This window comes from Hevea brasiliensis, chromosome 9 (genome assembly GCF_030052815.1).
Source record: "Hevea brasiliensis isolate MT/VB/25A 57/8 chromosome 9, ASM3005281v1, whole genome shotgun sequence".
NCBI classification, from domain to species: Eukaryota; Viridiplantae; Streptophyta; class Magnoliopsida; order Malpighiales; family Euphorbiaceae; genus Hevea; species Hevea brasiliensis.
Genome location: NC_079501.1, coordinates 10,745,182 through 10,889,360, shown reverse-complemented (window position 1 = coordinate 10,889,360; position 144,179 = coordinate 10,745,182). Strand labels below are relative to the sequence as shown.

At 33.1% G+C, this 144,179-nt stretch overlaps 12 protein-coding genes and 1 pseudogene across 23 annotated transcripts; 8 read left to right on the top strand and 5 right to left on the bottom strand.

Annotated features, from left to right (window-relative positions):
* Positions 1 to 8,843: 8,843 nt before the first annotated feature.
* Positions 8,844 to 11,022, top strand: LOC110668455 (homeobox-leucine zipper protein HAT5). Of its 3 annotated transcripts, none has more exons than XM_021829683.2 (4): positions 8,844 to 8,998; positions 9,089 to 9,367; positions 9,994 to 10,388; positions 10,501 to 11,022. In XM_021829683.2, exons 2-4 carry the CDS (start codon positions 9,259 to 9,261, stop codon positions 10,906 to 10,908), a joined length of 912 nt encoding a protein of 303 aa, XP_021685375.2. In that variant the 5' UTR covers positions 8,844 to 8,998; positions 9,089 to 9,258; the 3' UTR covers positions 10,909 to 11,022. The 3 variants fall into 3 exon arrangements, with proteins under 3 accessions (XP_021685375.2, XP_021685374.2, XP_058008823.1); XM_058152840.1 differs by having other exon boundaries at positions 8,872 to 9,002; XM_021829682.2 differs by having other exon boundaries at positions 8,850 to 9,367.
* Positions 11,023 to 30,868: 19,846 nt separating this feature from the next.
* LOC110657937 (uncharacterized) lies at positions 30,869 to 32,649 on the bottom strand. The gene has a single exon (XM_021815389.2). The coding sequence runs from the start codon at positions 31,527 to 31,529 to the stop codon at positions 31,158 to 31,160; it is 372 nt and encodes a 123-aa protein (XP_021671081.2). The 5' UTR covers positions 31,530 to 32,649; the 3' UTR covers positions 30,869 to 31,157.
* Positions 32,650 to 34,220: 1,571 nt separating this feature from the next.
* On the top strand, positions 34,221 to 37,299 carry LOC110657583 (ultraviolet-B receptor UVR8). 3 transcript variants are annotated; one of them, XM_021814847.2, is made up of 8 exons: positions 34,222 to 34,529; positions 34,611 to 34,763; positions 34,955 to 35,113; positions 35,586 to 35,753; positions 36,147 to 36,278; positions 36,415 to 36,498; positions 36,816 to 36,886; positions 36,978 to 37,201. In XM_021814847.2, the coding sequence occupies exons 1-7, from the start codon at positions 34,292 to 34,294 to the stop codon at positions 36,881 to 36,883; spliced, it is 1,002 nt and encodes a 333-aa protein (XP_021670539.2). In that variant the 5' UTR covers positions 34,222 to 34,291; the 3' UTR covers positions 36,884 to 36,886; positions 36,978 to 37,201. The 3 variants fall into 3 exon arrangements, with proteins under 3 accessions (XP_021670530.2, XP_021670539.2, XP_021670522.2); XM_021814830.2 differs by having other exon boundaries at positions 34,223 to 34,529; positions 36,791 to 36,886; positions 36,978 to 37,299; XM_021814838.2 differs by lacking the exon at positions 35,586 to 35,753 and having other exon boundaries at positions 34,221 to 34,529; positions 36,791 to 36,886; positions 36,978 to 37,299.
* Positions 37,300 to 51,009: 13,710 nt separating this feature from the next.
* Positions 51,010 to 53,972, top strand: LOC110668458 (outer envelope pore protein 24A, chloroplastic-like). The gene is made up of 3 exons (XM_021829692.2): positions 51,010 to 51,327; positions 51,416 to 51,778; positions 53,818 to 53,972. Exons 1-3 carry the CDS (start codon positions 51,130 to 51,132, stop codon positions 53,896 to 53,898), a joined length of 642 nt encoding a protein of 213 aa, XP_021685384.2. The 5' UTR covers positions 51,010 to 51,129; the 3' UTR covers positions 53,899 to 53,972.
* Positions 53,973 to 54,544: 572 nt separating this feature from the next.
* Positions 54,545 to 59,626, bottom strand: LOC110668485 (protein PTST homolog 2, chloroplastic). Of its 5 annotated transcripts, none has more exons than XM_021829752.2 (9): positions 59,510 to 59,626; positions 58,602 to 59,214; positions 57,809 to 57,974; positions 57,246 to 57,441; positions 56,907 to 57,142; positions 55,873 to 56,018; positions 55,644 to 55,791; positions 55,000 to 55,068; positions 54,545 to 54,905 (listed from the first exon to the last, which is right to left on the bottom strand). In XM_021829752.2, the coding sequence occupies exons 2-9, from the start codon at positions 59,189 to 59,191 to the stop codon at positions 54,810 to 54,812; spliced, it is 1,647 nt and encodes a 548-aa protein (XP_021685444.2). In that variant the 5' UTR covers positions 59,192 to 59,214; positions 59,510 to 59,626; the 3' UTR covers positions 54,545 to 54,809. The 5 variants fall into 5 exon arrangements, 4 of the variants coding, with proteins under 4 accessions (XP_021685444.2, XP_021685443.2, XP_021685445.2 ...); XM_021829751.2 differs by lacking the exon at positions 59,510 to 59,626 and adding an exon at positions 59,316 to 59,476; XM_021829753.2 differs by lacking the exon at positions 59,510 to 59,626 and having other exon boundaries at positions 56,907 to 57,109; positions 58,602 to 59,480.
* A 3,327-nt stretch (positions 59,627 to 62,953) lies between these two features.
* Positions 62,954 to 63,564, bottom strand: LOC110668486 (40S ribosomal protein S3a-like; annotated as a pseudogene).
* A 13,204-nt stretch (positions 63,565 to 76,768) lies between these two features.
* LOC110668469 (protein NRT1/ PTR FAMILY 2.13) lies at positions 76,769 to 80,619 on the top strand. The gene is made up of 4 exons (XM_058152838.1): positions 76,769 to 77,266; positions 77,357 to 77,574; positions 78,647 to 79,224; positions 79,553 to 80,619. Exons 1-4 carry the CDS (start codon positions 77,065 to 77,067, stop codon positions 80,427 to 80,429), a joined length of 1,875 nt encoding a protein of 624 aa, XP_058008821.1. The 5' UTR covers positions 76,769 to 77,064; the 3' UTR covers positions 80,430 to 80,619.
* Positions 80,620 to 83,097: 2,478 nt separating this feature from the next.
* Positions 83,098 to 95,086, top strand: LOC110668468 (AMP deaminase). Of its 3 annotated transcripts, none has more exons than XM_021829705.2 (19): positions 83,098 to 83,725; positions 84,542 to 84,738; positions 85,113 to 85,320; positions 85,622 to 85,797; positions 85,972 to 86,023; positions 87,791 to 87,918; positions 88,002 to 88,181; positions 88,317 to 88,384; positions 88,468 to 88,610; positions 89,514 to 89,575; positions 90,264 to 90,377; positions 91,335 to 91,475; positions 91,805 to 91,957; positions 92,481 to 92,534; positions 92,612 to 92,722; positions 93,747 to 93,920; positions 93,999 to 94,079; positions 94,413 to 94,511; positions 94,586 to 95,086. In XM_021829705.2, exons 1-19 carry the CDS (start codon positions 83,251 to 83,253, stop codon positions 94,652 to 94,654), a joined length of 2,685 nt encoding a protein of 894 aa, XP_021685397.2. In that variant the 5' UTR covers positions 83,098 to 83,250; the 3' UTR covers positions 94,655 to 95,086. The 3 variants fall into 3 exon arrangements, with proteins under 3 accessions (XP_021685397.2, XP_021685396.2, XP_058008820.1); XM_021829704.2 differs by having other exon boundaries at positions 83,099 to 83,725; positions 85,110 to 85,320; XM_058152837.1 differs by lacking the exon at positions 83,098 to 83,725 and adding an exon at positions 84,025 to 84,156 and having other exon boundaries at positions 85,110 to 85,320.
* Positions 95,087 to 98,185: 3,099 nt separating this feature from the next.
* On the top strand, positions 98,186 to 106,280 carry LOC110668467 (uncharacterized). The gene is made up of 4 exons (XM_021829703.2): positions 98,186 to 99,055; positions 99,141 to 99,337; positions 105,517 to 105,591; positions 105,665 to 106,280. Exons 1-4 carry the CDS (start codon positions 98,371 to 98,373, stop codon positions 106,049 to 106,051), a joined length of 1,344 nt encoding a protein of 447 aa, XP_021685395.2. The 5' UTR covers positions 98,186 to 98,370; the 3' UTR covers positions 106,052 to 106,280.
* A 2,066-nt stretch (positions 106,281 to 108,346) lies between these two features.
* LOC110668466 (thioredoxin H7) lies at positions 108,347 to 109,562 on the top strand. The gene is made up of 3 exons (XM_021829702.2): positions 108,347 to 108,869; positions 108,955 to 109,077; positions 109,183 to 109,562. The coding sequence occupies exons 1-3, from the start codon at positions 108,690 to 108,692 to the stop codon at positions 109,312 to 109,314; spliced, it is 435 nt and encodes a 144-aa protein (XP_021685394.1). The 5' UTR covers positions 108,347 to 108,689; the 3' UTR covers positions 109,315 to 109,562.
* A 692-nt stretch (positions 109,563 to 110,254) lies between these two features.
* On the bottom strand, positions 110,255 to 112,152 carry LOC110668465 (uncharacterized). The gene is made up of 2 exons (XM_058152835.1): positions 111,356 to 112,152; positions 110,255 to 111,029 (listed from the first exon to the last, which is right to left on the bottom strand). The coding sequence occupies exons 1-2, from the start codon at positions 111,874 to 111,876 to the stop codon at positions 110,582 to 110,584; spliced, it is 969 nt and encodes a 322-aa protein (XP_058008818.1). The 5' UTR covers positions 111,877 to 112,152; the 3' UTR covers positions 110,255 to 110,581.
* A 21,193-nt stretch (positions 112,153 to 133,345) lies between these two features.
* LOC110668463 (pentatricopeptide repeat-containing protein At1g59720, chloroplastic/mitochondrial) lies at positions 133,346 to 135,329 on the top strand. Its single transcript, XM_021829697.2, has one exon. The coding sequence runs from the start codon at positions 133,427 to 133,429 to the stop codon at positions 135,242 to 135,244; it is 1,818 nt and encodes a 605-aa protein (XP_021685389.2). The 5' UTR covers positions 133,346 to 133,426; the 3' UTR covers positions 135,245 to 135,329.
* A 734-nt stretch (positions 135,330 to 136,063) lies between these two features.
* LOC110668464 (uncharacterized) lies at positions 136,064 to 138,875 on the bottom strand. Of its 2 annotated transcripts, XR_002497526.2 has the most exons (4): positions 138,158 to 138,875; positions 137,783 to 138,074; positions 136,479 to 136,709; positions 136,064 to 136,353 (listed from the first exon to the last, which is right to left on the bottom strand). XR_002497526.2 is itself a non-coding variant. In XM_021829698.2 (3 exons), exons 1-3 carry the CDS (start codon positions 138,728 to 138,730, stop codon positions 136,672 to 136,674), a joined length of 903 nt encoding a protein of 300 aa, XP_021685390.2. In that variant the 5' UTR covers positions 138,731 to 138,875; the 3' UTR covers positions 136,064 to 136,671. The 2 variants fall into 2 exon arrangements, 1 of the variants encoding a protein (XP_021685390.2); XM_021829698.2 differs by having other exon boundaries at positions 136,064 to 136,709.
* Between the last annotated feature and the right edge of the window lie 5,304 nt (positions 138,876 to 144,179).

Here is a 144,179-nt window from a genome sequence, read left to right as displayed (position 1 = left end):
AACCCACTAAACATATATAGATTAATTATAAGCATTATCTTCCTCTCTCAGAATTGTAGCCTCAATCCCTCTTCTATCATTAGTCAAAGAGAAATTTGTTTAACTTATCATTAACAAAATGGATTTATCAATATTCAAGTTCTGGCATATTCTTGTGACCATCTGTGCCTGCACCTGAAATCATATATGGTTCATCAATCAAAGATTCACGTATAGATTGAAATGTCAGGATTTCATATACACAAGCTGTAATCATGTGTAGCTGAGAAATAAAAAGTACCAGAAATTGTTGTGGCAGTGGGTGTAGAATAGGCTTTGAGGCGTGATGAATCACTATCTTTAAGGTATTAATTGCCCCCACTAGATTGCTGCAAGGTTATGGCAATATACCTCCAGGATACAACAAAGCCTGAAATCTGCAGACAGCAACTCCTGAAGATTTCCCTTAAGAACTCTTTATACGAACCGTTTAGAGAGACTAAAAGAAAAGAAGAAGAAGTAGAAGTAGTACATCTGGATTGAAAAAAAAACTCATCCATATTTATAAAGAATGAAAAGTCATGGCACCTTTAATAGATAGACACATCTGTCTATCTCCAATAGATACAACTGTTTATGTAATAGACATATCTGTTTATTAAAAGATACCTATACAAATAGTTGTGACTATTTGTATAGACATATCTGTTTATTAATAGACACCTATACAAATAGTTATGACTTTTGTATAGAATAGACATGTCTGTTTACTAACAGATACCTATACAAACAGTTGTGACTGTTTGTATAGAATTGATATGTCTGTCTATTAACAGACATATCTATTTGTTAAGTGTCATAATAGAATAATATATATTGAATTATATATATATAATTCTATACATATTTCACTCTTGCCATTCCTTCACTTTCTTATATTTTAACAATATAGAAATTCTTTCTCTCTATACTATCTAACATACAAGCTATTTATAACAGAAATTATAACTCCATTTTCCTAAACGCAATTTATTGATTAGCGTATTAATTCCACTGCAAAAATTTTCATTCTCAAGGATTAGAACAATCATTTTCCTTATGAAAAATCGCAAATTTTCCTTTAGACAACATAATTATTTGTTGGGATGGAATAATAATCAAATATGAAAAAGTTGAAGCAGATACCAATGTACTGTAATGCATATGTGTTGTAATATTTATATGCAGTTTCCCTTCTCAGCTTGAACGTAAACATGAAGTGGATGGACACATCTGATCTCTTCTAGATTCACACGAAATTTTGTCTGATTAAATGTTAATTGGTCTCAAATGACGTCATTCAATTTATTTATCTGTCATTGAAGCCATCATTATTAATTCCCACTGATTCAAGATTTGAATTGAATAATCAACGCCATTCTTGACAATTAAAGTGTCTCTTCGACATATTTTAATGGTAGAACTGAAATTATTAGTGAAACGTGCGGGCTCTAGAGCAAAGTTGATGGCAAATTTCTGGCCATGGGTGTTTATTTTCTCTAATAGCTTCACTGACTCTAAACCTAAGGACCTAAAATCCTGCGAAACGGCACCCCGTAAATCGAGGTTAAATCACAAGTTTTCCAAGAGGATCAATTATGCCCTTTGAACTTGAAGAGCATAAATTGAGGCAACAAGCAAGAATTCATAGAAGTAAAAGACCTTGGGACAACCAGCCTTGACTTTTTCAGGGTATTATAATGCAGCTTCTGTAGCTTTCTTCTTAATCAAAACAATGGGCACGTAATCGATCAACCACCTACCATTTCCAAGCGTTCTTCTGCTGATTTTCTACAAGTGACTTAAAGGTGGAAGAGATGTTCAATGCATCTTCTTGACTTTTACAAACCCTATATATATGCATATTCTTCTTGAGAATTTTTACTTTCACACCTTCATATTTACTTTCTTTGAAATTTTCTTTTCTGTTTACACATTCTCTTACAATCACGTTACATGAACTCTTTATAATCGAACTATTTATATTATAAAGAGAATCCGTAATTTTATAAAAGATAGAATACTATTTTTCTGTGATCGAAAAATATATTATAATATTCTTAATATCTTAATTAATATCAATATTCATATTATGCATGAGTTGTAATTAATATGACGTAAGGCCATCATAATTAATAATGAGTTTAAATCTTAATTATCACTATATTTAAAAGCTAATTTCTAAATATATGAACGATCGATTAAACATGAACGGTATATTATTAAACTCACTCAAAAAGATATAGATAGAACTGAATTCCACTATCCATGCATGTACCTTGTAATTAAATTATAATAATAAAGAAAAATTAATTGGCTTGAAGATAGTTTATTGCTATATTTTTCTCGGTGAAACTTTAGGATAAATAGTGTGCCCTCAAGTGTCGCTGTAAATAATCAAAAGATGAATTATTAGGTGCACTCAGTATATATGCATCATCTCTCAAAATTATGTGAGATTCACTCTCTATATTATAGGAATTACCCACTTTTCTATGAGAGAGGAAGTACTACTTTTTAGTACTCCCAATGCATCTAATAATTAGCCTAATCAAAGATGCCTAGACTATTTATCAATACAATGTCATTAATAGTCACCAATACATTCTACAATATTCTGGAAAAGAAAAAATCACCAAACTGTTCATTATAAAAATTTAGGTAATTTCAGGTGTTCAATGAAACCTTTGATATAGAATATAACAAAGGGAAATTTAAAAAAAAAAGAAAAAAACAACTGTAGGGTCTTAAAGTTAACTTTTTTTTATAAAAAGGTGCATAGAATTTATGCGCGTTAGCACATAAGGTAAATTGTTTAAACATTATTATGGTAAATTAAATTTAATTTCTAATATTTAATAAAATCTATAAATTAATTTTTATATATTCAAAACTCATTTATTTAATAAATCTATAAACTAAGCCCTACTTAAATGACGTAAAAGTATTTAGATTATTTTTTTAATTATAAAATAATGTAATATAATAATAAATATTACAAATAAATTTTTTAAGTTTAAATATATAATACACCTAGAAATTAAAAAACTAAAATAATAATATTATAATAATAAATATTATAAAATATGGTGACTATTTTATAATAAAATTTATATTATAAATTTATAATATTGTCTTATTTTAAATGAAATAATAAATTAAATTTAATTTATTATTTTGTTAATAAAATAAAATCTCAAGAATTGGATGGAGAAATTAATATATAGATTTATTAAAATATTATGACTAAATAGCTTAGTTTTAATTATTTAGGGATTAATTTATAAGTTTTACCAAATATTTCTTAGGGATTAAATTATAATTTACTTTTTCTTTATATTTAGGTAATTTCTTCTTTTTAAAAAATGCGAATAAATTTGAGGTATTTTTTATTAAAAAAATTAATTTTATGACTCTACTTAAAAAATATAAGTAATTATAGGGTAATTTTTTTATAATTTACCCTATAATAAATTAAGAAGAAAGATAATGGCCTTGCTGTGGTAAATATTAGCGGTAGAGCTAGGATGTTATTTTAGGAGGTCAAATAAGCAATATAATGTGATTATAGTAATATGTAAAATTTTATAATTCAATTAAAATTAAGAACTTAAAAAAAATTTTAATGAATAAAGCTTAGATTAATTAATAAATAAGTAGAAAAATAAAATAAAATTTTGCAAATCTATTAGAAAAAATTTGAATCTATAATAACATACTTGAAATATACAAAAGTAATAGATTGAAATAAAGTGTATTAATTTAAAATTGTATTCTTAAAATTATATGCTTTGTAATTTTTCCTAATTTAAAGTAAAAAAATTAAACAAATTGAAACCCCAATAAGTTACTATAGTAATTTTTTTATTTATTTCTAGGGAGCTAATAAAAAAATATATTAAAAATAATTATAAATATTATAATATATTATGTATTAATAAACTTGCCCCAAGGTCCTATTGAGAATAGAGACTCTTCGTCCTTAAAGTTACAGAAAATTCTAAAATATATCAAAAATATTAAAAAATATTGCTATTACAAAAATAAAAATTAATTAATTTCTTAATTTAAGAAAATAAATTCATGTGTTTTGTAAATGAAAGAGTATAAATACTAAATGTATCTAATAATTCCTCTAAAGCTAATAACCTTTAAAAAAATCGCTTTACCACATTATAAAATATTTTAAAGTTTTTACTTAAAATAGAATAATCGAATGGATTCCTACAATCAGTAAAATCATATAAAATAAATGATAAAAATTATTTTGAGATGAATAATTTGATATGATATATAAATTTATTTAAATTTCTAAATAAATTAAATTAAAATTACTTATAAATTAAAAATATATTTTCTAATAGCAATATAATAATTTTTTTAATGATTAATTAGAATAAGATAAAAAAGCGTTGATTTTGTTCAGTAATGGAGGTAACACGTATTTGGATTTTATTAATCTTCACTCTCCTAATACTCTATTAAGTACATATTTGACATTATAATTGGAGAGTTAAAATTACTTTTCATGAAAAAAATAATTATAATTTTAATATTTTTTTAACATTGATATTAGAATACTAAACTGCTTTTGACGAAAAATACATTATTTTATATGTAATTAAAAAATTATTTAAAAAAATATTTTATTATTTTATTATTGTTGTAACTAAATTTTATTAAATTTAATTTTAAATTTTTTTAATAATTTTTAATTAATATTTTATTTTTAATTTTATTATTTTAATTCATGACGCTTCTATTTCTCCCAATCAATTTGGCTTCATACCCGGTCGTTCAACTATGAAAGCGATATTTCTCGTTAGAAGCTTGATAGAGAAATTTAACGAGAAATATATAGATATGAAGAAAGATCTACACATAGTTTTTATCGATTTAGAGAACACTTATGATAGTGTTTAAAGATATGTCTTATGAAGAGTGTTATAACAAAAAAGGGTATCGATTAGGTACATATAAGTATTAAAAGATATGTATGAAGGATGAACTACTATTGTGTGCACAGTATGAGGGGATACAAGAGATTTTGCTACCTCAATTGGATTACACCAAAATTTAGCTATAAGCCCTTACCTTTTTACATTAGTTTTAGAATAATTGACGAAACATATACAAGAGAGTATCCCTTGGTGCATGATATTTGCAGATGATATAATTCTAATAGATGAGACACGAGAAGGAGTCAATAGAAAGCTAGAGTTTTGAAAAAGTACTATAGAGTCAAAAGTTTTAAGTTAAGTATAACGAAGACAGAATACATACATTGCAAGTTCAGTGAAGGCCGAACTGGTGATAGAGAATGAGTTAGTTTGGATGGAGTGATACTGCCCCAAAGTAATCACTTTAAATATCTCGGCTCAATCCTTCAAGTAGATGGAGGATGTAAGGAGGATGTTAGTAATAGGATTAAAACCTGATAATTAAAGTAGAGAAGTGCCACGGGAATTTTATGTGATCGCAAGATTCCTAATAAGTTTAAAGGAAAATTTTACTGTACAGCCATATGACTGGTCATATTATATAGTAGTGAGTGTTGAGCACTAAAGGAGTCATATATGTTTAAGATAAGAGTTGCGTATATGAGAATGTTAAGGTGGATAAGTTGTCATACTAGACTAGATAAAATACATAATGAGAGTATTAGAGAAAAGGTAGGCGTGGTACCAATTGAGGATAAGTTGAGAGAAGGGAGATTGAGGTGGTTTAGTCATTTGAAGCGTAGATATACGGAGGCTCCAATTAGACAAGTAGTGCACATTATATTAAAAGACAGAAAGAAAAGAAGGGGTAGACCTAAACTTACTTGAAGGAAAGTAATACAAAATGACCTAGAAGTATTACACATTTTTTAGGATTTAACTCAAAATCGTTTAAAATTGAAAAAGAGAATTCATATAACCGACCCCAATTTCATGAAATAAAGATTTAGTTTAATTGAGTTGAGTTGAATTTAATATATTTAAAAAATATTTATCTCAACAATAATATTAAATGAATACTTAAATATTGTTAAAAAAAGTTATTAAAAAAAGGTTGTTTGCTATTTTAGCATCTTTTAATGTATTTTTATTAAATTTAATTTTGAATTATTTTTTAATATTTCCTAATTGATATATTTAGAAGTAGTTTTAAGGGTAGTTTGGATAATACCGCTAAATTGATTTTAAAAGATAAAATGAAAAAGAAAAAAGCGTTACGTGGCAGACCCGAGATTTCAGGGTCCACACAGCCGACGATGACTGGGTCGTGGGCCCCAATACGAATCTGACTTCCAAGACGAGAAACATGAGCTCAGAGACATAGTTTATTTAACTGAAATAACGGTGAACTAATCAAGTTTTTAATTGATAATCACTCGATCTACTTAATACTTAAGGTGACCCATTCCTAGTCTTAATTCCTAGCCCTCCATTATATTACACAAGCTGTAGTGTAAATTTGTTTGGCTATAAAATTATTATCAAATTGGATAATTATGAGATGATAATGTATTTTAAAAGAGAGTAATTTAGTTTTTATTTATTATTAATTAACGATAAACTTAATATAAATATTAAAATATAAACTTTATGAACCTTAAGATAATGCACCCAAGAAAAAATAACGCAGCGGGCCAGAGAGAACCGGACGAACTGGTGAAGCGCAAGGGGAGAAGGTGGCTCCATTTGTTTATTTAAATAGTAATTAATATATATATATATATATATGAGATATAAGGGAGGGTGGGGCCTGATAAGGTTATGAGTCATCAACTCTGTAAAGAGAGGGGCCTCTCATCTGATGAGGATTGATGGGAAATGTTGCTTTTGTTTTCTTCTTCCCTTGTATCCCTCGATGTCATCTACATGTTTATTCTTTTACTCCTTTACCCTCCATTTCCAACTTTCCTTTTCTTTTCCTACTTTTTATTTTAAATATAGAAGAATATTTGGTTATTTTTAAAACTGTTGTTAAAAAATACTTTCATTAAAAATTTTTAATTTTAGTTTAACATAATAATAATAATAATAAAATTAATTTTCAAATGACTTTTTTAGCATCATTTTAAAAACTATTTTTTTCAAGACTAATTTTAAATCATTTTTTTGATTTATTAATCATAATTTCAAATAGAGCTTTCAAATTATCTTTTGAATATTAATTATAAAAATCATTCTCAAAATATTAAATATGAGTATGATTTCTCATATTTAAGAAAAAAATTTATTTAAATTTAAATTATATAAATTTATATATTTTAATAAATAAATCTTATCATACATCTTATATCTTAAATCTATATAAATTAGATTTAAGTAAAAATTAATGTTAGCTATATTCAAATTGAGAGTATTACTATACTAGGGAAGCATTTTGTCAATTAGTTGGACAATTAATAATCTTGATTTTTCATATAGAAGCAAATCAATGATTTTCTTTGCTTCCCTTTTTGATAATGTTAACATTAACTAAGTTGAATGCTTTATTATTATTTTTTTTTATAAACAAGAAAACAAGTATATTCAATAATTTAAAACTTTGTCTTTCTTTTTTTTTGGTACATAAAATTTTATATATATACATAAACTGATGGATTTTAATAGCTAAACCCTGAATGCAACAACTAAACAGCAATTATGCCTTTCCATTTTCTCAAATTCAGTTGTCTAGCATTGATGAAGTGACAAGGGAACTTTAGCTGCCAGCTTGATGAAAAGGAAATACATAGAAATCATCCAGTGCAAAACTACCACATAAATATTTGCTTTTTTTTTTTTTTAAATTCATTGAATTTCAAAAATACTAAGCTCTCCTTTTAATTTCTCTATCTTGTATTAGGATATTAAAAGTGGCTCAAAAAGGAGTGCTCCTTTTGTCACCCCTTAAATTGGAAACATCCAGAGTCTATACTCCTCTATGTGCTTTGTTTTTTCTATGCAAAAGTTGAACCTAACTAAGAAATGAATTGTATACTTAGAATATGGCCAATGAAATCAACCATATGCATGCACAAGTTACAAAAAATATAGATTGCAAAGATTAAAAATTAAAATCAAATGAAAAATCCTATCATTATCCATTAGTTAAATAATCTTTCTCCAACTTATTGACTGGGATTATTTCAATACAAAATTAAGGTGAAATGTAAGGAAAAAAAAATTTAATTATTTAGTTAATAAATTTGTTATTGAGTGTTTGATTCATGGGGTGATTATTTTTTGAAAATATAATGTAGATATACAAAGAGTATGCATGTCAAAGCAATATGTTGTATGATAAAAATTTACTTATTTGGGTATAAGGGGAAAATGTATGGACAAAAGACTTGTTGATTAAATTGTTCATTGAAATCAAACATCGAATCACAATCCTATTCTATGTAGATTTATTTACCCAAAAAAAAAAAAAAAAGAGAAAGTCTCAAATGGTTTTCAAATCAATCTTTTTTTTTTTTTAATTTGCAAATGCCAATCTAATACGCCAGACTTAGCAAAATTAAATATTTCAGCCCATGTATTAAAGAATATTAAATTTTATCATTTAAAATTGTTATCAAACCGTAAATTATTATCACAAGCTAACTCAACTCAAGTTAACACATTTATAATTCTGATTTATACAATAACTTTTTTTTTTTTTTCAAGAAGAAAGCATTTTCAGGATAAAAAAAATATAAAGGAAAAAAAAAACCACGAATACAATTTGCGTCTAATCTCATGGTATTATTTTCTTGATATAACTGTAGGGGCATAATAGTAATACCATATGAGATTGTCAGGGCTAAGAAGAAAAGAAAGCCTCTCCTGTACTATCCCCCAGCTTGTTAAAAACCCCGTCTATCCCCCCCTTGCAGAGGAGAATCTCTCTCTCTATTTCTCTGCTTTCTCTCTCAAAGTTTTCAACTTTTAATCTCTCTGCCATCAAAACCCTCCCTCTCCCTTTTGTCTCTGTGTCAGTCTCCAAGGCGGGATTTTTTTTTGTGGGTACCATTCTTCTCTTCTTCTCCTTCATTTTATTCCGAGTGATGGGTGTTTGAGCTTTTCTGACTCTAAGACTTTACACATTGCAGCGAGCCTCATCACCACCTTCTTTCGTCATAAGCCCTGGATTACACTGACTTAAACACATGATCTCTTTTGCTTTCTTTCTCTGTAATATGACCGTTTAAGTCTCTGAGAATTCAAAGGACAAAGGCCACCAGTAAACAGTAGCAAAACAAAACAAACTGAAAGAAAAGCTATGGCAGGTGATCAAGTCTGTGATGGTTCTAACATGAGTGTTTCGCTTCAAATCGATAACCCCTCTCGTGATTCTCTTTGGATACCCACTTCTTCTATCGCTTTTTATGGTAATTTTATCATATGCATATATATAGATTTTTTTATTTGAGTTGATTACAATTTGTTCAATGTTCTGTTTCTTGTAGAATTATTAATTTTTTACTTAATTTCTTTAAACAAATATATATTTTAACTTATATGAAAAATCTTATTTACTAAAAAATTTTTAGGAAACTTTTTTTTTACTTATTTTTTTTGTAAGTGTAGGATTATTTTATTTTAATATTAGTTAAATAAAAATTATTTTTATTTATTTATTTTTAATATTACGAGAGACATATTTTATTTGGTAAGATGAATCTTACCATGAGTGTGCCTGGTGTTTGGGGAGGCATAGAAACCCAATTAACCAAATGCGTTTGTTCCGTCTTTTATGAACAGAGCAGCCGTTTTACTATAAGGAAAAGGTTGAAGCTTTTGCATAAACTTTTTGTTTACTTTTGATGCAAGTTTGCTGTTTTATGGGGTGGTTCTGCTTTGATCTACTTTTGAAACAAAGAGCGCTTTTCTGCTTGTAACTTACTTGTGTTTTCAGATTCTCTTATTCTCCTTTGGAGATGGAAGCTGAGGTATGAATGTGAGGCAATTTGAGATTGTAGTGCTGATCCAAAATCTTTGTGGTGCATTTTTCTAGGTGCAAAATCTATGGTTAACTTTGAGAATGATGGTGGGGGGGACACTTTGGATAAGCCATTTTTCCAAGCTAGTGTTAAAGAAGAAAATGGCGATGAAGATTTTGACGTGTGCCTTAACCCACCCGGGAAGAAAAGGCGGCTTACGGCTAGTCAAGTTCAGTTTCTTGAAAGAAACTTTGAGGTGGAAAATAAGCTTGAACCTGAGAGAAAGATACAACTTGCTAAGGAACTTGGGTTGCAGCCACGCCAAGTTGCAATATGGTTTCAAAATCGGCGGGCTAGGTTCAAGAACAAACAGCTGGAAAAGGACTATGACTCTTTGAAAACTAGCTATGATAGACTCAAGGTTGATTATGACAATCTCCTGAAAGAGAAAGAGGATTTGAAAAATGAGGTAAATCCTTGTTGCTCGAAGAAATTAGCAAAATTAGTCTAAGTAATACTAATTCGCGCCGTCTCTGTACAATTCACTTGTCTAATGCCCTCTGGTTTTTTCTGTTTAACAGCTTGTTTCTCTGAAAGCGAAATTGCTGGCTAGAGAGGAAGGGATAGAAAATTTAGAGCCAATTGAAGCCATGAATTCACCCAATGTAGAACTTCAGAACCCAGTTCCTAAAACTGTCCCTGAAGTGGTTTCCGATGCATCATTATTGGTGACTCCCAAACAAGAAGAGGCAAGTTCAGCAAAAAGCGATGTGTTCGATTCCGATAGCCCTCATTCATTTTTGGAGCCTGGTGATTCTTCTCATATTTTTGAACCAGACCAATCCGATTTCTCGCAAGATGAAGAAGATGAACTTAGCAGGAGCTTTTTGCCCACACCATACTTCCCAAAACTCTACCATGATCCACCTGCAAATTCATGTAGTTATGGATTCCCAGTAGAAGACCAACCTTTTTGGTCCTGGACTTAGAGTTCACATTATATGTCATAAATATGAGCTTCCACACTGCCTGCTAATGCAAATCAAAGTTCTCAGTTGTAATTATAGTTTTATTAAGCAATTAATATAATATTTTCTTCAAAACTGCTGCGTTTTTACCATATGTTGTGCTTGGCTTGTGAGTATGGATTTGTCCAATGTCTGGTTTGAATTTGGTATTTGATTTTTATAACACATTTTGGGTTCCCCAAGATTAATCCTGTATAGCAGGAGCGGCTTTTCAACGTGACCACGCGGTATACGTCCACATTCGAGAATTTTACCAGAAGAAGACGATGGGGCCATCACATTCACTGAGAGTTTAAATACATGGTATCATCAGCCAACAGGGAGGATAACTGGGCCGGAATATAAGAAGACTACCCTGACTGAGGATTTTGGAGAGAAATTAATTGCATAATTTGAGTGAACAGACCATAAAGCTCTAATATTCTGAATATAAGCCTCTGTATCCCAAGGGATAGGATTCTGAGAAGAAAAGCGTCCACATTTGAGGTGCTTGTCCAGAAAATGGGATCTCAAATATTTGGGTATTTTATACAAAAATGTGTTTAAAAATTATTAAATAAACTAATTATATTGATGTGCATATAAAATTAATTAAAATGTATATAATAAATTTATAAATTTTAATATAAATATTTAATTTAATAATTATTAATTTTATTTAAATTCTATTATCCTTCATTGTGTGTAATGTGTTTTATCAGACACATTTCAAGTATTGAATTAACAGATTACAAATACTTGCAATTTATGTGACATTACAATTACATCATTCTAATTTGTTGAGAAATTCTTTGTGGAACAAAGCCACATTGACTACTAATTATTTTGTAGTCAATTTAATAGTTTTATAATAATAGCAAAATATTTAATCATTTATCTGATAAAAAATGAATAAACACCCAGCTTTTCAAAAGATTGAAATAAAATAAAATAAAAAATAAACTATACAATATCTGGGAAAAAGACACTCCACTGGGAGGAAAATGGTGTTCGGCTTCAGCCCACTCGGAGGAGCGTCCAAATGATCAAAACCAAGGGGCGCCATCGAACCAATGTTTTTAACATAACAGTGGGCAGCAATTAATGCATTAATATTATTCTAAAAAAAAAAATTAATGCATTGATATGCCCGTTTGCATTTGCATTGAAGTTTTGGCGTAGAACTTAAATAAATAAATAATTATTATTAAGAAAATAGTTTTTTATTTTTAATTTTAAGATTTTCATAATTAAAATGTATGAAATTTAATTATAAATATTTTTAATTAATATATTAAAAAAAATAGATAACACCTTAACCACAATGCGAAATAAATCCATAGTCTCAAATCTGTGTGCTAGTAGGCAACAACAAAAGGACATCTCCCATTTCAAAGATTAATGACAAAACTTTCTCTAAGTAAAATCCAATAATTGGGTTCAAGTTTTTGAATCTTTATTTAGCAATCACTACGTTTGAGAAATAAAATAAAAAAAATGAATGCTTTTATTATATAAGTTGTCACAAGGCACTACGTTAATATTTGAATGAGTTAAACAAAATTATAAAATTATTTACATATTTATATTAATTAATAATTAAAAATATTTTATTCTAAATATTGCATTTAAAAAAACAAATCACTTAAAAATTAGTAAAATATTTTTTAAAACATAGTAAAAATAAGTAAAATTAATCATTTTTATTTTAAATTGCAAATAGTTATGAATAAAAAATTTTATTATTTAGATTATTATGAAATATTATTTTTATTATGAGTTTTGCCCTTTCATTCCAAGTGAGATTGTAAATTTGTCTTTGTTTTTGTTTTTGCAGATTGAGCTATATTAGAAGGGTAATTTGGGATCACATATCGTGGGATGAGTGTGGATGAATTATATAAAATAAAGGATTTTGTTAAAATTATCATGATTTTAACAATAATTTAATTTTGTCTATAACTCATTTGCATGTGTTCTTTCCTTTGACAAAAAAAAAAAAAAAAAACCTTGCTTGAGTGAAAAACAAGATAGAGGTGGGAGTCCACAGGATAGCTCTCCTTGAAGTTCACAAGTGAGCTAAGTATATTAAAAGACTAGTTCTTTGGGATCTCATATCATATGACGAGAGTGTGCATAAATGAGTAATATAAGATAAAAAATTATGTTAAAATTATCATAATTTTAACAGTGATTCGATACTATTCTTAATTTATGTGTATATTTTTTTCTTTAATATAAAAAAAGCTATATTGAAAGGGTTTTTTAATAATTCATTTTGGATTATTCATCACCTTTTTGTAATGTGTTGAGTGCAGATTTTTTAGCTTTTTACTAATGATTTTTTTTTTCACTATAAGTCAAGAAATTTGCTACGAGATTGATGAATTATCAAATTTTAGTGGTGTGAAGGAGACGTTGACCTGTTTGGCATTAATGTTAAAATTATTATCGTGAAAATTATATTTTTATATATATTAATTAAAAAGTATTAAAAAATAATTAAAAATTAAATTTAATTAATTTTAATTATAAAAATATTAAAATAATAAAATAATTATTTTCAAATTACTTTTTTCGTTCAGAAAAGTGATTTCGGCCTTCAAAACTCCATGCCAATCAGAATGGTTATGGTTGAATCTTCCTCTTGGCATCTAATCTCTTAATGACCAAAAGATGCTCGCTTGCCATATGTCTGTTCCCCTTGACTGCAGATCCTATTTACCACCATGACTCTGAGTTTCTTCCTGCTACACGGGCCTTTCTTGGTTGCCCGACTTACTGGGGGTGCTGGATGGTGGGAATATCTTGTATGGTAGGTATTAGAAGAAATAATATAAGTAATAAAGTAAAGAATTATATATTTATTTATGTCTTAATTATAGAGATATTATATTTATTTATATGTGTGAATATGAGTTAATTTAAATAAAAATAATAATTTTTATAATTATGCTACACAAATTTCTTATAATTATATTAATTTCTATAATTATGCTATACAAATATCTTATAATCATGTTAATTATTGTAATTATATTAACAGTAAACTTGGCTGTCTTAATTTTTCCCCGCGCTCCCTTCATCATTTTCATCTTTCTCAGGAGGGGACCTAATTTAGGGTTAAATGACGAGACAACAGTGCTGCTAAATTCAATCCTCGAAGCTTCTAGCGAGTCAAATCCAAAGGTTAGGATTTCCTTTGTTTGGGCTTTTAGCGTTTCTGTTATTTTGGTTTAGGGTGGCCATTTTAGGTCCCTTTTTTTCAAGCCATGGTTTTACTGCTTTGGGCACATATTGTGAAATTTATGCTGTATTTTTTAGCTAACGTGAGCTTGGGAGTCTGCACTTTATTCTGTAATCTATTGAATCCTTTTTTATCCTCCAATTCTGTACCGGCCTCAGGCCCTTCTTGCAATGAATTCTTAACTTTAAGAAAAAAAAAATCATAGTTGCTACTAAATAATTATATTTTAAGGAAGCCGACCATCCTTTCTTTGCAGGGAGACATGTAAAGGTGAGTATTTGATTAACCCAATTGATCCGAAGTGTTCAATCGACTCTAAAGATATAAATTGAATTAAATTGAAATCAAAAGAAAATTAAAATTAACAAAAATAGAAAATATTCTATCAGTTATTGATTATAATTAAATTAATTGAAAAAAATAAAAATATATTTTATATTGTTAATTAATTAAATATTATTAAAAATATATTTATAATCTTTTTGTGTATAAAAATAATAAATATAATTTAATATTAATATAAAAATAATTAAAGCGGCATTGAGTATGAGTATGAACATGGTATATACAACAAGAGGTTCCCGGCCACCTATCCCAATTTGTCTTTTACTTTCTCTCACTGCGGCTCTTTACCAGTTTGTCTAAAATACTGGCACCAGATCATTACTATGAAAGTTTCTGAAATGGTTCAAACCCTGCACCTTCTCTATATAAGAGAGACTCTCCCATTTAGATTACAGAATTTTCTTTTAGAAAACAGTCAGATTGATCAGTCTATACTATATTTCAATATAAATAATATATTATTGATATGTTAATAATAAAAATTTAATTATTTTAATTAATTTAACTATCAAATAAAAATAACAGAACCTATAACCCAAAATTAAAAATTTTTATAATTATTAACTCAAAACTGAATCAAATCAAATTTATTATTATCAAAATAATTAAATTTTATTGATCCAATTGGTCATTTGAACATCAACTTAAGGCACTGCCCTCTAGTGTGCACGTAGCTTCACCCCTGTATACAGGTCAAGGCTATTCTGGTATGGTCCATATCCTACAGCCACTTTTTTCTCTTCTTCTTTTTTTTTTTTTTTAATGGAAATTATGACTTTCTTGGCACTCTAAATACGTTGCTGATGAATCCGACTTCTTATAATATATAGTTTCTTCAATTATTTTTACTTATTTTGGTATAATGTTCCCCTATTGCATCACCCTTTGACATTAATCTACTCTACAAGGACTCTGTGATGGATATATGTATCTTACTCCTTTTTTTTTTTGTAATGCTTGCCTAGCTTGATTAAAGTATTTAAAAAATATATATATATATTTGATTAATCTCTTTTATTGATTTAATTTTCAATGAATTTAAAACCAATTTATAACAATTAATTTGAATTTCATCAATAAATTTTTTAATACTGATAAATTATATCATATGTTCTTTAATTGAAATTTTTATTATTTTAAATTTAATTATATATGTATATATGTACACACAATTAGAATTTTATAAGGATATATAGATGAAAACTGAAAAGAACACACAGATTCTTACATTGACTCAATTAATCAATGGTTTTTATATAACAAGAATCATTATCAGGCCAATTAATTTAGATAATTCTTTTATGATTGAATTTTAATTTTATTTGACCATCCCTAACCTTTTGCAAATCACAAGTGAGCATTTCATATTTGTGAAAGAGACTAGCAATTATATGCTGTAGCTAGTTTTCTTTTAGTCGCAATGATGATTAGTTCCTATTGGATTATGAATAAAATAATTAAGACATCAACAACAACCAACCACATTTTGACATTTAACTTTCAAAGTCAATAAGATCATGCTATTAAATTCATTTTTATTCATTTATTTTCTGCAATGGTTAACTGATCATTGACATTGGTTAGCGTATACCTAACCCCAGGCATTGCACGTTGCTTGCAAGAAAACATTATGGACTTATCGATCAAATATTTAATATTGGTTTAAAGCTATGTTGAGTAGAGGCTTTGACGGGAATCACATCTTCATTTAATTTGAAAGATAAATTGATAAAGAGTTTCAGAGAAAGGATATTTTTATAGAAATAAGAGAGTGAATTTGTGTAATAAAGAAATTAGATCATTTATAAATATTATATTGATTAAGAAGAGGGAGAAGAGATTTTTCGGCTTAAGTATTGTCAAAAGTTTTATTTATCTATTAAATACAAAGAAAAAAATTGTATATACAAATAAAAAAAAAATGATTACTAACAGAAATATCCAATTCCTAAATCCTCTTTCAAGTCTAGGAAAGGGATTGATTATATTATTTAATAATATACAAAATTTTGATATAATTAAATGATAATTATATAATATAATTAATTATATTTAAAGTGATAATTATTACATATAAAAATTAATATAATTATATTATTTATTTATTATTAATACTGTCACTATTGCTACTAGGTAACCACTACTTTTCTCTGTCATCACCACCACTTCCATTATTCTGTTACTACTATTACTATTACCATTACTTGACTACCGTTATTACCATTTAATTATCATTACTTTTGCTACCACCTGGCTACTACTACTATCACTATCTCACCCTGTTATTACTACTATTTAACTATTACTATCACTCAACTACTAATTTCAATAATTATTATCATTTATTATTAATATTATAATAAATTAAATATTAAAACAAAAATTATCATTACATTACACTATTTATATTTATATTTATATTTTATAACTAAACAAATAAATATAATGATAATTATAATTTTATTATATTATATTACATTATATTACATTACGTTTTACAAATGTAATATAAGTATTTAAAGTAAATATTATGATAAATTGTATAAAATAATTTTAAAAAATAAAAAAAATTATCATATAACACATGAAGGAGCAAAGCAGTAATTGGTGAGTTGCATGAGCTTATTATTGAACTTTTTCTTACATTTATTTTGGTTTTTAAATTTTTTTAACTTTAATAAAAATAATTAATTTATTAACTTATAAATATATTTTTATTAAAAAAGAAAATTCATTAATTTAAATTATTTAATTTTTAATAGAATAATATAAATAAAGGATATAAATAACACTTATTATTTTAATTATATTTTTTTAATCTATGCAAGTTTACGGGCAAGACGAAAGGGGGTGGGTAGTAAGAACCGAAGAAAAGGGAACCGGAGGAAGCAGATAGTGGCATATGGCAATAATCCGAGACGACGAATCCTAATCGTGTCAGTGCTACGTGTTCGGATGAGATCAGACTCGACCATCAAGTGTCGACGTCGAAACTGCCACGAATCCCACACCACGGAAGCTTTGATGTGTTGGGTCCCGCTATCAAATGGAGAAGTTGCAACGCAACGTGGCAGTAAATGGATGGCTGTCAATAAAGCCCAGTGGGTCTAATGTCCAAGTGTCGCTTTCATTTATTCTGTTCCAGGGGGTACTGATAAGAGTGAGACGAGAATTGATGTATCCAAGCGGGACCCAAGCCCTCCTCAAGATGGGCTGTCCACCTCTCCTGCGCCTGACGTCACACGTGTTCCGTCATTTTCTTCGGTCCCACCAGCAACGTGCGCACCACTGCTCCCTGTCTGTGCCACTTTTTAATCAGCTGTTGATGCTCATTTGTATATAATTTTATTGGGTGGATCTAATTAAATATTTATATTTAAATTTAATTTTTCTCTCAATTTAAAAAACATATTTTTATTTATTGTTTAAGAATTATACTATAATTCATTATTTTTTAATATAATATCTCAAATAATTTTTACGTGCTATATTAATTTCTGTCTTTATTTCAATTAAAGAAAAATTTTGTCAAACTTTTTATAATTTGATTTTAATTTAAACTTTGAAAGACAAGGAAAATAACTAAACTAACCCATAAGTATTTAATAACTGGATAACAGTCTACATGCTTTAATACAATACCCTAGGTTTAGTCCCTTTTATGTCAACCTGATTTCAGCATCCTTTGATCCTTAAAAGCTGGGGGTCTTCTCCTCTTCAGCTCGAAAGTGAGTCTTACTTCCTATCTTTGGGTTGGATTGTATACATCTATATTTTTATATTTATTTTGCAAGTTTTGTGCTCTCAATAAAGTTCTTTAGTAAACAACCTAAAGTATAATTGAAACTTTCAATTGTATGTGTAATTAGGGTGCCTATGGTGCGCCAATGATGGTATTTTCAGCAATATGCATAGCAATATGCATAATTGACAAGACTCTCTTTCTTGTGGAGAAAAATGCCAAGAGAAATGAGGAGGTTTCTTGAGAGTTTATAAAAACCGGTCATAGTGGGTGTCATCGTCCTTCTAAATGGGCCTTACCTATTCTCCAACTACTTCCTCTGCGAGCAGTCAATGTGTGCTGAACAACTCTAGGTTTCATGGTTGCTTGCTATTAACAGCTCTAAAGGGACTTGCTAGGTACGGGTTGTTCCTGGATAGTTTTTGACAAGGTGCCTCTCTCATTGGTCGTCATTTTCTGTTCGAGAAATAGAGGAGCTCTTGCTCGAATGCTCGATGATTGAGCGGCGTGGATTTATTAAGAAATTGGGTCATTATTTTGAGTAGGAGTACTATATTTTTAGGTCCTCTTCATGATGTGTTGGATTTTTTGATTAAGTTTAGTGGTAGCCTTAGCCTTATCTGTGTATATATATATATATAAAAAGCAAGAATATATTTTCAAGAATACGATACGAAATTTTTTTTATTATAAATTATTTTATAATTATTTTATTAATATTATAATAAGTAGTAATTATTATCAATTAACTTACGATAATATATATATATATATATATATATATATATATATATATATATATATATATATTATGAAATTTTCATTAAAAAAATTGATAGATAAAAGTAGTAAATATATAATTTAAAATAATTAATAAAAAAACTTAAAATATTATATTATTTTTATATCTTAAAATTAAAAAAATATATATAAATTAAAATTATTAATAATAATACGGATAATTCTCTAATAAAATTTATTGTAATGTTGACATGTTTTAGTAGCAAGTCTTCTCATGCATTTTAGTAATTTATAGCCTTGTAATGCCTTTGTCTAATAATTTTTATTTGGTGCATCCATTTTATATACAATAATTTGAACAATTTGATCATAATAACTGATCATGGTAGGATCTACTTTAGTTAACGATTATAATCAAATTTTGTAAATACATCGATTTTATTGTATAATTTTTTCTTTGTTTATAACTTTTTTAAGATTATTTTTAATGAATATATATATATATATATATATATTGGTTAGCTAGAAGAACAAGTGTTGATACTTATCTTGTCTACTTGAGCTCGAGCAGTTGTTTGCAAGTCTATTAGTGCTGGACCTCCTTCATGCTCCATTTGTCTATTCGAAGGTGCTTATTTTTTATTTCGTAAGGCAAGATTTCATTTTCAATGAAGTGATCACTCAAGAATTGCATTTTCAGCATATTTCCCTATCTATGTTACTCATGTTTGAGACATCATGCATTAAATCCTTGGCAAATTCTATTCACATCTTTAATTCTCCAACTAAATTCAATAGCATCTTTTTATTATTTATTTTCATATAAAATCCTAATCAAACTCAATTCTGTATCCCATTCAATAATCGCGTATCATAATATTTAAAGAATTAATTTTAAAAGAACATTTAAAATGTTTTAATAATAAAAATTTTAAATCTCTTATCATATTTGATTTTAGCTTTGTTAGTTATTGTTTATTCAATAAATGAAAAAAAATTTTAAGCATTATTATCACGTGCTATGGAGGGGTAAAAAAATCATACAGAGTCAATTAATTAAAACCATTAAATGAATAATTAAGTTAATTACCCTCCAAAATACCTAGGGCTGAGATGGGATGATGGCAGCTGCAAAAACCAGAGTACGATGCCTGAAGTGATGATTTCTTTTAAGAATTGGGCTTGGTCACTGGAACAGAGGCCTTAAGTCTCTTTTGTAGGTAAGCCCAAAGTCTAAAATCATCAGATTACTTTACCTTTATAAAACGCTAGTCCACTCAACGTTCCCAAAACTTTTCCTAGAGACTTGCAAATTCGCTAGTGCTTTGCTGCCATCAGTTCACCTTGCACTAATTGGAGGTTCATTTATAACACAAGCACAACATCGAATAAGAATCGACTGTCTCTCTAGACTTCTTTCTCAACTGCTCTTAGAGTTTAAGTTAGCAAGGAAGGCTCCCTATTTTGCTTCGATCGGCCCTTCCCATTGCGGTTTTGACTTTATTGACAGCGTTGTTTTGGATTTTGCTTTTAGTGATCTCATGGCTTTAAGAAGATGGAGATATGCAACAAATTGATTACAAGAGATCTGGTGTATTGAAATTCTTTTGGTTTTGCATGTGTCTTGTTACTTGATACGAGAGTTCATGCATGTCTAAAGCATTGGTACCTTCAGGGCCAGATCTTTTCTACATGAAAGTGTTCTCCTAATGCTATTATAAATTGAGAAGTCGTAGAATTTTACTGTCACTCTCCTGGTCACGCTAATAGTGTTAATTTTAGAAGAGACGAGCGGTACAGCCATATTGGTTGAATTTCAATTATCGTTTAGTACTTTATATTCTTTTAGATTAAGGTCTCATTCAAGTAAGAATTTGGATTAGATATTGGATTGCAATTTTTTATACTAAATTTGGGCCTTATATTTTTTTTGTTTGTTTGTTTGTTTCAAGGCCCTCTAATCTGTGTTGTCCTGCAAGCCTTTTTAATGCAATAATAGTTGAAAGAAAAAAAAACGGCACAACATTGAATAAAAGCGCTGCTTCTTCTAGTTAGTAGAAGGCACCACTTGTACCTAGCACCTCACAAATTAAAAGGATATGTGTTTTGACCCAATCTATGGGCCGGACGGGCACTAGAACCTGGGCCAGCCTAAAGCTCCCGAGACCCGTAGCAAGCATAATTATTCCTCAACCTAACTCTAAAGCCTATTTGGGTTCAATTTCAAGAATTCAACCGGACAGAGTCCGACCATAAAATGGACCATTCAACGGGAAGTTTTTTGACTCGTTCGACCTGTAAACACAATATATAATAAATTGGGGAGCTCAGCTCACCCTCCACATAATCAAAATGTCATAACTCAAATGGGAGCTTAGCTTTCTCAACCAATCCCATCGTGCATACGGTTAATAATTTTTACAGGTCAAACATAACTTTTATAATACAGGCTCAAAATAAAAATAAGTGTTTCTAACATATGCGAAGTCTAAAATTTAACTCAATTGTACAAAATACATTAAATATTATTAATGGACCTGCGAAGAAGAAGAGCAGGTTAGTCACAATAAATAATCATCCTGTAGCTTGAAAAATAGATGAACAGGAGCGAGCGTTAGACTCAGAGAGTAAAATACCAATTTTAATCATAATCTCTATAACTATCTAAAGCTAATGCACCCTGCGGAGTGAAATGCAATATCGTCATAATTTTCATATCATAATAGCAAAAAGGCAATTTGGAGCACTCACACACCCAACACTGTCAAGCGATACATATATGAGAGCTGATCCCCTATACAACTCTCTTAATCTAACTTCTGCCAGTGAGTGTCTCTCAAGCCGGACATTCGCTTAATAAACTAAATGCAGGGTCCCAGAGAGTGTCTCTCAAGCCGTGTCTACCCTGAAGGACCGGGTTCCAGCGAGTGTCTCTCAAGCCGTGTCTACCTGTCCTATCCATATCCAATACCATACCACACGCACGCCACGCACACACACTGCTCCAAATTACCATAAACAATATCCATGGCACTTCAATAATTATGAATGCAATATAAAACGTGCCTAGTGTTTAACTACATAGATACATATTTATAAGTGATGCATGGGCAAGCTTGAACATATAATAATATCAAAATTACAATTAAAATTAATATTTTACTCACAGACTTAAACCAATGTCACTGTGGCAGCTGGACGAAAGAGGAAGGCTGTCCTAACTCACTTGACAAATTTAATTTCAATTATTTAATATATTAACTCGATACAAGCTTGAAAAAGACCAAAGACACCCTAGGTCATGCAAAAAATCCGGCAAAGTTTTCCCTATACCTAGGACTTACCCAACCAGCAAAAGAGTTCAAAATGCACTTGTATATTCACAAGCCACACATCCACAATTCAATTACATCACATGGCCTCTCTTGGGCCCACCCAAATAGTCAACAATTACAATTTAAAAAATTACAATCTAGTCCCTACAATTACCCTTTTGCAAAAACTATCCAATTGAGCTCTAAAAATTCTAAAACTTTGCCCCGCGGTCCTTAGCAATATTATAGAGCTAACGCAAAAGGAATTATATTTTTCTAACCTACCAATAATATTTTATAGATTTTTAATCGAAGTTAAGCTCTAGAATAATTAAGAAAAAAGTAAGGTTTGGGTTTACCTATGCCGATTCCGACAACTTGAACGCGTCCAGAACGTCTAAAAATGGTGGGATAGCCTATAATCTTGACTCAGTTCTGAAATGGTTCCAGCAGCTTATCTACTCAGCTCGAAATTGCAGATCCGGGCGACGATCGAATTTCCATTAAATGAAAGTATCTACTTGAAGTCCACAATACCAGGGCTAGAATAATATATATATATATATATATATATATATATATATATATATATATATATATATATATATATATATATATTTATATATATAATAATTATTTAAAAATTAGGGATGTCACATTATTTCCCCCTTATAGAAAATTCATCCTCAAATTTTACATAATTCAGAACAATGACACATAGTTACATATCAAACTTATGAGTACTTGCTGCGCATATCCCACTCTAACTTTCAAGTGCATTCCTCCATAGATTAACTCCTCCACAGGACTAACCATGGGGATTTGCCTTGACCAAAGTTGTCTCATCTGATAGTCTACTATAGCTACTAGTTGCTCCTCAAATATCAAATTCTCATTTAATTCCACTGTGTCTGGTCGCAGCACATGAGAAGGATCGGGAACATACTTTCTAAGCATGAAAATGTGGAATACTAAGTGGACATGAGAAAGGTTTGGTGGCAACTCTAACTGATAGGCAACTGTTCTCACTCTATCCATGATCTTAAAAGGTCTTATGTAACGGAGTACCAATTTGTCTTTTCTTTCCAAATCTCATAACCCTTTTCATAGGAGAAACCTTCAAGAACACGGTCACCCATTGCAAATTTTACATCTTTCAGCCCTGGATCTGCATGGATGGTTAAAAATTTTTATATCTATCTGCCCCTGTTGTAGTATGCCAGCTACCATCCTCCTTCTGAATCTAAACCATCACATCTGACTACTCGTTTACCCCTCTTTTTTTTTGTCATCTCTAGCACTCATTATAACTCCACTACTCTCGACTTGATAACTGATAACTTTATTCAACTTTGGTCCTTGTCTCACTTTTATTACGCCCTAACGTGTCTCTTGGTGACTTCAGTCCTCATTCCTTTATTTCAATAATCTCTGTTCCCCAAAAACATGACTTATGTTCCTTACCCTATAGTATCCTATGAAATGCTTTCCTGTAGCACCTATCATATACATCTCGTTCGAAACCTTTACTTGTCCTATGACCTCAATTGTCAATACCTATAAATCTTCTCATCCCCCATGATACTTTGAATTTCCAATCTCCTTGTGTCATTACTAAGGTCCTTAGACCAACTTCTGTCTATCTTATGTAACTAGTCATGAAGAGTTCCATCGAAATGCCAAGTGTACCTACACCATCTAAGCTTCTTCTGCACTCTGATATGGCATCCTGCAGCACTAACTTTTGCTCCCCTTTATTACCAATCTCTGTGGTGTAAGGATGTGACTCATATTGTCTGTTTTACAATGTCTCATGAAACACCCTTCTGAAACAACTACTTTTGCATGCACCTTATCCAAAATCATTGCTAATTCCATGATACTGCAAGCTTCTAACTTATTTTTTGTCATCAAAGAGTTCCTTGTAACTATTCCTCCTATCTTTGGTAATTAGTTATGTAGAGTTTCACCCACTCAACACTACTTATCATAGCCCACTCATTTCCTGAAAAAAAAGAGTTCCTTGACTTCTGCTTGAAACTTCTTACTATCTGACATGCTTTCAGACACATCAGTACTTAAATCGAGGCTTCATTATTCGTTTAATCTATCATCTCACCATAACTTGTTTTAAACATCTCTTAATGTATCCCTAGCATATTTGTTCCTTCTTATTCTCATCATTTTAGCCAACTCTACCGAGCTTTTCTCCTATCCTTTAGATCTTATCTACTTCCTTTTCCTATTTCTGCTATTATTGATATCTTTTCAACCTACTGTACTTATTCTTTAACCTTTGTCCTCTCTTACCCTTATACCTTTTCCTCCAAGAACGTCCATTCCATCATCAACTTTAATCTACTTTTTATTTCTTAGTCCTATCTCGATTACTAGTTCCATCACTTCTGGAATTCTAACATTACGATTGGCTCTAACCAGCATATCTTTCACATTATGTAACACCTGTGATTGACCATAGAAAATACTTCTTGTATCTTCTTTTTCAACTTGGCTATCAGAAGTTGTCATTCTCTACCACCCTTTGTAGGAAATCGCTCATCATAGTTAGATAGGAGCCCTCGAAACTATAAGTTTCACCCAAACTAACATAACTATGGGAAATGTGTGCTATGCCATAATTCCAGACAAAATACTTCACATGTCCATTGTCCTTAATATAACCACATATACTGCCCACAGTTCTTCAAACTTCAGCCTCAAATTTACCCATCAACAACAATTTCATCCACATTAACTCATCCACAAATAGTACTTCCTCCAGCTTATAGTTCAGAAGGGTTGTAAGCCCTGATAACTAACTCGATTCAACTCCTGTCACTACTTTGATCGTTCTTCCATACTTAACATTAGGTACACACTTACCATCATTCTCATATCAGGAGATTGTGTATGAATTGGTGCCTACCAAACTCTCAAATAACTAGGTCTCCTTGACTCAGTCTCTATTCCTTATATAACCCTCTAGAACCAAAGGCACAAGCTAAACTTGAAGAGAAAGAAAAATATCATCTTATAGTCAACTACACCCGATTGTCCATATAATAATGTTTAACCTATGTTTCTTGGTCTTTCTCTTCAAATTTCATCATCTCTTAGCATAATTGTGCTCTATCTATAAGGTATCATTTGCATGAACCCTTTACCGTACCATTATCCTTCCTGACATAATATTTTATAATTTATTAATTTTACTTATACTCGATCTATGATTCATACCTATCATCATTTATATTGTGCCTTTGACTTTTGTTGAATCCTGAAAGATTTTTCTCACTAATAGATTTTTTCAGCACTAATTCCACCCTTATCTATGGTCATTAATTTGATCTTTGAACTTTCTAGTGATTTATAACCATCTATACTTGTCGCTTTTCGTTTTACCCCTATTGTTGTTCTGTTATTATTACTTCACTGTAAAGTGATTATGTTGATTACACTAAAGATATTTGCCTGACATTCATAACGAACCTCTAACTACCTTCTCACTATCTCAAAAGTTTAACCTAAAGCCTATGCGTCCTTATCTATCATTCTTTCCTCTCATCATACCTATTTGATCCATTAGATTAAATTTTATTCAATTTACTACTTACTAACTTCTTTTCTCAGCCTGATTAGATAGTTCATAATACCATTGCGCACCTCCTAGCTTTTGCTCATTATTATTGTATTCCTCGCCTAATCTGCTTGATACTGTTAATAAGTTAAAGAAATCTTACCCCATTGCTATCCACTTCACTTTAGGAATAGGGAATAGATAGAGTATGATCCAATCCTGCAACTCCAAGCTCTATGTTCTAGCCCCTGTCACTATCTCAACTGCATCATGCTATGAGTATCACATTACTAGATTCCATACCTCCATCACTATTCTCACTAATATGGTCCCATTTCGGGTTCTCCATCCTTGTCATTTACCTTGCCAATAATAACACTTGGCCTACCCTATATCTTAACTTTGTTCCTTTTTTTTTTTTTCTGCGCCCTTTATGTTATCCTTTCATTTATTTCTTTTATTTTACCCAAAATACAACTTAACTATTCTATCCCTGGTTCCATTCTTCTTCCTAACATGACAACTGTACTTGCTAACTATATCTTTTAGAGTCTATCGCGTTATCATATATCTGTGCTACTCAGATTTGTTCCTTTGACCACTTTAGCTAGTACTTTCACTGGCATTTAGATTATATTGTATCTGTAATCAATTGTCTAAACTTTCATTCTGCACTTTCTCTATCTATTGGCCTTTTGTGATTTATCTTCGCTAATTTATTACTCTTAACACTATTATAATTAGATTATACTATTATTTTGAACAATATGAAGTTAGAAAGGAACTCAGGAAATTGCAGTCATACTTTTATTGTATGATCCCTATTCTTATCCTTTAGCTTACATAATACCCTTACTACCTCGAAAACTGATTCTGCAGCAATTTTATTTATTTGTTATTATTATTATTATTTTTTTCTATGTTTACTCAATTAGCCAAAACTTAAGATACCGGGCACTTAAACCCGTCATCCAATTCAAAGGATTTACATATATCATGATCTGATTATATATGATTCCTATAATGGAACTTGTATCCTCTCCAGGATACTCGAGCCAACTACTCTCTACCACACTCTACAGTCCTATCTAGGGCACTATTTTGTTGGTCACAATTATTAGTAATAAACCCCTATCCCTCTTGAAAGAACAAGGCCACTTTACATCATAATTGACTGAGAAAAAGGTACTACATCTTCCACCTTGCCACAACCATGTCAAGCTATCTACTTTCTTATCATACTGCAAACCCCTTAAAGCGTCGTTTCATAGGCTATGAAAATCATCCATAGCATCCTGTCTCCCTTAGGGGAGAAAAATCGTACCCTGTGCCCTGCTGCTACACAAGGAAGATACTGTTTTTCACTAAACTTTAGGCAAAAGGCCCCAGAAACTAAAATCATTAGAGACTTTACCTTTACCTTTAAAAAACGCTAGTCCACTCAACGTACCCAAAACTTTTCCTAGAGACTTGCAAATTCACTGGTGCTTTGCTCCCATCAGTTCACCATGCACAAATTGGAGGTTCATTTATAACACAAGCACAACATCGAATAATAATCGACTCTCTCTCTAGACTTCTTTCTCAATTGCTATTAGAGTTTAAGTTAGCAAGGAAGGCTCCCTATTTTGCTTCGATCGGCCTTTCCCATTGCTATTTTGACTTTATTGACAGTGTTGTTTTGGATTTTGCTTTTAGTGATCTCATGGCTTTAAGAAGATGGAGATATGCAACAGATTGATTACAAGAGAGCTGGTGTATTGAAATTCTTTTGGTTTTGCATGTTTCTTATTACTTAATACAAGAGGTTCATGCATGTTTAAAGCATTGGTACCTTCAGGGCCAGATCTTTTCTACATGAAAGTGTTCTCCTAATGCTATTATAAATTGTGAAGTCATAGAATTTTACTGTGTCACTCTCCTGGTCACGCTAATAGTGTTAATTTTAGAAGAGATGAGCGGTACAGCCATTTTGGTTGAATTTCAATTATCCTTTAGTACTTTATATTCTTTTAGATTAAGGTCTCATTTAAGTAAGAATTTGGATTAAGGCTTCCATATTGGATTGCAATTTTTTATTCTAAATTTGGGCCTCATATTTTATTTGTTTGTTTGTTTCAAGGCCCTCTAATCTGTGTTGTCCTGCAAGCCTTTTTAATGCAATAATAGTTAAAAAAAAAAGAGGCACAACATTGAATAAAAGCGCTGCTTCTTCTAGTTAGTAGAAGGCACCACTTGTACCTCCAGAGAAGCATTAGCACCTCACAAATTAAAACGATATGTGTCACGACCTAATCTATGGGCCGGACCGGCATTAGAATCTGGGCTAGCCTAAAACTCTCGAGGCCCATAGTAAGTCTAATTATTCCTCAACCCAACTCTAAGGCCCATTTGGGCACAATTTAAAGAATTCAACCGGACAGAGTTCGGCTATAAATGGACCATTCAACGGGGAGTTTTTTGATTCGCTCGACCTGTAAACACAATATATAATAAATTGGGGAGCTCAGCTCACTCTCTACATAATCAAAATGTCATAACTCAAATGGGAGATTAGCTCCCTCAACCAATCCCATCATGCATACAGTTAATAATTTTTACAGGTCTAACATAACTTTTATAATACAGGCCCAAAATAAAAATAAGTGCTTCTAATACATGCGGAGTCTAAAATTTAACTCAATTGTACAAAATACATTAAATACTATTAATGGACCTATGAACAAGAAGAGTAGGTTAGCCACAACAAATAATCCTCCTGTAGCCTGGAAAAATAGATGAATAGGAGTGAGCGTTTGACTCAGAGAGTAAAATACCAATTTTAATCATAATCTCTATAACTATCTAAAGCTAATGCATCATGTGGAGTGAAATGCAACATCGTCATAATTTTCATATCATAACAGCAAAAAAGTAATTTGGAGCACTCACACACCCAACACTGTCAAGCAATACATATATGAGAGCTGATCTCCTATACAGCCCTCTTAATCCAACCTTTGCTAGCGAGTGTCTCTTAAGCCGAACTTTCGCTTAATAAACCAAATGTGGGGTCCAAGCGAGTGTCTCTCAAGTCGTGTCTACCCCGAAGAACTGAGTCCCAGCGAGTGTCTCTCAAGCCGTGTCTACCCGTCCTGTCCATATCCAATACCATACCACACGCACGCCACGCACACACACTGCTCTAAATTACCACAAACAACATCCATGATACTTCAATAATTATGAATGTAATATAAAACGTACCTAGTGTTTAACTACATAGATATATATTTATAAGTGATGCATGGGCATGCTTGAACATATAATAATATCGAAATTACAATTAAAATTAATATTTTATTCACAGACTTAAACCAAGGACTGCGGTGGTTGGGAGGAAGAGGAAGGCTATTCCGGCTCACCTGATAAATTTAATTACAATTATTTAATATATTTACCCGATACAAGCTTGGAAAAGACTAAAGACACCCTAGGTCGTGCTGAAAATCTGGTAAAGTCTCCCCTATACCTAGGACCTACCCAACCTGCCAAATGATTCAAAATGCACTTCTATATTCACAAGCCACACATCTACAACTCAATCACATCACATGGCCTTTCCTGGGTATACCCAAATAGTCAACAATCACGATTTGAAAAATTACAATCTAGTCCCTATAATTACCCCTTTTGCAAAAACTACCCAATTGAGCTCTAAAAATTTTAAAACTTTGTCTCGCAGTCCTTAGCAATATTATAGAGCTAACGCAAAAGAAATTATATTTTTCTAACCTACCACAAATATTTTATAGATTTTTAATCGAAATTAAGCACTAGATAATTAAGAAAAAGTAAGGTTCGAGTTTACCTATGCCGATTCCGACAACTGAAACGCGTCCAGAATGTCTGAAAATGGTGGGATAGCCTATAATCTTGACTCGGTTCTGAAATGGTTCTAGCAGCTTATCTGCTCGGCCCAAAATTACAGAACCGGGCAACGATCGAATTTCCACGAAATGAAAGTACCTACACAAAGTCCACAATACCAGGGTTAGGGAAAAAAAAAAAAAAAAATATATATATATATATATATATATATATATATATATATATATATATATATATATATATATATATATATATATATATATATATATAAAACAATTATTTGAAAATTAGGGATGTTACAATATGAAGCTTCATTCAGTGTTTAAAATTTGAAAAGACTGTTAATCTCATTATTTTTAATGAAATTAATGATTTAATCATTTTGTTTCAAAAAATATATTAATTAATTACTGATATAGCTCTTTAACATATATATAATTAATTCAATAACTCAAATTTTTTAATAGCTGATGAACCTAATAACATTTAATGGTTTAACCACAATATTTATTTAATTGGTTTAATCATTGTAAGACCAATTTAATAAAAAGAAAGAATGTTGATTAAAAATAAATAATATTATTAAAATTACCAAATACAACAATGCCTATAATTTTTTATATAATCCTATAATTATGTCCGCTAATAATATCCATATAATTATATAGTTGAATTATCATAACTAACTATTGTTTATATCCTATACAAAGAAATCAGATCATATATGGATGTATGTTCTTATCTATGTAGATATGTTCTTTCTCCCTAATCAATCTAATATACTATATTTTCATATTAGCTCTAATTTGAGGATAGGAGGGTTCACATCGGGTCCATACTCAGTGAACCTCTGACACATTTATTTTTTATTTTGCAGGTTCATACAATAAGAAATTTTCGTGGACCACAACAATCAATATATTTTGATATGAACAGTATTTTTAGGACAATGCAGTGCAAAAAACAGTTCATGGTTAAGAGCGTTTTTTACCGTTAAATTGCCTAAATACGTAATTCTACAGTTCCCTTGTACAGTGAGAAAATTTAATTTCTAAACGAAATTCATATACATGCATCTCATTACTGATATATTCATTTCATCAAAATAAAGAATTGGTATCATTCATAAACTCCTGAAAACTACAGTCTCCCTAACTGAGATTTTGATTGAATTCATAATTTGCCTCAGTTTTGAGAGCATCAATATCAAAATCTTCTAAACAGTTCCCAAAAGAAAAAGAGGAAGGAAAAATCTCCCTCAAGAATATAGATTTTGTGCAACACAATCAGTGAAACCAACCCCCTGCACAAAATCAAAGGTGGCAAAATAACGAATAAACTGCTACCAACTCCTAAGTGACATTATACAAATTGGAAAAATATAAATCGCTGTTTTTACTGCTCTTGAGTCTTGAGAGGAATGTGTGATTTAATCCACCAACTGAACACATCTGTTTGAGGAGCACAAAGACTTCCTATATTTCGAAGGATAAACCACATAAAAGTGGATATCAAGAAGAGGATGATACCAGTAACAATTGCATACTTGAGAACCAGGTTCACCAGTAAATTCACCGGCAACCCAGCCAATACAACACCAAAAATTTCCTGATACAGCCGGCCAGGGCGGCATATCAAGAATAGAAGCGATGGTGGCTCCGGTCCACGCTCCAGTACCAGGAAAGGAACGGCTACAAAAAGCATCAGGCCAAGCCTCTGAAACTCTTCCACAGGGCCAGCCTCCTGTTTGCCATTCTCAAACAGCATGTCAAAGAATCGAGATGCCGACTGGTTCTTTCCAGCCAGGAAAGAAGCAAATTTCTTCTAGTAAAGTGTAATGAACGGCATAGGAACCATGTTCCTGCAATTAGAACCCCAAAAATTGTTAATCTGGAGCTGATTGTTTTTTTTTTTTTTTTCAACCAATGTGATTTTGCACTAGTAATGATACAGTAAACTCCTAAGCTTGTTGTTAAAAGTAGCCATATCGGGAGAAATGGTCGTAATAAGCAAAATGATACTAACCAAATAATAGATAACACCGTTAAGAGTTAGAGGCTTAAGTTGCATCTCATCAGGCCAGCCCAAACCTCAAAGAGCGCTAGCAATCTTTAGCCCAAAGCTGGAGGCTTTGATGGAATGTACAGCAGCATTAGCATTCGCTGAAGCTGCAAACCAAGCAAGAGAGAAAAGCCCAGAACACGACCCAAAACAGAAACTTGGCTGGCTTCTCCTAGAAGGACGGCAATATTTCTTCATCATCAGTTGTGTCACAATACGAATGTGAAGAGGCTTTAGTTGCCGCAAAAGGAGAAGCAGAGAGACGATGATAGCCTGGAAAATCCAAAGTTTGATATGCCAAGATTGGCTTGGAATTGACAAGAGCTTGCTTGTCATGGGAAATAGAAGGATTAGTATTCAGACGGTTGGGCAAGGCTCTGAAAGGGGTATTTGTAAAAGAGAAGGATAGGAAAAATGGTGACATGTAGGCAGCCATTGGAGGAGGGAAGATGGAGGAGAAGTAGGTTTTGGTTGCAAGTTAAAATTCAAAGAATATCCACTCCAGCTCCATCAAATTTGGGGGTTTGGTAAGACAGAAGGAGATTCTGAGATTGTAAGTGGCCCTTTATAATCTAGATGACATTTCACATGATGTTCCTAGTTCTGAGTTGAGGTAAGAATAGTTACCTGAGTTGAGAATCTGAATTTGAAGAGATAATAGAAGACGTTGCTCAATCAGGTGGAGAGAAATGGAATTGCATTGAACCCAGTGTCCAACTAGTCCACTGGGCAAGTTTTGGTGCTGCCTAGTGCCAAGGCGGGGTTCTTGGAAACCAACATTGAGAGAGAGAAGCAAAAGCGGCATTAACCAACAAATCGGGAGGACTTACCAAAGTTAAGGTGATATCATCTCTTGTAGTCTTGTAGAATTGGGAAATCATTTGACGATTTGATTAATAATATAGCAATTAAATATCTCATATTAATTAAAAAATCATAAATTTAAATTTTGACACTCTACACTTCACTCAATTAATTATCAATAAAATTGTAGAGGAAAATAAAATTATAAATTTGACATTTTATTAATAGTCGATATATGTAAATTGGTCAATCTCCCGCATCTGCATTGCATCAAACGTGATCGGCTGAATCAGCCATTGCTGCTGCCCTTGACGCCTCCTTTGGCATCACTATTCATTTCAAAAAGAGTATGCAGTATGCACTTTTACTTTGTCCTTTTCAATTTCGAAAAGAGTATACACTTTACTAATGAGCCTCTGCTTGGCTGTGGGAAAAATATGAAAAATTTAAATCCTATCTTTCAATTATTAGGGTTGGAAGTAACAAGGAAAGCGAGTAATCCTCCAAACTGTTGCAGGTTGAGATACCCTTAAGCAAACACGGCAGAGGTAATAAGTTCGCTTCAGCTACAGTGAACCCAAGAAATACTAGTGTTACTTCCGCTGTGCTAGATGTGCGTTCCAAAGGCAGGGAGATGGTTGCTTATTATGATATCCTCTAGCATTTGTTTTTCTCCTTCTCAAGGGGCATTGCTTTTGTATTGCAAGATAACATCTTTAACCTATTGATTTGATCAGGCTTTCATCACTTAACATTGCCTCCTCCACCCGTTCCATTTTGTGCAGCAGCTTTAATTTTACGACTCTTTCGTGTGTAATATTTTTTAGTTGATAGTTGATGATGTGCTGCAGGTCTCAGATTTTCTCTTGAATCATCCACATGGATGTATTAGTCTATGGCAAGAGTTAGATTTTTTTTTTCGACATCTATATCATTTTAAGCAGGGAAGATCAGAAACTAGGCTCAAAATTTGTATAAAATTAATGGTTATGTCTATGATTGATTAAGCATAAAGTTCTGAATGTTTTAAATCTCGGGTAAACGAAGTGCACCACTTGAAAGAGAAAATTGGACAATAAATCGATCAATTTGAATTACATTTTCCAATCAACATTTAACAATTCCTTAAAACCAATGATTGATTTATAATAAAATTAGGATGATAATATGTCAGGTATTTTTAGATATTTCATCCAATTGAACTTTATTGGGATAAATTTTGATAATACATAATGTATTTAAAACAGGTTTAAATTTTATTTATTGGACATCATTAAAATTTATATAAATAATTAATTAACTAAAAAAAATATTTTGATAATAATATTTATAAATTTTTTTATATTATATTTTAAATAAATAGATTTAAATGTTTGACAGAATTATTAAGTTTTTAATATATATATATATATATATATAATTATTCAATTTTTTATATTAATAATTGGGTTTAGAATGAAAACTTTGTATTAACCAAAAACCAAGTGGGCCATCAATATTCAATAACAGATTCCACAATCTGCCCAACAAGCCCATCACACACCGTTTCAATTTAATTTGAACTAAAATACGATGTCGTTGAATAAAATAGCCATTGAGCCAAAACCCGAAAATAGGGCAGAGACGGAGGCATCAGACGAGAGAGGGCATCTGGGCATGTATCAATGATGGAAGAAAGCCAAGAAGGCAAAGAAGTGACCAAAGCAGAAACAGAACAACCAGAAGAACTAAAATTGCAGCAGCGAGTGTGGAGTTGGGGAGCAGGAACTGACGGCCAGCTGGGCACAGGCAAGCTTGAGGACGAGCATCTCCCTCAAGTCCTTCACCTTACTCCTCTCTCCTCCGCTGCACCCATCTCCACGCTTGCCTGCGGCGGCGCTCACGTTATTGTTTTGAGCTCTGGTACTTCTCCTTTTACTCATGCGTAATTGAATTATAGGTTTTCGGTATCTCTGTTCGATTTTTGATCAAACCACTCTGCAGCTGGGAAAGTACTGACATGGGGCAGAGGAACATCTGGTCAGCTAGGCCATGGAGAAATGCTCAGTAGCTTACATCCAAAGCCCGTTAATTTCTTGGATGGTTATGTTATAACAAATGTCTCTGCTGGATGGAGCCACTCTGGGTTTGTTTCAGGTCCTTTGTGCTTTTGTGAACGCATCATTCTGATTCATTTCTTCAATGTTAGAGATTTGAGTTAATGTAACAGTGGACTTCAGTCTTATCCCCTTCGACAATACATTCAATGTGTATTCTGCGTCAGTAGAAAGTCTTTTCTTCCAAAGTTTCAATCTTTAATTTGATCTTTGCATGTTTCCCCTTTTCAGACACAGGCTCACTTTTGACTTGTGGGGATGGCTCATTTGGTCAGCTTGGGCATGGCGATTACAAGTCACATAGTATTCCTGTTAAAGTCTCATATTTTGTTAATAGGCACGTTGAGCGGATAGCATGTGGCATGCGACATTCACTTGTCTTGTTGAAAGGTAAATGCGTAACAGAAGTGCTCTTTTACTAGCAGTTACACTGTTGTAATGCGGAGACGCTGTTTCATTATGATTTATATGTCCATTTAATTCAATATACTTGAGGAATTAGTTTTGTTAGTGAAAGATATAACTCAAATTTACCTTCTGTGAAACATGACCAAGAAGCAGATCAACAAGGAGGATTTTTTTTTTTGGCAAAATCTCTGTTCTGTGATGTATTCATTGAATTAGCATGTGATGATGAATTGGACAGGCATGATTCATTTCTGAAATTAGAAGACGAATCTAAATAGGTTCTTCATAGCAAAGTTTTGTAAGAAAGTGCTATTCAATGAAATGGTAATATAACAAGAAGTTTGTTCTAAACCAAGAAAGAATAAAAATCTTAGTGTAGAACATGTTGAAACTTAGCTTCACCACTTTCTCATTCCTTGAATTCTTGTTAATGAGTTAGGTGATTGTGCTGCAGATTGTTCGAGAAAACAAATTTATGGTTTCGGTTCTGGAAAGCGTGGTCAATTGGGTATCTCCAAAGATAAGGTTAAATCAATTAGTGTTCCCCAAGTTATCTGTGGGGTAGAAGGCATTGAAATAATTAGCATTTGTGCGAATGGAGATCACAGTGCTGCATTATCTGGTGAGTGTGTCCATATTTTCTGTTGAGAATCATGGATCCTGGAGTATGGATCCATCAAAACAGGCCAGCCTCTGCTGGAATTGGCTCCTCATCACCAAAATGGCCTAAACCATTTTGGTTTGGTTTGCTTCGCTTCACTTTATAAAGCCCTCATTTTCATCACACAAAACTGATGTAGGATTTGTTCGAAATCTCTATATCCCAACGTTATCTTCTTCTTCACACTGCAATAAAGACAGAACATTGAATCTCACACATAATTTTTTTTAACCTCTGGTTCACTTATTGAAGCAATTTTATAGTGCAAGATTGTGTCGATCATATGCTATTTATGTCTTTTATTTTAAATTAATTTTTTTTCGTATTCATGTTTCATCTTGCTGGATACATCAGCTGATGGCGATCTGTATGTTTGGGGAAGAGGGTTTACTGGCACTTCTGATGTTCTTACCCCTCAGCATTTGGTTTCACCTTTGAAGTTTAGTAGAGTTGCTCTCGGATGGAATCATGCATTAGTATTGACTGGTACATGCATATTTTTCTTTTCATTTGTTGAATCCAACCTTCTTTAGTATTATTTAACAACTCCTCACAAGATTGCTTCTCTCTTCCTAAGATTTGAGTAATGTACCTGACATGTTAGCATGGCTATCTTTAACAGATGGTGGTGAAGTTTTTATCCTTGGTGGTGATCGCCATGGAGTGCTTAGTGATCTTGAGAAAATAAACCTGCAGAAGCATTTAGGTAGTAGTCCACAACCTTGATCATACTAGAAATATTTTTAAGTACACATGTTTAGCAAAAACTTTTTTCCCCTTTTGACACATTCTGCTATCAAACTTGGGGAAGTAGTTTTTGCATTCTCATCTGCTGCATCATAATAAGCAAGTGTCTGTTAATTACAATCCTCTGTCATTAAAAAACTGAAGTTGCCTAGCCAATGATGCAATGCAAGCGTATGATCATCCTGCTAATATTCATGGCATTTGCCTCATATTCTGATATATGGTAATCTCTCCATTTCACATTCCAACAGATTCAACTCATGCTGTTTTGAATAGTGTCTCTGGTCTCGATGGGACAAAAGTTGTGGAGATTGCAGCTGGAGCAGAGCATTCTGCTTTATTGACAGGCAATATTTAATTTACTAGAAAGTTATATCTTCCTTTCTTGTTTCTTGGATTTGGTCATGAGCTTCTTTGTTGATGCTGTTCTAATCACAGTGGATGGAGCAATAAAGACATGGGGATGGGGTGAACATGGTCAACTTGGTTTGGGGAACACAAGTGACCAAATCAACCCTCAAACAGTGAGTCTAGGCCACCAAGCTCAGAACCAAGAAGACGCGTTGAAAGTTTACTGTGGCAGTGGATTTACATTTGTTTTAAGGTCACTTTTCGTTGTCTAACCTGTCTGAATTTAAAGATAGTGAAAAATGGATTTGCCAGTACAGCATGTAACACTAACCAAACTTTTGAGGACGATTCGCCAACCATTGACAAGTTTAGTCCATTGACAAGTTTATTATTATCGTCATTTAGATCACAGGCTTCCAACCTAGATGCTTGAAGGTAGACTATTTTTACATTTTTTTAAGACTCATTTTATCATTTTTTAAGACTCATTTTATCATCTTTTCTTAATAAAGTGAGATAAATAATAATTTAATTAAATTAAGAAGAATTTTATTATAATTTAAGTGATTTAATTATTTTCTTAATCATAGTAAAAATAAAAGTGAATGTAAATGGAGATAATAATATCCTGTTTATCATATTTTTGTTAAGAGTTTCAATTTATGGCGTCTAAACTGTACACCAAGTTTGATAGCCTTTATGTCAAGGCTTAACTTTTTAATAATTGTTAGTCTAAATACAAGTAAGTCTATCTAACCCTTCATGAATTCTAATCTTTATTTATTTATTCACCTCTACCTTTTATCTCAAATTATGGGGCATTTAATACAATGTTAATAAGAGTAATTGATACAATAAGAGTAATTGATGCTTTCGTAACTTAAAATCTTCTTAATGCTATACTTAAAAAATTAAGTTAACTTAGTTAATTTTTCATTTAAATATTAACTTAGGGGATTTAGGCCAATAATTATTCTTTTTAGAACCTAAAATTTAAGAGTGTAATATTTAACCATTATTTTTAACCTTTTATCAAATAGTTACTAATTTTGCATATATTTTGTGGTAATAGATGACGTACAAAATCTGAAATTTTATAAGGTCTAGCACATTCTTCCCTCTCTCTTTTCAGAGATGAAATCTTGTCGTTCAAGGTTAAAGCGGATGATACTGATTTGAATTGATTGGTCATCAACTGAAAATTTTTATTGCATCAAACTTATTTAAGTTGTGAGTTTAAAATTTAGTGTACTTTCACGGATTCAAAAAATTATAAAAAAAAATTTTATTTGAATTTGTAAATATTTTCATCAATATTCTTAGCCTTACCCTCTATTTAGATTAAGTACAGCATAATTTATTAATGTATCGTATCATACCGTATTATATTATATTGTTTTTATTGTTAATATATTTAAAAAAATGATATGGTGCAGGATAATTTAATAATTTTTTTTTATTTAGTTAAATAGTTTAAATTATTGAAAATGTATCTATAAGCCCTTAATTTTTTGTCTATCCCTTAATTTTTTGTCTATCACATAATTTATTTCCTAATATAGACGAAAAAACTTTATTTAAAATTATTAATAAAAACAACGACATTATCAAAATCAATAAAAAAGTTTTTTTAGAAGAAAATTTTATTTAAAATATTTTTTAATTAATTTAGAAATATTATGAGCAACATATCTATTATTAAAAACTTTAAAAAGTATATATATATATATATATATATATATATATATATATATATATATATATATATATATTTGATGGCAAGAAATAAAAAGAACTTATGATATGAGAGATTTAAGATTTTTTATCAAAAGGAAAGATTGAAGATGGATAAGAAACGTTTATAAATAAAAAGATAGGATATAATTAAAATTTTATAAATTGTGTAAGTATAAAATTGAAATACAAAAATTTAAAATCATCTAAAATCATCGATTTTGTGATTTGAAAATATGTGATAAAATCATGATTAAGGAATCACATTTGACAACCGAAAACTACTATTCTCCAGGAACAATCTTTACAAATAAATAACATTACAATACCATATATGTCATGACCCAACCTATGGCTGGACCAGCATTAGGACCTAGGTCAGCCTAAAGCTCTCAAAACCCGTAATAAGCCTAACTATTCATTAACCCAATTCTAAGGCCCATATTGAGCCCAATTTCAAGAAATCAACCGGATAGAGTCTGGCCATAACATGGACTATCCAACGGAGAGTTTTTGACTCACACGATCTCTAAGCACAATATATATAACAATTTGGAGAGCTCAGCTCACCCTCTACATACTCATAATAATACTATTTCAAGTGGGAGCTCAGCTCCCTCATTCAACCCAATAATCATCAACGCATACTCATATATCATGCTTACAATTCCAGTTAGTTAATACATAATAGATCCAAATGAATACATTACTAATAATAATAATACATGCGGAGTTCTAGAACAGAATAAAAGGACAAAATACAATTAAATGCCGATAATAGACCTACGAAGAAGAGAGCTAGTTAAACTCAATAAAGGGCCTCCTGTATCCTGAAAAAATAGATGAACAGGAGTAAGTGTTCGACTCAGAGAATAAAATACCGATTTGAAGTACAATTTCTAGAGTTATCTAAAGCTAATGCATCCTAAAGAGTGAAATGCAACACATTTATAGTTTTTATACAAATCACATCATAAACAACAAAAAGGTAATTTAGAGCACTCAAATACCCATAAAATATTCAAAAAATACATATATGGGAGCTGATCCCCTATACAGCTCTTTTAATCCAACCTCTGCTAGTGAGTACATCTCAAGCCAGACTTTCTCTTAATAGACCAAATGCGAGGGCCAGTGAGATCATCTCGAGCCTTGCCTACCCCGACTTATCCATAAAAGGATCAGGTCCCAGTGAGTCAAGCTCTAGCCGCATTTACCCGTCCTGTCCATATCCAATATAACACACCGCATGCACACCAACACACGCACATTGCTCTAAATTACCATAAAACAATATTCATAACATTTCATAAAATAAAGATGTAATATAAAATGTACCTAGTATTTAATTACATATATATATATATATATATATATATATATATATATATATATATATATATATATATATATATATTTATAAGTGATGCATGGGCATGCCTGAATGTATAATAATTTTAAAATTATAATTAAAATTAATATTTTACTCACAAACTTAAACCGAGATCACTGCGGTGGTTGGGCGGAGGAGGATGGCTGTCCCGGCCCACCTGACAATTATATTATAATTATTTAATATAATTGAGTCCATACAAGTTTAAAAGGAATCAAAGACACCCTAAGTTGTGCTGAAAATCCGACAGAGTTCTCCCCATACCTAGGACCTACCCAACCTGCAAAAGGACTCAAAAATATACTTCTATATCCATAAGTCACACAACCATATCTCAATCACATCATATGGCCCCTCCTGGGCTCATCCAAATAGTCAACAACCATAATTTTAAAAAATTATAATTTAGTCCCTACAACTAATCCTTTTTGCAAAAACTATCCAAATGAGCTTTAAAAATTCTAAAATTTTTCCCCAGGGTCCTTAGCAATATTGCTAAGCTAATACAAAAGGAATTATAATTTTCTAACTACCCACGAATAGTTTATAAAATTTTATTCTAAACCTAGCACTATAAAATTGAAGAAACTCGGAGTTCGGGTTTACCTAGGCCAATTCTGACGCTTGAAACTCGTCCAAGGCATCTGAAAATGGTGGGGTAGCCTATAACTTTGACCCGATTTTGAAGTAATTTCGATAGCTTGTCTACTTAGCTCGAAAATGTAGATCCGACCGACGGCCGAATTGCCACAAAACGAAAGTACCTACGCGAAGCCCACAACACCAGGGAAGACTAAAATATTTATATTTACATATAAAATAATTATTTAAAAATTAGGGTTGTTACATTCTTCCCTCCTTATAGAAAATTCGTTTTCGAATCTTACACAAGACAAAATAAAGAATTACAAGATTACACAGTAGACAAGTATGGATACTTATTGCGCATGTCCTGCTCTAACTTTCAGATACACTCTTCTACCGATTGGCTTCTCCACAAAACCTTAACCATAGGGATCTGTCTTGACCATAGCTGCCTCATCTGAAAGTCCACTATGGCTATTGGCTACTCCTCAAAGGTTAGGTTTTCCTTTAACTCCACTGTATCAGGTTGTAACACAAAGGAAGGATCAGGTATGTACTTCCTAAGTATGGAAATGTGGAGCACTGGGTGGACGTGAGAAAGGCTTGGTGGTAACTCCAACTGGTCAGCAACTGTTCAAACTCTATCAATGACCTCAAAAGGTCCTATGTGTCACACCTTACCCCTCCGTAAGGCATAACATGATCCCGTAGTATACCTAATGAATTACCAACTTCGTCTACGATAACCTATTAAATACACTATAAGGGATTTTAAACATTTTCTTATTTCTTTTTACAGTGGTGAGTACTTTTGACAGATGTTAAAATTTTTTTAATCGAAGTTAAATCACACATTAGGTCTGAAATAGCCACAAATTTTATAAAAATTTTAGCAGAGTATCGTCTGTATTTGGAGCAAAACAGTTCTTCAAAAACCTGTAAAAAACACTTCCAATATATTTGTTCAATCCCAAACTCCAATATGGCTCAACTCAAATCAGCGTCCTCAACACAGTTTAAACTCAATTCAATATCATTTTCAGCAATTCCAAAGATAAAGTGCAAAATAAATGAGTATTTCAAAAGCTGAGATGAGAGAAGTATAATACAATATTTTTATAGGTTAAAATAATTTATAACTTTATTTTATAACTGCTCAAGACCAAGTACAATATATATATATACAGTTCACATACATTACAATAATATTTACAAGGAAGTGGTATACTCAATATACCCAGTAAAATCCCAATGCGAAGTCACAAGCAGCCTACTCTACTGCTTTATCTGTCTGTCTACTTGCGACAGCAATGAAAAAGCTATCGCTGAATAAAATTTACTCAATGGTGCACTGTCGCAAGGTGTTTTGTGGTCACCTAGACGAACACTCACCGAAGTGGGAAAAATGAGGAGTCGCCACTTTAATTTTGAGGGAAATTAAAGAAAACCATTTGTGAAAGTAAGTTAAAATGAAACCACTTCAAAAACAGAGATTCTAGGTTCGGGGTCCGTAAACGGGCGGGGAAGGTGTTAGGCACCCCACTTCATCCCTCAACGAGGGTAAGCAGATTTAACTTCACGTTCTTTATAGTTAGGAGGGTTTGAATGGAAATGTTAATCCTTTTGACAAAAAGGAATATTTGATTTTTCACTAATCCGGATTACCCAGATACATAAGTAAATGAGACAACCTTAGTGAGTTGCTATTGCGTATTTGTTTTATTTTAGGGGGGATCATTTTATGTATTTGTTAAAATTTAATTTGGAAATCGGATAAGAACTTTCCTCCGATCTCCTTAAAATATTTATTAAAATTTTTAGGCTTGAGAATCGGATAAGAACTCTCCTCCGATCTCTTTTTAAATATTTATTAAAATTTTCAAGTGAGAATCAGATAAGAACTCTCCTCCGATCTCTTTTTAAATATTTGTTAAAATTTTTAAATGACTCAAGTCAATTCCATATCAAAATAATTCCACAATTTAATCTCAGTTTGTCATCTCAAAACATTTCATCATTTCATTCAATAAAGTTAATTTACATTCACACGTTTAATTTACAGATATAAAATACAACAAATAATACTATTACAACTTATTATACAACTGCTCAACTTTACATTAATACATATGACATTACAATATTTACATCAAAATAACTACAAGGGTATAAAATAATACCAGTATAAAAAAGGATCAGTGAAGTCCTCAATATCAGTAGCAGCTCACTCTGCTGCTTTCTCCTTGCTCTTATCTGCGACAGCAAAATAAGCTATCGCTGAGTATAAAAATACTCAGTGGTGCACAATAAAAATTGAAATGCAGTACATAAATCATTCGTTGACAAAACACAATTTAAATATTGCACAATTACATTTAACCAATTATCAAAACTTATAATAGCAAAATTTTTGGGTCAAATAATTTAATAAACATAGTGTTGCCAATTCATACACAACTTAAGTCATGACACAAAATTTCTGATCAATGCCGTGTTATACACCACGACAAAGCAATCTACAACCCCATCAATTGAAATCAATGAGGGAGGTGGCTAGCTAGCTAATGAGTACTCATTCGATCTACAACCTCAACTGGTAAACCAGAGAGGGAGAAAAATAATCGATCTCAACCCCATAAATGGGGGAATAATATGGTACTGTCATGCTAAGTGTGAATCCGAAATCAAATTAAAACAATTTATTCCAATATTGCATACAAAAATCAAATCAATTTCCAAAGTTACATTTTCATTCACAAAGTAGCAACACAAAAGTTCTTAAACTCATAATGCATACTAAATCCATTTTTCAATGATAAAATGCTTAAATAGGGTTTATTGTGCACAAACCTGACGTGAGTCGCCTCTAGGCCTTGACTCAGTCTTTTAGACTTTTCGAGCCTTTTTTCAGCTGAAATACACAGTTTCACAGTGTTTCAGTACCATAACTTAGCATAAATCCAAAAATAAATACAAATTCACTTTTATCTAGCTTATATATGCTAAACTTAACGTTCTTTAAAATTTGTGTTTCGGGGTTACTATTCACTATACTATTCAAGTCAATTTGTTGACTTTCTAAGGCTTAATAAGTATGGGAATTCCAACTTCACTCACATACCACATTCTGGTCACTAAATTTGTTGGTTTTGGTCATTTTCTCAAAACTTAGGTCTTTTAGGCAAAATTACAAATTTTCAGTTTTGGTGTCTTAGGTTGCACTATTCCATTGGTCATTTTGCTGTTAGAATTTGATAAAATTTTCTTCATAGAAAATGTTCCCTATTGTCTCAACTTTTTCCTCCTTTTTGAATCACTCCAATTGGAGTTTTGTAACTCAAGTTATAGCCATTTGAATCATGGCTACCGGATTGGACTTAACCCAGATTTTTGGGCACCAAACTGGTTCTGGCAATTTTAAGTCACTAATTTTGGATGGCCAAATGACTTAGTTAAGGGAATACTTTGGATTGGTGTTCTTCATGAAAGTTGTTGGCCTATATCTCAACTGTCCACTGGTAAAATTTCAGGTCATTTAGACCTGTCCAGCCCAAGTTATGGCCAAATGAACAAACTGTTCATTTGATCATTTTTGTACAGGTTACACTGTAGAGATCCAGATTTGGTCAATTTATTTACTAGGTTATGGTCACTTTTTGGGTATGATTCCTAAATGAAAAATGTTCCATTTTGTGTCTATTTTCATTCCCAATTGGTCTCATACTAATTGGACTTGTAAATTTTCAGTTTTGGTCCCTCAAAGGGACCAGCATGACCATTTTCAATCCGAATTCAAACTCACTTCCAACACTTCTAACACATCTCAATTGATCACAAATGACCTTTTTTCATCCCAAACAAGGTCAAACACACCAATTGACCAATTCTCATATTTTTGGCTTTCAAAACCCTAGGTGCCAAAACCCTAATTTGTCTAATCGTCACAATTCATGCAATCCAACTACACAAATCACATATACACACTTAACCCAACTTCTCTAACACTTTAATTCCAATATTTTCCATCAAATCCAATATCTCCCTATGTTGGCTGAATTTCCTATGGTCCCTTAACAAGTGTTTACTTTCATTTTTAAGTTGAGTTCTAGGTTAGTTAAACTAAAAACATAACTAAGAAACTAAATTTCTCAAACTAAATTACTTATCTCCAATTTCTTCAATTCTCTTCTTTCTTTCCTTTCCTTTGCTTCTTCAATCTTCCTTCCAAATCTCATACACAAGGTTTAAATAAGGAGCTTACTATCTCTATGGCTGAATTTAAGTTTTCTCCAAGCTCAAAGTGAGCTTCAATGGAGGTTTAAGTGAGAGTAAGGGAGAGAGTGAGAGAGAGATGGCAATGGTGAGGAAGACAACTCTTTTTACTTTTTTTTTCTTTTCTTTTTTTTATAAACTTATCCTTATTGAAGACCCATAATTTATCCAAAATTTAATTGTTTATTATTATGTTTATTACATCATGCATGATGTCATGCATGATGTCATCACCTTTTTCACTTTTTCTTTTTCTTTTTTTTTCCTATTTATTTTTCCATAGTTCTTTAATTTAATTTTCGATTCTGAAATTTTCTTTTCTCCGATTTTATTTGACAGTTAGGTCAAGAGTCAGCTCTCGAGGTCAATTGACCAAATTGCCCCTCGCCGGTTCAACCCGGTTTGCAAATAATTCAATATTTCTTCCGACTCTCTGACCTAATTATTTGACTGACTTAATAATTCTTTTTCTTGATTTTCTCTTTTCCACTGTGTTCGCAATAGTCTTAAGGACCCCAGCGTCATATTTTACGATTCAAAATTTGAGTTTAAAATGACTTTGCAGTCCTTCCCGAGAAGGTCACCCATCGCTGTGACTCTCAGCTCGTTTAACTTCTTATGTTCTGTTTTTCTTATTTATACTTAACTAATTGGCAATTACTAATTATTTGTGTTCAGGGCTTATCTAGTTGTCTTAAGTATGGTTCTAATCCCCTTAATTATCCGGACCAACACCGGTCACCGGAATAGTGAAATATACCAGGCTATGCAAATAGGGGTATTATACTATGTGCCATTTTCCACCATCCTTTTTGTTCGTCATACCTGTTTGAACCATTAGGTTTACTTTTATTTAACTTACTACTTATTATTTCACTCATTTGCCTGATAGGACAATTAAAGACACCTTTGCACATCCTATAACTTTTAGTTGCTCTGGTTGCATTCCTCAACTAACTTTCCTCATACTATTAGAAGTCTAAATAGATTTATCCCAGTGCTACCTACTCCATCTTGGAAACAGGAATAAATAGAGTTTAATCTATATCTTGCAACTCTAAACCCCATGTTTTGGCTTCTGACACTGCCCAAACCATGACCTGCTCTAAGTCCTACACTTTTGGATTCTATATCTTGACAGTTATCCTCACTCATGTACCCTCATTCTAGGTTTTCTAATATTTCCTTTTAGTTCATCCTATTTACCTTGCTCAGGATGGCACTTTATATACCTTATATTACACTTTGATCTTCATGACCTTGTCCTATTTTTGGCTATTCGGTTTGCTCTTTAATTCATCTCTTTTATCTTACCCAAAGTAGAACTTGACTATTTTATTCTTCAGTGCTACTCTCTTTCTTGATATGACTATCATGTCAGGAACTTGTATCCCTTCACTGTCTCTATCAAGTTATCAACACCTTGATGTTACTCAAAATTGGTGCTCTAACCACTCTAGCTAGTACTTCCACTGTCAATCGAATTTCTCTCCTGTTGCATCTAAAACTAGGGGTGAGTATTTGGTTCAAACCGAATCGAATTAAATTATAAAAACTAAATTATATATTTTAGAAACCAAACTGAACTGAAATGGATGAAAAATCGAATCGAATCGAACTGCTCTATTTTGGTTTGATTCGGTTTAAACCGATCGGTTTTGATTTTTGATTGATTTTTTAATTTAGACTTGATTTTCAAGTTATTTAGTCTAATTTTGACTTTGGTTTAAACCTAATAACTATTAATCAATGAAATTAAACAATTTATATATATATAATTAAATATAATTCACAAATTTCCCATAAAAATAAATCAATTCAAAAATCGATTGAATTCGATTTGATTCAATTTGAATATATAAATTATTATTCGGTTCAGTTCGGTTTAATCTATTTTTTTCTCTTCAAAATCTAACTGAATCGAAATAACCAAAATTTTTATAATATAAAACTGAACCGAATAGATTGAATTTTAAAACTAAATCGATTGAACCGAATTGATTCGGTTCAGCTTAATTTTTCAGTTTGAACCGAAATCTGCTCACCCCTATCTAACACCAACTATCTAAATGTTCATTTTTATATTTCCTTTTATCTACTGATATTTTATGACTTATTTTCGCTAACTTGCAGTCATTGTCCTTTTCTTTGTTTAACTCTAAACTACCCTCTAATACCTCAAGGAGGGAATCTACAGGATCCTTTTTTTTTTTTCCCTTTACTACTCCAAAGCTCTGCATCCATCATGATCTGATCTCTTATGATCCTTACAACAAAAATTGTACTCTTCCTAAGGGGATTCCTGAGCCACTATTTCCCATCACACTACAGTCCCATTTAGGACATCATTTCACATATAGTTATATTAGTGGTACTCTTCTATCTCTCCTCGTAAAACATTACCATACTCTACAGTATAATTGACTGCAAGAGAGTTACTACCTCAACCCCATTACCACAACTATATAAAGCTGTCTGCTCTCTTTTTATATTGTCAACCTTCCTAGAATGTCATTTCACAGGCTATGAATATTATTCATAACCTCCAATCTCCTTTAGGGAGTAGAGTCGTACTTATGCTCTAATGTCACATGAAGGAGGTGCTATCTTCATTAAACTTTAGGCAATACATCTAATGTAATGCCAACACTGCCAACGATCTCATACCGGAGACCAAATGATCCCACCAAGTAGGTATCACCATTACACTACAATCATACTAAAAACCTCTAGTCTTATGCCACTTATGCTCTAACTTTGCGCTCAAAGTAGGATAACTAAGTTACTGACTTTAGTTATCACCCAACTGTGACTTTTGGTGTTTAATCTCTAGAAACCCTAACTAGGAGTTTTCCTAACTCCTCTACAGAAATAAAACTCTGTCTTGACATAACTTTACCAAAACAGAGGTTGTTTACAAACACCCTAATCATGGTGCACCACGGGGAAGCACGTAGCTCTACACAATAATCCCATGTCGGTACTGTAATCTACAGCTTATAGCACAAACATCGAGAATATTGTATAGTTACTACGTTACGTCCCGACATACTAGATCTCTTGATCTCTTTTCTCTTTTGAATCCACTGATAGCATGAACTTACTATGACTAGGCTATCCACCAATGACTGCCAGCAGTGGTACCCTCACTCTCACTTAGGGCAGCTATATTTCTAAAAATCACCTTTATGTCCTTGTGCCGTGCACCAAATAGGCACGCTACTTAAACCCATACTGACAGAAATATAGCATTTCTTGGAGTACGTATTCTCATGGCAGACCTTAACATGCCTACTAACTCTATTTTACATCTCTACGTACTTCATGAATACTAAGACACTAATTGAAACACTCTTATAGTACCCGAAGTATAACGCATAAGTTAGAAATAAGGAGTTATAGAAGAAGATGAAATAGGATTCTATACTCCACATGTGAACCCCTAACCAGACTCTTCTTAAGCCTTAGACCTGTATTTCCCATGAATCTCGAGCCTAAGCTCTGATACCATAATTGTCACGATCCAACTTATGGGCCGGACCAGCACTAGGACCTGGGCCAGCCTAAAGCCCCTGAGACCTGTAGTAAGCCTAACTATTCATTAACTCAATTCTAAGGCCCATATTGAGCTCAATTTCAAGAAATCAATCGGAAATAGTCCGGCCATAACATGGACCATCCAACAGGGAGTTTTTGACTCACCCGACCTGTAAGCACAATATATATAATAATTTGGGGAGCTCAGCTCACCCTCCAAATATCATAACAATACTATTTCAAATTGGAGCTTAGCTCTCATTTAACCCAATAATTATCCATACATACTCATATATCATGCTTACAATTCTAGTTAATTAATACATAATAGATCCAAATGAATACATCACTAATAATAATAACACATGCGGAGTTCTAGAACAAAATACAATTAAATGTCGATAATAGACCTGCGAAGAAGAGAGCAGGTTAAACTCAATAAAGGGCCTCCTGTATCCTTAAAAAATAGGTGAAGCGTTCGACTCAGAAAGTAAAATACCGATTTGAAGTACAATTTCTATAGTTATCTAAAACTAATGCGTCATAAAGAGTGAAATGCAACACATTCATAGTTTTCATACAAATCACATCATAAACAACAAAAAGGTAATTTAGAGCACTCACATACCCATAAAATATTCAAACAATACATATATGAGAGCTGATCCCCGATACAGCTCTCTTAATCCAACCTCTGCCAGCGAGTACATCTCAAGTCGGACTTTCTCCTAATAGACCAAATGCGAGGGCCAGCAAGATCATCTCGAGCCGTGCTTACCCCGACTTATCCATAAAAGGATCGAGTTTCAACGAGTCAAGCTCTAGCGGCATCTACCTATCCTGTCCATATCCAATATCACACACCACATACACGTCAACACACGCACACTTCTCCAAATTACCATAAAATAATATTTATAGCATTTTATCAAATAAAGATGCAATATAAAATGTGCCTAGTATTTAATTACATAAATATATATATTTAGAAGTGATGCATGGGCATGCCTGAACATATAATAATATTGAAATTATAATTAAAATCAATATTTTACTCATAGACTTAAACCGAGGTCACTGCGGTAGCTGGGCAGAGGAGGAAGATTGTCCCAGCCCACCTGATAATTATATTACAATTATTTAATATAATTGACTCAATGCAAGTTTAAAAGGAATCAAATATACCTTAAGTTGTGTCGAAAATTCGACAGAGTTTTTCTCATACCTAGGACTTACACAACCTGCAAAACTGTTCAAAAATACACTTCTATATCCACAAGTCACACAACCATATCTCAATCACATCACATGGCCCCTCTTGGGCCTATCCAAACAGTCAACAACCACAAATTTAAAAAATTATAATTTAGTTCCTACAACTAACCCTTTTTACAAAAACTATCCAAATGAGTTCTAAAAATTTTAAAATTTTACCCCGCGATCCTTAGCAATATTACTAAGCTAATACAAAAGGAATTATAATTTTCTAACTACCTACGAATATTTTATGAAATTTTATTCTAAACCCAGTACTATAAAATTGAATAAACTCAGAATTCGGGTTTACTTATGCCAATTCTGATGCTTGGAATGCGTCCGGGGCGTCTGAAAATGATGGGGTAGCCTATAACTTTGACCCAGTTCCGAAGTGATTCTAACAGCTTATCTGCGAATTGTCACAAAATGAAAGTACTTACACAAAGCCTACAACACCAGGGATTAGACTAAAATATTTATATTTATATATAAAATAATTATTTAAAAATTAAAAGTGTTACAATATATTATGAAATCACAGGAACCATCATTCAAACAAAGTGTTAAAACAAAGTGTTAGGGGTTGGGTTTCAAATAATAAGAAACTTTTATTCCAGTTTATAAACATTGTGTGTTTTATTATTGTCATCCATATTCTTCAATTAAGTTCTACTAGCCTTGGGGAACTTTGGTGCTTGATATACGTATATAACATAAATATTTAGATAAACTATAATTTATTTATTAGGCTTGGTTAAATTTATAAAATTAAGTAATATTAATATTTTAATAATTGTATAAATTAGTTTTTAATACTAGAATCCTAATGAAGTTGCTATTAATTCTAATAAAAATAATTAAAATGTTCTTAATTATATTTTTAATCTAAAAATAATTTAGTTTTTAAAATTTTATTTTATTAATAATTTAATTTTTTAAAATTTTATTTATTAACAATTTATTTCATTGATTTGGCAAAACTTCAGGGATTAAAATGCTTTCAGTTTAAAAATAAAATTAAGTATATTTTTTTTATTTAATTGAATGAGAAAATAACAATAATTTTAATGATAAATACTAATTTATAGATTTATCAAATTATTAATGATTAAATTATTTAATTTTAAAACTATATAAATTAAGTTATTTATTTAATCAAACATCATATATTAAATTATAATTTATGGTAAGATAAATTAAATTTTAGTTTTTTTATATTTGTGTAAATATATACATATATATTTATAAATTATAAGAATTAAGTTTTATATTTATATAAATAAAAAATAAATGCACCCCATGTATAATATATAATTTACCAAATTATAAAGTAAGTGAAAGTCGCAACTTTTTTCCTTCTATTTGCGGGTCTCGTATAGGAGTGGACACTCCAGCATCTGCAACACTGCAAACGTTCAGTCCTATGAACCCTTGAAAAAGCCCACTCTACATGCGCACAAAATGATAAGAAGCGCGGTCTCCGTTAGGGGTAATAAGGGCGTCACCGGAACTGTCACCGCCAACGCCGGAGATGTCAGGCTCCGAGCAGTCATTGGCAACGCCGCCTTCGGCAATGGGTCCGCCGTCGATGTAGACGGCTTCTTTCTTTCTCTCGAGAAGCCTGGCTCCTTTATAGTCGACTACGACGTTCCCAATCAGGTCCTTACATCTCCATTAACTTATAGCTTATGCTCTGTTTCTGTTCAAATTTTGAAGAAAGGTTTTGGAATGGGTCGGTTCTGTGCAGGATGTCCGCTTTCAGTTTATGAACACACTGAATGTATTGGAGAAACAGGTGAATTGGACTTACACTCACTCTAGAAGCGAAAATCGAACGGTTTTGGATGGGACTCTTGTTCTTGACCCGGCTAACAAGCTCTCCGCTAGCTATAAATTGGGTTCCAGGGATTGCAAGTTGAAGTACAGCTATGTGCACCGAGGAGTCACCGCATTGGAGCCATGCTATGACTTTGCCAAGAATTCTTGGGACTTGGCGGTGTCGCATAGGATTGATAGTGATGTGATCAGAGTTTCGTATGAGACTGCGAGCAAAAATTTGGGAGTCGAGTGGTCGTGGAAATCATTGCTAAACAAAGAGGGAGGGATTAAGGTATATGGGTATTCTGTGTGGTTTACTCTCTTTTTTATGGGAACTTGGCTCTCTATTTTCATGATTTGGGATCAAAATTTAGGTAATTTGCAGCAACACTTACCTTTGTTTGGATTGAGGGAAATGGAGAGAAGAGAAAAGAAAAGAAATTTTATTTTTTTGAATTCCCTTGTTTGGACATTAACTCCTTGCATTGGATCCTAAAGATTTCTTTTCAAGGGAAATGGAGGGAAATAGGTGTTACTTGTATGGAAATGCAAACATCATTTCCCTTGCTCAAATTTCTCTCCTGTCTTAATAATCTATCCAAACATGGTAAAGGAAATTAGATTTTCTTTTCTCTTCATTTCCACTACTCAAATTCTCTTCATTTTTCCTACACAATTAATATCCAAACATAGGGTTAGGGAAAGCATAATGGCTAAAATTTGAACATGATTTAATTCCATCTGCTGAAATGGCAATTGCTTTAGAATCTAGTTTTTCCAAAAATGGTCTAAAGCCGATGGATGAGCCTTTTGTAGTTGGGAACTTGGGATAATAACAGTTAACACACTGTATGGGATGAAAATAGCCTGTAGTTGGAAAACTTGTTCTGGTCCTAGCCCTGGAGTTTCTTACTGCTGTCTAACTTGGAACATCTGTAGTGCAACTCGTTATCAACAATGTTGCCAATGGCTTTTCTACCACATACATGTTTGTTTCTATTTCATCAATGATTATCTTGGCTAAAAGTGTTCTAATTACTTATAAAAAAGCTTATGTTGATTGGTTGTAGATAAAAGGAGTAATTTGTTTGTGTATTCTTTATGAGATGCATTTTGAGATACTATTTGCCTCTTTACAAATTATTCTCCTTGATTAAGGGAATCAGATCTCAGAGCTTCCATGACATCATTTTAGCTCTTTGATCAATTCTATTAAAATGGTGAGTAGTGATCGCATTTTAGACTGTGTTGACTGGCCATTAAGGTTTAAATTTTTAACAGAAATGCTGATGTCATTATGTTTTTGATTATTTACTATAGCGAGTGGTATTGAACAAAGTTGCAAGCTCCCAAATTGATATTGAGTGTAAGGTTGTTGTCTGTGTGTGTTCTATGCCACTTGTTAACCCTATTATTGATACATTTAAGTGTCATAGTTGTAGAGGCAAGATGCATACCGATTGAAAGTGGAATTTCTCTGCAGTAGGCTTCCATGGATCTCTCTCCTTTTTTTTTTTTTAATTTTTTTATTTTATGGAATTTAAGTGATGGAATGGTGCATTATCTTGGCATGCATCAACATCTATCAGTAAATGTTCTTTTATTGCTTCAACCATGTAAGGTTTTTATATAGCCCTGATACTAAGTTTGGGAAGGCATTCTGTTGAATTGTTTGGGATCCCAATTGTAGCCCATTAACATGGAGAGTATGTGGCTTTTAGCTTTATGATCATTATCAGTTTTTCATAGATAACTAGTGTAAAACCTGTGACAGACCAACAACATCCTTTGACCCTAGAGAGAGATGTATGCCATTGCACCCATGCAGAGGTTGAATTCATGGCATTTTCAGCTGCAAATACAGGACAACAAATTGGAGATATGTAGCTGTGCATGTGAATCATCTGAATCTGATAGTTTTGATAAGTAGAATCCATATTTGTGCCAGTATCAAGATAGTTGGATCTCAGTTTATTTAGGATTGAAGGTAGATTGTTTTTTTTTTTTTTTTTTTTTTTGCTTGTATTGAAGCTATGCTAGGGGCCAACAGAACTTCCCATGTATCATACACATAAGCTGACTTAATGCTGTTATAATCGTATGAGTTGCTAAAAAAATGGTGCATGAATGCCTATTAAGATAGATTTCAAAACCTTGTAGTTTTTACTTGCGTACTTCAAATGATTTCAGAAAATGACTTTCCTATATTTCTACTTGACGCATTTAGAAATTCCTCAGATGTATTGACAATTTTTCACAGGGCAATTCTATAATCTATTTGACCTTTTAAATGTCTTTTGTTGTAACTTTTTGTCACTTTCTTTCCACCAGATTTCAGCGTGTTGCAATTTGGCAGAGGGGCTACACCTGCCAAAATTATCTGCCGAGAGCTCATGGAATTTTGAGCTGTAATTCAATCGTTGTATAATTGGCTGGAGTACCCTATTTTCATACGAGAAATGATCTACTTCTTCATCCTTTCTTTATTTCTTTCTTTTCATTTTATCTTTTTCTAATTATAATATAGTAGCCACGTGTCAATTAAAAAATTATAAATATCGGAGAAAGTTGTATCCTGCTGCTTCGGCTTTGTTTGGCGGGTAAACTGAGAATCGTCCTAGCACCCTATTTGAATTTGGCAAGGGAACAGTCCTAACATTTAGCACGAAGACTAATTGTTTTAATTTGATTTTTATTTTTATCTTTTGTTAATTTGGTTTAATTTTGATTAATATTTAAAAAAAAAATAATTTTTCAGTTTAATCTAGTTATGTTCATAAAAGATTGCAAAAATTGAGGTAATAATTTTTTTTTTTTAATTTTATGATTTGTTATGTAATATAATGTGCAATTTATAAAATTTGTAATAGGTTCAAGAATTAAAATATAAAAATTAATAAGATCCAATAAAATAGGTCCAAACTGATATAATGATGGATTTAATTATTATTTATTAATTTGATTATTATTATTACTATTATTATTATTATTATTTCAATTCAGTTCGAGGTGAACTAATTGATTTCACGCTCGAACATATTTACATTAAACAATGAGATTCGCAAAGCACGTATTAGATCAAAAGTAGTAAGAATTTCTACAGAGATTGATGGCGTAGGATCACGCTGATGGATGTTTTAACAGAGGAAAAACCATAGGCCCGCGTCTGATCATCTGCTCTAAATAATATCCTAATCCTCCGTGATAAAAGAATTATCTATCACTCAATCTGTTACAAAGAAAAAAACAAATCTTGCTAAATGCATTTCTTTCAACATTTTCCGATTATAAAGGTTTTATCTTCTCGTGCTCTCTATTGCATGTCATGTGATGATGAGTAGATTATTCTCATATCCATCACTCAGAACAATAGGGCGTAGGGGATCAATTCTCCACTCACCATCAACGATGAATTTGATCTGTACCACGATACAAAATGCGAAAATGCCCATCTGAGATAATCTTCCAAGTTTCAATAATATACCATAATCAAGCTTTGCAACAATGATTTACCTCGTATCTGCCTGGATACAATTTCATGTACAAAGAAAATACGCCTGTGCTCGACTTCTGCATCTTTCTCTGCACCATAGCAATATAAGTATTTTTTTTCTTTTAAAGGATAATTCAATTAAGGTCCTATGTGGCCAAAAGAGTGGTTACAAAATGAAGTTGCTGCAAGAGATTATACAAAAAAAGTCATCCCTCAAAGTAATAGCAATATAAGTAAGGAAAACGTTTTGGGATCATAACATTGCCCGTAATAACTATAGCAATAACAAAGATTAATATATTATTTTGCATCAAAACTAAACTAAAAAAACGTAAGCAAGTCCTAAATAAACCAATGAAACACAAATTTACTAATATGGGCCTCTTTCATTCTTCAGTAAATTTAAGTTCAGGTGGTCATCATATTTCTGTCTCACTACTTTTTTTTACTAACACAGGTAGCCAGAAACCATCACAGTTCTCAAATATTATTTGCATGAACTATAAATTTTAGCAATTAATTCTCTCAATATGAGTAGTAAAGTTAAAAAGAATACTGACAATCTGAGAAAGTAAAAAAGAAAGGATATGACAAACCGAGAAAGCAAAAAAGAACATGAACAAGGTATTAATGCATTGATTAATAATTTCAGATGAAATCAAACCTTGGTGGCCCATCCATCAAATGATCCAGCTAAGAGCACCTCTGAGGCAGAATTAGGCCAAACTATGCAGGCAGTACGAAGAAGTCGTAAAGCTCTCCGAGCAATATCCACTCTTTTCTGTTTCTCTTCTACTATCTTTTGCGCATCACTGTTGAAGTATGAACAGGTAATTTTGAGCAGTGAAGGAAACTAGAGTTATGTACCATTAAATTCTTACAACTGTGCATACATTATTGCAAGTGCCATTTTCCCGTCTAATACAGCTAACTTCGCTCGTATTGACCGTAATTTAGCCTGAGCATTGATGACCTCATTTTCCTGAAACTCCCAAGCATCAGAAAGCTTCAGCAAATCATCAGAAGCGCTTTCATGAACCTGGTGAATGATAAAATGCGGATTAGAAAATGTTCAAAATGTTGTTACATGATGATAAAGCTTTCTAAATAAATTGCATGCACAATGGACCCAAATAAAGAAAATAGAAAAAACGATCACAAGTGTGCAACACCATTCCTTGTAGGAAATAAAACTTTATTCACAATATATGCTCTGGATTAAATCCCATTCATAAAGGGTGATGAAGACCTTATCATAGTTGAGGCACAATGTGTCATGGTTGTTTTTTATCATTTTAAATTCAATAAAAAAACTTTGCAGTCCATTGTCTGGATATCTTCAAACGATAATGGGGAAAAAAGAGATATATGTGGCTGATAATAAAAGAAGAACAGAGATGATTATACAACTGTAATCTCTTTCTAAGTCCATTTTTCCTAAAAAGCATGTGGCAAAGCATTGTATTACTGACAAAGTAAAACACAAGAAAAGCTTAGATGAATTCATGATATCAATTTTATATTGACCTATCACTCAGTAATTCAAAAGTGTGAAAAAAATTCAGGAACAGCATGTTTGACGTTTCTACAAAATATTTACCATATTGTGTTCCAGTAACCAAAATTTCACATGACCCCAATGCCACAAAAAAAAAAAAAAAAAATCAGTTTTTTTTTTTCTTGGTAAAAAATAATTAGAAAGCATTATCAGATGATATTGCATTTTAATCATTTCACGAACAGCATGTTTGACGTTTCTACAAAATATTTACCATATTGTGTTCCAGTAACCAAAATTTCACATGACCCCAATGCCACAAAAAAAAAAAAAAATCAGTTTTTTTTTTTCTTGGTAAAAAATAATTAGAAAGCATTATCAGATGATATTGCATTTTAATCATGCAGAGGACAAGGAACAGATACCCACTTTCTCTGTTACACTATCACTAGTGTTTGATTTTAACATGTTAAGTACGGAGGAAAGCTCTGCCTCTAAGTGCTGAAGGCAACTTCGTATTTCATTGCTGTTAATCCTTCCATGAGAACAGTTATCTTTCCTTCTGTTTAAAGGTGCTGTAGCACCCTCCTTTTTTTCAAGCATTTCATCTCCCACAGCATCCATTGCATCTACTGTTCTAGTTCCGTAAGAAATGATTTCATCAGCTGTACATTATATTCACACACACAAACATACATATATAAAATATAGGTTAGTATATGCATAATTTTAAACTATGAAGCCACCTGAAACCTTCAAACAGAATACCTTCAAATTCCATTTCTGAAAACCCTGCCCTCTTAATGCTCCATGTTCTCCAAGAATCTGGCTTAAGTGAATTCCTGAAACCATCGATGTTTGATGGAGATGTGCTGTGACTGAACTTGCTCTCTGAATCATTGATTGTGCCATTGGTTAGGTTTGATGATGCAGGTCTATTGTTTCTTTCAAAGTCAGCAACTGCCTTTTACAATTTAACAAACAACACAAGTTAGGTTTATAAACAAACATCCAACAGCCGCTCAATCACTTCCATGCCATTTTTTTTCTATTTTACTTTTAATATTTCCTTGTCAAAATTTACATGATTTCAATAATAAAATATCCTCCCTCTTCCTCCTTCAAAAAATAAATAAATGAATAAAACAAAGGGGGGAAAGAAAAAGATCCAAGCAGCCATACAAATGGATAAGAAACTAAATTCATTGTTTTAAATTTATAAGTTCACCTTCTTCACACAAGCAATGTACGTCTTGTTGCCTAGTAGTTCACAAATTTACCAACCAGCAAAGGTAGAATTGAAGAATTTAAAATTAAATAAATCAACTTACCACAATTTTTGAGCTTTTAGCCAGCAAGTTGTGTTCAAGACCATTACTTTGGACATAAGTATTTTCAGCTTTCTCTCTCAAACCAAACCCAAAATTCATATTCCTTTCCTTCTCCAATCGACTTAATATACCCTCAATCCCGGAATCGTTCACAGCTGCTGTTTCTCTGAGTGCAAAAAAAAGGGTCAAAAAATACTTAAATTAATGGAAACATGAAAATTCATAGGAGTTTGGAAGGGAAATGGAGTTGCAGTCCCCCATTTCTGTCTCTTTTCTTCTCATTCTGTATATGGCTTGTCAATTTATAACCCAAAACGAGATAGCAGAAAATGAAAATAATTGTCTAAACATTGCTATTTTTCAACTGCTCAGCTTATCTCAAACAAGGGAAAGATGACAAGATTGTAGCCTTTCAACCTCTTGTCACATCCCAGCTTGGAGCCCATAATACCCTTCTATTTTAAGACGTAATATCTTCATTCTCTTGTAGGCTCAATACCTTAAATGTAACAAATAGAAGTGCCTTTTGATCCGTAAAATCATGGAGTAGGTAGTAGGAAAAAACAGTAACAAAAAAACAAAAAAAAAAAAAAGAAGCTTCAGATTGGCAATCATAATTACCCTACACTAACTACCAGAATATCAATCTTTTTCTCGATTCCCTTCAGGTACAAGGCTCTTATCTCTTAACTTATGCCATAAAAGTTTAAACTTTCATCCACAAAATCTCACGGTCACGGGTAAGAAAAATCAAAAGGTTATCTAGTTAACCAAAAAAAATTAGAAGCCTCACAGTGATCTACCAGACGAGGATGCTGGAGAACAAGAAGAAACTTCAGTGCTCCGTTCTTCTTTGCCATTCAAAACGTTCTCAGCATTCTTGCATTCTTTATCTGTTATCAAATCCCAATTCATATCACCATTATAAAGAACACCCGTTCCCTCACTTAAACTATCTTCCAAATCCCAACCAGAAGCAAGCCAGCCTCCTTGCTTCAAAATATCCTCTACAAGATCCATCCTTCCTGCATCAATTAACTCTTTCTTGCTTGGAAACGCCTCCGGTTTATCTGAATTCTTCATGAACTCTAAAATCTCCGCCTCCAATGCAAAATCTCCGTCACTTTCCCAATCTTTTTTACACCTCCTGACAAACCCAGCACAACTCCAACAACAATCACTATAATTCCTTTTCTTTACGTCAACAAACCCCAACGTAGAACCAGTATCCTTGACTGCAATGAATTGCAGAGACATAAGCCGTTTTTCCTTCTTTCTTGAATTACCTTCAAAAAGAGGAAAGGGAAAGGTATAGGGGCTCAAATCAATGAAAGAATTCAGTGACACAAAAAAAAGGGTTGGCGCGGTAGTAAAGGAAAGCATGGTTCAGGCATTTCGTCGAGCACCTGTAACCCAAGGCCAGGAAATATTTAGTTCATAAAGAAACGCAAGCTAAAGAAAACTAGAAAAAAGTAAAACTCTAAAGAGCTATCACGAAGCAACGAACAATGAAAGCGTAAAACTCATCAATTGTCTAGCTCAAGGCTACTGTAGTATAGAAAACTTAAATGGGAAGATGGAAAGAGACGAGCTAAGTCAATTTCCTCCTTTTTGAAACTTTTATGTCGTCTTATCGCGTTTTGCCATGCGTTTTTTTGTTAACGAAATGGGTTTGTTTGGATAAGGTTGTAGTAGACTCACCCCTGGAATGGTATAGACCTTCCCATGAAGACTGGACAAGGCACATGACTTGTGACACCGAAAGATTCTGCTCGTCTCCAAGGAGAATGAGACACCTGACTACGTAATGTATTTATTTATCTCCTCTAATTTCATAAAGTTTAATTAATTAGATTACTTTCGAAAAAAATAATAATTAATTAGATTATGTTGGAAGAGCTTTGGATAATTTTTTCAATAATTTAGTGCTTAGCTGATTCCAAACTTTGGTGTGAGCAAAAGACCGTAAAGTTTGCTGTTTCTTGAAGGGTGGTTTTCTTGCCACTTGAGAACTTCGTTAATTAATACATTTTTCTTTTCATTAATTAGAACGAGACCATAAAGTTATGGAGACAGTTTATTATGTATATATAAATAAAGGAAAAATATAAAAAAAAGTCCAATCTTACTGTCAGAAAGGCCCAACAGAGAACAATTGGAGGGCTCAACCCAGTGAATAGATGTGTGGATGGGCCTCAGGATTATTGGGCTAGCTAACATGTCAATCCACAGGATGAGTTGCGAATATCAATCCTCATTATTCGCAACTCTGATAGAAATTATAAGTCCATAGAATGATAGATTAATGAAGATGTACATAAGATTATCCGAATTATAAATTAAAAAAAAATGATTATAAAATGATTATGTTTTTGGTTAATCGAGTAACCATCCATTCAGATCATATTAGTTAAAGTTAAGACTTAGTTGGATTACATATTTAGGGTGGTTTCTATATGGGGTTATATTAGAAATTACTTAACAGTGAATGCTTTATGCATATGAAGGTAAATTTACGCTATTATTGTTGGCTTTTTGATGAATAATATCAATCATAAGAATTCATATTGTGAGGTGTGATGAAATTTTTATGCTGATTATCACTTATCATAACTCTTCTCTTTTATCTGAATTTGAGATTAGCTAAGCACAAATTATTTAGGTAAAATTTTTAATGAATAATATCAAATAATTTAAATCAACTATTCAAGTATTTTTACAATCGATAAAGATTCAAATTATTTTGACTATAGGTCAACAATTGAATCATTAACCAAACTACTGAATCATAGCTGGATATGTTAGCAGTTGAATTATCTTTGACCAAGATTTAGTCAACAAGTCAATCCATCCATTCCAAATAATTAAGATAGTCAATAAGTCAAATTCTTATATATCCTTACTCGTAGTACGTACATCCACTTGATTTATTCTCCTGGTCATCTCAGCCCTTGTGGTTTGCTACTTTAGTCCGAACATAGATGGGATTGGGGCCTTTTGTAGTATTAGGATGGGCTTTGGGATTCTCCTCTTCTCTCTTTGAACAAATTAAGCTTTATTCGTTGAGCTTGAAGCCAGAGAGGGAACCAAAATTTTCAGCGTTATGCAAGTGTTTGTTGTGGCCTACAAGAAACTGCATCTGCACCTTCCAGTTGATGGGGAAGTAGAGCTATTACTGGTATGGAGTTTTCTATGATCCCGCAATTTTGAAGGAAACTTCTGATGGGTATCGAATTCATCAGAAATTAAATTAATTGAAATTACCAATTATGAAATATTTTAAGTGGTAAATCCAGGTCGAATCTTAGAGACTGAATTATTAAATTTTATGTACTTGTGTAATGAAAAAAGAAATAAATGTTGGAGGGGGGAGGGAGTTAATTCGTAATTCAAAGAAGAAATCAAAAATCCAAAATTAAGATCTAAAATTAAATAAGAAACTCTTGAATTAAACAAACTTCAGTCTAAGGTAATTCACATTCTAATACATTGATTTGATCATAGATAAAAGAAATACAATTATCTCTTATTGAATACTTAACGTAGATTTACCAAACAGCAAAGTAAACCCCTGACTTCCCTATACTTATCAATTCGAGCCCAGAACTCTTGTTGACTCTAATTATTAACTGAATTGGTATTAAGCAATCCTCATCAAATTAATAACTGCTTTAAGAATAGAAAGTAGTTAAGTTGAACAACAATTTATGAAGCATAAATCATTTAATTCACCATATTGTTTCCTTAGGTTATTATAATCAATAAAACCTAATTGCTACTCATGTTCAATCTTACACAACAATTACAGATTATGAAGATGAACTAGCAACTGATCACATCAAACAATTAACTAATAGGCCTTTTTAGCAAATCATTCAATAGATCAAAGACAATAAAATCAGAAAATAATAGATATTCAAAAAAACATAAATTAAATTAAGAACCTGATCTCACAAATCAAGCAAAAGAACTTGAATCCCTTGAACTGAATTAAAAACTTAGCCACTCATGTTCATGGCTTACAGAAAATTAAAGAATAAATCTAAAAAAAGAATAGAGAATAAAGGTGTTTTTGAGATCGAGAGGCTGCTGAATGTTGTTTTTTTTTTTTAGCTGCTGTCTAAAGACGCATTTATAATAAAAAACCTTATCCCAAAGATAGGAACCAAACTGGGAAAAGTTTTGAAATTTAAAAGATAGTTTTTTAGCCTGCATTCATGTTTTTGAAATCAATGCCTATTTTCAGCGACTTCCTTTCCGAATCTGTCTCTGCCCTCTTCAGGAAAGTTGTAGCCCTATTTCTTAGCTTTTCAACGGGTACTCATTCGCCCAAATATGAGGTCTACAACTCAAGTTATGGCCCAAAAACTGGGTTTGGTTCAGACAGACGGTCCAACCCATAGTGACGACTTCATTGCCATTTTTGACAATTAAAATAGCCTTATCTTGCTTCCAGCCCTTCATAGAAGTTGTAGAGGTGGCTCTTAAGGTTTAATTGGGCTTAGGCTTGCTTCATTCGGACGTCTGGAACTCTAGATACAAAATAAATACTGAAACTGGTCGTGACACATCAAGTATGGGCTTTTACAATAGATCCATAGCCCATTTTGTCAACCTTGGAGATTGATTTGAACTTTGGTCCCTCTTTATCATTTGTAGTGCTCTATCTTAGCTTTTCAATTGATTAAATAGCACTCAATTTGGAAACCTACAACTTTAGAAACATCTGAAAAATACAGCAAAAGTCAAATGCTGAAAATTTCTCCATTTAACACAATTATTCCAACAACTATCTAAAAATATACCTAAATGATAAATATACTTAACCAATTGAATTAAACATAAAAACACACTAAAAACACTAAATTTGATGGGAGTAAAATTAATAAATTATGCATTTATCAACTTCAGTGTGGAAGCTCCCTCCTACAAAACAATTCAGATAATGTTTGTCACAACGTAGTTTAATTTAATGATCAATTCATCATTTTATTTCATCACGTTTAGTTGATTGTGTATATATAGTAGTAGGTGATATATGTAGACCATAATAGTTTTGCATCTCATTCTCAATATTTCTAATTACTGATTGCTCAAAGCCATTCCACAAGGATGAAAAATTGAAAGGATTATCAGAATTCAGAACCTAAAATAAAACTCTCCTTAGGCTGCACCAACGACCTCAGTCTCTCCCTCTACCATGGTTTCATTATCAGGCCTGTCCAACTTCACACCAACTAATATCATCTGTTGAATAGTTACCATGAACCTCCATCAACTTGCCTAGGTCAAATTTGGGAGCCTTCAAGATCTTGAACCTTCGAATGAAGACATTTGCAGGGGGTATATGCTGGATGTTGCCTTCTCAATCTCTCTGCCAATCAACTCGGGGATGAATTTTGCCACCGGTTCTTTCAAGTCACATGATAAGGCCTGATTAACCATGATTTCCCTCATCTTCCGATGAATCTGAATGGACTGATGATCATAACATGTCCGCTTGACCTGGTTTGCACGTCTCTTAGTGAAAGTAATGCAAAACAGCCTTAATGTGTAATTCCAGTAGTCTTCGCATCAACATGTGCTTCAATCAGTGACTGCCATTTCCATACCAGTGACCTCAGCTTGTCTATAGTGAAGTCCATTCCCCAGAAGTTCGTTAGAACAAGGCCGCTATTAACTGTAGGTTTGCAAACAAGGCTGCTATTATAGTATATATAATGATTTAAAGCCAGATGGTTTTCATGACAATCCATATATGTATAGAAGCTCTGGAGCAGCCAACTGGTGGCTAAATGACATTTTTAAATATGCAAGATTAGCTTTTTCCAATGTATAAAAAAAAATTGCAAGATTAGATCATTACTTTCACTTCGTTGCAAGGTTTGGATTTATTCTTTTGCTTTCTTATCTCTGCTAAGCTAGCTATAAATAATTGGGTTTTCTTTGAGAAAATCTATTATTTAAAGTGCCTAATTGAATTTGCAAGCATGAGTTTACATGGTTAAAATGACAAATATCTCTTTCTAGTGACTAGGATTTTGTCAGGGTTATAGCGGTATGATTAAGACAATATTAGCTACTAATCAACAAAAGATTGCCCCAAGAAATTGAACTTGCTACTCGCATTCAAAGAACATAAAATTTAAAGTAGTTTGACGCAAGCTTACTTCACAAATATATATTCTATTGTGAGAAAAATAATTATAAGCACTAAATATTTTTCTCTTTCACAAATCACTCGAACCGTCAAATCCAAAATCTCACAAGAAAATTTCTCTCTAATTTTTCTCTCCCTCAAAATTGGGCTATATTCTCACTAAATTGGGTTTCATAGCAAGATGGAGTATCAATTCCTATTTATAGCAAAAAATTTGACTCACCATTCTAAACCAAAGTCATCAAAATATGGGTCAAAAAGTTACTGCAAATGCAACTTGTTTTTTCTTCTCTAATAATTTTTATTATTTAAAGGCAACTTTTCCACCTACAATCTTCAGAGTTAAGTAATTATAGAATTCTTAATAATTAAGAATTCTTTAACACTACAAATTCAAGTCATTATTGACAAATTTCCACTTTAACTTGAATTATCTTACACCAATCAAATAAATTTTCAACCCTCTTGATCTTCATGAGCAAAAGTCAATTTTCGCTTAGGCAATTTTTTCCACTCTTTTTATCGATATTACCCATTGTCTCATCTTACAGATTTTCAACCAGTGTGCTACTTTCAATTTATAGAGATTCCTCATGCCAAAATTCTTGCCTTTCGCGATCACAAGAGCACCTCGGCTATCTTTTATTATTCCACCTTGAATGGAACACCATAACTCAAGGAATCCAATTTACCTAGGGAAATCAAATTCCTTTTAGACTTAGGAACATATCTCACTTTATCAAATATTTTCACATAACCCTCCAACTTGATCTTTACTCTTTCAACACCTTCAACTTCCATCTTCTTGCCATTGCTAGCTTTACTTTCTCTCCTTTCTTTACTTTAATTTTATCAAACCACTCCTTGTTTGAGTATATATGGAAAGGACAAGTAGAATTCATTAACCACTCATCTTGTAATGAATCCTTTATCTTTTCCTTACAATCATCCACATTTAAAATATCACATTCAATTTTTTCGTCAGTTGAAATTACAGCAGTCCCTTATTTTTTGCGACTCCTCTTGAATTCATTAAACTTTACAAGATCTTCCTTTATATTCTTACACTTATATTGAATGTGATCCTTCTGATAATAATAGTAACACCTTTTATCTGTAATATCTATTTGTGGTCTTAAGTTTGATCTATTATTTATTTTCGAATTAGTTCCACATGTATTGCTTCAACCATGCCTAGAACTCACTGCAAAAGCTATATCATTATTGTCACTACTTTATTCTTAAATTTCTCATCATCCAAGACAACTGCAGTATCCTCCTTCATCTTCAATGTCTCTTTTCTAACTGTTAGAGCTATCACCAGGTTTTTATAAAAATGTGAGAGCGAGGTTAAAAGCAAAATAGTTTTATCTTCTTTATCTATTTTCACACCGACACTCGCCAACTAGGTGATTAATTTATTGAAGCAGTTGAGATGATATCTAATATCAGTACCTTCCTCCATTCTGAGTTAATACAATTCCTCCTTCAAATACAAGTAATTTGTGAGTGATTTGGACATGTACAGAGTTTCTAACTTCTTCCACAAAACAATAGCAAAGTCACCTTCCAAGACATCGTATTTTACATGAATAGGCTAACGTCAATCTAATTGTACTCCCCACTCTTTATTGAAATTCTTCCCAATCATCATATTTGATAGTCGTCGGTTGCTTCTTGTTCAAAACTTTAATTAATCCTTCTTGTACAAAGGTATTCTTCACTATGCTTTGTCACAAATTAAAATTATTTTTTCCATCGAATGGCTCCATCTCAAATTTTGTGCTCGTCATTTTTGGATCTCATGAATCTCTGCTTTGATATCAATTTGTTAAGAAAATAAAAACTCACAATTAAAGAACACAAAACTTAAAGTGGTTCAGTATAAGCCTACTCTACAAACAAATATTCTATTATGAGAAAAATAATTATAAATGCTAAATATTTTTCTTTCTCACAAATCATTCAAACCCTCAAACCTAAAACCTCATAAGAAAGATTCTCTCTAATTTTTCTTTCTCTCAAAATTGGGCTACACTCTTACTAATTTGGGTTTCAAAGCAAAATGGAGTATCAACTCCTATCTATAGCCAAAAATTTGGGTCACCATTCTAAACCAAAATCGGCAAAATATAGGTCCAAAAGTTATTGTAAATGCAACTTGTTTTTCCTCCTTTTATAATTTTTATTCTTTTAAAGCAACTTTTCCAGCTACAATTTTCAAAGTTAAGTAAATATAGAATTCTTAATAATTAAGAATTCTTTAACACTATCGATTCAAGTCATTATTAACAAATCTCCAACTTAACTTGAATTATCTTACACCAATTAAATAAATTTTCATCTTCATGTCATATATTTTTAACTTTTATAATTTCTGCAAAAGTCAATTTTCGCTTAGGTAATTCTTTGTACTCCTTTTTATCGATATTACATTTGCCTCATCTTGCAGATTTCTTACCAGAGTGTTACCTTCCAATTTATAAAGATTCCTCATGCCAAGCTTCTCGCCCTTCATGATCACAATAGTACATTGGCTAACTCTCATTATTCCACCTTGAATGGAATACTCATAACCTAAGGAATCCAATTTACCTAAGGAAATCAAATTCCTTTTAGATTTAGGAACATATCCCACTTCTTCACTCTTTCAACTTTCATCTTCTTGCCATTGGTTAACTTTACTTTCTCTCATTTATTTAATTTAATTTTATCAAACCACTCCTTGTTTGAGTATATATGGAAAGGACAAGCCGAATCCGTTAATCACTTATCTTATAATAGATCCTCTATCTTTTCCTTACAATTATCCATGCTTAAAACATCACATTCAATTTCTTCGTCAGTTGCAATTTCAACATTCTCTTATTTTTCTCGACTCTTCTTGAATTCATTTAACTCTGCAAGATCTTCTTTTATTTTCTTACAATTATATTGAATGTGGCCCTTCTGATGACAGTAATAACACTCTTTATCTGTAATATCTATTCGTGGTCTTTAGTTTGATTTATTATTTCTTCTCGAATTGTTTCCATGCATTTTGGTTTTACCACGACTAAAACTCGCCACAAAAGCTCCATCATTAATGCTACTATTTGTATTCTTGAACTTCTCATCATCTAAGATAACTGCAGTAATCTCTTCCACCTTCAGTATCTCTTTTCCAACTGTTAGAGCCGTTACTAGGCTTTTATAAGATTGTGGGAGTGAGGTTAAAAGCAAAAGGACTTTATCTTCTTCATCTATTTTCACACCGACACTAGCCAACTGGGTGATTAATTTATTGAAGCAGTTGAGATAATCACTAACATCAGTACCTTTTTTCATTATGAGTTGGTACAATTCCTTCTTCAAATATAAGCGATTTGTGAGTGATTTGGACATATACAGACTTTCCAGCTTCTTTCACAAAACAACTAGTAAAGTCTCCTCTAAGACATTGTACTTTACATTAGGGCTAACATTAATATAATCGTACTAATTGCTCTTTGTTGAAGTTTCTCCCAATAATTATCTTTGATACGCGCCGATTGCTTCTCATTCAAAGCCTTAATTAATCCTTGTTGTACAAAGATATTATTCACTATGCTTTGCCACAAAATGAAATTATATTTTTCCTATCGAACGACTCTATCTTAAATTTTGTACTTGTCATTTTTGGATCTCATGAACCTCAGATCTGAAACCAATTTGTTAAGAAATAAAAACTTACAATTAAAGAATACAAAACTTAAAGTGGTTCGGCGTAAGCCTACTCCACAAATAAATATTCTATTATGAGAAAAATAATTATAAGTACTAAATATTTTTCTCTCTCACAAATCATTCAAACTCCCAAACCTAATTACATTCAAAACCTCACAAAAAAATTATCTCTCTCAAAATTGAGCTACATTTTCACTAAATTGGATTTCACAACAAAATGGAGTATCAACTCCTATTTATAGCCAAACATTTGGCTCAACATTCTAAACCAAAGTTGGCAAAATATGAGTCCAAAAGTTGCCACAAATGCAACTTATTTTTTCTCCTTTTGTAATTTTTATTCTTTCAAAGCAACTTTTCCAACTACAGTATTTAGACTTAAGTAATTATAGAATTTTTAATAATTAAGAATTCTTTAACACTACCGATTCAAGTCATTATTAACATATATATTATCATAAACTAAGATGCTTGTATCTTATGTGGTGTCGCATGCAAATCAATTTTGTTGTTTTCTTGTCGTGATTTCAAATAAAGATTTACAATATATCAAGCGGTGAGAAAAAAAGGTTTGCATCGTTGGAACTAAGGGCAAAGACTAATCCAACTTCCAATCAAATGTGATTAACAAGCCCTTAGCTAAGCAAATTAGCATTATTTGTCCTCCAATCAGTAATCTGCATGCTTTCAACTTTCGGGGGGTACTTGAGATGTGCAGTGAGTGGGACATGCAGAAAAGTCCAGGATGACGGCCATGGAAATCGGGTCAAATACTTACGACTTTAAAATATATCATGCATAGCTGTCTCTTGTCTTTATATTCTTGATTACGGTAGTGGTGAGCAAAAGCAAACAACCCAAATTTGAAACTATGCAAAAAGAATCCAATTAAATTGAATAATTTAATACAATTCAATTTTATCAATTTGGACCACCGATTTTTAACTCAAGAAATAATAGAAAAAACGCAAAACTAAGCTCCAGAAATTAATGCATTAATTAAACGAAAGACAGAAGTGTTGAAAAAACCCAATAAAGCCAAATAGCATGGCATGGAGCCACAACTTGAAAGTTGAAACAGCTTGCAATTTTTGCGTAAAAAATTGGTTCCACCGGGCTGAATAATTGATGCAGAAACTTGGCATAAAGGTGTTCATTGTCCAAGTATAATTCTTCTCTTATAATTTGCATCATTAGAGCCATAAATAAATTGTTTTTGAGATACAATGTACATCACATTAAATCATAAATGAATAAATAAATAAATATAGTTTGTTATTTATAATATGATTATATCATAAATTAGTAATACAAATTTGAAATAAGATTAATTCCATAAAATATTTTATGATTCGTAAGTTAATTAAAAAAAAAAAACCCATCAATTAAAATAATGGTACTGATAATTTGAAATGCATGTCACTAGAATCACCTTCATGCCCATATTTAAAAATGGATGTAATTAGGTGGGTCTTCACATTGCATGAATATTATGGGTATCCATGTTTCAGTGACTGTATTAAAGCAAGTCTTTTGATATTGGAGGGTGAGCGCGGTGAGTCACACAATAGCAAGCCACGGCGTACGTCGTTGCATAGAGAGTTGATTGATTGAGGGGAGGGCGAATGGAGGCGAAAGCAAATCAGTGAAAGAGGAGAGTAAGAGAGACGAGAGGAGAGGATAAGCAAAAGAATCACAATCTCGCCAATGGGTGGAGTAAGAAATTTTAAGGTTTGAAGTGATAGAAAACGATGTACCATAATTTAATAAATAGGTTGACTTCCTTTTGATTTTTGGGATTTTATCTTTAAAGATCAAAATTTTTAATATTTATAAGTTAGATTGGATTAAAATTTTAAAAATAAAATTAAAAATAAAATTTTATTAATTTTGTAAAATTTTTCAATAAAAAAACTGAATACTGCTCAACCTTATTATATAGTACTATATAAATAGTAAATTTCTACTAGTAGGTACGTGCTTTTTTTTCTTTTATGTTTTAGGGTATAATTAGTATGTTATAATTAATAAAAATATAAGGTTACGTTTGATAGAGTATGATATAATGTAATATAATCAATTATATAATAGAATTAAAATTGCAATGTATATGTCACGACTCAACCTATGGGCCGGACCGGCACATGGACCTGGGCCAGCCTAAAGCTCCCGAGGCCCGTAGTAAGCCTAACTATTCACTAACCCAACTCTAAGGCTCATTTGGGCCCAATTTCAAAAAATCAACCGGACAGAGTTTGGCCATAAAATGAACCTTCCAACAGGGAGTTTTTGACTCACCCGACCTTTATACACAATAAATAATCAATTGGGAAGCTCAGCTCACCCTCCACATACTCATATCAACATAAAAATAAATGGGAGCTCAGCTCCCTCATCCAGTCCATCAAACATGCATGTGATAAAAATTTTACAGGTCCAAAATAATAATTTATATTACAGACCCAAATCAATTAAATATTTCAAACATATGCGGAAATTCTAGAAGTTTATAAAATTACACAAACATGAATAAACGACCTGTGAGGGAGAAAAGCAGGTTAACCTCAAAAATATCCTCCTGTGGCCTGGAAAAATATTAAACAGGAGTGAGCGTTCGACTCAGAGAGTAAAATATCAATTTTAACCATAATCTCTATAACTATCTAAGCTAATGCATCCTGTAGAGTGAAATGTAACATCAGCAATAATTTCACATTATAACAGGAAAAAGGTAATTTAGAGCACTCACACACCCAGTAATATCATTCATAATATATGGGAGCTGATCCCCTATACAGCTCTCTTAAATCCAACCTGTGCCAGCGAAGAACTCAAGTCGGACTTTCGCTTAATAAACCAAATCGGGGTCCCAGCGAAGAACTCAAGCCATGTCTACCCCGAAGGACCGGGTCCCAGCGAAGATATCAAGCCGTGTCTACCCGTCCTATCCATAATCAACACCACATCACACGCACGCCAACGCACGCACACTGCTCCAAATTACCACGACAACATCCATGTCACTTTAACAGTTATGAATGCAACATAAAACGTGCCTAGAGTTTAACTACATAGATACATACATATAAGTGATGCATGGGCATGCTTGAACATATAATAATATTGAAATTACAATTAAAATTAATATTTTACTCACAGACTTGACAGCAATCACTGTGGCGGCTGAGCGGAGGAAAAAGGCTGTCCCGGCTCACCTAATAATTTTATTACAATTATTTAATAAATTTGACTCAATACAAACTTAAGAAAAGATCGAATACGTCCTAAGTCGTGCCGAAAATCCAGCAGAGTCTCCCCTATATCTAGAACCTACCCGTCCTGCAAAAGGGCTCAAAATACACTTCTATATTCACAATCCATATATCCACAGCTCAATCACATCACAAATCCCCTCTTGGGCCTATCCAAACAGTCATCCATCACAATATGTAAAATTTTAATTTAGTCCTTATAATTGACTCTTTTTGCAAAAACTACCCAAATGGACTCTAAAAATTCTAAAACTTTGCCCCGAGGTCCTTAGCAATATTACTAGGCTATTGTAAAAAGAATCATAATTTTCTGAGCTACCACGAATATTTTACGGATTTTTAATCTCATTTAAGCACTAGAAAATTACGAAAAAGTAAGGTTCGGGTTTACCTATGCCGATTCCGACTTCGGGGACGCGCTCGGGACGTCTAACAATGGTGAGGTAGCCAAAACCTCGTTCAAATTTGGAGACTTTTCCGGTAGTCAGTCTGTCTGGCTGGAAATTTACAGACCCCGAAAACTATTGAATTTCCTCGAATTGAAGATACCTACACGAAGCCCATAACACGGGGGTTAGTACATAAATTTTACGAAATTTTCTAAGCTCAATTAATGCTCGGAAAAACACTACGAAGTTCCGTGGGACCCACCAAAAAACAGTATCAGAAAAATTTGAAATTTATATCACCGCGAAGCTATCGACGAGTGGAGCGCCCTGGTACTCTCGGTTTTTTCGTGGGGTTCACGGTTTGCGAGAAATCTAGCCCAAAAGTCAAAATGGGCTAAAATTTCCAGAGCAAAAATTGGACAAACTGCTCCATGGATTTCGGTGTTCTTGGTGTTTATGGAAAGCTCTCGACGAGTAGATGGATTTAGACATAAGACCCGGTCCGATTGGTGGCCGGATCGGCCGAATTTCAGCCGGGAAGTCGAAGAGTCGCGTGCGAGCGTCGCGTCGCTTCGTGCGACGTTTACCGGTGCTACAGGCGGCGAGCTAGAACAGCTGGGGGTTCTTGGCCGTGGGGGTGGAGGTGGTGGCCGCGGGCTAGGGTGGGAGGAGAGAGAAAACGAGAGAGAGAGAGAGAGAGAGAGAGAGAGAGGAAGGAGGAAACACGCGCGGGAGAAAAAGAGAAGAAGAAGAAGGAGCAGGTCCGATTTGATCGGTCCGATCCGGTCCGGTTCAATTCGGTCTGTTCGATTCGGAATACAAAACATTGAATTTTTATTCTGCCTTGGGACCGAAAACGAGGCCCAAAAATTCCGAAAAAAATTCTAAAAAACTCAGAAAAATGCGTAGACTACAAATATATTTTTAGTTTTGCCACGTGGTCTTTAAATTAATTTTTAAAAATCATCAAAGTTTATATTTTCGAAAAATCGAACTCGATTTCTAAAATCCGAAAAATTTCAAATAATTTCCTAAAATTCAAATAAAATAAAATATTAATATTTACCCAAAAATAATAAATTTTAAAAATTAGAGGTGTTACAGTATAATTTAATATAATTGTCATTGCATTAATATATTTAGTTATAAAATACAAATATAAATAATGAAATGATAAATTTTATTTTAATTTTTAATTTATTTATAGTATCAATAATAATTGATAATGATTATAGTGATCGGTGATTGTATATTAGTGATATCTAAATGATGATGGTAGCTGTAATGACAGTGATAGTTAGGTGTTAGCAATAGCCAAGTAGTAGTAGTGGCGGTAGTAGTTAAGTGATAATAGCGTGGTTAAGTGGTGGTAGTGGTAGTGATAACAATGCTGGCGGTAGCAAGGCAGGGGTAATTATGGCAAGTTGGTGTAGTTGTGGTAGTAATAATGATAGCCGAATAATGATGATAGTGCTGGTAGTGATAGTATTAATAAAAAAAATGAAAAAAAATTATATGATTAAATTTATTTTTTTAATGTAACTATTAATACATTATTTTTAATAAAAATTAATTATATTATGTAATTATCATTTCATTACATTATTTCATTATTATTTCATTATATTTAATTTTTTTATATTCCTAAATAATGTAATAAATAAATAATATAATCACGATTATATTACAACTTTAATTATATCATATCAAACATAATTTAAGGTATCTATTTATTGAATTTTTTCTTTTCTATAATAAATCCAATTTTATTAAATTTTCATAAAAAAGAAGTCAGAAAGAAACTTAATAGACCTATTCAAGTCAATTAAAGTGAAATCCAAGTCATTAGAGTTCTTCTCTATATGCAAATAAAAATAAATACTAATTACTATATAAATTTTAATATGGGGCTGACATGGGGTGACAGAATTCGGGAGAAAGAAAGGGGAAAGGCAGCCGCCCTGAACATTTTAGAAAATTACAAATTAAAAGTTGTTGAGATTTAAATCTTCTCTCCACCCCATTGTAAAATGATGCTATTAAGTTAACAGTCTTTTAGATATTATTACTTAAATTGTTGTTGAAAAATAATATCTTAAAAATGTCTATTAGAAAATTTTTAAGATTTTTTTTTTAATTTAAGTTTAATGTGTTTTAATAATAAAATTTCAAACTCAATTTTTTTCAATAATTAATTTTTTTTATTTAATAAGATTACTTCAATAATAGAGATTTCCTTCTTTATCAATCAATATTCAAACCCAATGGAGAGCATTCCCATACATGAAAATTAGCATAAAATGCTTTGAACATAAATATTTTAAAAATAATTTTTTAAAATAATGTCAATTTTGATGCAAACTAATGTCCCAAAATATGTCCAAGAGGGGGGTGAATTGGACTTTAGAAACAATTTTCGGTTATTGCTCAAAACCTTTGAAAATTGCAGTTAGGTTCAACTAAATTGACTAATGTGAAAAATGAACAATACAGCTCTATTGACAAGTTGATTCAAAGTTAGGCTATATGCAATCAGTATACTGTTCTAACAAATTATATCAGCATTCAGCAGAGATATCAGTAATCTGGATAAGTTTTTAACACAAAGAACCAGAGCGATATACGGATATACTAAGCGGCAGATCAAACAACAAGCAGATTATATCAGATATCAGCAGATTTAGCAGTAAAAACAGATTTAGCAGTAAACTGATTTTCTCATATTGCAGCAAGATTAACAGCAAATGGCCTCAACTTTCATATCAGCAAAAACATATCAATCATAAAGTTAAAATGCATAAATGTAAAGAGCAAGGGTTGAGAAATTGAACACTGAAATTTTTATAGTGGTTCGGCTTCAACTAGCCTACATCCACTCTCTCAAAGATCCCACTTTGAGTCTTCACTTCACTATTCTTCTCTTTTAAAGGCAAGAGACAAAAGCCCTTTACAAATCTTTTCACCGAAGCTTTTACAAGTAGCTTCACACTTCTACCAAGTGTTATCCCAAACACTTCTCACAACCAAGTTTCAATAGGTGCTTGAATGACCTCTCATAAATGATAATAATGTGTTTAAAACTCACTCTCACTCAATACAACAGAATCTATAAAGAAGAGTTGAGTAAATAAGCCAATGATGAGCAATAAAACACTTTGAGCACTTTGAATGAAAGCTTTTATGATTTTAAACAGTGGAGAGACTTTCATTAAGTGTAAAATGGCCAAAGGTAGGTGTATTTATAGCTTTGGAACGTTTTTTACCGTTAGAGAACTCATTTGAACGTTACAGATACGAATTTCAAGAAAATAGCCGTTATTTTGTCGTTTTCTGCGATGTTGTGCAGAGTTGAGACAGTTAGCATACTTGAGAAAATAGCAAACAAGTTAGCATACTAAAATAAGTAGCAAACCAGTTAGCATACCAGGAAAACTTTTCTGCATAACTTTCAAAACTATAAAACTTTACACCAAATCATAGTCAAACACTTTTTAGGCTAATAATGATATTTAAAAGAAAAATCTTTTGAGGGATTGAAAATAAGCATCATTGACTTTTACTCCTCAATTCTTTTCACAAGTAATCCTAAAAATAAAACTTAACTTCTATACTATATGTACCTTCAATTCCGATTTTCAGTGCAGCCTTATAAGGTAACATTTTCTTCTTTTATCTCATTTGATTCGTCCTGTGTTATCCTTAGAATGTCATCCTTTCTTCAGAAGCACGAATCCATCATGAAATCCTTGTGACTTTTTCTTTGAGATACACAACACTTAAAACAATGTTAGTTTGATTCTAGTTGAGTTTTGGTATCATCAAAATCTATGCTCCTTTGAACTTGTGGGGTCAACACAAACTAATTTTAAGAATAAGATGTTTAATTATGGATTTGCTACTTTAACTTAGGATGGCAACGAGTTAGATATTTTTGAATACTCGATGTGATTAAACTCTATAATAATGAGTTCGAGTGGTAATATATAATAGAATTTAATATAAATTCGAATTTAGAAAAGTAATAATTAATTTAATTTGAATTAAGTTAAAATTTTATATGTTAGATACTTATTACTTAAATTCATTTATATAAATAATTAATTAAATTTTAAATATATGTATATTTTTTATAATAATATTCATAAGGTTTTTTATATATTATATTTTAAGTAAATGAAATTTAAATATTTTTATACAAATTATTAATTAAAATATATAAAAATAAATATATTTAAGTATTATTTAGTCAATACTAATCGAATTTAAAAAATTTCAGATAGTTTAAAATAAATTTTAATTGAATTTAAATATTAATAATAATTGAATTTATTTATGATGATTTTTTGAGTATCTTATCCATATTTTAACCTTTAAAACTTATATATATATATATATATATATATATATATATATATATATATTTATTTAACCCAAAATAAATAATATTCAGATAATAAAAATCAGACTCATAAAATATAAGTATTTTATACGTATCATAGACGGAAACAATCATGAATTGTTTTTATAATTTTTTTATACATAAGAAAGAAATTCTGAATTTCTTAAAGTACTTCGAAACTGTGATAATGCCAATATCTATTTATAGCTAACCTTATTCTCCATAATAATTAGAGTCAGGTGCGCATAATAAATGCTCTAATGAGAATTTCAAAGCCAACACTAAATTCTTCAGACTTTAATAATGAAAGAAATGATTAGGAGTATCGAGGAAAAAAGAAGAAAAAATCAGCTAAATTAATGAAATTTCAGTAGTAATAAGCACCTTCCGATTTCCATAACTCCCTTCCCTCACGCCCCTCCTTTGAAAATGAAAAAGAAAGGAAACTCTTCTGGGAAGAATACTATTGAAGTCAGAAAAGAAAAAGAGGATCAGTCCGAACGAATTTTTATAGATATTTTATTTAATTAAATTTTAATAAAATGAGTTTAAATATTAAAATTTAATTTTATATATTTTTTATAATAATATTTATAAATATTTATATATTTTTTTATATAAAATAAAATTTAAATATTTTATAAAATTATTAAATTTTTAAAATATAAGTTATTGATCAAAATAATTTTTTATATAAAATATTAATTAAAATATATAAAATTAAATAGATTCAATTTTTTTTATAATAATAATTAGGTTTAGATAGTTAAAAATAAATTTTAATTAGATTTGAGATGAATTCAGTAGTTGAGAATAAATTTTAATCGAATTTAAAACGATTCAGATTTTAATAATATTAATTAAATTTAAATTTAAATAAGATAATTTTTACAGGTACGATGCTTCTTGCCATTCTAAAGGCTAGGCAGAAAGCAATTGAATTTGTAATCTAATCAGATTATTACAAAACCTCCAAATCAGTAGCAAGAACATAATATATAGTCCCCACTCTTCCTCACAACGGCCACAAATGGAACACGCAAATTGGCAAGCCAAGCTAGGTATAATTTGTTTGCGCATGTGGTGGAACTTTATGAGAACCACAGCCCTAAACCAACCCCACATCCATGTCCTCTCCCTATGACTATACTTTCATTTCGTCACCCATGGAATCACCCTATCCCTGTCTGTCTTCCATATTAAACTCTTGCATATTCTTCTATAAATTGGTGTGCCCATTGCCAAGGTAAAGGGAAAAAGGAAAAACTCAAAACACATGCCTTGAAAGAAAGTTACCAGCTGATGAGTTCTTGAATAAAGAAGCTGTTAAAATGGTGCTTGGAAATTGGTTATACTGCTGCACAAAATGCTTTCAGAAGCCTTCAAATTCTGCTTCAGCTTCAAACTCCACAGAATTAATGGGGACAGCAGAAGAAAATCAAGGCACCGTCTCATCATCTGATAATAATAATAATTCCAAGTTAATCCAGGAGAAGAAACCAGGAGGATGGAGAGCTATGCCTTATATCTTAGGTCTCTCTCTCTCTCTCTCAGCAATATATATTTCATTTGTTTCAGAGATTTGTCTTTTATTTAATTAACACAGAAAAGCTCTACTGGCAGGAAATGAGACGTTTGAAAGGTTGGCTACTTTTGGATTGTTAGCCAACTTTATGGTGTATTTGATGAGAGAATTTCACATGGAACAGGTGTCTGCGGCTAACGTTCTCAACATCTGGTTGGGAATAACCAATTTTGCTCCTCTGCTTGGTGCTTTCATCTCCGATTCCTATGTGGGCAGGTTTAGAACCATTGCTTTTGCTTCCTGTGCAGCTTTTTTGGTATCTATCCTCTCTCCTCTACGATCATCTTGCATTAATTTCTCCATATCATATCTATCGGATCACTGCATTTAATTAATTTTAGTTCTACGTGTACATATTCAATACACTCCACTAACCCTTGTTCCATCTTGTGAAATTCAAATCTCCAACGCCTTAACAGAGATTCTGCTAACTTCTAAATCTCCACCTGGTTAAATAATAAATATCTTTTTATCAACAACGTACGTAAACAACATATCATTCCATATTTTTAATATTTTTGGAGCCTATAACTCAACTGTAATATTTATTGAAACCATGCTGGAGTACGATATGGATGCTAATAATTTCTCTTTTTTTTTTTTACAAGAATTTTTGGGGGTTATTTAATTTAGATAAACCTTTTCTTTAAATTATGGGGGAAAAAAAAATTTCTTTTTGCCTAAGTGAGGCTATGACTACGTTGGGTTCTAATCTCATCAAATGTTATTTATTTCTCAACACTTAAAAAAAAAAAATTGAAGCGAGAGATAGAAAAGAACAAAAAATGCAGGCACCTAGCACTGGATCTTATGGTTATCATGCTTAGGATATTTACACTAATATGTGGTGCAAAAATGAACGTTGGATGGATCAGTTAAAAAAAAAAAAAAAATCAATGAACACCAAAGCCATTTGTATATATATATATATATATATATATATATATATATATATATATATATATATATATATATATATATATATACACATATATGTATGTAGTATATGTATCTTCTAGCCCTTCTTTTACCATATTAATGAGATTTGGAAGAATCAAAAGGAAAAGACAAACAAAAATAAAAATAGCTTTTACTACTGACATACCTTTATCAACTATAGATTGGGACAAGCAAACTTTAATTTTGTTGGTTATTCATAAATTTAATGATTGTGCTATATCACCAATATTCATTAATTAGGAGACGTACTCTACAATTTTTATCTCCAACCCCTTCTATAGTTTCCTAAATTATGACAAAGCATATTAGTACCATGATAATTTGATAGTGTACAATTAATTAATTTTATTGTGAGTTTTGATGGGCAGGGAATGGTGACTGTGACCTTAACAGCATGGCTGCCTTATCTCCATCCTCCTAGATGCCACCCAGAAGGGCACCCATTTGGTCACTGTGAGAGTCCCACAGCAGTTCAACTCTGCGTCCTATTCATGGGACTTGGCCTCTTATCTATAGGCACCGGTGGAATCAGGCCCTGCAGTATTCCATTTGGTGTCGATCAATTTGACCCAACAACTGAAGATGGAATAAAAGGGATTAACAGCTTCTTCAATTGGTACTACACCACTTTCACAGTAGTGATTTTGATCACTTCAACTGTAGTGGTTTATATTCAAGATTCTATCAGCTGGGTTGTTGGCTTTGGGATACCTACTGTACTTATGCTGTGCTCTATTGTTCTCTTCTTCATTGGAACAAGAATTTATGTGCATGTAAAGCCAGAGGGAAGCATTTTTTCGGGCATTGCTCAGGTCATTGTTGCTGCTTATAGAAAGAGAGGGCTTAACCTTCCTGATGATGGAGTCCTGGAGGTTGATGGGGTTCTTTATGATCCGCCCTTAAAGGAGACTGTATTCTCAAAGCTCCCTCTCACAAATCAGTACAGGTTATATGTCCTTTTGTCAAATATTTTATTAGTATTAACTGCGATTTACCTTCATCCGCACAGAAATAAATTGTTCTGAAAATGAGTGGAAACCTGACCTGTGGCCCATTATATACGGGCAGAAGGATCAAATTATACAAATATGACTGAAAAAGTTTACCAAAATATATATTATAAATGCATTAAATTTTCGTGTATTAAGAGATAATTAAGTTCTTGATTATTGGTTTATTATCCAATGGTTTTATTGTTAATTAATTAATGGAAATAATCATGTTGCTTTGCTTATAGTTCGCCTACATTTGCTTATCCATTTTCTTCCTTCTAGATTCCTAAACAAGGCAGCTATGATAGAGAAAAACGACCTAAATCCTGATGGTTCTTGTGCAAATCAATGGACGCTGTGCAGTATCCAACAGATAGAAGAGGTGAAGTGTCTGCTCAAAATTGGTCCAGTATGGGCTTCTGGTATTATTAGCTTCACTTCCGTGTTACAGCAAGGAACATTTACCGTATCACAAGCCTTGAGAATGGACAGACACCTTGGACCCAAGTTTCAAATTCCTGCAGGTTCCATTAGTGTTATTTCAATGATAACAATAGCAATATGGGTTCCATTCTATGACAGGATGGTAGTACCTGCCCTTCGAAAAATCACCAAACTCGAAGGTGGAATCACACTTCTACAAAGAATTGGAATTGGGATTCTGTTGTCCATTCTAGCCATGGTAGTAGCTGGATTGATTGAAAGGGACAGAAGGGCTGTAGCCATTTCACACCCTGGTGGTGCACCCATGTCAGTCATGTGGCTAGCACCTCAACTTGTGATAATGGGGTTTAGTGAAGCATTCAATTTTATCGGACAAATAGAATTCTACAACAAGGAGTTTCCTGAGCACATGAGAAGTATAGCTAATTCTCTTTTCTTTTGTTCATTTGCGGGTTCTAGCTACCTTAGCAGCTTGCTTACCACAGTGGTGCACAAAGCTACAAGAACAAGAGACCACCCAGATTGGTTAACCAACGACCTAAATGCTGGAAAGTTGGATTATTTCTACTTCCTTTTAGCAGGGATGGGTAGCCTCAACTTTTTATATTTTCTGTTCTGTGCTCGCCGCTATCACTACAAAAGCACTACTCTACAAATAGAAGATAAATCCTACCATGATGTGGAGCTAAGCTTGAACAAAAAAGTTCCAAGCTAAGGTCAAAAAGTTCATTTAGCCATATATAGCATAAGATAAAGAATTTGAAAACAAGTACTTTTAATTCTGTTCGGTTGACTGTTGAAGATAAATAAGATCGATTTGTAGGATAAGCCTGTAACAGAAAGCAGTGTATGGATTGTGTTCTACATTTGAACATATAATATTAAAGTGCATGCTTTTTCTCTTATTGCCCCATTGCTTGCAATTAATTCTTGGTTTGCTTTTCTCTTTAACCATCGTGATGTATAATCGCATGCATTTAATTTTCCGATGTTATGCCCTTCTCTATGAACAATGACCTTCTAGAAAACTTCATTTTTAATATATCAAAAAATTATCAAAATTTAAATCTTGACCAGACATAGAAATATTTAAGATATCTTCTTTAAATTATGTTAATAATTAAAGGGGAAAAGGACATAAAAGTCATCAGCTAGAATTCGTAACGTCGCTGTTTTATAATTTCATCTTTCTTGTTGTTTTCCCCTTTTTTTTTTCAATTTCTTCTTGTTTTTTAATTGTATTTTTTTTTTCTAAACCGCGAGGCTGTGACTATTTTCACGATTATTCTATATAGTTTCAAATTAATGAATAAATTTTTATTAATGAAACATAGTATAAATTAGCATTTTGGTTGTGTTGATTTGAAGTTTGATTGAAATGGATCAAGTGATGAATGAGTAAGAAAGCCATAACTCTTGAGATAATTATAATCATCAACTTGGATGGAATTTTGAATTTGAAACAGAAGTGGTCCACTATATACTACTAATATCAAACTCTGAAATTATACTAACAGATTCACCCCTTACAATTAATTTCCATGCCTTCTTCTGATAAGTATAAGATGATGATTAATACCTATCATGTAGAATTTACAAGTGGGGTCTCTCACGACACTCACTAGTTTGATTGAATGGAAAGATTCCTCTTCAATATTGTATGAATTCTAATTCCACTTTCTGCCCAAAAGCAACTTGCTCAGATATAACATATCTTCAATCTCCACCGGCAGTCCACCACCACACCAGACACCACCATGCTGTATATCACTAGTTTTGATTTGACTCACTTTTATATAGGAGTAGGACCAGTCATGAAATTGATAATTCATTCATATAGGAACAAACTCTCACTATTATGTTTCTGTAATTTGCGTGAATGGTCCACCTTTGTTCCTTTCAAACACACCACTATTGTCAAAGAAGTACCTTTCCTTCTCTTGTTTCTAGAAAGAGAAATTTCTTTCAAATTTTGTGGTTGTCCCTTTCTTACCTCTCACATCAACTGAGTTTCTCCTACCATTTGCTTTCCTTGCTTGGTTTTGTTTTGTTTTCTTCAGCTGGGCTTGTGTAGCTCTCTCTCATCTAGATTGGGTGACAAAAGGCTTTTGATTTTCGATTGTTTTGTAGGTTTAGAGGAATTGGTGAGAGCAAATTGAAGACCTATGATGCATTGGTTTGCAGAGGAATCCGCCAGTTCCTCATGCCATTGACTGACCCAAGACTATAAGGGATTGATATGCCTTTTACCTTTGCAAGATATGCCCACCTTCTCCTCCCATGAATGTGCTGTTGGCTATTTTGTTTGGCTTTGAGGTATAGCAGTTGGTTTGGGTGGCAAGCTTCAAATGGAGTTTAGAAAGCATGCAAGCACTCACGTTGCCGTTGAAGCTTCTGTTCTCTCCTCTGATTTATTGTAAGCTTACCATGCAAGTGTTTATGATTTAAAAAAATAAAGAAAAAAAAAAACACTATTATTGTCTTTGCATTCAAACCCATTTTACATATATATATATATATATATAAATCCTTCAAAAATCCTTCTATATATATATATAATTTCAATTTAATTAATTTTAAATAAATTTAATAATATAATTAATAAAACATTTAGTTAAACTACTACAATAAATCCTTCTATATATTGTTTGTAATACAAAAATCTAATCACACTAATTATAGATACTATTAAAATTATATTATATTATATTATATTATTAAATAAAAAATGAATCTGTATAATGCATGACATTTTAAGCAATATTTATTAAAAAAATAATTATAGGCATGACTATTCAAATGATAATCGAAATGAATTGTTAAAATTTAAATTTTAAAAATAAATAATTTGGCATGTTTGATAAAGCAACTTTTTTAAGTATCAACTTATCAATGATCAACAAATTTAAATCATAATTACGTTTAGCAATTATTTTTATCTAATCACAGATGATGGTTAAGACTTTAAATCAAATACTTAACGTTAATTCATTGACCAACCTCATAAATAAGTGTATATTAAATCAGTATCTCTTCCCCATTTGAATGTTTGATAGCTCAAAAAGCCTAACATGTTGGGATAAAAGTGGAGAAAGCACCATTAAAAGAGATACATATGCAGCTTACGTTGGGGTTAGGTATATATATCTTTGTTACAGTACCCCATATGCTTAAAATCAATAGAAATAAATGCAAATTTTCTTTCTATTTCATAAAATTGGAAATAAGTATAGCTTGGGCTTTCTTTTGAATTGAGTGGCTTCTGTTAAAACATTATAGAAGGAAATGGGCCAGGCCCAAATCATCTAGTAATTAACTTTATAAGTACACGTGTTCTCCATGTAGGTCCCACCAGCTTTGAAATCCGCGCACTTTGACTTCACTCTTCCGTGCCGTCCTCTCTCTTCAACCCCGCGCAACCCCGGCTATGTTTTCCTTCCGAACCTATGAGATTCCCATTTACACCCTCTTCAGCAGACAGAAAGTAGGGTTCCATTTTCACTGAGGTCAGCTGTAAAACGGCGTTTCCGATCTTCATGGATTCGTCGTTGTCCTCTCTGCACCTAGCCATGGCAGCTCTAGTTGGAGCTTCGTTGATGGCAATTTCGGCCTTTTACGTTCACAAGCGCGCCGTTGATCAAGTACTTGATCGCCTTATTGAAATCCGTCTCGGTTCACCTAAAAGTTCCAAAAGGAAATCATTCGTCACTGACGAAGAGGATTCCGAAGAGGACCAGGAGAGTAATGATGAAGCCTATGGGTCCGACAGAGAGGCGGCTGTGGAGAGGAAAATGTGGAGCCGGAGTGCATCGAGGTCCTTGGACGATAAAAGTGTGCTTCGAAGTTATAGGGTGTCGTGTTCGATGCCCAATGCGGTGTTGAGCAATGATTGGTTCGATGATGATGAGAAGTTTGATCAACAGTCGTCGAGGTTTAGTGCTCAGGGTCAGGGAGAGAGGCTTAACTTCGTTCCCTCTGGGCTTCCGTCTCTGCGAATGTCTACAAGAGATGGTAAGTTTGTAATGGCTCGAGCGGACTCTCTAATTTTGTTTGAATTCCATTCAAAGTAGGTTTATTGATTATTGTTTGTGAAAACTTGAAATGGTTAATCATTACTTTGCTCTTGAAATAGTTGTATTATGTGCATGAAAATAGACAGTTTTAATCCGTTTGTTAATATGCAAAAATAATTTGAACACCGCTGCAGGCATAGCGCCATGGCAAGCAGTGGCAGAATGAAGGTACAAGCTAAAAGTACTTGGGTTTAATACCCTTGTTCTGGGTTGTGACTTTCAACGTACTTGAGTTCATAGCTTTGTGTGCTATTTGTAATTGTCGGTGAAAGTGAAAGTTTTGTAACAATGAGCCTATTTGAGTTACAATACCTTTGACCACCTTGACCAGGATTGTTATTCCTGATAGCTACTAATATTTAATAGAAGGTAAAGATTGTTTGAAATTTGTGTTTAGTATCTTATGTTTCAATTTTATGCACAACTGAAACTGCCAATAAAATATTTTGAAATTTCAAAACCATAATGACATTGCTTTGTTCTTAGGCATTTTTAGGAACTTGAAGCCAACAGTGGGAGCCATATTATGAAAAGGAATTCAGCCATGGAGATTTTCTTTACAACTAACTGAATGCCTTCCACTTGTTTTCCTGGCTACATGTTGATATTTCTCTATACTGAGAGCATAATGAAATTGTGTCCTTTTTGTTGTGCTTTCAGTTGTCTATTAAAGCAAATCGGGAAAAACGGCTTTGTTGCATTTTCTTTGGGTTGTTGGGCCACACTAATTTTCTTTGCTTTCTGCTTTTTGCAGGAGATAATAAATCTGTTAACTACTCTAGTTCTGTTACAAGGATGGCATCTTTTGGCAGGCTAAATATCCCAAGATCGCCCAGTGCTAATGCCTTTGAAAGTGAATGGGATTCTGACGAGGAAGGAACAGAGTATGGCAATGAAGATGACATTACTTTCATTGATGGGAACATGGACTCTTCTGCTAATCGTATAAATGTGTGGTTGTCTCCCTTTTTAGCTTTTCTACATATTTTGTTTTCTTATAATTAATTCATTATCCTTGACATACATTATACCAAATGTATGAAGTAGTTCATGCAAGTTTGGATATATAGATGCTATTGGCTATAAGTGGTCATGCCCTATTAATACGTTATGCTTTTGGAAAGATGATAATTTGCTCGTCTAGTGTGCATACTTTTTCTCTGGGATGCGCAGTGACATAGTTGAGAGCATTTAATTTGCAGCATCACTTTCTTTGCTTTGTAATCATCTGTTATTTTGGTATAAGTTACGTTACTTTCTGGAGTAACTGAAAATGAATCATTTAAGATCAATCTGAAATATTGTTGCTAATGAGTTTACAGCAGGTTGATTCAAAAGTTCAGAACACATCTCTGCCATTTGGAGTTGATGGTACAAATGTTATTACAGATCAGAATCTTGAAGATCCTAGAGGTGAAGAAAAAATTGGCATTGATATGCCTGGCAGAAAAGTAGATAGAGGTTCAGTGCGCCAAGTGGGCAATGAAGCTGCCTTTAACAGTACAATTTTACATTTGAGAACTACAATGCATGGTATTCTCAAATTTATAGTCCTTTCTTGAGATCTTTGTCTTTCTTTCATAAAGTATATTATTTGTATTTTTGTTGACTTGTGTGTTGGCGCAATTGATGCAATTTTTATTTATCCCCCATGATCAAATCCCAATTTTGATAGGAAAATTAATGAAATTCCAGTGTTGTTGAAATTATCAGCTTGTTGAGACAATCAATCCAAGCATAAGGGCACTTTGTGTGCAGAATGAAATTATTTGAAACTTGAACAGAATCTGAGACAGTTGATGTTTTCTTTTCTGTTGAAAACAATTTTATTCAGACTCAGTAAATATAGAAGAGGAAGAAGTGTTGAAGATGATCCGTGAATGCTTGGATTTGCGGAGTAGGTATGTATACAGGGAAGAGGTTGCTCCATGGAAGCTAGATGTAGCTGAACCTAATACACCACCATTGAAATCGGATCCGTTTCACTTTGAACCTGTCCCAGCAACTACAGTATGTAATTTTTTGCATATCAATGTCAAGTTCCCTGCAATAACTTTTGGTTGCTTGAGAATTTATTTTATTTTTTTTGTTAATATCCATACAGTGAAGTGAAGCCATTGATTTATCCATAATGCTTTCCTGATTTCTAATATATATATTTTTTAAAAAAAAAATCTTGTGCAGCATCACTTTAGGATGGAAGATGGTGTTGTTCATGTTTATGCCAATAAGAAAGGTAAGTAGTAAGAGCAATTGCATTAATATTTAGTTATTCAGTCACAACTTGTTAAACTAAAGATTAAGCGATAAAGCCATTAGATGTGGTTTGACTTCTTTCTAAACTTGTCTTGTCAACTGATAACTTATCTGATAGATCCAGTTTGGCCATCAAATGTATTTGTGATATCACTGGATTCAGTCACTCAGCTGTGGTCAATCCTTCCCTTTATTCTCGTAAAATAAATTGAATAAGGTTATATGACTTGATGAATCTGTTTGCTAAATGATTTTTTTTTTTTTTTGGTCAATCACATAATATACTTGTTGTGGAGAAAATTGATGAAATTTGGTGAAATTTGGGAAGTAGGTGAGTCCAAAGCCTGTACCCATACCAGAGCGCAACTATTCTAGGATTCTAGGGTTTCATGTTTTTTAATTTTGAAATCTGTGTTGCAATTTCTAATTTTCTATTATATTCAAGGGTGGACTAAATATAAACAACTAAACTCTTGCATTGTTAGGCTTTAAATGATCAAAACATTATTCTAAGCCCATCTTTTTGGGACCATTTCTGATACTTCTCTATCTTAATTGCTCCCCTTCAAGTGATAAGGTGTGAACCATTATCAAGGTAGTTAAAAGCATAAGGCATACTCAAAACAATGAGAAATTATATACTACCACGGTGATTCCATGTAGGCATATCTACATGAATCACAAATCAACTAGTAGTTTACAAATAAAAAGTAGTTATTGAATCTGAAAAAAGTTATAATTGTCTTTAAAATAATCAGACAAGGATGAGTGAAAATAATTACTTTGCTTGCCTATAAATCATTCATTGGTTTGCCATTCCATGTAGATCTGCCTACATGTAATCACGGTGATACCATAAAATTACTCCAAAACAATGCGTCACCTCATCGCTGAAAGTGCAAACAACAAAAAAAGTGCTTGCTTCATTGAAGGAAGCAAAAAATTATTAAAAAATTAACTAATAATATAATATGCAAAGAAAATATAATCCATTAGATAAAAATTAAACCCTTAAAAAATCATTAAACTTCCAAAAGTTTTTAGCATTTAAATTCATAGTCATAACCTAGAGATTTTCACTAAATTTCTCATCAAAGTCCTCAATACTTTCATTCTCATCTCTAATCATCAAAATCTTCATCTAAATTAGTCTCAACATCTTACAACGTTGGCTTTGAAGTTGAGGCTCTTCGCACTTTAAGCGCAAAAGGCCCTCGTATGTAAAAGCGCTTTTGACTACACTGACCATGATGAATTGCAATGATGTAAATGCCTGTACTTTATTTTGGTAATGCTCCATGTAAATGATCTTGACGTTGGCCTACTACAGATATCCAGTAGAATTACATGGTATGGTATCTCTTTTTCTAACATTGCTAATTTGCTACCTAGTAAAGACTTTTGGGCCTACATAGGGTAAATGGAGTATGAAGCCATTATGCCAAACTCAAACATCAGAAGGAATGAGCTATGAAAACCCAAAATTCAAAAATGATGGTGCAGTATAATATAATCATGAGGAATACATAAGGCTTATTGTAGGTGGATGGAAAATGATGCTACACGAATTAGGATAATTTAGATTCACCCACTCAGTTGCCATGTTAAAAAATCAAGCTGATGGAAGATTGTGTGATAATTTGTTCTGAAAGTTATTCTTGATGATTTGCATGGTTACTTGCTTTTGAAAATTTATCTACTTTGTTGATCTTGTCGATAACTAAGGTATTTATGATTTTTAATTCAGATACTGTAGATCTTTTCCCTGTTGCTAGTGCGACAACATTTTTTACGGATATGCATCACATTTTAAGAATCATATCTATTGGAAATGTTCGCACTGCTTGCCATCACAGACTTCGATTTCTTGAGGAGGTACTTTTCTCCAGACTTTATTTTGGACTGATGTTTTAATTACTTAGGCTTCTTCTCGTAACTTATTATCTGAATGTATACAGAAATTTCGCCTTCATCTGTTAGTAAATGCAGATAGGGAGTTCCTGGCTCAGAAGAGTGCTCCACACCGTGATTTCTACAATATTAGAAAAGTTGATACACATGTTCATCATTCTGCTTGCATGAACCAGAAGCACATCCTGCGCTTCATCAAGTCAAAGCTAAGAGAGGAGCCTGATGAGGTAAATTCTGATTTCCCACCAATCTTTTCTTGCTAGTCAATTGCTTTAGTTTAGTCAAAATTTTTAATTATTTTTCTGTGCTGTTAATATGTTAATAACTCTTTTCCGTGATTATTATTGACATATTATTTGCAGGTTGTTATATTCAGAGATGGAAAATATATGACACTGAAGGAAGTTTTTGAGAGTTTGGACTTAACTGGGTATGTATTGTTATTGTTCTATCAATTCTCTTCCTATCAGGAATTGTTCTGGATTTCCTAACGTTTTGAGCATTGGATGTCAGATATGATTTGAATGTTGATTTGTTGGATGTCCATGCTGATAAGAGTACCTTCCATCGATTTGATAAATTTAATCTCAAATACAATCCTTGTGGACAAAGCAGACTCCGAGAGATTTTTTTAAAGCAGGATAATCTAATTCAAGGTTAATATTTTATTGTCTGCATAAATTTTGATGGATCGATACTTGTTATTTTACGCTCTTTTTTTTCTTTTCCCAAAAAATAGTATGTAATAATATTTTATGTAATCATTTTCTAAGAAGATGCATTATTTTTGTTTTTTGGTTGTGAACTTGTAATGCTAAAAATGGCTAGGAAATTTAGTGTTTAGGTTGGAATGGTGCATTGGAAAAAATAGTTTCAATGAGAAAAACTATGAAAATATGGATCAATAAGGACATCAAATTTTCCAAATATGAAACTGGAATGGGCTATATCTCAATCTATGCTATTAGTTTTCAAACCAAAGCATCTTTGGTCTGTAAATGGAAAAGGAATAAGCTCTTGACTTCAGTCACGGGCCTTTTCATTTTCCTAATATGGAACTAGAATGGGCTTTGTCTTCATCTATTGGTTTTCAAACCAAAGCATGTTTGGCTTGTAAATGGAATTAGGGAAAAGAAATAGTCTTGCTTCAGTCACGGACCTTTTCATTTTTAATTGAATGTTAGAAAATTACTAAAAAGGAGGTGGTAAATTGTTGTGGTTGTGGGCAGTTGTGGTGAATGTGAGATCCTGATGCAATTGTTGGTGGTCACTTGACTAGCTGATATAAGTCTATATGGTTTTTTTATAGGTTCTTTTCATTTTTATGAGTTTGTATAAGTCTGGAAATGACTTACAGGAAATTATTTTCCTTGCATTTCCCTTTGAAAAGGAAAATATCTTCTATTGAGCAACTTTTTTACGTATTCCAAACACCAAAAAATGCATAAAATATTTCTTGCAAAAGCGATGACAGAAACATGCCAAATTGAATATATGTGTACTATCAGATTGTATTAGGCGAAAGAAAAAAAAAATAACTCTTAACCGAATTATCACAGGATGTTTCTTGGCAGAAGTAACGAAAGAAGTTCTATCAGATCTTGAAGCAAGCAGATACCAGGTATCATTTACACACCACAAATGCTTGAAACTTTTAGTGCCGTTAATTCTTATTCTATATGTCATATTGTCATGATGTTTTGTCCAATTTATTGCTCACTTACGTTTTTTGATGGATCTCTTTGTGGAACAGAATATTGCTTTTCAAGGAAACCCCTGCTGTTCCCTTCTAATGGCAATTATTGTTTAGGGTTTAGTATACATGTGTGTGCTTCTCTGGACATTGCTTTGGAAGACCAGGAAATTGATTTTTCTTCCTCTCTTTTTATCAAATGCACTTAAATAGAGCAGAAAATTATTCTTCCAATTGTAAGAATATGAAGAACACCATAAAAAGAAAGTATCCTTGGAATTGCTTATTTTTTCATTCAGGTTCTCTTTAGCACAATGCAGGTCCTAATCTCTGTAAAATTAGTACTCCTTCAGGAGACAATCTTGATTGCACATAGTTAAAGTAATGATTCTAACTCAAAATTGGGTTGAATGTTATATTGTTCCTTGATTTTATTTGAGGAATGTTGTGCTGCTGTTGGATGCAATATGCCCTAAATTGTATCTTGATTTTAGTGACATTTGGATATAATTAGCAGTTTTATGTCAATGACCGCTTGTGTGTACAATGCTAATTCTATGGATTTAAGAACTTAATCTGTAACATTTTTTGGAATTTTTCCTGCTAAAAATTTCAGATGGCTGAGTACAGGGTTTCCATTTATGGAAGGAAACAAAGTGAATGGGACCAGCTAGCAAGTTGGTTCATTAACAATGCTATTTATAGTGAGAATGCTGTTTGGTTAATCCAGGTAATTTACAATGCCAATGCCTTTTCTTCTTAGCTGCATTTTTTTGTATATAATTGTCTATTCAATTGATCAGAGTGACAAGCCTGCTATCAGTTGTAATATGATGTTGGCCATTGATGTCCTTCGAATTGGTAAGAGAAGAAATGAGGTTTTATATGCAATTCCTTGACTAGAATTGCACACATTGCAGTGTAAAGAAATTCCCTTCCTGTTCATGCTTAAAATTGGTTGATAAATGGTTTTCTCACTCTTCCTCTCCCTCTCCTCTCCATCTCTTACCCCTCTCTGTCTCTTCTTCCTCCATTACCCAAAGTTCTTCTTTTTCTGCTAATTTTGATTGTATTAATTGATTTACCTGCCAGGAAGAGCTTCTAAAAATTGTATTGTCCTATTTTGTTGATGTAATTGTAAGGATTGTTGAACACCACCTGCATAGGATTTTGTTTGAGGTCTCTTTCTTTTATCCATGTACTTGTATCTAGAATTTATTGTTCCTTGAATGCCATTGAGATGTGACAATTAAATAATTAATTGGTTTTATTAGTTTGCAAAAAGATAGAATATAAGAATTATTATTATCTGTTATTTTACTTCACTCCAAACTTGGGTTTGGAGGAATTTGTAAACATGTAACCTGATATATTTATCTTTTTCCTTCCTTAAAATATGAAAAAAGTTTAATCTTTGGTCTTATTTGCATTTATATTAACTTGAAGTATTTTAAGACACCATTTAACAACTGGTTAGAAAAAAGCAAGGAAAAAAAAAAGAGTTTGCTATATCAATAGACTGTAAGTATTATTGTTCCTAGCAACCTTTTAATGTCAACACTCAGCAGTGCTATGTTCTTGATTCTTATATGTTGTCTGGCTGACTGTGTGTGTGTGTGTGTTTTTTTTTTTTGGGTTTGCAATTAAATTTTCAGTTCTACTTTTTAAAGTTTTTTCAAATTCACAGCTACCACGGCTATACAATGTGTACAAGCAAATGGGCACAGTTAAATCTTTTCAGAATATTCTTGAGAATGTTTTCATTCCACTATTTGAAGTCACAATCAATCCAAGCTCTCATCCTCAACTGCATGTATTCCTAATGCAGGTAAATTAATGTATTTATTGCAATTTGATAAATGATAGCAAGGTAGATTGTAATTGATATGGTTGGCAAGTTTTTGTTCCTTTCATTTTTGATTCCTGATGTGTTTCTGCTTGTGTAATTTATATGCATTTGCAATCATCCAGCCATCTCAGGCTTACATATGGACACATAGAGATGAAAAAACAACCTATTTGTCAGGCAAAAGGCCCTTGTTCTAATATACTGATATGTGAGAGAAACAAAAGGAAAGCTAATTATATATATATATATATATATATATATATATATATTTTTTTTTTTTTTTTTTTTTTTTTCTTTTCTTGATTCAGGTTGTGGGATTAGACATTGTTGATGATGAAAGTAGACCAGAAAGGCGTCCAACTAAGCACATGCCAAAACCAGCTGAATGGACCAATGAGTTCAATCCAGCCTACTCTTATTATGCTTATTACTGCTACGCGAACCTATATACTCTAAATAAGGTTCGATATATGCGCCTTTATTTTAAAAACAATGCTATTAGACCCATTTGGATGTTGGCACAAAATTATGGTAGGTTCCCTAGTGCCGTGTGATTGTTTCCATTAGTAAGTTATGGTGGATGGTGCATGTTCTGTATGAATTTATCTGATAATCTCCTTAATACATTGTGATACTTGTAACTAATTGGAGCATTGGAATTATTGACAGATCGCATTTCAAAATTTATTTAATTTCTTACCTGAATGTAGGATAAAAATCTTAGATCAGATTTTAAGTACAATGAATGGATTTCTTTGGAAGAGTCACCTGAGTGGTTGATTTTAATTTTACAAAATACATATGCATTCTGGGATTTTGTTGGATTGCAGTATTGAATTTTTTTAGTCATTCTTGTTTTGTGGTCCATTTACTTTTTTCAGTAAAAAAAAATGGGGAAAAAAAAAAGAAAAGAAGAAAGAATAAAAGAGACCATTTATGCTGATATGTATTGGAATCAACTTACATTTCCCCTTTCCTTTCCAGCTTCGTGAATCTAAAGGATTGCGGACCATAAAATTTCGGCCACACTGTGGAGAGGTTTTTCGTTGATCCTGATCTATCTTTTGGGCCAACTTAGATGGCTGAGATTCTGATAATATTTGCAACCTGTGCAGGCTGGTGATATTGACCATTTGGCTGCTGCATTTCTTCTATGCCATAATATATCTCATGGGATTAACTTGCGGAAATCTCCTGTTTTGCAATACTTGTACTACCTTGCTCAGGTTTGCTTTACATGCCCTGTGTAATTTACATAAGGCACAAGCTTGGGATTTGCAACATATCTTGATTGTATTTCTGGAAGAGAACTGTCTCCCAAGTCCCAACTGGCATGATCTTATTGCTGTATGTCTCCAATCTATCTGTGTCACTTAGGGAACCAGACAATTGCATGTGCAATCCTAATAATGTATTTAACACGTATTTATGTTTCGGAGGCCATGCTTGGTGTATCAGGAAAAATCATGGACTTGTAACCATAAAGGTGCAAGTTCAAGTTTGGAGAGTAGCCAAGTTACACTAAAGTACTGAATGATGGTGCTGTCTCCAAGATCCCCCTCCCAGAACCCCTCCTCAGAGTCAGAGGAAACAAAAAGGGAAATAGCCTTTCTGTTTGTATCTTTAAATTATAGAGTTTGAGGGGTGCTTAACTTTGGTGAATTACAAAGGCTAATTATTGGTCACTAAATTAGTCACTAAATTTCATTTTGTCACATAACTTCAATTTTGTTGCAATTTGGTCATATAACTTTAATTTTGTTTTAATTTTGGTATTCTCACCTAATTCTATGCAAAACCTTATGATAATACTGGCGTGGACCACTTATTTGATTAAAATAATCCTTTTCTTTCTCCTAATCTACAAGTGAGAATGCATGTCCTATGTCGATAATATATATATATATATATATATAAAAGAGAACATGTCGTAAGTGTATGCAAGCTCTGTAACATAACTATGTAAATGAATGCTGTTGAACAAGTGGTCCATATCAACTTTTGACTGAGATTTTGTCCAGAATTAGGCAACGGTACGAAGATTGAGCAACATTAAAGTTGCATGACCTAATAGCAGCCAATTGAAGTTATGTGACCAAATTGAAATTAAGTGACAAGTTGAGTGATCATTAGCACTTGTGCAATTAACCTGTGAATTACAAGACATGACTTGCAACTGACATTGTTATTTTATCTGTCCAAAGTCTGTTAAATTGCTTATTTATGAACAACTTTTCATTTCATTATCAGATTGGATTGGCTATGTCACCATTGAGCAACAATTCCCTTTTCCTGGATTATCATCGAAACCCATTTCCAATGTTCTTTCAGCGTGGCCTGAATGTTTCACTCTCAACTGATGATCCTTTGCAAATTCATTTAACAAGGGAACCATTGGTGGAAGAGTACAGCATTGCAGCAAAGGTTTAGTTGTCTTTATTTATTTTTCCTTTAATATTGTGTTATGGTGATGTGTGCTATAGAAATTTGATTCTTTTATAGGTGTGGAAGCTCAGTTCATGTGATCTGTGTGAGATAGCAAGAAACTCTGTTTATCAATCTGGATTCTCCCATGTGGCAAAGGTGAGGAAATTGAGGAACGCTGCTGGCATGCTTAAACATGCATCACATTTTTTGGTTACCTTTTATGATCAATAAAACTAGCGCATTTGATGAATGCCAAAAGGAAAAAAATTATTTTCAATATCTTAAATTCAGTGCTTTGATATAATGGAAATCCCTGGATGAGGGTCTTCCCCCAAGGATCTGAAACGACTTGTATTTTCATTGTAATTGCAGTAGTGCAATATATATATATATATATATATATATATATGTGTGTGTGTGTGTGTGTGTGTGTGTGTGTGTGTCAGTTAATAAGGTTCCCATGCTCACTTTTTTGGGTTCCTTCTGCAGTTGCGTTGGCTCGGTAGCAAATTTTTTTTAAGAGGCCCTGAGGGAAATGATATTCAGAAGACAAATGTGCCTCATATGAGGATTGCCTTTCGACATGAGGTAAATCTTTGCAACTAATTCCAAGAGGCAAGGCTATATTTATCGTTCATAGCTGATGATTTTCAATTTTGCAGACATGGAAAGAGGAAATGCAGTATGTCTACTCAGGGAGAGCTGTTTTTCCAGAAGAAGTGGAATTTTGAGCAGAATGAAATTGGAGAATGAAGGTACTACAAATTGGATGCTGTTGCTCCGACAAATCCCATCAGTGCCCCTAAATGTTTTGGACTCATACCAAATTTATTGGTTCAACACCACCCTTGATTCATCACTTCGTTATACACTCATCTTGCGAGAAACTATGGCCACAACGTAATTTATAGTAGCTTTCAGGAGAAGTTGCCATTTTGTGGAGTCCAATTTTTAACGCATCACTATCCTGCATTGCCAGGTTTGTGAAACTAAAAGGAGGCTTAGATTTTTTGTTGATGCAGGGAAATTTTGGCCGAGTTTGCAGAAGTTCTTGTAGAAATGGGCAGGTTTCCTTAAAATGTAATTGACTTCACTTCGTATGATAACCAATTTCAGTGGTTGATTAAGGTCCCTTGTAATGTGATTTCGTACCTTTCCTTTCACCTTCTCTCCTTGATCCTTGCTGATTTGCTGAGAAGATAGTATAACTGACCGAAGAAAAGTTACCCTCTCCTGTTTTTGGATTAGTTTCAATTTCAACTCATTTCAGTGGAAAGTTTCTTGTGCTTAATTTTGTTAGCGTTGGAATTTAAGAAATTGAATATTCAAAAAATATATGGATGATGTTTCTCATGTTGCCAAATTGGAAGAAAGTGTTTTACTTGAAATTTTGCCGCACTTCATGAAAGATAATGAGGTTAAAAGATGTATTAAAAAGAAAAACGGTATATTAAAAACTCGTTTGGTAAAAATATTTGAGCGGTTGTTGTTTAGCTACCGCCATCTTTAAAAATAAATTGTGAAATTAGAGTGGTGCTTAGTAGATAAGAATACCATTTTAATATTCTCTTAATCTGTATATATAGAAAAAGTATTTATATTATAATATTGTTATTTTTTTATATTATTTAATTTTTATTTATTTATTTTAGTAATAAAATAAACACGTGTAAAACTAAAAATAAATGATATGATACCTACAGCAACACAAAATTTTATCAAGTCCTTCACATAAATTGGCTGCCACTACCGAGCCTGCCTAACTACAAAAAATTGAACGAGCCGTTCATGGGCTTGGAGTACCAACTCTGGAAACCCCTTAACTTAAATAATCAAGAGGAGTTGCTCTTTTTGCAAACTTTTGGCAATGCCTCCATGACTTTCCCTTCCCAAACCCAGAACGGTTCCTCCCCTTTGTTCACTCCCGAAGATTAAGATGACAAGGCATGGTTGCGCTATTCCATAAACAACTTTCTCAACTCACTGTGGCTTTCATCCTTTCTGATTCTTGTATCGAAACCCTTGTTTTCTTTCATTCTGGTTTGCTTTGTTCTCCACGGCCATTGGACCATTGTTGGACTCCATTTCTTGAGGTTTCAAAACGGCGTTGTTGAACCAGTATTCAAGAACTGTTGTTATCGTCTTTTCGTTGTTTAGATGATGACGTTGATGATAAGGATGATTAATTTGTTTGCCCATTAATTCGGCAAGGTCAATGCCTCAATTGTAAATCCATTTTTTGTGGTTATTATGGTGGGGGTGGTTGAATCGGTGGGAGCGATAGCGAGAGGAGGTAGCAAGGGAGATGAGAGGAAGAAAAGAGGAAAAAGAGAGCGAAGACGGGGAAAGGAGGCCATGAAAGGAAGAGACCGTATTAACAAGTGGATCACTTTTGGCCTTTCTACCAAATCATGCACATATTTTTCACTTGAAATAATTTAATCTATTTTTAATTTTTTATTTAATTCAGTCTTTTTTAGTTTATATTTAATTTAGTGGCTCACCATTTGGTGTGTGTGAGTTACTTAAATTTTTTTTTTAATATTAATTAATTAGTTAATTATTTTTTAATGTTAATTAAATAATTATAATTAGTTAACTTTTTATATTTAACTTTTTAATATTAATTAATAACATGGAAAAATAATATTTTATATTTTAATTTTATTTGATTATAATTTTTTTATTTTAAATAAAACATGAAAATGTAAAATAATTAAATATAAAAAAAATTTTAATTTAAATAATTAAAAATAATTTTGATCATAATTTTAATTTTAATTAATTATATGAAAATAAAAATATATTTTTTATTATTTTTCAATTTAATTTAATTAATTATATGAAAAAATAAAAATAATATTTTTAATACTTTCATTTTAACTAATAATATTATATAATAAAAATAATATTTTTGATATTTAATTTAATTAATTATAAAAGTATAGTAAAAACATTTAATATTAAAAATAATAAAATATTAAGAAAAATAAATCAAAAATTAAAAATGAAATAAATTGAAAGGGGATAAATTAAATTTTATTCCTTTTCTAATCTTTTTGACACAATGTAATTTTGTATTTAATTATTGTGAAAATAATAATTCAAATATTTAACAGTTAAAAAATAAAATAAAAATGTGCCTTTTTTTAGATAGGAGATTGGAGGGAAAAATTGAATATAAATTGATTAGATAATTGATGTGTTTCGCTAAACTAAATTAGGCTAGCTCAATGCTTCAAATGATTTCTTTTTAGAACAAATGTCTCAAGTGTTGAAAATAAGTCTATACAAGGTTATTGGTGCTATGAATTGAATTACTTCGTAGCAGAATTGAAAAAAAATTTTTATTATAAACTTAACTTATATTTATTTTTTTTTAATTCAGTTTTTTTTTTTATAAAAGGTAAAATCAAAATTGTATTAAAATTGAATTAAATGGCCATTTTATACATATTTTTTTTAGATATATTTTATAATTTAAATAAAATTATATATATTTATATATAATTAAGATTGTGATATGTAAGTGCATATAATTTAATATTATTTTTTATTTTTTAAAACAATTTTAATTTTAAATATATTAAATTATTTTATAATCTTTAATTATATAATTAAAACTCTATTAATTTCACAGAAAAATAATTTGTATGTAAAAAAGTATTTTTTTAAAAGAATTTCTATAAAAATATATTTTATTATTTGATTGTAATATTAAACTAATAATATGTATTTATATTATATTTGTATAAATATTTTCATATTTCAATAAAAATTATCAAATTTAGTAAAATAAAAAATGACTTTCTCTTTTAAGAAAAGAAAATTATTTTTTAAAAATAATTTAATTTACTCTTTAATCAAAAAATTATTTTTCATTAATTTATTTTTTTAAGTATTTAAATGTTAAAAAATAAAAATATTTTTTTATGAAATAAGCATAGGTTAAGTCACATATTAGTTACATAATTTATTTTTTAATTTTTAATTATATATATATTTAATTAAAAATTATATAATTAAAAATATATAAAAATAATATAATATTTTTATTAAGAATGTATTTTTGATGTTAATATTATTATTTTTATTATTATTTTATATTAGAAATTTAAGATGGTATTTGATGAAAAATGTATAATTGAATTTCCAAGGGGGTGTGGCATTCCATCCAACTGTAGATTTGGGTCAAAAATAAGTTGACCCGCAAATCTATCCTATCGGACAATATATTATATCCATTAACCCAGGCCCCTAATATTAACCCACGCTAATATTAGAATTAGGCTCCCTCTTACTCTCCGTTCCCTCTCCCATTCTCACTTCCCTGCTTCCTCTTCCCTCCGTTAACCTCCGCTCCAAAAACTCTCAAAACCCCTCGCCACCGCCCATTTGGTGGTGCTTTTCCGATCATCTACACAAAAACCGCACAACCCCCTGAAAAATGGCGGCCACTGCTGCCTCAGAAGTGACAGATGGACCTGTCCTCGGCTTTATTAACAAACGCCTCCGTGCTCTTCGTAAGAAGTACAACCGAATCCTCCAGATGGAAGAGTCCATCTCCCAAGGCAAGCCCATCAACAAAGAACAAGAGGACGTTCTCCGTTCTAAACCATCCGTTTCCGCCGCAATTGAAGAGCTCGAGAAACTCCGCCAGCCTCTCGCTACTGCCGTCTCTGAAGAAATTGCCCTTGCCATCCAACGCCACCAGCAACAATCTTCCATTTCCGATAATGCAATTGCTGATAAGGATGATATCGGGAAAACCAATTGCGATTCCGATGAAGAAACTCCCAGCGACGGTGGTTCCGTGGTCGAAGATCTGTTGAATTTGTTGTACTTCGGGTCGATGTTTGATGAGAAGTCGCAGAATGACTTCACCGCTACCATGTTGACTCGGACGCACGAGAGGGGTTGCTGCTTGACTTACGATTATGTGACTGATGATGCTACGGATCTGCTTGGAGAAAGGGATTTGGACATGATTTCAAAGCTTGGCGGGTTGTTGATTTCGCGCCCTGTTGATTCCAGCTTATCTCATAAGAATGCGTTGCAGCGTTGTATCGAGCACGCCAAGTTGTGGCTTGCTAATTCCGACCGGCCAATTGAGCCCAATGCTAACGCTTCTTGTAATTGCTCTATTTATTTGTGGGTTGGTTTGTATATGCTTTTTCGGGTGTTTTCAATGACGTTGTCTATTTGTTGATTTTGCAGATGCACAACTGAGGGAGAGGCTGAACAAGATTATGGCTTCTGATTACTTCACGACCACACCGGAGATGAAAGCTCCAGTGGAAGTGGCTGCGGCTGCTGCTGCTGGAAATTATGCGTCTTTCCAGGTTCCTGTTCATAGAGTTCCTATGTCGGTGCCAGTCCAAGTGCAAGGCACTGTTGAGCAGGAAGAGGCCAAGGTACTATTTCGTTTCTTTTGATCTAACAGTTTAAGGATGTGATTTTATTTCCTACTATATGAACTGTGCCATGCACATTTGCTGGTTGTGCTTTTGACTGTTATTTGTTTTGATTGATATATCTACATGGTTGTCATTGTATGGTATTTGGCTCGAGCTTAATAGAAATACGTCCCTGTTTTTATTGGTACACTCATCAACGAGATTAAGTCAGATTTGGTCTGAAGGATATTTTGGCAGCATGAGGTTTTAAGGAGTCTTTTGCGTGATCGTCACTATAGAACATAAACAAAAACCTTTACATATTCTTCTTCCATCTCTTTTTTCTTTATGTACTTTTTTTTGGGATAGGGAGTAGATGCTTGTGTTATTGCCAAGATTGTCTGCAGCATTGATGTGCTGGATGAAACAATCTTATTAATTGTTGGAACTTGGCATGTTTCAAATATTTGAATTATTTATCCTGATTTCAGTATGTGTTTTGGATTTTGCAATAGATTTTCTGAAAATAGTGAGATGGAAATAAGCTTTGGGTGCTATGACTTTTCTGCATCTGTGTGAGTGGAATCAAATGTAAAATTGTTCTTTTTATGAACATTGATTTTTGGCATTATGTCAATATTTCTCAATGAACCCCTCTCCTGTCATAGAAAGGAACAACGTTAACTATCTTGGCTAACCTTGGACAACCAACTCTTTTTCAGATCCAGACGTGGTCGGTAGAAAGTGTTCAGTGACTTTTGTCCTCATTTGCATGCATATTTCTGTATGATTTTTTGATGTACTGCCTTTTGTACACATGCTAGTTTAACATTGTCAGACATGGGTACATGATAATAAAGTGCTGTCATTTTGTATGATGGATGGCTCAAGTCTGTACTTGCCTACTTGTTATAGTAACATACTTTGGGATTTGTTGGCAATGGCATCTGCATCACCGTGACAGAACAAGTGATACAAGATCATTATTAAGGTCATAATTGCTATTTTGTGATCCTTTGTGGCCCTAATAAAATGTTATACTTAACTCAACTTAACTTAACTAAGTTTTTATTTCAAAAATTTAGGGTCGGCTATATGTATTCGCTTTTTCCACTCTAAACGATTTTGGATTAAATCCTCAGAAATGTGTAATGCTTCTAGGTCATGTTGTACTACACTCCTCCAAGTCAATTTAGGTCTACCGCTTTTTTTCTTTCTATCCTCTAACCTAATATGCTCTACTTGTCTAACTGGAGCCTCCGTATGTCTACGTTTCACATGATCAAACCACCTCAATCTCCCATTCTCTCAACTTATCTTCAATTGGCACCACTCCTACCTTTTTTCTAATACTCTCATTACGGACTTTATCTAATCTAGTATGGCCACTCATCTACCTTAACATTCTCATCTCTGCAACTCTTATCTTAGACGCATACGACTCTTTCAGTGCCCAACACTCACTACCATATAACATAGCCGGTCGTATGGCTGTACGGTAAAATTTTCCTTTCAACTTATTGGGAATCTTACGATCACATAAAACTCCCGTGGCACGTCTCCACTTCAACCATCCGGCTTTAATCCTATGACTAACATCCTCCTCACATCCCCCATCTACTTGAAGGACTGAGCCTAGATATTTAAAATAATTACTTTGGGATAGTACCACTCCATTCAAACTAACTCCTTCCCTATCACCAGTTTGGCCTTCATTGAACTTGCAATGCATGTATTCTGTTTTCGTTCTACTTAACTTAAAACCCTTTGACTCTAGAGTACTTCTTCAAAGTTCTAGCTTTCTATTGACTTCTTGTCGTGTCTCATCTATCAAAACAATATCATCCGCAAACATCATGCACCAAGGAATACTCTCTTGTATATGTTTCGTCAATTCATCTAAAACTAATGTAAAAAGGTGAGGGCTTATGGCTGATCCTTGGTGTAATCCAATTGAGATCGGAAAATCTCTTGTGTCCCCTCCCACTGTGCGCACGATAGTAGTTGCTCCTTCATACATATCTTTTAACACTTGTATGTGCCTAATAGATACCCTCTTTTGTTTTAACACATTCTATAAGACATCTCTTGGAACGCAATCATAAGCCTTCTTCAAATCAATAAAAACCATGTGTAAATCTTTCTTCACATCTCCATATTTCTCCATCAAGCTTCTAATGAGAAAGATCGCTTCCATAGTTGGACTACCGGGCATGAAACCAAATTGATTGAGAGAGATAGAAGTATCATGACGTAGTCGATGCTCCACAACTCTCTCCCACAACTTCATAGTATGGCTCATGAGTTTAATTCCCTTATAGTTTGAGCAACTCTGTATGTTTCCCTTATTTTTGAAAATAGGTACTAAAATACTCCTCCTCTATTCATCAGGCATTTTCTTTGAGTTTAGAATCTTATTAAATAATTTAGTTAACCATGGCACTCCCATATCTCCCAAACACTTCCACACTTCAATTGGTATTTGATCAGGTCCACAGGGTTTACCCACTTTCATTCTCTTAAGTGCTTCCTTTACTTCTAAAGATCTAATCCTTCTAGTATAATTCACATTCTTTTCTATTGTTCTATAATCTATATTCACGCTATTACCATTTTGACTATTATTAAAGAGATCATTAAAATAATTTCTCCATCTTTCTTTAATGTCCTCATCTTTCACCAACACTTTTCCTTCTTTATCCTTAATGCACCTAACTTGATTGAGATCTTGACATTTCCTTTCTCTCCTCCTTGCTAATCTATAAATATCTTTCTCCCCTTCTTTAGTTCCAAGTTTCTCATATAACTTTTCAAAGGCTTGTGCTCTTGCTTGACTAACTACCTTTTTTGCCTATTTCTTTGCTATCTTGTACTGTTCATATGCCTCATTATTATCACATTTAGGTAATTTCTTATACTATTCCATTTTTCTCTTCATTGCCTTTTGTACTTCCTCATTCCACCACCATCTCTCTTTTGAGGGTGGTCCATATCCTTTAGACTCTCCAAGTACTTTTCTAGCTACTTCTCTAATCTTTGATGCCATCTGTATCCACATATCATTGGCCTCCATATCCAGCTTTCATATTTCGGACTCGAGAAGCTCATTTTTGAACTTCACTTGTTTTACTCTTTTGAACTCTCACCACTTTGTTCGAGCTACACTATTTCTTCTGACCTTACTTGAATTGTTCCTAAACTTGACATCCGAGACCACCAATCGATGTTGACTTGTTAAAACCTCTCCTGGAATGACCTTGTAATCCTTGCATAGATTTCTATTTGTCTTCCTGATTAAGAGAAAGTCGATTTGGCTTCTATGTTGCCCACTTTTGAAAGTCACTAAATGTGACTCGCTTTTTATAAAGTAGGTATTTGCTAGTATTAGGTCGTATGCCATAGCAAAATCCAGGATACTTTTTTCCCCCTCATTTCGACTGTCAAAACCAAAACCTCCATGAACATTCTCATAACCTTGTCTATCATTTCCTACATGTCTATTCAAATCTCCACCAATGAAAACATTCTCTTCATTTGGTATGCTTTGCATTAAATTATCCATATCTTTCCAAAATCTTTGTTTACTCTCACTATCTAGTCCTATTTGTGGGGCATAAGCACTAACTATATTTATTGTTTCTCCTTCTAGTACTAGCTTTACTAGTATAATTATATCTCCTACTCTTTTCACAGCTATTACTGCGTCTTTCAATGTCCTGTCTATGATTATGCCCACTCCGTTCTTGTTTCTTTCCTTTTCGGTAAACCACAGTTTGTACTCTGAATTACCCACTTGCTTACTTTTCTCTCCTACCCATTTAGTCTCCTGAATGCAAACAATATTCACAATTCTACTTTCCAAGGTATCCACAAGCTCCATTAATTTTCCTGTAAGTGATCCAACATTCCAAGTACCAACCCTGATCCTCCTCCTATCCTGCTCCTTACTAATTGGTCTCCTTCTATGGTATCTTCTATTGTTTTCTATGTCTATCTTGTGTTCTGTTCCACTATCTGTTCTACTATCTGTCCTATGGACTAACTTCTTTACCCACACCCGTCCATGATCTGGGAACCCTTGCTCACTTAACACCACACCCGGGCGTCGGCATGGCGTGTCGCTTTCAATGAACGCTCTACACCCTTGTATATTTCTCACTACACCCAGGCTCCGATGTAGTGCGTCGTTAGTAGAGGACACCCCAACGTTTATATCATTTGAATCCATATCATAAGGTGTGACGAAATTTTTACGCTGGTTGTCACCTACCGCAACTCCCCTCCTTTATCTGGGCTGGGGACCAGCTAAGCGCAAACTACTTAGGCGGGGTTGCCCTAATAAAAGGTTCCCAAAAAAAAAAAAAAAAAATCAAAAGGGTTTTGCTTTATTACATTCCGAGGGAAAATTTGTTGCTGAGAGTATACACTTCATGGTATATTTGGCAAAATCTGGGTCATGGAATTGGTTTTTACTGCTGCAAATGTTGGGGAATATTGTTAACTTGGTATTGTGAGGGCCATGTTTAACTTCAGTGATATTCCTTGATCAACTCTGCCACTGGAATACTGGATTTTCATGTTTAGACATATTTGAAGTTTCCTTGGATGATTGAAGAACTTAAATTCTTGGTGATAATTAAGTTCAGTTACTTTGAGTGGTAGTTTTAGTTATTGCTTGCTCATCTTCCTCTTTTTTCGGAGGGGTAGGAGGTCATTTTATTTGTTGAGGCATTATGTGCTATTAACATTGATTTGAGGTGTCGTGGTGGAAGTTAATTGTATTGCTGTGGGCCAAAAGCAGCCTTTGTCCTTCCAGTTCTCTTCTACTTCTGACTTCACCTCTTCCAAAATTTTTATGTCGTCTATATCTTCCTTATCTTTGAGAGCTCATTGGATTGTATTAATGGGTATTGTTTGGCTTATAGTGGCATCAATTCATTTGATGCCTGGTTTTAGTTGTCAATATTTCTGCATTCCCTTCCTCTTCATTCTCATTATAAATTGAGTATAAACTCAGTTTGCCTTAACAGGGCATGGGCATTGTGTATTGAACTTGTTGGAATCCCTTCTTTTTTATAAGTGGAGAGTCATTTGCACATGGTTTTGGATAAGTGCATCTATACCCTGAAAAAAGTTGTTATTGGATTTATCTGCTCTGGGAAAATGTGCCTCTTATATTTGTTTTCTCTTTATGTTGGACTTCTTCTAAGGAACTCTATAGTGGATGCCTTTTGTGTTGGGAGGCAATCAAAATTGCTTAGATTGTTGTGTTCTTTTCTTCTTTTTTATTACTTTTGTTTTGAAATTCATTTATATGGAGACCATTAAGCCTGGCTTTCATTGAAGACAGAAAAAGGATGGGAAATGCTTCCTTTATGCTGTTTAAACAAATCAGAGGCATGAAAAGCTATGGGCCTTTTTTTCTTTTTTTATTTATGTGAGGTAAATCATGTATCTGAGTAGCAGCCTGCATTTGTGTTTCATTTAGTTGGAGAGGAGGAGGAGCATGAAAATTTTAAGCTAGGACACTCTAGGAGGGTATAAGGTGTTGCTCATGTTGTACTCTACTACATCTGATGAAGTGGTTATATATCTTCAGTTTTGAAGTTAACCTTGATTATAAGGTTTACATTGCCTAAGCTACATAAGTTTATTTTCATAGGGGAAATCTTTGGAGCTAATGCTGAATCTGTTGGTTTCGTATGAAAAATAAATATTGCAAGTGCATGCATCAATTTTTCATTCCCTGTGGTTACTGAGTAGAGACTAATGCATGACTCTTTTCATTTGTTTTTAACTTGGTTGGCTATCCTTTGTTACTTCAAGAATTGATATATTCCCTGTCATGCTATATTTGTTTGAGCCATGTAATTCACTTTTGGATGTCATTTGATTTAGATTGCAATTTCAGAAATCAATCATATAATCCTTTCTGTTATGTTGGTGGTTTGTCATTTGGAAAAATCACATGATTTGTTTTTTGAATTTGTATCTCTCTCCTTGTCTGTGGTTTTTTATTGGATTTTCAGTTGAGGAACCTTTGGTCCAACGATTTTCTTTTTTCTCCATAATTTGAATGCAGTTTTAGTTTCTTGCCTGATGACATTTAAATTATTTGAAATTATTTATTTGGTTTGTTGAATCTTCATATTTGGGTTTCCTCTAAGCTTTATGTGTCTAATTTATCTTTTCTGTAGGATGAAGATACAGAAAATTTACTAGGGCATGAAACTGGTGATAATGTGTCCAGCCCTGCTGAGGAACTTCAAAAGGTGCTATCACTTGTCATGCTATAACATTTTTCCTTGCTTGCATGTACTAATGTGGTTGGTTTCTCAATTGCAGGATGAACTAGAGACTGAAATTCTGGCAGAAGTTGTCTCTGATGAACAGGAACAAGCTAGACCATCAGAAGTGGATCATGATCAAAAAGAGGTTGACCTCAAAGAGCAACAATATGTTGCTCGAAGGAACTACCAAAACCACAGAGGCGGTCGTGGTGGGGGCCGCAGAGGTTATTCAAATGGCCGTGGCGGTTGGAGTGGTGGTAGAGGAGGTGGAGGCTATCAAAATGGTCGCAGCCAATATTATGACCAGTCTGGACACTATTATCCAAGGAATTACTATAGCAATCGAGGAAGGGATGGCAGAGGTGGTGGACACCCTTATAAAAATCATGGTTCAGCAATTCAGGGTGGTCATGGCCCAGCTGGTGTTGGGGTGCCCTCATAGCATCATTACGTATTGGGTGTTCATCGGGTGTCATTTTAGCTAGTTTTGTAGGTGGGTGGTGAAAATGTTCTTTTTCTGCTTTTTTGCATGAAAAAACTTGTTATGAATGTTTTTAACTGTTGACGAATGCACCATCCTAGACACCCTTTTTTGTAGTTCGTCCAATGAAGTATTTATAATTGAAAACTTGAAAAAATCAAAGGGAAAAAGAAAACATTTCTTTCTTGAATTTGCTTTGCTCTTCGGCTGACTACTGAAATTGGGTTAAAATTACGTTTTTTTTTTTTTCTTAAATTAGAACACATTCACACGTAGTGCTCAGAATTTGACATCTTGATAAAACCATAATAATTTTAATAAGACCATATCATATAAGCATTGGGCACACATGCTCTATACTAGTCGATCCTTACATTAGTTGTAATGCAGGAAATCTGAGTTAAATCTATATAAATAGTTCATCTCTCCTCGAAGAATTTGCTTCATTTGTCGCAGAGAAGCTAATACGAGTTGATAAGGCAGGGCCAGCTGGTGTTAAAGGGCTTCCCCAGCATGTAAATTTTGTCATAAAAGGTATGTGTTCCAGCTGGAATGGTTGATGTCTTTCACTAGAACTTGACTTGCAGCGCTGGTGCGTATTTGTTCAGCAGCATTTTGAGGGCAGGAGAATCTTTCGTTTTCATTTATCTATTTGAAGATTGCAATTGAGAGTTGTAGTATTGTTTTTAATATTAGTAACAGTCCATGAAGTTCATTAACAACTCAATCTTTGCTGAGTACTGAATATAAATCCGATTGAAGCGAATCATTAGTAGGGTGTTCGGCAATTTGAAGTGGAACCCATTTGTATTGTTGGTTTAGGGCAATTTACGAAAAGAGAAAGGAGATGAACCAAATAAATGATATGCACCAAATTTCGTCTTTTATAAATTAGTGGCTTTCTTTACTTGATTCGCTTTTGGATGAGATGCTTCACTCATTCTCTTCTCGGTGTGAAAAAGGCATAATTCCCTGAACAAATTTTGCAGAGACAAAATGCGCTTCCATTTTCTTAACCAAAAAAGGATTGCTTCTTTTATTATTTATAAATTTAAAAAAAAATATGTAATATTTATTTTTATTACAATGAAGCTGTGTATGATAGAATTTTTCCTTGAAAATAAAAGGCTCGTCTTCAGATAAAAAAGAGAATTTGAGAAAACGTTTAAAAGCTTGGAGCATCACTTTGTTGTACGTGAGCAAGTATATGATTCTCGCATCACATGTAAATCATTTTTGTTTTGAAAAATTCCATTATTCAACATTTATTACGCTACCTTTCGACATCCTCATTAATAAAACATTTCAAAGAACTGTATTTCCCACATTAAAAATTAAAACCAAGAAGTTGAATATATATATACAAAAACGAATAATGCCCTAAAATCTAAGCTATTAAACAATAATATTTAATTTTAATGTGTCAACCTTGTTTTCCGCTCATCAGCATTCAAATCTCAACTCAACTTCCCATCATAATTTCAATTTAATATTTAATTTATTGAAAGAATATTCTTTTATATATATATATATTTATGTTGTGTGTGGATGTGGATTAAAATTGGATGGAATTAATTAAACTATTTGGCAGTGCTTAGTGGGAGTCGAACAAATCTTTTTTGTTGTAAAAAATTTCATGTTAAATATAATAATTTTTACCTAATTGAAGAAATATTTTTATCTCTGATGCTACCAAAAAAAAAAAAAAGAATAAAACGCACTAACTGAGTATTTGCAGTGCGAGAGGGACTCATGAAGAATATAATGTAAGGGAGACAAGTGGATGTTGTAATCTATGGAAATTATAATTCATTGATTTGGTACCATCACCCATAAAGTTCAAAAAAAAAAAAAAATCCAGATTCTTTCGCGGCCACAATATAATTTCTCCGACGCATTCTTAATTCCTGCATTTTTTATTTGGCTTTACAGTGACCCCATGCATTCCTTTTCTTTTTCTTCTTGTAAATTCTCTCATTGACTTTACTATTATATTTCCAACCTTCTCTTCTTTTTCAAGGTTCTATATTTTTTTTTCACATAAAAATAGAATTCGGCAAATTATTTCACATTCGCATAAATGCGAAGGAACCCTTAATCCATCTTTGTCGTTGAGATTCCAATATGCTACTAATACTATATTGTAATAAATAACACTCTAAATGCTTAATTTGGATGTGCTTTTCATTTTCTTTTTTTTTATCACTAAGCCAACTTCCTGTTAGCTTTTTTAAGTGCTCTTTGGTTTCCCTGACGGCTTTTCTTAAACTGTTATTTGAGAATATATAAGCTGCTGGTATTACAAAATTAGTGTTGATGAGGTGAACAAGATTGCTTTACAATGGATTGCCACTGAAATTGATATACAGATTGAATCAAGTTGGTGGGCTGAGCTTCTGTGCCTCAAATCTTTGCGCATTAGCTTTTGACGGTCCATAAATTTGCAAGGTCACGTCTAAGAAATTAAGAATCTTACTCTCTGAAAACAGCTCAAAATTTCCCACCACCTCCGCCCTTATATAAAGCCTTGCCTCCAAGTTCTTATTTTCAGGCCACAGCATTTCTTATAAACTTCAAAAGACAAAGCTCGAAGCTACTTATGTCAGCAATGGAGTTCGGTTTCCCAGTTTTTCGAAGAGGAAGAACCATGTCAAGCTGGTTTAGTTTTGATCACTGCAATGATTTTTCATACACAAAGCCTGCAGCTGAGGTTGTGGAAATCCGTTCTACAGACCAATGGAAATCCTATTTTGAAGCTTCCAAAGGAAACAACAAACTGGTAATTGATAATAATAATCTCCAATTCAATGATCAATGCTTATATAAATTTGTAGTTCTCATGGCTTTATCGTCTGGTGTTCAAGCTGGTGATTCAATTCACTGCAACATGGTGTGGACCTTGTCGATTCATTGATCCAGCCGTCAAAGAGTTTGCTGCAACATACACAGATGTTGATTTCATCAAGATTGATGTGGACAAGTTGTTGGTAAGAGCTCTTTCTTCTTTAGCAGCTATTACAAGATTTATGTTTCTTCTCTTCGCCTTTCCTCTCAAACTATAAAAATGATGAAAATTATGTGATTGAATACAGCTGGTGGCTATGCAATTTGAGGCGAACACGTTACCAGCATTTGTACTCATGAAGAAAGGGAAACAAGTTGACAAGGTTGTAGGGGTCAAGAAGTTAGAGCTGCAGAGCAAGATTGAACAACACAAGATATGATTATAAATTTGCTAATTATGCTTTATGACGCTTGGAGCTGTAGCCCCAAAATCTATCATAGTGACCAACTGACGATATTCTGCAGAAGAAAAATAAGGCTAACGGACGATGACCATCGCCTCTTTGTTGCGACAAAACTAGCCCTCGTTTCATTTTTGTTGCTTAATATATGCTCCTCTATCTCTTGTACATCAAATAATAATTGACATTAAATAAAAGACTTCATACCGAGTGGGTTCTTAAGAAAACAGAGAAATTTGCTTTACAATATTGAGAAGTTTGATCAATAATCTAATCAGTTCAAGGATGAGATTTTTGAGTTAGATGTTTATGATTTTTCACTTAAAATAGAAATTTAAAACCAATTCATTACATTAATGTGAGCTCTACATGTGGATCCCACATATAGAGCTATCTCGTTTTGGTCATTGCCAATGATTTGTTCACAATAGACAATTTGACAAATTAAAAATGGTAGGCCTCTTGCTTGACAATTATCATACTATGATTGTATCCAGCAAGCAAACAATGCCAAAGATCAGGTCTACCACCAAGCCCCATGTCATTAATAGAGGGAAAAAGGAAGAAGAAGCATATCGCAACGAAAAGGTGGAATACGCAAAAGAAATCTCATTGCCATTGTCCTGGTGAAACAGGAATGTACCATGCTAGGACCATACCTGGATACACGATCGTCAGAACTATATATGATTTTCATGCGTGCTACTTATTGAAACAAATGGATTACAAATTGGGCATTTATTCCCGTCCAACTCAAACGCTACCTACAGCAAATTCAGGACAACTCAAGAACATTTCCAAGCACAAAATTAAAAAGACATGTTCAATTTTTTAATCGTATATATTCCTTAAACTGCTAAAACAAAAAGAAGAACAGTAACATAAAGAAAATCAAAAGTTAAAATTGGGAGAAAGAACAGTCAAGAAACAGGTTAATGCATTAAATGTCATCATTTCTCGAGTACATAACACAGAGGATTTTCCCCCCTCAAAGCAAAAGGAACTAAAAATTATTAGTCATTAGTATTCAATTTTCAATTAGAAGTCATCTTGTCACAACTTTGATAATAGCTAGTTTTTTCTCAAGCCACATAGCTAATAATAGTGATTAAAATGCTTCTTTCTTCCTACTATGCACAATCTTGCTCTAGAACAGTGGAAAATGCAAATGTATTTATACCCAATTAACTAATATATAATTAGTATTGATGGATGATCAGCAACACAAGCTTGAATCATGAATTATTTACTTATCAACACCGCCCAGGACCCTCTTGAGATCAGATTTCTGTTCTGCTGTGAGACTTGATGGGAATGTGACATCAAACTTTATTTTAAGGTTTCCTTTCTTGTGTGGTTCTTTCGAGATGGGCATTCCTTCATTCGATATCACAATCTCATGGCCTGGTTTGATAATATCCGTTACTGGGATCGTGAGATACCTTCCATCCAAAGTTGTTAAATCAACAGTCTTCCCCGTGAGAGCCTCTAGTAATGAGATTTTCTGATTGACCAACAGATCATTCCCATCCCGCCTAAAAACAGGATGGGGCTTCTCATCCACCACGAAGATTAGATCAGCTGGAATAACACCAGGTTCTTGGTTGCCTTTCTCTGGGAAAGTGATTTTTGTGCCCTTCTTCCACCCCGGTTTGATATCTATCTTTAAGATTTCCTCCACAGTCTTTGGCTTGCTGCAACACAATTACTTGCATATCAAATTAACTAGAAATTGAAGAATGCCAACCAAAGAAATGCAGAGGCAATCAAAGAAGAAATAAATCACTGCGAGACGGAAGTCAATGCCACAAAATTCTATTACTTTACTATTTCACATGTCTGTACGGATTCATTTGGTTCAATCTGGAAATGGGAAATTTATATCCCAGAAATTCTTGAAAAAAATCCAAACTACCATTAAAATAATTTCCCAATTACAACTTGCAACAAAATTCTTGAAAAAATCCAAATTACCATTAAAATCAGAGAAGGAAGAAAGAATCAGCACAAACCGACTGACCCGAAATCATCAGGAACAGAACGCGAAATCCTCATCTTCCTTCTAGCTCCTTTATAGAGCTCCTCCAAACTGCACGTCAACTTGCTCTCAATCGCCGCCGCCTTCCTGTTCCCCTCATTCCCCGTCTCCCCGTTCTTATAAAACCCACTTTTCCCACTCCCACCACCCGTACCACCAGATCCGCCGAAAAACTCGTTGAAAATATCGTCCGCATCCCGCCGATTGAACCCGCACGTCGTGTTGTAAGTGGTCGTCGACTTCTTCCCCTCATTACCGGGCCCACCAAACTCAAAAGACTTAAGCCCCTCTTCCCCATATAGATCATAGATCTGACGCTTCTGCGAGTCGCTGAGAACATCATACGCTTCAGAAATTTGCTTGAACTTAGCTTCGGCATCTTTCTTGTTAACGGGATTCTTATCGGGATGCCACTTCATCGCCAGCCTCTTGTAGGCCCTTTTGAGATCATCGTCCGTGGCGCTCCGGTTAACTTTCAGTACGTTATAGTAATCAACCCCCATTTGCGTTGAAAGAGAAAGATTGGTGAATTGGCTGGAAATTTGGGAAAAATGAGAGTTGGGTTTTGTAATTAAGAATTGGCGAAATGCCGGGTTAGAGAAAATTCTAGAAATTTTTGGACGGTGAAAGGAGACGGAGGAGGACAGAGATAACGGCGCGTCGGCCGGTTGACGGTTGTGAAGCCAGCGAAGCAAAAATTCGAGAGCAGCAGTGGTCACGCTCTCTGAACTCTGATAACGCGTTCATGAAGTGGAGATGATATTTTTAAACGGGTAATGTTGAAGTAACAGCCCTTGTGTGGAGATTTATGTCTGACAGCCATTCCAAGCAAAGGGCAAGTTTCCCTAAAAGTAACTTTTGTCTTATCATTAACTGTTTTTTTTTTAATTTATTTTTTCTATGCTGCAATCATAATCACCAAAATTAAATTAATTATAATTATTTGAAAGCTTCAAATAAATTATCAGAAAAAATTAATTATTAATTTATAAATAAAAATTATGTTATATTACTCAATGGTAAATCATCGCTAGTGGACAATGTATCCAAATTTAGTGGTAGTTATTCGCCAAGAATATTCAAAATCACTTTATTAAGTAATTATTTAGTTTTCAAACGATTTTTTAGGAGAATAATCTTCGTATAATTCCCCATAAATAGTATACCATAATTTTTAAAAGGATTAATTTTATTTATATTGAAAATTTTATTATATTCAACCAAATTCTCGCTAAACATTGACTTATTCATAAAAATATATTTTTTTTTACTGACTTTGACCTACTGTAATTGAATTGTGTGATTGGTTTTGAAAAGAATTTAATTATGGAGAATATTAAGTAAATATAATTTACATTTAATTTTAAATTTTTTTATAATATATTGACAATAATGTGAATTATTTATTTTGATTTAGTAGTAGTAGAGGTAGGGATGAGCACTATTTAATTTAAACTGAATTAAATTACTTTAATTTGATAATTCAATTCGATTTTTAAAATAATTTAATTTGATTTGATTTTATATTTTAAAAATTTTAATTTTGATTCGATTTTGAAAAAAAAAATTGATTAAAAAATAAATTGAATTATTTTATTATTTTTTAAATTAATTTATTTTTATAAAAAATTTATGAATTATATATAATTTTATATTTATAAATTATTTAATTTAATTTATTAATAATTATTAATTTAAAATTAAAATTAAATTAAATAATTTAAAATTTAAATTAAAAAAATTTATTTAAATTTAAAAAATAATTAATTCAAATTAAATTAAATTTAAATAAAATTATTTGACTCAATTTAATTTTTATTTATTTTAATTTAATTTTTAAAATATAATAATTTAATTAATTTAATTTTAATAATTTATTTTGATTTAATTTAATTTGAACTGAAAATTCAGCCCAAAATAGTAGTTTGTTGTAATGATTAAAGTAGAGAGGGTCCATGAGTTTGAGTATTAGAAAGTTAAAAGAAAGGGTTAAAGCAGTAGTTAAAAAAAGGTGTTAAGTGACAGCCCTGTTTGCCGCTCAGTTGCTATTGTTAATAATGATAATAATAATAATAATAATAATAAATAAAAAGATGAAGCAGAACGTGCAGTGAAGTAATGGCAGGAGATTTTTGACAAGACTCAATGAGTGCGAGAGAATCTGGTATGCCGTCGCGAGGTGGACAAAGGAATCATCAGCATTACGTAACATACATCAGCAATACGACATCGTAATTTGTCCATCAAATTCCCCTCCTCTTACCTCTCACTTTCTCTTCTATTATTATTATACTATTAAAAAGTAAAATTTAATATCATATATTTTTGTGTATTTTTAAGTTTACGATTGAACCAAAATCCATTGCAAATTAAAGATTACATTACTGTAACGTTAGCAATTTGAAAATTAAGTAACGTCATTTGAGAGAGGGAGAGGGAGAGAGAGAGAGAGAGAGAGAGATATAGAGAGAAAAAAAGAGATAAGAAAAAAGGTATGAGAGAATCACTCTTGTATCATATTAAATTTACTTTTTATATTATAAGAAATACTCACTTTTTTATAAGAGAGAAATTAATAATTAGCCATTTACTTCCCTCAATCTCTTTTCTCTCTCCTCTCATCAAGTTACTCTATCACTCAATCTCTCATAATTTTTTTATCTTCCAATCAGTTGAAGTAAAAGACAGAGGAGAGTATGATAAAAATTAAAAGATAAAAAGAAAGAGTTAGAGAGATTAGCAAATAGGAAGAGAGAGAGGTATAAGGTAGAGGGAGAGAGAAAGTGGGAGAGATATGTAGAGAGACATATTGACTATCATTTGCCTCTCTCCCTATGTCTCTGTCACACCTTACTCCACTGTAAGGCATAACATAATCTCTTAGTATACTTAACGAATCACTAATTCCGTCTACCAATAACCCATTAAGTGATTTTAAAACAATTTTCTTACTTTTTAAAAGTGGTGAGTTTTTCTAGCAGGTATTAAAGATTTGATAAAATTTTTGTCCATTTTTATTTTTTCGCAAATTTTGAAAAAATTTCGACAGAGTGCTGATTGTATTTAAAAAAACCAAAAATTTTAATATGTAGAAAGCACTTCCAAATATTTTAATTCATCAAAATTAACCACCATTATAACTCAAATCATCATAATTTTCTCCAAACTATACAATTTAATCAATATTTCACAACTCAAAATTTCAATTCAATTATTTTCAAAAATAGTAATAATTAATTTCGTACACATTGCATTAAAGAAAAATTAATTTATATTTATCAGTCTAAAAATTTACATAAGAAAATCCAAAATAATATTATTACAAAATATGTACAGCTGCTCATGACCAATTTACAAATGTACATGCAGTTACGTACATCAAAATAAATATGTACAATCAGGGTATAAAATTATACCCATCAAAAGGTCCAGAAGTAGCTCTGAAACCCTCAGCAGCTCACTCCGCTGCTCTACTAGTCTCTCTATTTGCGACAGCAATAAACAGCCATCGCTGAGTACTATGACTCAGTTGTGCACAACATACTAAAATAAAATCTTATGCATAAATCAAATTACGTTTATTCCAATATGGTACTGAAAATGAAAATAAATATAAAACACAATTTATAATTTTAGTCAAAATAGTCTCATTTCGGAAGTCCCAAAATAAATTTCATAAAAACACAGTATTATATCATGCCATCAGTACAATGTTCATCTCAATAGCTGGTGGCTTATGAGGAATCTTAAGGCTAGCTAGCTCAAACTATGGGTATCCATTCGATTTCTTCCTCTATTGGCACACACCTCAACACTTCAGTCAGAGAGAGAATTCAAAATTCAAAACTAATTCCTCCCACTAAGCATGCTAGTGAGGCATTCAGATATATAGTCATGACACTGTGGATTTAAAACTATCTTAACATTTTACTAAATATTTATTGATAATTCAAACATATACAATCAAATTTCCAACAATTTAAGTCAAAAGCATAATATCCATTTTATTCACAAATTTGTAGTAAAAATAAATCACAATTTATGCATCAAAACAAATTATCAAGAGAATTTACAGAAAAATTTTATGTTGTGCATAAACCTTGTACGAGTCGCCTCTAGGCCTTGACTCGATGTCTCGAGTTTTTTCCCGGTATTCTTTTCAACTGAAACACACAATTTTATAGTGTTTCAGTATCATAACATATAATAAATTCAATAATAATTCACCATTACTTATGTCTATTTCTAATATGCTTAATTTAATATTCTTTAAAATTTGTATCTCGGGATCACTATTTATGGCACTATTCAAGTTAAAATGTTGACTTTCTTATGTTTAATAGATATGAGAATTTCAATTACACCCACATACCACATTTTGGGTGCCTAATTTGTTAGTTTTGGTTGCCCCTTCAATTTTTAGGTCTCTTAATGACAATTTCAAATTTTTAGTTTTTGTGTCTTATTTTGCATTGTTCCATTGGCCTGTTTACTGTGAAAATTTGGCTAAGTGTTCACCATCAAAGTTGTTCCTTATTATTTCATCTTTAATTTTCTTTTTGAATCACTCCATTTGGAGTTTCGTAGCCCAAGATATGGCCATTTTACTAAGGCTGGCCGGGTTAGTTTTTAACCCAGAATTCTGGGCTTATTTAGGTTCTATCAGTTTTGGATAACTAACTTTGGGTGGTAAAATAACTGGGTTATGGGTAGAATTTAGGTTGGTGTTCTTCATGAAAGTTGTAGTGTTATGTCATATCTTTCCAATGCCAGAAAAATAAGGTCATTTGGACCTGTATAGCCCAAGTTATGGCCAAATGAACAAACACTGTTCATTTGATCATTTTGGTATAATGGCAGTGCACTACACCTGGGTTTGACCTAATTGTTCACTATGTTAATGTCATTTTTTGGGCATGATTTCTAAATGAAAATATGTCATTATGTGTTTATTTTTGTTCCCAATTGGCCTCACACTAATTGGGTTGATAAATTTTCAGTTTTAGTCCCTGAAAGGGACATCGGTCAAGCTGCCAGAATAGTGACCCTAACCAATCCTATTTGCAATTTCATTCTACCAATTCAAACACACCACAAATGGTCCCAATTGACCATTTTCAACCTCAATTAAGGTCATTTGCATCATTTGACCATTTTCTCAATTTTTCCCAAATTTTCAAAAGAGTTAAGAACCCTAATTTTAGAATTTGTTCAATTCACCTCAAATTCACTACATAAATCACTTAATCCACCTTAATTAAGCTTAATTTCATGCCTAATTTAACTTGAGCATACCAAACCCTACGGATCCTAACTTAATTGAAATTGGTGGGGGTTTTTAACATGGTGTTTTTGTTCCAATTTCGACAATTAACTACTAAATCAAAGTACCTAATTATGAGTTTAAAGATAGAAAAAGAGAAATCAAACTAACCCTTTGGTAGCTCTTTCACTCTTTCAATTTCCACTTTCTTTTTGAATTTTTCTTCCTCCACTCCTCTTGCCAAAGCTTGATTAGAGATTTTAACTAAGAAATTTAGGGATTTATGGGTTAATTTTTTGATTACTCAAGTTCAAAATTGAGCTTTAATGGAGGTTTTAGAGTGAGGAGAGAGAGATGGGAGGTGGAGAGCATATGGGATGGGAGAAGAAGAAATGAAATTCTTTTAATTTTTTTTATGTTTTTATGTGTTTATTGATTGTATTTGACTTAGTCAAAAATTGAGAAAATTAAAATTGAATTATGATGTCACATGTGAGGTAAGGTGATGATGTAATAAAGCCAATTTTCCTTTCTTTTTCTTTTTCCTTAATTTTTCAATAGTTCTTTAATTTAATTCTCGATTCTAAAATTTTTGTTTCTCCAATTTTATTGAACAGTTAGGTCAGGAGTAAGCTCTAGGGGTGAATTAACCAATTTGCCCCTCACTGGTCTGATTCGGTTTGTTAGTTATTCAATATTTATTCCGAATCTCTAACCTAATTATTTGACATGCTTAACAATTCTTTTCTGTGATTTTCTCTTTTTCATTGTGTTCGCAATAGTCCCTAAGGATAGCGACGTCACATTTTCTAGTTCAAAATTCAGGTTAAGACTGACATCGCAGTCACTTCCCGGGAAAGTCACCCATCGCTGTGACTCCCGGCTCATTTAATCTTTTGTGTTCTGTTTTTTTTATTTATACTTAACTATCTGGCAATTACTAATTATTTGTATTCAGAGCTTATCTAGGTGTCGTAGATGTGGTTCTAATTCCCTTAATTGTCTGTACCGATACCAGTCACTGGAACAGTAAAATATACCAGTCTATGAAAATAGGGATGTTACAATTTTCTCCCCCTTAAAATAAATTTCATCTCAAAATTTTACCTAATATTAGTCTCTAAACAGCTGTGGGTGTAACACTCCTATTTGCATAGCATGGTATATTTCACTGTTTCGGTGACCGAAAACGGTCCGGACAATTAAAGGGATTAGAACCACATCTAAGACAACTAGATAAGCCATAAACCCAAACAATTAGTAATTGTCAATTAGTTAAGTATAAATAAGAAAAACAAAATATGAGAAGTTAAACGAGCCGAGAGTCACAGCGATGGGTGATCTTCTCGGGAAGGACTGCGAAGTCGATTTAAACTCAAATTTCGAACAGTAAAATGTGACACCGCGGTCCTTAAGACTATTGCGAACACAGTGAAAAAGAGAAAATCACAAAAAAGAATTGTTAAGCCAGTCAAATAATTAGGTCAGGGATCCGAAAGAAATATTAAATTATTTGCAAACCGGGTCGAACCGGCGAGGGGCAATTTGGTCAATTGACCCCAAGAGCTGACTCCTGACCTAACTGTCAAATAAAATCTGAGAAAAGAAAATTTTAGAATTGGGAATTAAATTAAAGAATTAATGGAAAAATAAAAAATAAAAAAAGAAAAAGGAAAAGTAGAAATTGGTGACATCATGCATGATGTCATAAATACTAATATAATTAAAAATTAAATTTAGAATAATTGTGGTCTTCCATAAGACTTAAAAATTCATAAAAAAAAGGAAAATCATTTCTTCTTCTTCTTCAAAAAACGTCCCCATCTCTCTCTCACTTTTCTCTCCCAAGGTTCCTCCATTAACAAGCTTTTAAAGCTTGAAAAACTTAGTTTATCCCCACAAATTTCAACCCTAAACCCTAAAAAGCTTCTAAGTTACCCTAGAAAAGAAGATTAAAGAAGAATAGGAAGGAATAAAGAGAAGGAATTGAGAAGTTGAAATTCAAAGTAAAGGTTAGTGCTCTAACTCTTCACTTCCTAGGTTTGATTCATGTGTATGTAATGAAATAGTTTGGAAATTATGAGAAAATGGAAACAAATCAAAAGAAAACATAGTTGAGGGACCAAATGTAAATTTCATCCAGCCATGGTACCTTGAAGTTTTGATATGTTCAATTTAATTTAGACATGAATTTGATATTGATTAAGGTTGAATATGTGATTAGTGTAGTAAATTGGGTATGAATTAATCAATTGCATGAATTAGGGTTTTGGCACCTAGGGTTTGGAAGACAAAAATGTGAGAAATTGTTAAATGATATGTTTCACCTAGTTTGAGGTGAGAAATGGTCATTTGAGACCAATTGGAGTATGTTAGAAGTGTTGGAACTAAATGCAAATTCGGGTTGCTTAGGGTCATGCTAAAGGCAGCAGGACCAAGGTCCCTTTGAGGGACCAAAACTAAAAATTTACAAGTCCAATTGGTATGAGACCAATTGGGAATGAAAATAGGCACAAAATGACACATTTTTCATTTAGGAATCATGCCTAAAAAGTGACCAAAAGCTAGTGAACAAATTAACCAAATCTAGAATTATGCAGTCTGACCTGTACAAAAATGACTAAAAGAACAATGTTTGTTTATTTAGTCATAACTTGGGCTAGGTAGGTCTAAATGACCTAAAATTTTACTAATGGATAGCTAAGATATATACCTAAAACTTTCATGAAGAATGCAAACTCAAATTATACCCTTAACCAAGTCATTTGGCCACCCAAATTTGGTGACCTAAAACTGCCAGAACCAGTTTGGTGCCCAGAAATCTAGGTTAAGTCCAATTCGGCAGCTATGATTTTCAAATGGCTATAACTTGAGCTACAAAACTCCAAATGGAGTGATTCAAAAAGGAGAATAAAGTTAAGACAATAGGAAACATTTTCTATGAAGAAAGTTTTGCCAAATTCTAACAGTAAAATGACCAATAGAATAGTGCAACATAAGACACCTAAAACTGAAAATTTGCAAAATTGCCTAAAAGACTTAGAATTTGAGAAAACAACCAAAACCAACAAATTTAGTAACTAAAATGTGGTATGTGGGTGAAGTTAGAATTCCCATACCTATTAAGCCTTAGAAAGTCAACAAATTGACTTGAATAGTGTAGTGAATAGTAATCCCAAAACACAAAATTTAAAGAACGTCAAGTTTAGCACATTAGAGCTAGGTAAAAGTGAATTTAAATTTATTTTTAGATTTATGCTAAGTTATGATACTGAAACACTATGAAACTGTGTGTTTCAGTGGAAAAGAATACCGGGAAGGAACCCGAGGTGTCGAGTTGAGGCCAAAAGGCGACTCATATAAGGTTTGTCCACAACATAGAATTTCTGTAAATTTTCTTCTGCATATTGTTTTGAATAATTTGAAATATTGAATTGTGACATCATTGTGACGAAATGTTTATTATGCTTTTGATTTAAATTGTTGAAATTTATTTGTGTATATTTGAAATGGCAATGTTTAGTAAATTGTTAAGATAAGTTTTGAAACCACAGTGTCATGACCATATATTTGAATACCTCACTAGCATGACTAGTGGGGGTAATCAGTTTCGAATTTTGATTCCTTTTCTGGTTGAAGTGTTGAGGTGTGTACCAGTAGAAGAAGAAAAAGAATGGGTTCCCATATATTTGAGCTAGCTAGCCTTGTGATGTGACTTCTTCTTAGCCTCTGGCTATTGAGATTATATTTATTTCGAATGGCATGATATAACTGTGAGTTTTATGAAATTGGTTTTGATACTTCGAAATGAAATTGTTTGGATTAAAATCTTATAATTCATGTTTTGCATTTAATTTTCATGCTCAGCCCAAATTTTGAATAAATGTGATTTAAATTGTGCATAAAATTTATTTTAGTATATTGTGCACCACTGAGTCCTAGTACTCAGCGATGGCTGTTATTGCTGTCGCAGATTTAGAGACTAGAGGAGCAGCAGATTGAGTTGCTGAAGACTGAGGAGCTACCTGCTTTGAAGTTATTGGGTATATTTTATATTCTGACTATAAAAATTTATTTTGATGTATGTAATGTATGTAAAGGTATGGACATATAAAGCTGGTATTGAGCAGTTTGTATAAAGTTTGTAATAAATTTTAGTTTGAATTTCTTTTAATGTAAATTTTTGTAATGATGTATATAAATTGTTTTATTTTTAATGAAATATGAATGGAAGTAATTTATTTTAAATTGAACGAAATTAAGTAATGGTATTTTGATGATTGTTGAATATTGGAAGTGACACCCCTTACCCATCTACAGTGTAGCCGAGCAAGATATGCCACTTAGTGTGCCGGAGCACCAATTCATATTTCAATTACAATTTATCCCTTTTTAATTCATTTATTTATAATTTTTGATAAATCTGAATTTTTTCACAATTTTTATAGAAAATTCGGCAGAGTGCCGGCTATAAATTAGAAAAATAGTTCTTCTGAACCTGTTTAAAAGACACTTCCAATATAATTTCCAAATCCAGAACTCTATTATACACACATTTCAAATCAATCTCAAAATCTCAATACTATTTTCAGAATTTTTCTGTTCACGTTACCACTTGAAGCATATTCATGAATATTTCTCAACATTTCATTTTTCAACATAATATTCAGAAAATTTTAATAACATGAAATTTCATATCTTTACATTATCACATAAGTTCAAGAGTTTGTAATTACAATCAAAACTAATACAAAACGCAAAATACAAAATGCCACCCATAGTCCTAATGTCCTACCAAGTGCACCGCAGATGTGAGATGACTCTGGACTCAGTATGCAGCTCTGAAAATTCACCCGGTCTGATATTTGCTGGGCTCCCCAGCTATGTCTCCAGTACCTGCGCGTGGCAAAAGCGACGCGCTAAGCAATTCTGCTTAGTGGTGACAATATAAAATAAAATAACTAAAATAAAGTAAGTATGCAGAATGTATGTTTACATTTTGGTAGACTTAATTTTTGATACTTATGTAGTATTATTCGATTAAAATTTGGTAAAATTTATTATCATTGCCCGAGTAACCCATACTAGTCGACTGGACTGGATAAACGGGTAAAATAGCACTGGGTACTAAGTACCTCGGACCATCACACCATCGGTTACATTGTGTCTCCCAGTGTGTAACAGAACAGCTAACAAGCTGTAATAATTATCAGGGATGAAACCCAAGTATGATATCTCAATCAACATAGCCAAAGGCTATTTTATCACAGAATGGCATGGGAGGCCATGAAACACAGAATGACATGAAGCCATATGCAGTACTGCTAACAGAACCCTATTGGCATGCCAACCTATCCAAACCAATCTTGCTAGGTATACTAGGACATATTACACTTTTAAGTTTCACAATTCTTAAAATTCAAGTTTTTGTGTTACTATTTAATTCATTAGTCAACAAAATGTTGACTTCTACATGGACAATAGGTACATTAGTTTTAATACTCCTAACATACCACATTTTGCATTTAAAATTGTTGGTATTGGTTGCCAATACCATTTCTAAACTTAATGTTAATTGTTCAAAATTTCCAGTTTTCAACCTTTGTTTTTACTATTTTATTAGTCATTTTTGCAGTGGAAATTTGACAAAATAATCAACATGAAAGTTGTTCCTTAATTTATCTAGTTATATTTCCTTTTTTGAATCACTCCATTTGGAGTTTTGTAGCTCAAGTTATGGCCCAAAAACCACAACTGGCCGGATTATAATTTTTTCAGAATTTCTGGACTGACCAAATCTTCAGTATTAGGAGCAGTGACTGCATGTCACTTTTTGAATATGTTGTGATCATAATTTGGGTTAGGTTTCTTCATGAAAGTTGTAGGTCTATATCTCAGCTTATTTCTGGTAAAATTTCAGGTCAATTGGAACTTTCTACACTGAGTTATGACCAAATGACTTAATATTATTTATTTGGTCATTTTGCCCAGGCAGAATGCAGGTCACCCGGATTAGGGCAATCTTTTGGTTAACTTAGTTTGGTTTTCTGGGCATGGTTTCTTCACCAAAGTTGTGCCATTAAGGGCAGTCATACTACCATTTTAGCTCCATAAAAATCATCACAATCTTACCCTAACCAAGGCTGCAGAAAATATGGGATGGGTATACACATGGTGTTTGATAAATTTCTTTGTAATTTGTACTCATTCATAGTCCTTTAACATGAATTTAAAGAGAAAATCAAGGTTGGATCACAAACCTCTAATGGAGTGAAATTCCCACTTGCTAGGGTTCTTCTTTTTCTTTTCTTTTTCTTCCCAAAAGACTCACTAAGATGTAAGAATAATTTTTTGTGTTGGGAATATAGGGTTTAGTTGGGTAAAAGCTATGAAGATCAAGCTTTAAAAAGCTTGGTAAGGTTGGCTATGGAGGGAGAGGTGACGGCAAGGAAGAAGGTAAGAGAGTTTCTTCATTTTTCTGCCCATTTAGTCTTTTTAAATAAACTTATGCCATGTGTCAACATTGGATTGGGTGGGAGAATTTTAATGACATCATTATGATGTCAAAATTCCATTTTCTTTCATTTTCTTGTCTATTTAATTTCAATTAAATTTTTAACAATATTTATTTACATTTAATGTCATATAAATTATTTATTTAAATGGACAAGTTGGCCAAAAATCATCTATGAAGACGAAATGACCAAAATGCCCTCTATTTGGCTTAGCGAGCCAAAATTGTGTGTACTGATAGAAAAAATTTTCTAAGCATTTTTTTGGCATTCTAATGCCATAAGAATCTCAATGACCCTTCTTTTGAGTCCAAAAATTATTTTATAATTTTTTTTCCTGGTCTAGGGTTGCTAACGGCCTTCACCATCACTTCCCCTTCGGGTTACTCATCACTGGGGTTTCGGCTCGTTTAACCTTAGTGTATTTCGATTCTAAAAATTTTTCCTTGATTTTTATGAGCATTATTTAGTTTCTTTATAACTCCTAACTCTAGTCTATTTAAAATTTCAAACATTCTAGCTACCCAAACCGATATTGGCCACCGAAACAGTAGACTGTACAGACTAGCTAAAGTGAGGATGTTACATTGGAAATTATGGATTTGAATTTTTGGAGATTGATAAATGATGTTGAAATTGATTGGGATGATTGTGAATTTGAAGAAGTTGTTGAGACAAATTATTGAAAGTGATTTTTACAAGTATTTGAAGAACTGTTTTCTCAAAACACAGACGGCACTCTGCCGAAATTTTTATAAAATTTGCAGAAAAATAAAATGGGCCAAAAATTTTAACTAGTTTTCAACTTTAATTAAATGATTTTAATACCTATTAGAAAATGCTCACCACTTATAAAAGTAAGAAAATTATTTTAAAATCCCTTGTAGGGTACTTAATGAGTTATCGGTAGGTGAAGTTCGGTAGTTCATTAGGTATTTTACGAAATCATGTTATGCCTTACAGAGGGGTAAGGTGTGACAGTGGGTGCTACCTCCTCATGTCCTCTTCACGTTTCCAAGTAGCCTCCTAGCCTGAATGATGATTCCACAACACCTTTACCAACGGTATTTGCTTGTTCCGTAGCTGCTTTACCTCATAAGCTAGAATCTCTATGGGTTCTTCTTCATATAAGAGGTCTGGATTTATTTCAATTTCTTCCACTGGTAACACATGAGATGGGTCAGATATGTACCTCCTCAACATAGACACATGGAAGACGTTATGTATCTTTTTCAACTTTGGAGGTAATGCTAGACGGTATGCCAAAGGATCCACTCTTTCCAGAAACTCATATGGCCCGATGAATCGAGGACTCAGTTTCCCCTTTTTGCCAAATCTCATAATTTTTCTCTAAGGAGAAACCTTGAGGAATACTTTGTCATCCACTGTATATTCAATATCCCTTCTCTTCATATCAATATAGAACTTCTGATGATCTGATGTAGCTTTAAGTCGATCTCTGATGAATCTAATTTTCTCCTCTATTTACTGAACAATTTTTGGCCCAATTATCTTTCTTTCACCCATTTCATCCCAACACAGGGGAGTTCTACCTTCCTGCCATACAAAGCTTCATATGGAGGCATCCCAATGCTTGATTGGTAGCTGTTGTTATAAGCAAACTCAATCAGAGGCAAGTGTGTGTCCCAACTGCCCTCAAACTCAATCACACAAGCCCATAGCATGTTCTCCAAGATCTGAATTACCCTCTCAGAATAGCCATCTGTCTGTGGGTGAAATATCGTACTGAAGTTCAATCTAGTTCCTAGGGCTCTCTGAAGACAACCCCATAATCTAGAAGTGAACCTAGGATCTCTGTCAGATACAATAGATACTGGCACTCTATACAGTCTTACTATCTCATCAATGTACAACTTGGCCAATCTTTCTAAACTATAGTCCATCCGGACAGGCAAAAAGTGAGCAGACTTGGTCAGTCTGTCCACTATAACCCATACTGCATCATGACTCTTCTATGTCCTTGGAAGTCCCATCACAAAATTCATAGTTATTCTCTCCCATTTCCATTTCGATACAGGTAATAGATGTAACAAACCAGCTGGTACTTGATGTTCTGCCTTCACTTGCTGACAAGTTAGGCATTTGGAGACAAAATTAGCTACATCCCTTTTCATACCCATCCACCAGTAATGCTCTTTCAGTCCTCTATACATTTTAGTATCACCAGGGTGCATAGCAAAAGGAGATTCATTTGCTTCCTTCATAATGATCTGTCTCAAGTCAACGTCATTAGGAACATACATTCTGCCTTGGTGTAGCAGTAGACCGTCTTCTCACACTGAGAATTTAGGTTTCTTGCCCTGCCGGACTTCTTCCAATAGTTTTTGATATCTTTCATCATTCTGAGCAACCATTCTGATCTAATCAATCAACACTGGCTGTACATGCCATGCAACTACTATCTGCTCCTCATTATTAATCTCTAAGCTGGCATACAATGCTCTTAACTTATGTACCATAGACAAAGGAGAAACTCTCAAACTTACCATAGTCTTGCGACTTAAGGCGTTAGCCACCACATTAGCTTTCCCTAGCTGATAGTCTATCAGACAATCATAGTCTTTAATCAATTCTAACCATCTCCTCTATCTTAAATTTAGCTATTTCTGGGTACCCAGATACTTCACACTCTTATGATCTGTGTAGATGTAACACTTCTCCCCATATAAGTAGTGTCTCCAGATCTTAAGAGCAAATACAATAGCTGTAAGCTCTAAGTCATGTGTCGGATAGTTCCTCTCATGCAGTTTCAACCAGCGTGATGCATAAGCAATGACATTCCGATTTTGCATCAATACACAGCCTAACCCATTGTGAGAAGCGTCACTGTAAACTGTATATTCTTTACCCGGTGTAGGTAAAGTAAGGATTGGAGCTTCAGTCAAACATCTCTTCAAATCATCAAAGCTTTGCTGGTATTTATTCGTCCACTGAGATTTCACATCTTTTCGAAGTAACTTGGTCAATGGAGAAGCCAACATAGAGAAATCCTTCACAAATCGGTAGTAATATCCAGCTAAACTCAGAAAACCATGAATTTCTATGATATTTTTGGGTGGCTTTCAATTAAGGACAGCTTCTATCTTACTGGGATCTACCTTAATGCCCTTAGCTGGTACTAGAAAGCAATCTCTTTCAGCTAAAATTCACATTTTGACAATTTGGCGTATAGTTGTTTCTCCCTCAAAGTCTGTAGTACAATCCGCAGATATCTATCATGCTCCTCTGCACTCCTTGAATACACCAAAATGTCATCAATAAATACCACCACAAATTGATCGAGATATGGTATGAAGATAGTGTTCATCAGATCCATAAATGCAGCTGGAGCATTAGTTAACCCGAATGGCATGATCAGGAACTCATAATAGCCATATGGAGTTCTAAAGGCAGTTTTAGGGATACTCTGCTCTTGCACTTTTAGCTGATAATAACCCGATCTCAGGTCAATTTTGGACAACATAGCTGTACCCCTCAACTGATCAAACAAGTCATCAATGCAGGGCAATGGATATTTGTTCTTTATTGTCACCTTATTCAATTGCCGGTAGTCAATACATAAGTAGAGAGTGCCATCTTTCTTCTTAACAAACAACACTAGCGCTCCCCAAGGTGACACACTAAGGCGGATAAAGCCCTTGTTAAGCAGCTTTTACAACTGCACTTTCAACTCTTTCAATTCTGCTGGTGCCATTCTGTATGGTGTTATGGAGATTGGGTCCACACCAGACATGACATCAATCTCAAACTACACCTCTCTTTTTGAAGGTAATCCCAGCAACTCATCAGAGAACACATCCGGAAAGTCACATACTGAAGGGATGTCCCTCAGTGCTGGACTCCCCACTTGGGTGTCTATCACATGTGCCGAGTATGCTTCACTCCCCTTTCTAATCATCTTTCTAGCTAGTGTAGCTGACATGATGTTTGATGGCAACAGTTGCCTCTCCCCATATATTACCACATCACCGTACAAAGAGCGACCAAAAGTGACTGTCTTCAGTCTACAGTCAATCATTGCATGATGCCTGGCTAACCAATCTATGCCCAAGATGATATTATAATCTCTAAAGGGCATTTCAATCAGATTTGACAGAAAAACATGTCCTTGAATCACCAAAGGACAATCTCTATATATTCGGTTGACCCTGACCTCTTGTTCTAATGGACTTGTTACTAGCACTTCAAAATTCATTTTGACACACGGAACAGCAAGGGAACTGAAGATGCTAGCACTAACATACGAATGAGTAGAACCCATATAAAACAGTACAAATACATCTTGATCAGAGATAAAGAATGTACTGGTCACAATGTCAGAAGTTTCAGCTTCTTCTCGCTGTCTCATAGTGTAGACTCTAACCGAAGCACTACCTTGTTCTGACTGGTTTACTATACCCTGACTGCCTGAAGTGCTGCCCCAACCTCTGCCTCTACCTCTGCTAACTGGTTGTGAACCTCTAGTAGCAGAACTCTGAATGGATACTTCTGCAGTGGTAGGAGCTGGCCCAAATCTACAGGTATTGGTGCAGTTCTTGGCCAGATGGCCCGTGCCCTCACAATTAAAACAAGCTCCTGTAGCCCAATAACATATCTCACTATGGGTCTTGCCACATGTCTCACAAAGGCGGGGAGGGTGAGAAACTCCTAGACGTCTGCTGACCAGACCAAGGGGGGTCTCTGCCCAGAAAATCTACCTCTACCAGACCTTCTACCTCTACTTGATCCCCCAAATTTCTTTCTTTTTCCAGTATTGCCACTGGAACTTTGATCCACTACCTTTCCACTTTTCTCTTTTTCTGATTTATCTGTCTTCTCTGTTTTCTCTTTCACTAGTGCCCCTTCTGACTCAATTCTTTCTACCTCTAGTGCTTGGGAAATAAGTTAAGAGAAATTACTATATTTAAATCTGACCACTTGTACTCTTAGACTAGGCTTCAGGCCTGTTTCAAACCTCTTGCACCTTTCTCTGCTGGTAGAAAGTAAACTCCCTGCATAGTGGCTCAAGTGGGAGAACTCCCTTTCATACTCTACCATAGACCGATTCCCTTGCTTTAGACTTAAAAATTCTTGTAGCTTCTGGTCCACATATGCATCTGGGACATATTCCTGTCTGAACTCTCTGATGAAGTCATCCCAGATCAATACTGGAGGTTCCATCAAGCTGTGGGGGATGGTCTTCCACCAGTCATACGCATCCCCTTGCAGCAGTGACACTGAATACTCAAATTTCAATTCATCTGTGCAGTGCAGCTTCTTGAACACTCTGTCCATTCTCTCCAATCACTACTCTGCCTCTAAAGGATCCACTGTGCCCTTAAACTCTGTAGCCCCATACTTCAGTAGTCTATCACACTATCTGGCTGGAGCCTGAGGTTGCACCACCGGTGTCTAAAGTGGAGCTTGAGCAGGCATGCTTCCGGCCATCTGTTGGAACATCGCAGCCATCTACTGGGCAAATTGTGCAAAAAACTGCGGCATTTGTAGGGCTGGTGCCACTGAACCACTGACATTTTGAAGAGCTGGGGCTTCCTCTTGTGCCTCAGCCTCTACTGATTGCTCAACTGAGCGGTCTCCTTCTTCCATTTCAAATTGAGGATAGGATATCTCCTGAACAAATAACACAAGGAGATTTTCCTACGTTAGTTCATATTTATAATGTAATGCACTGTATATAACAAATAAGGATATTAAGCAGTTGTACTTATCAAAAAAATAGACAAATTCACAAGTCAAAATATACTTTAAAAATTTGCTCTGATACCATTAAAACATGTCACACTTTACCCCTCTATAAGGCATAATATGATCCCGCAGTATACCTAATGAATTACCGACTTCGTCTACCGATAACCCATTAAATACAGTATAAAGGATTTTAAAATAATTTTTTACTTTTTGAAAGTGGTGAGCTTTTCTAGCAGGTATTAAAAACATTTACTTGAAGTTTAAAGATTTGATAAAATTTTTGTCCATTTTTATTTTTTTGCAAATTTTGGAAAAATTTCTGCAGGGTGCCGACTATATTTGAGAAAACTGAAAATTTTAACCTGTAGAAAGCACTTCTAAATATTTTACTTCATCAAAATCAACCACCATTATAACTCAAATCAGCACAATTTCCTCCAAACTCCACAATTCAATCAATATTTCACAACTCAAAATTTCAATTCAATTATTTTTAAAAATAGTAATAATTGATTTCATACACATTGCATTAAAGAAAAATTAATTTACATTTATCAGTCCAAAAATTTACATCAGAAAACCAAAATAATATTATTACAAAATCTGTATAATTGCTCATGATCAATTTACAAATGTACATACAGTTACATACATCAAAATAAATATGTACAATCAGAGTATAAAATTATACCCGTCAAAAGGTCTAGAAGTAGCTTTAAAATCCTCAGCAGCTCACTCCACTACTATACTAGTCTATCTATCTGCGACAGCAATAAATAGCAATCGCTGAGTACTATGACTCAGTGGTGCACAATATACTTAAATAAAATCTTATGCATAAATCAAATCATGTTTATTCCAATATGGTACTAAAAATAAAACAAATACAAAACACAATTTATAATTTTAGTCAAAACAGTCTCATTTCGGAAGTCCAAAAAAAAAATCATAAAAACACACAGTTATATCATGCCATCAGTACAATGTTCATCTCAATAGCCGGAGGCTTATGAGGAATTTCAAGGCTAGCTAGCTCAAACTATGGGTACCCATTCGATTTCTTCCTCTATTGGCACACACCTCAACACTTCAGCCAGAGAGGGAATTCAAAATTCAAAACTAATTCCTCCCACTAGGCATGCTAGTGAGTCATTCAGATATATGGTCATGACACTGTAGTTTCAAAACTATCTTAACATTTTACTAAACATTTATTGACAATTCAAACACATATAATCAAATTTCCAATAATTTAAGTCAAAAATATAATATTCATTTCATTCACAAATTTGCAGTAAAAATAAATCACAATTTATGCATCAAAATAAATTATCAAGAGAATTTACAAAAAAATTTTATGTTGTGTACAAGCCTTGTGCGAGTCGCCTTTAGGGCTTGACTCGATATCTCAGATTCTTTTCCGGTATTCTTTTCAACTGAAACACACAATTTTACAGTGTTTCAGTATCATAACGTATAATAAATTCAATAATAAATTCACAATTACTTATGTCTAGCTCTAATATGCTTAATTTAATGTTCTTTAAAATTTGTATCTCGGTATTACTATTCATGGAACTATTCAAGTCAAAATATTGACTTTCTTATGCTTAATATATATGGAAATTTCAATTACACCCACATACCACATTTTGGGTACCTAATTTATTAGTTTTGGCTGCCCCTTCAATTTTTAGGTCTCTTAATGACAATTTCAAATTTTCAGTTTTTATGCTCTATTTTGCACTGCTCCATTGGCCTTTTTACTGTGAGAATTTGGCTAAGTGTCCATCATCAAAGTTGTTCCTTATTGTCTTATCTTTGATTCTCTTTTTGAATCACTCTATTTGGAGTTTTGTAGCCCAAGATATGACCATTTTACTAACGCTAGCCGGATTGGTTTTTAACCCAGAATTCTGGGCTTGTTTAGGTTCTGACAGTTTTGGACAACTAAATTTGGGTGGCAAAATAACTGGGTTATGGGCAAAATTTGGGTTGGTGTTCTTCATGGAAGCTGTAGTGCTATGTCATACATTTCCAATGCCACAAAAATCAGGTCATTTGAACCTGTACAGCCCAAGTTATGGCTAATGGTCATTTTGGTACAGTGGCAGTGCATTACACCCGAGTTTGACCTAATTGTTCACTATGTTAATGTCATTTTCTGAGCATGATTTCTAAATGCAAAATGTGCCATTATGTGTCTATTTTTATTCTCAATTGGCCTCACACCAATTGGGTTGGTAAATTTTCAGTTTTAGTCCCTGAAAGGGACTTAGGTCAAGCTGCCAGAATAGTGACCCTAACCAATCCTAATTGCAATTTCATTCTATCAATTCAAACACACCACAAATAGTCCCAATTGACCATTTTCAACTTCAATTAAGGTCATTTGCATCAATTGACCATTTCCTTAATTTTTTCCAAATTTTCAATAGGGTTAAAAACCCTAATTTTAGAATTTGTTTAATTCACCTCAAATTCACTACATAAATCACTTAATCCACCTTAAATAAGCTTAATTTCATGCCTAATTTAACTTGAGCGTACCAAACCCTAGGGATCCTAACTTAACTGAAATTGGTGGGGGTTTTTAACATGGTATTTTTGTTCCAATTTCCACAATTAACTACTAATCAAAATACCTAATTATGAGTTTAAAGATAGAAAAAGAGAAATCAAACTAACCTCTTGGTAGCTCTTTCACTCTTTCAATTTCCACTTTCTTTTTGAATTTTTCTTCCTCCACTCCTCTTGCCAAAGCTTGATTAGAGATGTTAACTAAGAAATTTAGGGATTTGAGAATTAATTTTTGGATTACTCAAGCTCAAAATTGAGCTTTAATGGAGGTTTTAGAGTGAGGAGAGAGAGATAGGAGGTGGACGGCATATGGGATGGGAGAATAAGAAATGAAATGCGTTTAATTTTTTTATGTTTTTATGTGTTTATTAATTGTATTTGACTTAGTCAAAAATTGAGAAAAGTAAAATTGAATTATGATGTTACATGTGAGGTAAGGTTATGATGTAATAAAGCCAATTTTCTTTTCTTTTTCTTTTTCCTTAATTTTTCAATAGTTCTTTAATTTAATTCTCGATTCTGAAATTTTCGTTTCTCCGATTTTATTGAACAGCTAGGTCAGGAGTAAGCTCTAGGGGTAAATTGACCAATTTGCCCATCGCCGGTCTGATTCGATTTGTTAGTTATTCAATATTTTTTTTGGATCTCTGATCTAATTATTTGACCTACTTAATAATTCTTTTCTGTGATTTTCTCTTTTTCACTGTGTTTGCAATAGTCTTAAGGACCAAGGCGTCACATTTTCAGGTTCAAAATTCGGGTTAAGACTGACCTCGCAGTCACTTCCCGAGAAGGTTACCCATCGCTGTGACTCCTGGTTAATTTAATATTTTATGTTATATTTTTCTTATTTATACTTAACTATCTGACAATTACTAGTTATTTGTATTTAGGGCTTCTCTAGGTGTCTTAGATGTGGTTCTAATTCCCTTAATTGTCCATACCGATATCGGTCACTGGAACAGTAAAATATACCAAGCTATACAAATAGGGGAGTTACAGTCTCTTTCTCCCTCGCTATCTTACAATGTCTCTCTCGCTTCATATTTCTCCCATTCTCTCTCCCTCCAATGCTACTCTCTTTTTTCAAATTTTTTTAATTTCTCTCTCTCTCCCCCCACCCCCCCCCCCCCTCTCTCCCTCTCTCTCATATATTTTTTCCATGTACTTTTGAAATTTCTATGTTTTAACATTTAGGGCTGCAATTTTGTTTTATTTATAATTTAGGAACTTTTATTTTCAAGGATTTGATGATGTGACACTGATACGGCACATGCTTTGATGATGTAGACTGAAGTGGCATGTATCTTTTGATGTGGCGTTAACGTTAGCATATCATGTCAGATGCAGCATATTTAATGGTGTTACCCAATTTTTCATCGATTTGTTTAAAGCGTGATAGTTAACCCTCATTTTTCATGAAATTTAATTCAATACTAGAATTAAAAATGCACAAAATATAACGTAATAAATTATTATTATTACTATTATTAGGATAAATCATTTTTTATTTTCATTTATTTTTTATTTTCACATTATATCATAATTAATACTTAGATCATTGTTTTTTAAAAATAGATAAAAATGTCCATAAGTTTTAGCTCCTTTCATATTCTTTCCTCTATCCATTCACTTTTATAATTTAATCATTAGACAAATGATTAAAGGTGATCAATAAAAAATAAAAATATTAATAATAGTAAAAATTCAAAAAAAATTTATCATAAAAGTTATTAAACTTTTTTTTTAAGTTATTAAAGTATCTTCACTTAAAAATTAATCAAAATAAATGAAGAAACGAAAATGTCCGTCAGAATTAAAATTTAAAGATATTTTAATATTTTTTAAAATATAAAAATTTAAATATTAATTATAACACACACAGAGATGATAAAATAATTTACCTTATCATTAAAGTAGGCGAGCATGTCCATGCAAACTCAGCCACAAGCAGCCCATAGCCTGTGTTAGGCGTAGCTGCCTGCAAAAATGGTTCTGGCAAATACTCCAAGCCCACCACCTCAAATCCTCTCCAAGCCCAACAACTTGTTCAACCAACACACCCATCTTCTTTGCTGCTTGAATCAATGCAGGGACATGTTACAGCTCAAGCAAATTCACGCTCAAGCTCTCCGTTCCACATTGCCTAACCATCCAGACACCCTCTTTCTTTATAGTCGAATTCTCCATTTCTCCGCTATCAATGACCTTCACTATGCCTATCGAGTATTCAATGGAATTCACAACCCCAATTCATTTATGTGGAACACTCTCATCAGATCCTGTGCGCAGAGCTCTGATAGTAAAGAGCAAGCTTTTTTACTGTATAAAAGAATGCTAGAGCAAGCAACTGTCTTGCCTGATAAGCATACGTTCCCATTCGTTTTGAAGGCTTGCGCTTACCTGTTTGCTTTGTATGAAGGGAAACAAGCACATGCGCAGATGTTTAAACTTGGGTTCCAATCCGATGTTTACGTAAATAACAGTTTGATTCATTTCTATGCTTCTTGTGGTTGCTTGGAGTCAGCACAGAATGTGTTTGACAAAATGCCAGGGAAGAGTGTGGTTTCCTGGAACGCTATGATTGATGCGCTTGTTCAGTTTGGTGAGTTCGAAATTGCGTTGAAACAGTTTGTTCAATTGCAGAATTATTTTGACCCTGATGAATATACAATACAGAGCGTTTTAAATGCTTGTGCTGGGTTGTGTGCACTGTCGTTGGGGATGTGGGCTCATGCTTATTTGTTGAGAAAGTTTGATGATAATGTAGCTATGGATGTTTTGGTTAACAATTGTTTGGTGGACATGTACTGCAAATGTGGTGCGTTAGATATTGCTTTACAGGTATTTGAAAGGATGGATAGGCGTGACTTAACTTCATGGAATTCTATGATCCTTGGATTTGCGATGCATGGGAAGGCTGAGTTAGCATTGGAATATTTTGATCTTATGGTTAGGACATGGAAGTTTATACCTAATTCTATCAGCTTCGTTGCTGTTTTGAGTGCTTGTAATCATAGGTGTATGGTCAATGAGGGTCGAAAGTATTTTGAGATGATGGTTTCTAAGTATGAGATTGAACCTCAGCTGGAGCACTACGGGTGCCTAGTTGATATTCTGGCTCGTGCTGGTTTGATTGATGAAGCTTTGGATTTGGTGTCAAGCATGCCCATGAAACCTGATGCTGTTATATGGAGAAGTATTCTTGATTCTTGTTGCAAGAAAAATGCAAGTGTTGAGCTAAGCGAAGAAATGGCTAGGCAGGTCATTGAGTCAAAAGGCGGTGATTGCAGTGCTGTCTACGTTCTCCTATCCAGAGTTTATGCATCGGCTAGCCGATGGAATGAAGTTGGCTTGCTCAGAAAATTGATGACTGATAGAGGTGTAACAAAAGAACCTGGCTGTAGTTTGATAGAGATAGATGGTGTTACTCATGAATTTTTTGCCGGAGATACATCTCATCCTCGAACTAAAGATATTTATCAGTTCTTGGATGTGATTGAAGAAAGATTAGAGTCGGTAGGTTGTACGCCTGACTATTCACAAGCACCTATGGTTGATGACTTGAATGATGGTAAGCAAAAGAATCTTAGGGTGCACAGTGAGAGACTTGCTATTGCTCTGGGGCTTTTAAGCTTGAAACCAGGAATGCCAATCCGAATTTTCAAGAATCTTCAGGTTTGCAGTGACTGCCACAAGGTAACCAAGCTAATCTCTAAAATCTTCCATGTGGAAATTATTATGAGAGATCGTGTTAGATTCCATCACTTCAAAGACGGCTTCTGTTCATGTATGGATTATTGGTGACGCATTGACTGTTATAAGCTTAATTTTAGAATATTCAAAAACTGTAATTGATAAGAGATAAATAAATAAGTCTTTGGATAAATAACACGTGTAAACATTTGTGTACATATTATCAAAGAAATTAGTGTACATTTTGAAAAAAAAAAAAAAGAAATTAGTGTACATGATATGGAAGCGCAAATGACTAAGAAAGAAGGAGTTGGATGCCTTTAGAGCACAAACATATGAACTCTCAAAACAACAAGGGCCCATCTTAGAAGAATTTGAACTTTTCTTAAGCCAATGAAACAGAAAACTACTCAGCAATATCTTTATCCTTGTCGCTATGTTGCCCATAATCCTAAACCAAAGATGGACACCGACCAACCCTCATATCAAAGCGATCTTATAGTTCCCCGTAATAGAAACATCAGTTGGTCAGCGGCCTCGCTAAACGAGCTCACCACGGCAATATCAACCCACATTGCCGGTTGATGTCATTGATATAGCTTAATCAATGTGACTAGAAAATATATAAAGACGAAAAATAATATTTATTACTATAGTGATTTCATCGTGGTTCACTCATAAAAAGTGAGGATTAAATATTTAAAGTTATATATACCTAATTTGTGTTAATTTCTGACTTGTTTAAGCTTCAAAATCTTTCATTAGAATGTTGACATGTACGTTCATTTAGGATAAATCAGTTAAATAATAAATATATTACGCTCACCTAATGTATTTCTTCATTGGATCCCATGTACCAAAAATATTATTACTAAAAATAATTCGATTGAACCCCTCAAACAGATTTCAATGATTAAGACTTTACACCCATCAGATAAATATTGACGTGTTAATCTTATAAATAAGAATTTTTCGTGTTGAAAAGAGAGGATTTTCATAGACATACAGCGTAACCCTATCAGAATCAATCTCCTATAATGAAGTAGTCGCATGACCTCAAAAGCATCATGTCACCCGAATTGCTCAAATTCATCTTGACTATGTGTCACCATTCTAGACACTACCTGAATCTTTAAAACCCACGATTCCATTTCACCGGCAGTACTTTTCAGTTGCACAGGCCAGGCCTTGCTAATTAAGATGAGAAAAAGACTCGGACCCTACACACCAAATCGCCGAAACAACACATTTTTCACACACAAATTGGTGCGACAAAATTATTTTACAACAAAAATTAATCAACAAAGCTATAAAGAAATCACATTGTAGTTGTGACAACACTTACGCTAATAGCTTCACTCCACAAGATTCTTTAATTTCTTACTGTCCAACCACCATGGTCGGAAAAGGTTGTTCCATTTGATAAATAGGTTCTCGTTGTCCTTTCAACTTGATGATAAGAGGACTGAATAGAATGTACAGAAGAAATAATTGTGAAAAAATAACAAAACTTCAATGACTGTCCCCTCCATTGTATGTCATAATGCGACTCCTTGGTTTGCAAAATCTTTGGCCACTGACACAACAGAAGAAAATAAGTTGAGAAAAAGTTGCAACACAAAAATAAGAAAGAAAACCTTATTGTCTGAAATGGCAAATGAGAATTTAACATCTGAGATTATACAGGACAAGTAATCTAATTTCACGTTAACCATACATCCGATCTGGTTCAAGAAGCAATCTATAAAGGAGAGGTACTTTTGAGGCTAAGGAACAGCTCATAGATATAGTTAACAGATTTTGGTCAGGAAGAATAATAATCATTTCTACCATGCTCACAAAAGGGATTTCAATATGTGTGTGTGTATATATATATATATATATATAGGGCATGTTAACCTTGTTGTGTTTTACCGGATGACAATGTTAACGATTCATTGTATTTTACTATGTAATCATCAAGTTCCTATACATATCCTAAAACTGATGTAAACATATCACCCACTAGGCAAAAACAACTATTTGATTGAATTGAAATGATACACTATTCTACTTTATTGTTTCCTGGTAAAAGATACGCTTCTCCAAATTGATCAACTAAGGACTCGTAAACGATATTTACCGATGTACCAAAAAAATGGACTGCTAATCGTGCTCCTTAAAACTAAGCTCACATAAAAATTGTTAATTTGAACTTGTACAGCCAGTGAAAATTCAAATTTCCAAAGCTTTGTGCTTAAAACTAGAATTTATAGAATCCAAATCCACAATTAACAAACAAGTTTGCTAGAGGTAAAACCGACAATTTTAAAAGCTCCAAGTGTTTTTAACACCATGGTTAATATACAAGAACGCATGCATATACAACTGGTTATAGGAATGGGAAAATGAAATTGAGAATCCCACCAATCATACAAGCAGTCCACTTCCAAGATACTGAAAAACAATCCACTCAGATTCAGTTGTCTTTCAAAGCATTCAAAACAGAGCAACCAAATTGAAGCAAAGACATGAAGCCCATTAAGAGATATGCAATGCTAATTACTCATCATCTGTTCTCCAAATTGAGAAAATCAGGCTATTTATCTACCAATTAGTTACACCACAACACTAAATAAATTTGAAGGAAAAATATATATATATATATACCTTTGGACGATGACTCAATTACGACGACATGCATATCGGCATTGTTTGGAGGAAGCTGCAATCGAAGTGGATAAAGCTTTCCATTCAAAGGACTACGAGAACAGACAATAATATCCTGAAGACCCGTCTCTTCCCTTAATTTCTGAGTCAACCCATCAACGCCATTTCCCTTAAAATGCAATGAATAAGCCTCCACAATATCATCATCTACATCCCCACTCTCATCCGCCAGGTGGTAGTATATAGTTCTTCCCTCAGATTTAGGAGGCGAACTCACATTAGATTCAGTCGACTGCACATTATAAGCCAACAATAAAAGGTCAAAAATTTGCAATTGGTTAAGTAAATCAAATAAGCAGGGTTGGAGATCCAAACCTCTTGTCTCGAAAAAGTGCCAGATTTGATAGAGACCGAAGAGGGCGAACTGGGATCGAAATCCAAAGAATCTGAATGAGGGATGGGTTGCGGCTCCGACTTCTCTTGACGCGAAGACCTGACTTGAATATCAACAATATCAACGTCCCAAAGAACCCAATCTTGAGTAGCAGTTCTATGAGGAATATCATGAGTCACCGAATTTCTCCAAGGCGGGAGTCCCCCGTTGGCTCTCAAGAAGTTTCCATACCGGGTCTTGAGCTTAACCTGAGTCCCATCCCTGATGGGTTCCCAGTCGACGGAGGAATCAAGCCTCCTGGGCAAAGTCTGAAGGACCTTGCGACCAGTCATGCCAAGAAGAAAAGGCTGGTTAGAAGCGGTGAGGTACTTACCATAGCAAGACTTAAGGCGGATTATGGTGTCGGATCCAAGGACGGACTCCACAGTCCATCTAGTGCTCTTGGAGGATCCGTTTCGGTCTTGGGAGACAGATTCCTCATCTTCGTCAGCTAGGAGGTACTTGTTGTGGTGGCTACGGAGACGCACGGCCTTGGCGTTGTGGAAGAACTCCATAGCTGATCGGAACCGGGTAGAAATGGACAGCGGTAGCAAAATACAGAAGAAACTTAGAAAGATTTATCGGGCAGAAGATGTTAATTAGCTTGTTCTTCTTATTCTTCCATTCACACATGAAGAGGAGGCGTTCTTGAATGGGTATTAATCTAGAGTGATGGTGAGATAAAGTCAGGGAGCAACAGCCGGCCACAGTAGAGACACGCGGTGACAGTGAGGTGGACACCACGCACTGGACACCACTATTACACGTGTTTTTTCTTTTAAGTGGTTGTCCAAAGTTTCTTTGAGTTATGATTTTAGTTTTTTCTGTTTTTTATATTTTCAGACAGTATTTTTTGACCTTTGGATACGGATATGGATCCATGTGGATATTGGATATTCCAGCTAATGTGTTAGATCCTTAGCAGTTTGTCGCCAATGAAGAAATTATTAAATTTTGTTGTGATTTTATGTAAAATAATTTATATTAAATGGCAAATAATAATAAATGAACATATATAAATGAATTTTATAAAATTATATAACTAACTAGTTATTTTAAAAAAAACCAGTTATTTTAAAATTATTTTAATAATTTAAATAATCTATATATGTATTTATGAGTATGCAATTTTGATTCGATTCGAAATTTACCTATAAATTGGAATCGAATCAAAATTTCAATATGATTTTAGTTTGATTCTTCATTATTTTAGTTTTAATTTAATACGTGATACGATCCAACCTATGGGCCGGACCGACACTAGGACCTGGGCCAGTTTAAAGCCCCCGAAACCTGTAGTAAGCCTAACTATTCCTCAACCCAACTCTAAGGCCCATTTGGGCCCAATTTCAAGAATTCAACCAGATAGAGTCCGACCATAAAATGTACCTTTTAACGGGGAGTTTTTTACTCTCTTGACCTGTAAACACAATATATAATCAATTGAGGAGCTCAGCTCACCCTCCACATACTCATAATAACATAAAGTCAAATAGGAGTTCAGCTCCCTCATCTAGTCCAACATACATGCATATAATAAGTTTACAGGTCTAACATGGTAAATTATATTACAGACCTAAATCAAATAAATATTTGTAACACATGCGGAAATTTTAGGAGTTAACAGAATTATACAAACATTAATAAACGACCTGCGAAGAAGAAAAGCAGGTTAACCACAACAATAATCCTCCTGTAGCCTGGAAAAATAATGAACAGGAGTGAGCGTTCGACTCAGAGAGTAAAATATTAATTTTAATCATAATCTCTATAGCTATTTAAAGCTAATGTACACAGTAGAGTGAAATGCAACATCGTTAATATTTTCACATCATAACAGCAAAAAAGTAATTTGGAGTACTCACACACCCGATAATGTCAAACCATAAATATATGGGAGCTGATCCCCTATACAGCTCCCTTAATACAACCTCTGCCAGCGAAGAACTCAAGCCGGACTTTCGCTTAATAAACCAATACGGGGTCCCAGTGAAGAACTCAAGTCGTGTCTACCCGAAGGACCGAGTCCCAGCGAAGATCTCAAGCTGTGTCTACTCGTCCTGTCCATATCCAACACTATACCACACGCACGCCAACGCACACACTCTGCTCCAAATTACCACAAACAACATCCATGGCATTTTAACAGTTGTGAATGCAACATAAAACGTGCCTAGAGTTTAACTACATAGATATATACATATAAGTGATGCATGGACATGCTTGAACATATAATAATATCGAAATTATAATTGAAATTAATATTTTACTCACAGACTCAACCGAAGTTACTGTGGCGGCTGGGCGGAGGAGGAAGGCTGGCCCGGCTCACCTGATAATTTTTATTACAATCATTTAATAAATTTGACTCAATACAAACTAAGAGAAAGTCCAAAGATGTCCTAAGTCATGTCGAAAATGCGGCAGAGTCTCCCCTATACCTAGGACCTATCCAACCTGTAAAAGGGTTTAAAACGCACTTCTATATCCACAAACTATACACCCACAACTCGATCATATCACACAGCCCCTCCTGGGCCCATCCAAGCAGTCATCAATCACAATATGTAAAATTACAGTTTAATCCTTATAATTGACCCTTTTTGCAAAAGCTACCCAAACAAGCTCTAAAAATTCTAAAACATTGCCCCGCGGTCCTTAGCAATATTGCTAAGCTAATGCAAAAAGAATCATAATTTTCTGAGCTATCACGAATATTTTATGGATTTTTAATCCCATTCAATCACTAGAAAATTAAGATAAAGTAAGGTTCAGGTTTACCTATGCCGATTTCGATCTTGAAAACGCATTCAGAATGTCTGACAACGGTGGGACAGCCAAAATCTCGATCCAATTCTGAGACTTTTTCAGTAGCCTGTCGGTCTGGCTGGAAATTCATAGACTCGGACAACTGTCGAATTTTGGTGAATTGAAGGTACCTACATGAAGCCCACAACACTGGGTTTAGTATAATTTTTACAAAATTTTCTAAGTTCATTTAATACTTGAAAAACACTACGAAGTTTCGTGGAACCCATTGAAAAACGGTGTTGGAAAATTTTGAAATTTATATTGCGGCGAAGCTCTCGAAGAGTGGAGCGCTCTGGTACTCTCGGTTTTCTCGTAGGATTTACGGTTTGCGAGAAATCTAGCCCAAAACTTGAAATGGGCTAAAACATTTTAGACAAAAATTGAGCAAACCGCTCGATGGATTTTGGTGTTTATGGAAAACTCTCGAGGTGTAGATAGTGTTTAACACAAGACCTGGCCCAATCGGTGGCCAGATCGGCCAAATTTCGATTGGAAAGCCGAAATGGCTCGCTGTGGGTCGCGCTTCTTCGCGCGTCTTTTTCTGCCGGTCGGCGGTGGGGGAAGGCTTGGGTGGCGCGCTGGCAAGGTGGGGAGGAGGGAGGAGAGAGAAAATGAGAGAGAGAGAGGAAGAGAGGTGGGACATGCACGAGGAAGAAAGAAAAGGAAGAAGAAAGTCGGTCCGATTCGACCAGTCCGATCCGATCTGGTTTGATTTGACTGGTCTGATTCAAGATACAAAATTTTGAATTTTTACTCTGCATTGGGATTGAAAAAGAAGCCCAAAAATTTCGAAAAAAATTCTAGAAAACTCAGAAAAATTCGTAGAGTCCAAATATATTTTTAGTTTTGCCACGTGGTCTTTAAATTAATTTTTAAAAATTATCAAAGTTTTATAGTTTCGGAAAATCGATCCCGATTTCTAAAATCAGAAAAATCTCAAATAATTTCCTAAAATTTAAATAAAATAAAATATTAATATTTACTCACAAAATAATAAATTTAAAAATTAGGGGTGTTACAATATGCTTCTCAATTTTTTTGTTTTAATTTGATTTAATACCATTACAATTTAATTTTTGATTTTTAAAACAATTTTATTTAATTATCTTCTTTAAAAAGTCACATTTAAATTAATATTTAAATTTTAAATTAAATTATTAATACATAATATATCATATAAATAAATATATAATCCTTAACTATAAAGTACATATATAATTTATGATTAAGTGTATTATATAATATAATAGTATAAGTATATCATATAATATATATTTTAACTATTTATTAATTATATAATATTTAACTATAAGATGTCAATATAATTATGAATTAATATGTATATATACACATATATTATAAAAAATGTAAAGAAATAAAATATAATATTGTATTATATTTAATTTATATATATATATATATTAAAAGTATAAAATATATTTAAAAAAATATAAAGAATATATTTATAAATTTGATTCTCAATTCGATTATGATTTAGTTTTAAAATAGTTCTACTTCAATTTTTAGTAAAAAATTAAAATTAAAGTATCAAAATAATTTTAATTTAACACAATTCTTATCAATTTTTTGATTCATATTAGAATCGTGCACAGCTCCATGTATATTATTGCCACCATCAAAAAAAACGTTTGAGTAGATTTTTTTTAGTATAATACTGCCATTTTCTTTTTACAACCTTTATGTAGTGCGAAAGGGTTGGTAATAGGGGTGGTTACGGTTCATGAACCGCCGGTTACGGTTCCTGAACCGTCAGTTTAGATTCAATGAAATCAAGAACTTGAACCAAATCATTAGAGGATGGTTTGAAAGATGGTTCCTGAACAGCTGATTCCGGTTCAAGGTTCGATTTAAAATGGTTTGAAGGGTGGTTCGAAATAGGATGGTTCATGACAGTTTGAAGGATGGTTTGAGAACGGTTTAGGGGCAGTTTTGTAACACCCTCCCTGTAGCAACTCCGTACATTCTACTGTTCCAGTGACCAGTGTCGATCCGGACAGCTAGAATGTTTGGAAAAATATTTAAACTAAAGTGAGGAACTATAATTAACTCAAATATTAATAAGAAAAATTTAGGAAAAAAATTTTAGAAATAAAATACAATCAAGTTAAATGAGCCGATGCCCTAGCGATAGGTAACCTAGTAGGAAGTTGCAATTCTCGCAACTAAGAGCCCTAGACTCAAGAGAAAATTCATAAAATTATTTTTGGGACTCCAGAGAAGGGTCATTGAGGTTTCTATGGCATTAGAATGCCAAGAAAATACTTAGGAAAAATTTTCAATCGGTACAGACAATTTTGGTCTGTTAAGCCAAACGGAGGGCATTTTGGTCATTTAAGTAGTTAAGTAAATAATTATTATAACATAAAATATGAATAAATATTGCTAAAAATTGAATTGAAAATGAGTAGAGAAAAGAAAAAAATAAAATGAAAGAAAATACTTAATTATGACATCAAATGATGTATTTAAAAAGAGCTCCACCAATCATTTTTTAACAAGCACCTTTAAATCAATTAAAAAGGACAAAAAAAGAGTTAAAAATTGAAAAAAAATTTCTGCTCTTCTTCCTCAAAATTTCGGCAGCCTTCTCATTCTCAAACCCTTTTCACCATTAAAGCTCCCTTAAGCTTCATTTCCCACTTCAATTCACTTCAAAACCTTATCTTCCCTTCACTAAAAATTATACCCACACCAAAGAGAAGTGTTTGGCAGCCAAAAAAGAGTAAGAAAGTAAAGAAAAATTAAAGTCTTGGTTGGCTTGGATTTGAGCTACAAGAGGTTAGTGCTTATTTATGCATATTTCTCTCTTTATTCCATGTTAGGGACTTAAAATAAGTATGAAATTGTAAGTCAAATGAAATAAAACTTATGTGTATGTACACCATGGAATTTGGCAGCCCTAAGGAAGGGATAATGTTGATGATTTTGATGGATTTAAAATGGCTTAGAAATGGTGTTAATGTGTAGACATAAATTTGAAATGGATTAGTATGCCTAATTGACATGTATTGTGTGAACCTTGAATTTGAGCTAGGGTTTGGACACAAAAACTTGGATCTTGTTCATGTGTTGGTGAATGAAAGTTTAAATGGTCAATTAGTGACCATTTGGCTGTGTATGATAAAGAATTGA

Coding starts and splice junctions, on each gene's coding strand:
- LOC110657583 (XM_021814830.2), top strand. CDS start 34,292: ATGATGGAAGAAAGCCAAGAAGGCAAAGAAGTGACCAAAGCAGAAACA. Junction 34,764..34,954: donor CCACTCTGGGTTTGTTTCAG/GTCCTTTGTGCT, acceptor TCCCCTTTTCAG/ACACAGGCTCACTTTTGACT. Junction 36,279..36,414: donor TCATGCATTAGTATTGACTG/GTACATGCATAT, acceptor TATCTTTAACAG/ATGGTGGTGAAGTTTTTATC.
- LOC110668458 (XM_021829692.2), top strand. CDS start 51,130: ATGATAAGAAGCGCGGTCTCCGTTAGGGGTAATAAGGGCGTCACCGGA. Junction 51,328..51,415: donor ACTACGACGTTCCCAATCAG/GTCCTTACATCT, acceptor GGTTCTGTGCAG/GATGTCCGCTTTCAGTTTAT. Junction 51,779..53,817: donor ACAAAGAGGGAGGGATTAAG/GTATATGGGTAT, acceptor TCTTTCCACCAG/ATTTCAGCGTGTTGCAATTT.
- LOC110668468 (XM_021829704.2), top strand. CDS start 83,251: ATGGATTCGTCGTTGTCCTCTCTGCACCTAGCCATGGCAGCTCTAGTT. Junction 89,576..90,263: donor TTGAAGCAAGCAGATACCAG/GTATCATTTACA, acceptor TAAAAATTTCAG/ATGGCTGAGTACAGGGTTTC. Junction 91,476..91,804: donor TGCATGTATTCCTAATGCAG/GTAAATTAATGT, acceptor TTCTTGATTCAG/GTTGTGGGATTAGACATTGT.
- LOC110668466 (XM_021829702.2), top strand. CDS start 108,690: ATGTCAGCAATGGAGTTCGGTTTCCCAGTTTTTCGAAGAGGAAGAACC. Junction 108,870..108,954: donor CCAAAGGAAACAACAAACTG/GTAATTGATAAT, acceptor CTGGTGTTCAAG/CTGGTGATTCAATTCACTGC. Junction 109,078..109,182: donor TTGATGTGGACAAGTTGTTG/GTAAGAGCTCTT, acceptor GATTGAATACAG/CTGGTGGCTATGCAATTTGA.
- LOC110668464 (XM_021829698.2), bottom strand. CDS start 138,730: ATGGAGTTCTTCCACAACGCCAAGGCCGTGCGTCTCCGTAGCCACCAC. Junction 138,075..138,157: donor GCACTTTTTCGAGACAAGAG/GTTTGGATCTCC, acceptor TATAATGTGCAG/TCGACTGAATCTAATGTGAG. Junction 136,710..137,782: donor AATTGAGTCATCGTCCAAAG/GTATATATATAT, acceptor CTGTTGTGTCAG/TGGCCAAAGATTTTGCAAAC.
- LOC110668467 (XM_021829703.2), top strand. CDS start 98,371: ATGGCGGCCACTGCTGCCTCAGAAGTGACAGATGGACCTGTCCTCGGC. Junction 99,056..99,140: donor GCCCAATGCTAACGCTTCTT/GTAATTGCTCTA, acceptor TTGATTTTGCAG/ATGCACAACTGAGGGAGAGG. Junction 105,592..105,664: donor CTGCTGAGGAACTTCAAAAG/GTGCTATCACTT, acceptor TCTCAATTGCAG/GATGAACTAGAGACTGAAAT.
- LOC110668465 (XM_058152835.1), bottom strand. CDS start 111,876: ATGGGGGTTGATTACTATAACGTACTGAAAGTTAACCGGAGCGCCACG. Junction 111,030..111,355: donor TCTGTTCCTGATGATTTCGG/GTCAGTCGGTTT, acceptor ATTGTGTTGCAG/CAAGCCAAAGACTGTGGAGG.
- LOC110668455 (XM_021829683.2), top strand. CDS start 9,259: ATGGCAGGTGATCAAGTCTGTGATGGTTCTAACATGAGTGTTTCGCTT. Junction 9,368..9,993: donor TTCTTCTATCGCTTTTTATG/GTAATTTTATCA, acceptor GCATTTTTCTAG/GTGCAAAATCTATGGTTAAC. Junction 10,389..10,500: donor AAGAGGATTTGAAAAATGAG/GTAAATCCTTGT, acceptor TCTGTTTAACAG/CTTGTTTCTCTGAAAGCGAA.
- LOC110668485 (XM_021829752.2), bottom strand. CDS start 59,191: ATGCTTTCCTTTACTACCGCGCCAACCCTTTTTTTTGTGTCACTGAAT. Junction 57,975..58,601: donor TCCTCGTCTGGTAGATCACT/GTGAGGCTTCTA, acceptor TTTTGCACTCAG/AGAAACAGCAGCTGTGAACG. Junction 57,442..57,808: donor CTAAAAGCTCAAAAATTGTG/GTAAGTTGATTT, acceptor AAATTGTAAAAG/GCAGTTGCTGACTTTGAAAG.
- LOC110668463 (XM_021829697.2), top strand. CDS start 133,427: ATGGTTCTGGCAAATACTCCAAGCCCACCACCTCAAATCCTCTCCAAG.
- LOC110657937 (XM_021815389.2), bottom strand. CDS start 31,529: ATGCTGTTTGAGAATGGCAAACAGGAGGCTGGCCCTGTGGAAGAGTTT.
- LOC110668469 (XM_058152838.1), top strand. CDS start 77,065: ATGGTGCTTGGAAATTGGTTATACTGCTGCACAAAATGCTTTCAGAAG. Junction 77,267..77,356: donor AGCTATGCCTTATATCTTAG/GTCTCTCTCTCT, acceptor CTCTACTGGCAG/GAAATGAGACGTTTGAAAGG. Junction 79,225..79,552: donor CCTCTCACAAATCAGTACAG/GTTATATGTCCT, acceptor TCTTCCTTCTAG/ATTCCTAAACAAGGCAGCTA.